At 49.9% G+C, this 122,799-nt stretch overlaps 6 protein-coding genes and 1 pseudogene across 18 annotated transcripts; 3 read left to right on the forward strand and 4 right to left on the reverse strand.

Annotated features, from left to right (window-relative positions):
• Window positions 1-1,595: 1,595 nt before the first annotated feature.
• On the reverse strand, window positions 1,596-4,205 carry ZFP36 (ZFP36 ring finger protein). The gene is made up of 2 exons (XM_060131061.1): window positions 4,052-4,205; window positions 1,596-3,239 (listed from the first exon to the last, which is right to left on the reverse strand). The coding sequence occupies exons 1-2, from the start codon at window positions 4,073-4,075 to the stop codon at window positions 2,286-2,288; spliced, it is 978 nt and encodes a 325-aa protein (XP_059987044.1). The 5' UTR covers window positions 4,076-4,205; the 3' UTR covers window positions 1,596-2,285.
• A 6,599-nt stretch (window positions 4,206-10,804) lies between these two features.
• On the reverse strand, window positions 10,805-14,194 carry MED29 (mediator complex subunit 29). The gene is made up of 4 exons (XM_060131072.1): window positions 13,887-14,194; window positions 13,275-13,333; window positions 12,913-12,997; window positions 10,805-11,108 (listed from the first exon to the last, which is right to left on the reverse strand). The coding sequence occupies exons 1-4, from the start codon at window positions 14,100-14,102 to the stop codon at window positions 10,866-10,868; spliced, it is 603 nt and encodes a 200-aa protein (XP_059987055.1). The 5' UTR covers window positions 14,103-14,194; the 3' UTR covers window positions 10,805-10,865.
• Window positions 14,195-14,331: 137 nt separating this feature from the next.
• Window positions 14,332-19,363, forward strand: PAF1 (PAF1 homolog, Paf1/RNA polymerase II complex component). 2 transcript variants are annotated; one of them, XM_060131070.1, is made up of 14 exons: window positions 14,332-14,700; window positions 15,232-15,282; window positions 15,381-15,473; window positions 15,779-15,900; window positions 15,994-16,060; window positions 16,148-16,249; window positions 16,332-16,437; window positions 16,537-16,605; window positions 16,690-16,793; window positions 16,884-17,000; window positions 17,098-17,226; window positions 18,443-18,548; window positions 18,661-18,751; window positions 18,830-19,363. In XM_060131070.1, exons 1-14 carry the CDS (start codon window positions 14,654-14,656, stop codon window positions 19,225-19,227), a joined length of 1,602 nt encoding a protein of 533 aa, XP_059987053.1. In that variant the 5' UTR covers window positions 14,332-14,653; the 3' UTR covers window positions 19,228-19,363. The 2 variants fall into 2 exon arrangements, with proteins under 2 accessions (XP_059987053.1, XP_059987054.1); XM_060131071.1 differs by having other exon boundaries at window positions 14,337-14,700; window positions 15,253-15,282.
• A 148-nt stretch (window positions 19,364-19,511) lies between these two features.
• Window positions 19,512-56,824, reverse strand: SAMD4B (sterile alpha motif domain containing 4B). Of its 7 annotated transcripts, XM_060131066.1 has the most exons (15): window positions 56,704-56,787; window positions 50,509-50,824; window positions 44,867-44,923; window positions 43,208-43,610; window positions 33,514-33,984; window positions 28,745-28,984; window positions 28,062-28,171; window positions 27,816-27,902; window positions 26,736-27,078; window positions 25,543-25,628; window positions 24,924-25,042; window positions 24,140-24,338; window positions 23,827-23,950; window positions 21,955-22,038; window positions 19,512-19,639 (listed from the first exon to the last, which is right to left on the reverse strand). In XM_060131066.1, the coding sequence occupies exons 4-15, from the start codon at window positions 43,401-43,403 to the stop codon at window positions 19,554-19,556; spliced, it is 2,145 nt and encodes a 714-aa protein (XP_059987049.1). In that variant the 5' UTR covers window positions 43,404-43,610; window positions 44,867-44,923; window positions 50,509-50,824; window positions 56,704-56,787; the 3' UTR covers window positions 19,512-19,553. The 7 variants fall into 7 exon arrangements, with proteins under 7 accessions (XP_059987049.1, XP_059987050.1, XP_059987045.1 ...); XM_060131067.1 differs by lacking the exon at window positions 50,509-50,824 and having other exon boundaries at window positions 56,704-56,792; XM_060131062.1 differs by lacking the exon at window positions 44,867-44,923.
• A 6,629-nt stretch (window positions 56,825-63,453) lies between these two features.
• Window positions 63,454-68,279, forward strand: GMFG (glia maturation factor gamma). Its single transcript, XM_060130595.1, has 7 exons — window positions 63,454-63,536; window positions 63,921-64,017; window positions 64,115-64,164; window positions 64,617-64,666; window positions 67,308-67,390; window positions 67,870-67,943; window positions 68,117-68,279. Exons 1-7 carry the CDS (start codon window positions 63,534-63,536, stop codon window positions 68,186-68,188), a joined length of 429 nt encoding a protein of 142 aa, XP_059986578.1. The 5' UTR covers window positions 63,454-63,533; the 3' UTR covers window positions 68,189-68,279.
• A 5,861-nt stretch (window positions 68,280-74,140) lies between these two features.
• LRFN1 (leucine rich repeat and fibronectin type III domain containing 1) lies at window positions 74,141-86,369 on the forward strand. 6 transcript variants are annotated; one of them, XM_060130029.1, is made up of 6 exons: window positions 74,170-74,220; window positions 76,690-76,722; window positions 76,822-76,893; window positions 78,916-78,970; window positions 79,383-80,825; window positions 84,623-86,369. In XM_060130029.1, exons 5-6 carry the CDS (start codon window positions 79,420-79,422, stop codon window positions 85,530-85,532), a joined length of 2,316 nt encoding a protein of 771 aa, XP_059986012.1. In that variant the 5' UTR covers window positions 74,170-74,220; window positions 76,690-76,722; window positions 76,822-76,893; window positions 78,916-78,970; window positions 79,383-79,419; the 3' UTR covers window positions 85,533-86,369. The 6 variants fall into 6 exon arrangements, with proteins under 6 accessions (XP_059986009.1, XP_059986015.1, XP_059986010.1 ...); XM_060130026.1 differs by lacking the exon at window positions 76,822-76,893 and having other exon boundaries at window positions 74,141-74,220; XM_060130032.1 differs by lacking the exon at window positions 76,822-76,893 and having other exon boundaries at window positions 74,141-74,220; window positions 84,874-85,466.
• Window positions 86,370-91,647: 5,278 nt separating this feature from the next.
• LOC132510149 (interferon lambda-3-like) lies at window positions 91,648-93,541 on the reverse strand (annotated as a pseudogene).
• Window positions 93,542-122,799: the final 29,258 nt, after the last annotated feature.

Genomic DNA, 122,799 nt, shown 5'->3' on the forward strand with positions numbered 1-122,799 from the left:
TTTTCGCAAAGGGAAGGACCAGAGATGTGTTACTTCTTGTTCTTTCAGTGCCTGTGAATGTCTGCGTGGCTTGCTCTTCCTCTCCAACGTCTTTGGGTTTCTGGGTTTCTCTCTCTCTCTCTTTCCCAAACCTCCTCTCCAAGTATGGGGACCTGAGCCCTTTCCCAAAACGGGGCGCGGGGGCGTGGGTGCTTCGTGGAAGAGGAGATCAAAGGTCAGGGCCTGCCAGTGGGCGAGGGGAGAGGGCCAAGGAGGGCTGAGAGGTCAAGGAGGCATGAGGAGGGGAGGGGAAGAGGAGAACACTCGATGGAGGGAATGGGGTGAAGAGAAATGGGGTGAGGAGGGAGGTGGAACAGAGGGGATGAAGAGTGTGGGCAGGGAAGGAATGGGTGGAGAGAGAAGGAAAGGAGGCCAGAAGGGGGAGGAGGAGGGGAATTGGAAGGAAAGAGAGGAGGGGATAGAGGACGGGGAATGGGCGGCTGGAAGGTAAGGATATTAAAAAGGGGAAGGGGAGAGGAGTGGTGGGGGAGGGGAAGAGCTGGGGAGGGTGGGGGAAGAAGGGGAGGGGAAGGTCGGCGCAGGAGGGTCTGGGCAGGAGGAACTGAGAGGGAGGAGAAGAGGTGAGGTAGGGAGAGGAGAGGGAAGTGAGGGGCGGGGGGAAGAGGGGTAGGAGGCCGCGACGGAAGGGGGCGGGGCGCAGGCACTGACGCGAGGCGGCTTCCTGGCGCTGGGCTCCTCCGCCCCAGTGTGGTTCTCGCCGCCTCTTGCCTTGTATGGTCCGAGGACGCTGCTCTCCCGGGGGCCCCGCCCCGTCCCGGCGCGGCCGCGACCCCCACCCCGCCTGGGGCGCGAGACCACGAGTTTCCAAGGCTCAGAAATGTCGAGATCTCGCAATCCCGAACTTCTCGAATCCCGACAGGCCAAGATTCTGGAATTCCGAAGGTCTAGGAGCCCGGAAAGCCAGAGGCTACAGTTCTGCGATTCCTAAACGTCTGGGACACCCAGGGTCTAGAAGTCGCCGAGACCAAGTCTGAGATTCCCCAGTGTTGACATTCTAGAATCCTGAAGGCTTTCAAGCTGCCTCCGCCGAGATGCCGAAAGCCTGAGTCCCCCACACTCTCCGATCCTGGAAGGCCGGGCGGTGGGACCCCAGGACGCCCCGGCTTCCGGGACGACCCCTCCCCCACCCGCCGCGCCGGCCTCCTTCGCTTGCCCTGGGCTCGTGCCCCGGCACATTCCGTCCTCCCCACTCCGCCCCGCCCTCCTCCCTCGGCCCCATGGGGACGGAAACATCCCGTCCCCGCCCGCGCCCGGCCGAGAGCTGGGTCAAGGATCCCGGCGGGACGGGAGCGCCTCCCACGCCCCGGGAACTGGCTCTCCAGGTTCCTACCCGGTGATCTCACCTGGCCCCGCCCTCTCAGGTGAATGGCCGGGCCAGGTGACGTCACTTCCTGCCAGGTAAGCGCCGCTGGCAGCTCGGCTCCGGGGAGGTTTGGAGGAGCTATCGGCTGATTCCATCCCGCTTCTAAAAAAGGCCACACCGTCCTCCCCTCCCATCTCACTACCTCTAGACCGCAGAAGAGCCAGGATTCCAGTTTACACACAGATTTCTTTTATTTAAAAATTCCAAAAAAAATAAAATTTTAACAATATATATTACTTCATATATTATAGTATACTTATAACAATAATTAGTCCATCGTTTCCAATATTACAAAAAAGAGGAAGAAAAATACAAGGGAAGCAGACGACCCAATATATATAAATACTATAAAATCTATTAGAATAAATAAAGTCGTCATAAATAAAAGGCCCAAAGGCGTGGGTGGGTGGGTGGGAGAGCAGGGGGTTGGCAACGGCTTTGGCTGCTTGTTTTTGGAGGGAAATTTGAGCACCAGGATTCCCCTTCAGGGGAGGATCCAGTCACCATCAGACACCGGAACCTCAGGATCTAGAAAAAATTGGAAGGGGCAGCGGGGGCTTATTATTCACAGCATTGGGCGGGGGAGAGGTGAAAGAGGCCTCACTACCTCCAATTTGCTACATTTTTTTAAGACCCCAGAAAACACTCCTTCCCCCAACAGCATGAACAGCTTGCACACCGGGGACCTGCCCCAGCGTTGGGTCAGGGGAGTGAGTTAATGCACTTTGGAAGGTGGGGTGAAGCTACTTGATTAAGAGTCCCTCAGTTCCCCCGCAGCCTTGGGACCCCTTGTGGAACCCACAGCATAAGAGAACTGGCCCCCCTTAAGATCCAGCTAATCTGCACTATAGGCAGTCACTTGTCACTCCGAAACGGAGATACGATTGAAGATGGGGAGTCTCCTGGGGGCTGCAGATGGTTGGGGTGGCCCAAAAACCCCGGCCTCGAAGACAGGCGAGTCAGATCCCCCCAGGCTGCTGCCGCTGCTGGCATATTCGTCAGGATCAGATCCCAGGGAGTGCGCAGAGGGGCTCCGAGCCAAGCCACCCAAGGGCCCCCAGACGCTGCTGGGGGTGGCCCTTCGGCAGGAAGGACAACAGGCTGGGGTGGGGTCCCTTCGGGCCACCGGGGTCCCTGGGGCAGCAGAGAAGGCAGAGGGTGAAAGTGGAAGGTCCCCGGGTGGTGGTGGTGGGGAGCTGGAGGGTGAGAAGGAACACGAGGACAGGGAAAGGCCTGCTAGGCCTGCTGGTGGTGGCGAGGTTCGGCGGCCTGAGGGCAGGCCTGAGAAGCTGATGCTCTGGCGCAGCACGTGGGGGTGGCCGGAGGCACCCAGGTCCTCGCTGGGGTTGTGGATGAAGTGGCAGCGCGAGCCGTAGGGGCAGCGGCCCTGGAGGTAGAACTTGTGGCACAGTTCCGTCTTGTACTTGGGGTGGCGACTGGCCTGGCGCAGCTCACCCAGGCCGTGGGCAAACTGGCACTTGGCCCCATAGCGGCAGCGCCCGCTTTCTGAGAAGGTCCGACATAGCTCGGTCTTGTAGCGGGAGGAGGTGGTGGGGGTCGCAGTAGGCGAGGTGGGTGAGGGCGACAGCTCAGGGCCTGGACGGGGAGCCAGGGGCGCGAAGCCTGGGGGTGGGGGCACCCAGCCACAGCTGCGACCCTCCACCAGGCTGGTGGAGCGGCCAGGCAGGCGGGCAGCCACCCCAGACGAGCTGGAGTCGGGTGAGCCGAGGCTCCAGAGTCCCGAGGAGGCCCAGGCCGAGCTGGACTCAGTCTCTCCGTGGTCGGAAGGCAGGTCAGGGCTCAGCAACTGGAGGGTCTGTGGGAACAGGGATCGGTCAAGACACCGAAAATGCAGGGTGACGCCCCGCCCCAGCTGCAGGGCACCTAAGAGCTTGCCAGTCCGGTTTGTGGGCTCCCAGACTGAGCCCCACCCGTCCGCAGAAAACAAACATGGGTTCCGGATCGCAAGGATCCCGATTTGGAGGTTCTGAGTTTATTCGCGATTGAAACTTATCCCGAGGGACCCAGGAATCCCGGCTCCCCCGGCTGGATCAGAGGGGCTCTAAAGTCAGGACACACCGCTGTCCTCCAATTTTCAGCCTCTGGGCCTCTAGGGATCTGAGGTTCTCCAGTTTCACAAGTGGAGAAGCGGGCAAAGTTAAGCCAGGAGTCCGGATCTCTTCGGTTTTAGAGTTGCCAGAGTCTTCTGGGTCAGGGAGTGAAGAGACAGAAGTCGGCTCCCCCTCACCCTGAGACTCCAGCCCAAGAAACGCCTCCGCGCAAAACCGCACCCTCAGCAACTACCAGGGGTAAGCCAGGTGTGGGGTCATTTCCGCCTGCAGACAGCCCCCGTCTGAGAAAAGTTCTCCAGCTTTCCATCTCCGAGGGCCACCCCACCCGTGTTTGGACCGAGACCAGAAAGTCACGGGCTCCATTTTCACCTCCAGAGCATCACCCTGGTCTGAGACGGGAGGCAGGGACCCCGGGCCGAAGTGTGAAGCACTAAGGAGTTCCAGTTTGAGAAAGGAGCCAGGGGTCCCGGGCGGGAGTTTGTGGCGCTAGAGAGCCCTGGTTTGAGAAGGGAGTCAGGCATTGCGGACCTCGGGGTGCCGATCAGCGGGGGCTCACCTCGTAGATGGCGGTGAGATCCATGGCGGCGCAGATGGCCGAAAGCTGAGGTACAGGCCGAGAGTGGGAGCGCTGAAGTCAGGCTGCGGTGGGGTGGAAGAGCCGCCGCTTTTATCCAGCCAGAGGGGGGCGGGGCCTTGAGGAGTTGGCCCGGGCGGGCGGGGCCAGGAGGGGCGCTTCCCGGACGCGCGCCCCCGGCGCAGCCCGCCCAGCCCTGGACCGGACCCCATCCGCCCGGCTCCCGGCCGGGACTCGCCTGAGGGGGGCCTGCGGGCGGTCGCAACACCGCGGGGAGTGCGTGGGGTTGGGGGTGTCGGCCCAGTTTTCAAAGGCTGGAGACTGAGGCGCGGAGAAGGGAACTGGCACGGAGGTGGGGGCAGGGCTCCTGGGGGAATTGACAAGGGCAGAGGCTGAGAGGGCGTGCGATCGAGAGACTGACCGACAGGGGCGGGGAGAGACGCACGGAGAGCAAGAGACAGAAATGGAGAGACCAAAGAGAAAAACACAGGGACACACACACAGAGGGAGGGAGTTGCGCACACAGGGAGACGTGCAGAGAGAGAGACAGGCTAAGGAGAGGAGGCGAGGTGGGGAGGCACAGATTGAAAAGACAAGATATAGACGGTCCCAGAGAGACAAATTCAGAGCGGGAAGCGGGAGGGAGGGAGAGTCACATAAAGAAACAGAGAAAAAGGGAGAAAACTGGGAGAAACAAGCATCCACAGACGGAAATCCACAGGAGCAAAACGGAGAGAGGAGACCCACGGGCCTGGTGGAGAATTCTCTTCTGAGACCTGCCGGCCTGGCACGGTCTCGCTCTCAAACAGCCCAGATCCGGAGACCTGGACCGCCCTCCCCGCCCCCACTCACGGGGGTTGGGGGTGGGTGTGGTTCTGGACACCTGGTGAGGCTGGAAAGGGGCCTCCTTTCCCAATTTCCCAATTTCTCTGTGTCTTCTCACCCTCACGCAGATAATGGCACTTCTGATCGCTTCCTCTGGGCTAGGCACTGTTGCATGAAAGTGCTGTATTTACACACATTAACTCAAAGAGGTATTGTTATGCCTATTTTACACACCAGGAAACCCTGGCAGAGAGAGGCCAAGTTATCCTCCTTTAGTAAATGGCAGCAGCCTAATACCAGGGCCTTAAATTATGTTAAGAGTTTGTGCTCAGAAAAAACTCAAGATTGGAAAGGGGGAGATCTTTATTATGGTGGCGGGTTTCCTTGATGGAAAGCTGTCTCGAATGGCAGAAATGGGTCATCCCCAACTGATGGTCGGATGGGTCTCTAATAAAGGGATGTACCTTGAGAAAACTAAATGTGCAGAAATCACTCCCCTTATTGGCAAGTCTTTTATTGTCAAGGGTTTGCACTGAGTGATGCTCTCTTAAGATATGGAGAAGAAACTAATTTTTAAACTGGGTCTCGATGAGCTAGCTGGCTGCCCTGAGTGAAAACACGGGGGTAGAAATAAACCGTTGACACGGAGTGCAGTTATAATGGTGGAAAGTTCATTCTTGCAGGTTGCGACTGCAGGCTGCGGGCTTAGTATTGAGGTGGGGAGATTCTGCTAGACACGCCGACTTGCTCGTCCGACAGAGCACGGGGGAATCCCTGGTGCGGCGCTTTCTGGGGCCGAGGGGCCTTCCCGGCCGGTCTCGTGAGCTGGGCGGCTGCGGGCGGCTCTGGCACGGTTGCAGCCTCCCTCTAGCCTGTGACTCACTCGCACGGGGCGAGGGAGGGGGGCTTCCTGGAAGCCGTGACGAGGAGGCTAGGCCTGGATGCCAGGGTTCCTCTCTGTAACCAGGGCTTCTGTCGCCTGTAAACAGACGCTCGAGGGCTACGGGAAAAGGGGGAAAGGGGAGGTGCCTGGCACCCGCCACCCGGCTGGGCTCCAAATCCCTGTGCGGCTAGTGGGACTAAGGCGGCGCTAAGACGAGAGGTGGGAGGCACCCTGGGGTCCCCGGTGTCCGGCTCGGCTCTGGCCGCGATCCTGGAGGAGGGATACCAGTTTCGATTCCCTGGAGACAGGGAGCATTTCCCATCCCTGAGTCAAGCAGACCCCCTCCCCTCTCCCAACTGCTGAGTCATCGGCCCGAGAGCCAGGACGCTTCGGACTGGGCGACTCTCGAAGAGGCTAGAGGGGGCTTTGCGCGATGAAGAACAGACCACCCCTGGAAACACTGACGGGGGCGGGGGTCCTAAGAGCCCGGGCCTCCGCCCCTCCTTGCTCAGATCTAGGAGTCCGGGTTTCCAAGCCACCTCCTCGTTCAGACCCAGGAGACCCGGCCCCCAGCCCCTTCTTTCACCAGACCCAGGAGTCCAGGCCCCCAGCTACCCTCGATCTCAAATGCAGGAGTCCGAGCCCCGAGGCCCCTCTCCCAACGGTTTAGGAGTCTGGCTTCCATCCCCCCCTCACCCCCCCCTCACCCCCCGCCCCTCCCATCCAGGCCTCAGGCGTCCCAGCCCAGGAGGAAGTTCAGGGCAGGGCTCCGCCCCGCTCCCCACGTAGCCAGCGGGAAAATCCGTGGCACCGGCTAAGGCCGGGAATCCCCTCTGGAATGACGGTGGGGAAGGGGACGGCCGGGGTCCCCCGTGGGGCGCAAGGGGGCAGGTCTTGGGCGGGCAGACCGAGGGGGAAAGGGGCGGAAACCAGAGAGGCTAAAAATACGGCGAGCGCTTCCGGCCTAGGGGGAGGGGAACGTTGAGCAGTTTCCAGAAAAACAAGTGGGGACGGGAAACGCGGGGGTGTGAGAGCCGGCCAGAGTGCGCGGGCGAGCTGGGGACAGTGTACGCGCCGGCACGTGTGCCTTGTGCGCCCCAGGCGTGATTGACTGGACGGGAGCGGGTGCGGCCGACGCGGGCTGGCAGTGCGCGCGGGTGCGCGGGCCCTGCGGCGTGTGGACCGCGTGTGCGCTGTAGGTGCGAGGTGGGGCTGCCCTGGCGCGCCTGGATGTGCAATTGGGCAATTAGGTGTGGGACACAAGTGCGCCCACTTTCCTGTGTCAACGCTGTGTCCTTACAACCCACCTGGAACGTATGGCTGTGAGAATAAATGCGGGAAACCGCCTATGCCTGCGTGTTTCTGACCAGACTGTATTTACTCTCACCATGTATGGGGGAGGGAGTGTGTACTCAGCTGTAACTGTCTTTGAGGTGGCATCCGTGAGAACGTGTGACTTACATACCTCCCTGCACATCTGTGTGTAGCTCTGAAACACCTTGGGATCTGTAGTGACTGAGTGATTGTAACTCTTTGAGGGAGGCTGGCGAGAGTCGCTGTCTGTGTCCTCAGGTGTGATGAGGCTCTGTGAGCACACAGCTTGGGAGCTGAGGGTGTGTGGGAGCATGTGCGTGGCTGTAGGCAGCTGTGGCTGTGTGCAGGGCGCCTGCAGCTGACTGTGTGTGTGATCATCAGGTGTGTGAATAGTGTTCCTGTGTCTGTGTCCTCGGGGTGTAGCTGAAAACACCAGGAGGCCAGTGTCTGGAAGCAGTTCCTCTGTGGCTCAGTCACAGGGCAGTGAAACTGAACTTTGGTTCCTGACGTCTACAAGTGCACATGATGGGGAGGGCAGCTGGCCCACTCCTGCGGTTCACACAGGCCTCCGTGAGCAGAGCAGAGGAAAACACGCACGCACACTCGAACCTGAGAAGCATTATCTAAATCCAGCCTCCGCTGCTTTTGATAATGTTGAGCTGAGGGCAGGGCTGAGTCAGCCTGTGATGGGCAAAGTCTGAGATGGGGTAGGAGATAGCGGGTTAAGGGGTGGTTAGAGGGTTGTTTGTATATTCACATAGTTGGATTGTTCCTTGAGTCTGTTTGTGGGACTGCCCCCAGGACGGAGACGCCAGGGACACCATGATTGTAGGATGGTGGGTTATGCCATTCTCTGCTAGGGAAGAGGGGTGTCATGTGCGCCTGTGTTTTGCCATGGTCTGTTTTGCCCTGTGTGGCTGTGCATCTCATATGCATGCTTCCCTGGAGTGGGTGGTTGTGCACGAGGCTGTACAGTCTCCCTCTGGGTTTAATAATCCACTAAGAACCTTCACTAAGGTCCTCTCCTATCCCTGCCTCTTCACCGTGGCCCAGGCTTCCACATTATTCCTCAGGCAGGGCCTCTGCACTTACTGTTTCCTCTCCCTGGAATGTCCACAACTTATTCCCTTTCCTTCAAGTTCACTCCAATACTACCTTCTCAGTGAGGCCTTCATGACCTGGGTCAAGGACTTTAACAGGTTTAAAAATAACCTTGTCATCTATTTAACAAATAATAAATACATGTAACATCTATTTACAGACCACATTAATACACGTGAACCACTACCCAACCTAAACTCTCAAACTTTCATGTTTTCCAATAAAGTAACATAATTCTCCATATGCAAATCTTTTTTTTTTTTTTTTGCGGTACACGGGCCTCGCACTGTTGTGGCCTCTCCCGTCGCGGAGCACGGGCTCTGGACGTGCAGGCCCAGTGGCCATGGCTCATGGGCCCAGCCGCTCCGCAGCATGTAGGATCTTCCCGGACCAGGGCACAAACCTGTGTCCCCTGCATCGGCAGGCGGACTCTCAACCACTGTGCCACCAGGGAAGCCCCCATATGCAAATCTTGTGTTACTTATTCCCAAATACTTTTCTTTTCCTCCTATTATCTCTCTCCACTTCTGATCTCACTTCTCTGCTTTATTTTCCTTCTTGGAATTTCTCATTACCTGACATACTGTGTTTTACTTTATCACACTTAACTGTCACTAAAATATCAGCTCCAGCAAGGCAGGGACCTTTGGTTCACACTGTATAGGGCTTGGCCCAAAATAGATGCTCGGCAAACGTGTGTTGAATGAATTCCACTTCCGGGTGCACAATTTCCACCGTGTGGTTGTGTGAACTGTGCGTCCATCATCTCACTGCCCACCAGGTGTGTCTCCGCAGTCTCCCTGGGTATGGTTTTAAGCACTGCTGGGCCCCATGTCAGGGCTGCTGGGATGTCATGCCCCCATCTGTGTGTGATGTTGTGTTGATGCTGCCTCACAGGGCGAGCTGTACTTCATTCTGAGTGTGTGGGCCTGTGCACTGACACATCTCTACCAGTATGTGGTGTGTGCCCACAGGCTGGAAGCCACTGGGCTCTTCTGGGGAAAGCGTGCTGTACTCAGATAATTGCATCATGTTAGGTGGAAATATAACTTTGTTTTTGTATTTATTTGGACCTTACGTATGGTTAAGGAGATGTGTATGGGTGTCATATTGACAAGGACAAGGTTATGATGGTCAGTTTTATGTGTCAACTTGGCTAGGCTACAGTCCCCAGTTATTTAATCAAACTAGTCTAGATGCTGCTGTGAACGTATTTTGTAGATGTGATTAAAGTCTATAATCAGTTGACTTTAAGTAGGTTATCCTAGAAGATCTGGGGAGTCACATGGCGGGGTGGGGGCTGATTCAGTCAGATAAATGGGCAGAGCTGTGGCTTCCTTTCAAAAGAAATTCTACCTATGGGCCGCAGCTTCAGCTAGTGTCCAAGAGTTCTGCTGCCCTGCCTGGAGCTTGGCCCTATGTGCCTGGCACTTCAAGGAAGGTCAGGGAGAAAGGGAAGGAACTTCTGGGATGTGTGTACACACACACACACACACACACACACACACACACACACACACGCACACACACACACTTGCAGGCTCTGGGTGAATTGCAGGTCTCCATGGTCCCGGGTTTTCCTCACAGATGTGGAGTCCAGGACAGGAGGCCTCTGGGCGGTGCCATGGGAACCAGGGTACAGAAGGTTTTGGGTGGGTCAGTCCCCCAACCAGGCTGAGTCACTTGAGCCTTTCACACCCACCAGCTGGGCCTGGGCTGGTAGCTCCGCCCTGTACTTGCCCAGGCCTGAAGGCCATGGGGAAGCCTGGTGGGGCACTCCCTCCCTGAAGCCCCCTCCCCAAGGTCTGCTTCCCGGAGCTGGGGCCCAGGCGCCTGTCTTCTTCCCCAGGACTGATGATTCACCCCTGCTGGGGCCTTTTCACTTCTCCTTTGGGGCTAAAAATACAGGGACCCAGGCATCCAACTGCGCCAGGCTTCACCGCAGATTGCACAACGCCCCTCGTTTGAGTGCTGCTGACGCAGACCCCGGGTACGGGGGCTGGCGGGCTGGGTTGCTCCCCGATCGGGCGTGCTGAGGTCAGGGCCTAGACCCCTCCACTTCCTCTTTCCTGGGTCAAACAGACTGGGGGTTGAGCTGACATGGGAGGTGCTGGGGATCCCTGGATGTGACTGTGGTCCCTGGAAATGAAGCTCCTTCTAGCCCCAGGTAAGTCAGGGGTTCTGGCTTCCATTCTGGCCCCCTGCACAGAGTCCCAGTTAGGAGCTGGGGGCAGAAGACAGCAAAGGGGCACTGGGAGAGAGATGGTCAGAGACAGGGAGATGGGGACAAAGAGATCGAATGACACAAGACGCTCAGAGGAACAGCTAGAAAAAGGAGCAGGCACAGAGACCACCCCCAAACTGGGACAGAATCAAGGAAGGATTGAGGGAGAGGGACCCAGTCAGGGTTCCAGAGCCAGGCCAGGTTGGGGAAGAGCCCCTGGAAGAGGTCACCAACAGGCACAATCCAAAGTCCACCCTCAGCCAGGGAAGAGAGAAGGCAGCCCGCAGAGGCCAGGCCCCGCCCTGGGCGCTCCCTGCTGGCCTCTGCTGCCCCCTGCTGGCGCCAGCCGAAAAAAGTGCGCAGGCAGGAAAAAAGTCAGAGACACAGCTGCTTTGAGGCCACTCTTCATTCCCTCCTCCACTGCCAGCCCCGCTCCCAGCCCTGCCAGCTCACAGGGCGCCCCCCGGGCCCGTAGGCGGTGCAGGCGTCTTGCCTGTGACCTTGTTGGCGCAGTCCAGCAGGGCAGTGTGAATGTCCTTGGCACAGGCAATCTGGGCTTTGATGACCGCCAGGTACTGCGGATAGGGCAGGCTGTCAGGCTGGACGGCGTCGGGCTTGGTGGCTGTGGGCACCAGTGTCGGAGAGTGCTTGGCACTGTCGCAACTCTGTGACAGGCACTCATGGGCCAGGCGCTGTGGGCAGGCAGGCAAGGTATGGCATCAGCCTTCACTCCGGGTACTGCCAACCCCACCCCAAGGGCCAGCCTGGGGTAGCCTTTTTAGCCTCTGGAATCCTGGGGTCTTGGGGTCAGAGCCTGGCCCTGCCACTCGCTGGGTGACCTCAGGCATGCGGCTGCTCCTCTCTGCGTCTGTTTCCTCCTTTGGAAAATGCGCTTAATAACTACTTCTACTATCTAATAAGGTGAGAATGGTGAGAGCAGCGTGCAAGAGACACAGGCACAGGTCCTGGCAAGTTAACTTAAGTGCTAGTTGATGAATGTCAACTACTATTGTTGTGACTGTCCTGACCCTAGGCTTGGCATTGGCACTAGCTTCTCTGGCGGCACCTGCTCCTCCTGGTTTTCCTTCTACTTCTCTGGCTGGTCCTTCTAGATGCTTTTTAATCTATCTAAGCCTTAAATGTGGTAATTCCCGTATCCCTTCTCCTCCTCTCATTCTCATGCCCTCTAGGGGTTGTCTCACTCACACACACTACTGTTCTGACCTCTGTACTGATGACACCACTTCTGTGCACCCAGCCTCCCCTAAAATTCCAGAGTTCCCATACTCTGCCCCCCAAACCACTCTCCTTCCTGGGTCCCTGTCTCAGGGACGGCCCTACCATTCCAACTAGAGCCCCGGGCCTCATCTTGGAGGCTCCTCCCCCAGCCCATCAGTCCCATGGCCCTGTGCACAGAGCCTTCTGAGTATCTCTCCCACCTGCCCTTTCCCACTTCCTCAGGACCCTGCTCTGGTGGAACCTGGCCCTCCTGAATCCTGCCATGGGCTCCCAGCCTCCACTCTCAGCCCCTTGTACCCATCCCTCATGTGGCAGCCAGAGAGGCATATTCCTAAAAAAGCAAATGGGTCCATGTCCTTCCCTGCTTGAAACCCTCCACGGCTCCCCAGCGCCCTCCAGGCTATATTCAAAATGCAACAAGCACCAACGCCTAGCACACATCAGCCAGACTGAATTTCATGATGTTCCTAAAGGGAACTTAAAGCAGAAGCTGTTCCGTCTGGCTGGAATACCTTTCTGCCACTACGAGGCTCCTCAGACTGACTTTTCCTTCAAAGTCCAGTTCAAAGTAATGATGACAATGAGGATACTACAGGAAACGTTTGCCACATGTCCAGTACCAGGTTAAGTGCTTTATATGCAAGATCTTGCTGAGTCCTTCCCAAAAACCCATTTTCCAAAGGAGGAACCCAAGGTTCAGAGGTAGAGATTGGTGGTCCGTCTGACTCCAAAGGCTGTGCTCTGAGACACTTGCCCTCCTCTCAACTCCTGCCCTTCTTCCATTTTTGTTCCAGCCTCCGCTCAGATGTGCTCTCCACTAGTAGTCTACCCTGAGCCACTTCCTCCCTAAACCTGCCCTAGGCAGGGTCAGGTGCCTTCTCTGGACTTCCACAGCCCCCTGAGCTTCCCTCATTTTAATCCTGCCCCCTCTGCCTGTGCCTCCACGACTCCAGCCCTGAGCCTTCTGTCTATGCTTCCCCCTTCAGAGCCCTCCATGGCCTGAGCTTTTCCCATCAGAGCCCTGACTACTCTGAGCTGTCAGTGTTTGAGGATATATTTGTCACCCCACTGAACTGGAAGCTCTGTGAGGGCAAGGATTGGGCAATATTGTGCCCCCAGCATCAGTTGCAGCATCAGCACAGGTCTGGGCCGCAGGAGGTGCTCAGTGAGCGTGTGTCGACTGACTGAATGAAGGTTCCTGAAGCACCAGGAACTGAGGCAGGGTTGTGGTCACCCGGTGGCTAGGAGACCCCTTACCAGGCAGAGCTCTAGCTGGTCACAGAGTGCGTAGAACTCCTCCAGACACTTGTCAAAGCGCTGAATGGGTCCATCGCTGCTCTTCCTACAGTCCGGGAGAAGAAGGTGCGGAATGTATTTCCAATCTCTGGGACTAAGTGACTACCCAACCAAGTATCCATCAGAAAACCAGGTATAGGCCCAGGAGACCCGAGGCAGGGCCTAGGGGACAGTTAATAGAAGAAGGGGCAAAAAGGGCAAGGTCAAGCGCTAGGGAGCCAGGCTTGAAAATAAGAGAAAAGTGGGGTGGGTGTGGTGCAAGGGGGATGAGTTTCTAAGACTAGGATGGAGTTAGGACAGCCTGGAGAAAGAGGAGTACTCACTGTCCGTTGTCAATGTTAGTGTTCTGAATCAAGTTCTGGGCTGCAACCTTCATCAAGGTCTAGTTTAAAGAAAAAAAAAAAAGAGGTGCAGCAGATGGAGAAAGAGAAGAGGTGACACTTTTGGTAGATCTACACTCTTCCTTAAGATACACCCAATCTCAGGCCTCCTCTTCACTTGGCACTTACCCTCCTGTCACTCCAGAGTAACTCCAGCTTCCATTCCTCTATAGCAATAACCACCTGTATTTTCCCAGAGGCCCGCTCTCACCTGGGGTTCTCGCCAATACCCTCCCGGACATACCTTAGAGTCCTCCCTCACCCACCAGTCACGGTCAGTCTCTGTACAGGCCAGTCCTTTCCTCAGGCTTTAACGACCAGAGCTAAGTTTCTCCTTTAAATTCCCTCCCCCTCGAATTCCAGTCAGTCTCAAGCTCAAGATTCGTCCTGATCCCACCTCACACTGTCAATCCACAGAGCTTCGCTTTGGCCTCACGAAGAAGATCAAGTCTGATTCCTCTCGCCTGCCTAACGCTCCTTTTGCTCTCTCCCTGACTAAACAGTCCCTCCGCCCGCCCCCGTGGTGTCAGAGAGCCAAATCTCCCGACCAATCACCTGCAGACTTTCCTTCAGCTGCGGGATGAGCATCTTATAGCGCTGCACAGGATCGAAGTCCTGTTGCTGTTGCTGCAAAAGCCCGCTCTGGGCAGGTCCCACAAGCTGTGTTGGTGGTTGTGGCTGCTGCTGGGGACCCGAGCCACCGGCCGAACCCGGACCTGACACACTAGCGGCAGAGGAAGCCGCGGAAGCCTGCTGCTGGGAGGCAGCCATCTTTCTCGCTTCGCGGGCGGGAAGTGCGTCAGAAGCGCGTCTTCCCGGTTTCTTTTTAGCGTCTTGGTCTCTAGGCCCCGTTTGCTGGTTAGCTCCGCCTCCCAGAGAAGTTAACCAATGGGGGGAAAGAACCCACCCTCCAACTCGACTCTCAAATCCGACGTCTAGACTGAGATACCGATTCACCAATCACATTGCCTCGCTCCGCCCTTTGCCCAGACGCTCGCCAATCCGGGTGTGGTTCCAATCAGACTCTATTTCCCAGAAGGCGTCGCCGCCTGAGGCGACCTGCGGTCCTCAGCGCACTGGCGGCAGTTGGTGTTCTGGAGCTGTGAGTCAGTCCCTGGCGTTGTTTGCGGGTTTACCTGAGTACTACGTAGTACTCCAGTGTTGCTGGAACTCTTCTCACCAGCCCACCTCACTCCGACCCTATCCCTGAGGAGAGCGGTGTCCACCCGAGCCCTGCCTCGGACTGGGCGTGCGCCGAAGTCGGCACGCCTTTTACCGTGGCTTTTTGAGGCTCTTGTTAGGACTTATCTCGCGTCGTCGCCATGGCGCCCACTATCCAGACCCAGGCCCAGCGCGAGGATGGCCACAGGTAGGCAATACGGCGCCTGACTGTACTGTTTTTCTTTACGTTTGGGTAGGCATCGGCGAGGTGGGAGGGTCGAGCCCAGTTGTCAGCCTACAACCTCACCAGCCCCCCCAGGTCAGCCCGTGACGTCACGGAGCGCTCACCCGCTCACGGGGGCGGGTCTCAGAAGGCGTGTTGCCCCCCTCTTTCCCTGCCGTGGAGTTCTGGAATTAAGCTCTTGGGGACTTTACCCAGAAGGGATTGAGTTTTTATTCTTCCAGTCAAACGTTTGGAGACCCCTTTTCCCAAAAAAAATCGAGCATGTGACTTTTATTAAAGTACTTGAACACATCTCCTTCAAAAGGGATTGAGCACTTGGCTTCATTCATTAAAGCCTTTAGGGACACTGAAAGGAATACGTGACACTCTCATTAGAGCACTTGGGACACCCCTTCCAAGAGGAATTAGCGTTTGTCACTCTCTCCTTCCCTTTTAAAAGCTTGGAAAAACCCCCTTTGCTCTCCTGTCAATCTCTTTCTTTCCATCTTTTGTCAGTGTCTCTCTTTTACCCACCAGGCCCAATTCTCACCGGACTCTGCCTGAGAGGTGAGCTCCACTGTGTTTTCTTAGGACGGGTGGGCCAATGGGGGTTGCGAACAGAGGTGGGGCATCAGGGGCTGGGTTTTGAGCCACTGTGTTCCCAGGTCTGGAGTGGTCTGCCGAGTCAAGTACTGCAACAGCCTCCCTGACATCCCCTTCGACCCCAAGTTCATCACCTATCCCTTCGACCAGAACAGGTGAGACTGCGCATGGGGGTTAGGGAAACGCCTCACTTAGAATATGAGTTCCTTGAGGGCAAGGACTGCTCTTGTTGACTGTTCAGGCATACAACAGTAGCTAGCACATAATAGTAGGTGCCCCGTAAATATTTAAGTAAAGAAGCAGTGTCCAAGTCTCTTCGAGTGCTGCTCGCCTGCTGACTTCAACATGGGGGACATTTCGTTCTGAGTTCCTTCCTGGAGGAGCTTAGCCTCTGGGAAGCAGGGATGTGAGGGATAAGCCTGGAATTAGGCAACCATAATGGGCATGTTTCCCCACCCAGGTTCGTCCAGTACAAAGCGACTTCCTTGGAGAAACAGCACAAACATGATCTCCTGACTGAGCCAGACCTGGGAGTTACCATTGACCTCATCAACCCTGATACATACCGCATCGACCCCAATGGTGTGTTGGGAGACAGGGAGAGCCTCCCCTAGGCTAGCGAGGGCTGGCTGTGGTCCTCGGTCATAGTCCTTCTCTCACCTTGCTCTCTTCTAGTACTCCTAGATCCAGCTGATGAGAAGCTTTTGGAAGAGGAGATTCAGGCCCCTACCAGCTCCAAGAGGTGAGGGGGTGCTGAGTGGGGACTCAGGACTGGCTCTGATGGGAGGAAGGTAGTGGGGTCCTGAGGTGCCCGATTCTCCTGCCCCAGATCCCAGCAGCATGCAAAGGTGGTGCCATGGATGCGGAAGACAGAGTACATCTCCACCGAGTTCAATCGTTATGGCATTTCCAATGAGAAGCCTGAGGTTAAGTAAGTTGTGGTGGGTAGGGAGGGAAGGTGGAGCATTCAGGTATATCCAGTGGCCTCTAAAGGCCTTTTTCTTCCTCCCTAGGATTGGAGTTTCTGTGAAGCAGCAGTTCACTGAGGAAGAAATATACAAAGACAGGGATAGCCAGATCACAGCTATTGAGAAGACTTTTGAGGATGCCCAGAAATCCGTAATTGAGGCACTGGGATGAGGGGGCAGGGGGAGGCAGACAGAGGTGTGGTTCCAGAGCACTTTGTACTCCTCCTCACCCTGTTTTTGCCTCTGCCAGATCTCCCAGCATTACAGCAAGCCCCGAGTGACACCAGTGGAGGTCATGCCTGTCTTTCCAGATTTTAAGGTCAGATCCAGGGCAGGGGGCAGAGAGGGATAGCCTGCCATCTCTGCCTGTCCCAGTCTAACTCCAGTGCCCTCCATCTCCCAGATGTGGATCAACCCTTGCGCTCAGGTAATCTTTGATTCAGACCCTGCCCCCAAGGACACAAGTGGTGCAGCTGCATTGGAGATGATGTCTCAGGCCATGATCAGGTAAGTGGCCCTGCTGTCCACCTTGGCCTGCTTCTTATTGTCTCTTTCTCCTCACTCACTCTTAACTGCTCCTCCTCTTCCCCCAACCAGGGGCATGATGGATGAGGAAGGGAACCAATTTGTGGCTTACTTCCTGCCTGTGGAAGAAACACTGAAGAAACGAAAACGGGACCAGGAAGAGGAGATGGATTATGCACCAGATGACGTGTGCGTGGGTTGGGGTTAGGTTTTGGGTATTGAGAAGTGTCTCCTTTTCTCCCTCACAGGGAAGAAATGGGGCTGACCCTATCCCCTTTATCCTCAGGTACGACTACAAGATTGCTCGGGAGTACAACTGGAACGTGAAGAACAAGGCTAGCAAGGGCTACGAGGAGAACTACTTCTTCATCTTCCGAGAGGGTGATGGGGTTTACTACAATGAGTTGGAGACCAGGTACTCAGCACAGTCCTACCTCACTCAGATTAGCCTGGGCTTGTACTTCAGTACCCTGGGGTATGCAAGAGCCACCTTGGAGGTCATTTATACCTAAAGATTTGCCATGTGCATTTGTAAGAGCAGAAGCCTGTTCATGCATGTGGGCTGGACCTGGTTCTAACACAAGAACCCAGAAAAAATCTTTACTTAACACTGGAGATATTTAGAGCTTTTCTGTAGAGTAGGACTACCAAGTTTACCGATACTAATAAGAGACTTCGTGTAAGAGTAAACATAGCTAAAGTATGGAGTAATACATAAAATTAGCATGAATGTGTTTTAAATGAAGCGCTAGATACCCAAGTTCAAAAAACATGACCCCCCAGACTTCCCTGATGGTTAAAAGTTTACTGCTGTGCTGGGACCCTTGGTGTAAGGTTGGGAAAGTGTGACCTGGAGTTTCTATTTAAAGGAGAGATCCAAATTCTGATCCCATTAAGGCAAAAAAATCTAAAAGGGGGCTTCCCTGGTGGCACAGTGGTTGAAAGTCCGCCTGCCGATGCAGGGGACATGGGTTCGTGCCCCAGTCCGGGAAGATCCCACATGCTGCGGAGCAGCTGGGCCCGTGAGCCATGGCCGCTGAGCCTGCGCATCCGGAGCCTGTGCTCCGCGATGGGAGAGGCCACAACAGTGAGAGGCCCGCATACTGCACACACACACACACACAAAATCTAAAAGGCACAGTGGGCTGCTGGGGGCTGGATGACCTGGAGCTCTTGGCAACCTCCAAGGGGCACTGTGACCCAGCACAGCAACCCATCTACCGCTATGCTTGGGGTGGGGGTGGGGGGTGGCAGCGAGGCAACAAAGGCCTGGGGTGGGGGTCACAGAATCTTATTTTCCAAAAGCCAGAAATCCAGATTATGTTCTTTTAAAGTGTTGGTATCTAGTTCACATTAAAGTCTCTTTCTTTATACGTTTATGTGTATGTGTACAGGGCATACATATACACACATATAAAGTGTAGGGCAACCAAACTGCTATCCTGATGGCTGTCATGCCGCCCGTCCCTTACCCCCAAGTTTAGTCTCCTTTATTCAGTCTGTATTTATTCTGGTCTGCTCTAGGCTAAGCATAGATGAGTAAGGATGGTTAAGAACCATATTAGACCAGATTGCCCACGGGGGTCCTTAACTGAATCTCACACACCCCTCCCCCAACTCCACCACCGCAGGGTCCGCCTGAGTAAGCGCCGAGCCAAGGCTGGGGTTCAGTCGGGTACCAATGCCCTGCTTGTGGTCAAACACCGGGACATGAATGAGAAGGAACTAGAAGCCCAGGTAACAAGCACCACTGACCCAGGGCACCCATGGGGAGGGTGGTAGTTCGTGAGGAGTGGGGCAGGAACCAGATAGAACACCCTCCCCTTCCCCTCAACCCTGCTGCTTCCAGGAGGCACGGAAGGCCCAGCTGGAGAACCACGAACCCGAGGAGGAAGAAGAGGAGGAAATGGAGACGGAAGAGAAAGAAGCTGGGGGCTCAGGTAAAGCTGGACAGGTCAAACTCTGGGAGCCCTGGGAGGGTGGGGAACTGGGTCTTACTGTTTCTTGCTCCTTCACAGATGAGGAACGAGAGAAGGGCAGCAGCAGTGAGAAGGAAGGCAGCGAGGATGAGCGCTCAGGCAGTGAGAGTGAACGGGAGGAGGGTGACAGGGACGAGGCGAGTGACAAGAGTGGCAGCGGTGAGGATGAAAGCAGTGAGGATGAGGCCCGGGCTGCCAGGGACAAAGAGGAGATCTTCGGCAGTGATGCTGATTCGGAGGACGACGCTGACTCTGATGATGAGGACAGAGGACGGGCCCACGGCAGTGACAATGATTCAGACAGTGGCAGCGATGGGGGTGGCCAGCGGAGCCGGAGCGCCAGCCCCTTCCCCAGTGGCAGCGAGCATTCTGCTCAGGAGGATGGCAGTGAAGCTGCAGCTTCTGATTCCAGTGAAGCTGAAAGTGACAGTGACTGAGTCCCAGGGCCTTCAGGGCTGATGCGGATAGTTATTTCGTGCAGGAAGGCACTTTTCAAGTGGTCTCTTTGTGAGCCTTTTGCTTTGTTTCCCTCTCCTCCAAACCTCTGCTGTTAATAAAGCCAACTTCTCTTTACTTACCCTCCAGGCACCATGGTCTCATTCTCCTGCCCCCCCCACCCCCACCCCCGCACCCCTGGTGCTTAAGGCACAGAAGCAAAGGCCACAAAGGCAGGGCCACCAGGTTTTTCATGAAATGTAGCATAACAAAGGTCAGAATCCTTTTTGTTTGTTTGGTTTTTTTTTTCCAAAATAAGCCCAGACCATTAAACAAGTGAAACTCCAACAAATAAGTCTTCTCCAACAGCGAGAAAAACTGTACAGTTACTCAAAGCTGATTCTGCCGGTGGGGCTGGGAATAGAAGGGAGAGTGAAATCATGGTGGAGGGGCCGGGGCCGGGGAGGGTCGGGAGTGGATCAGGGTCCTGCCCATCAGAGTGGGGCCGCCTGCGTCCTGCACACTCTGCTGACAGGTGGGGGGAGGGGGGCAACTCTTGCCTCCCACTGTGTATGGGGGTGTCCCTCACCGCCTCCCAGGGCCAGGAAGACCCAGCTCACCCTTATGGGTAGTGAACAAGACAGGACTGGCTGGGAAGAGGTGAGGGTCTCTAAGAGGAACACCCTGCTGATTCCAAAACGAGGTGGCCCCTGTCCATCCCACTTCCCCGGGCTAGGAGAGGATTGGAGAAGCCCTGGGAGTTGGAGGGGAATGAGCAAAGGCACAGAAACATGGAGGGGCCGGGGTGGGGGACTTGCATAGGTTGATGAGTGTGCAAGAGGTACATAAATAAACCTGACACCCTACCCAGCCCGGCACTGGGAGAGGAGGTGGGGACCTAGAGCAGGTCCCCAGGGCCACCCCACCCCCTGGCTTCCTCCCTCTCCCTGGGCTCAGAGTTGAGGGAGGTCCAGACCAGGAGAGCAGAGGCAAGAAGGTCTGGGGAATGGGTGAGTGCAGGGAGGGTGGTGGTTTTAAAATTTTTTTTTTTTGGTTTTTTTTTTTCCCAACATTTTGTATCTTTAATAACATACACAATGGTTACCAGCCATATTCATAACAAAAGTTATTCATAAAATGTATCTAAAAATAACATTTTTTCCTTTTCGGTGTGAAAAGCTTGAGAATGTCCCAATGGGGGGGGCCGGTTGAGGGGGACAAGGGGTTGGAATAGAGGACCCTGGCTTCCCTACAGCCTGAACCCCCAAATCCCCTCCCTCCACCTGGGCCCCAGCACAACCCCTCAGGAGGAACAGGGATCAGAGGGTCTGTATGACTCTGGGACTGGGACGAATCTCTGGCTTATGATATAGTGTTCCACTTAAGTGAGGTCATGACAGAATGGGGGGTGGGGGTGGGATAAGGGTGAAAGAAAAGGGGATGGGGGTGGGGAAAGAAACCAAAAACCATCCCCTTTCCCTTATTCCTTACCCCCAAGTCTTTCAGCAACCAGACCTGGGAGTGGAGAAGGATTTGTTTCGGTGGGGGAAGGAGACGTTAAGGCAACAGACTTCCTGACCTCACTGGCTGCCCTGGCTCCCAGCCTTCAACCTCTGCATCTGGGGAGCCAGGGCTGGGGGCAAGTGGGGAAGGGCTAGAGGGGTCTGGAGGAGAGGGCTCTGCCCTCTCCCCTCGTAAAATTCAGGCTCCCCCTGCCACTTTCTTGGCTCAGAGAGAGGCCTGGGGGTTCTAAAAATGAGAGGGAATGATCAGAGAGAAAAACCGTTAAGAACTATATAAATATGTATCTTAAATAGGCCTAAGAAATTAATTGCAGAGAACCTCTGATAAACAGGGCAAAAGGAGGTGAGGGAGAGGAGAGTGGCTCCTGTCCTTGGGGAATGATGGGAATGGGGAAGGAGAAGAAGGCGGCAAGGAGGTGAGGGGCGGGGGGAGGGAGAGAGAGAGACAGAGAGCGCGCCAAGACAGACACGCTCCTCACCCGCCTTTATCTCCTCAGCTCCTCTCAAATAACGTTCAGGAGAGCAGATTATCTACCTCACTCATCTCTCCCCAAATGTCAGATGGTTCTGAGCAGGCCCCACAAGATAGTGGGTCAGTGAGTCTCTGGGGGAGACTGTTTCCTTGGGAGGGGCAGGTGGCCGGCAGTCTGGAGGAGGCAGGGGTGGGACGGGGCCAGGTGGGGGATGAAGGAGGGAAGGAGGGGGCAGGCAGGCTGGCCAGTCCCTGCCCCCTTTATCCTGGCTGCCCCCTACCTCCCTGGGCCTCAGCAGAGATCCCTCGACGGGCCTGGGAGTGAGCAAGGCGTGTGCCAATGTTAAACAAAAGTTAAAAGGGTGAGAGAGTAGAAAAATATTAGAATGTATAGCTGAGCCAGCCCACCCTCTCGCTGTCGCGGAGAAGCCCGTTGGGGGTTGGCCCCCGCCCGCCGCCCGGGGAGCCTATGGGTGCGCTGGGCTGTGGGTCCCGTCAGATGGTGGAGGTTTTGTCTGTCCCATCTGTGGTAAGAAAGGGAGGAAGGGAGGAAGGTCAGGAGCTGGCGGGAGGCCCAAGAAAAGGTGCTCAGGTAGCCTGTCATCCCAGTCGGGCCCTCCCTGGAGTCCGGCCTCCCCTGGGGACCCCTCAGGATGACTCTGAGTTGCTCAGTTCAGAGGTGGAGACGCTGGTGGGTAGGTGGGAGCTGGGTCAGGGAAAGAGGAAATGCTCACCACCCAAGGCGTGTTCTGTCATGCTCAGACACAGAGACTCCAGAGTGGGATTGATCTCCAGGTCAGGCCCAGGGACCGGGCAGTCTGGGTGGGAGACAGGAGAATGGAAGCAGTAAGAACTGGACTGGGGTGAAAGGTAGAGTCATGAAGACAAAGGCTGGCATGAGGCAGAGGCTGAGGGGGACGAGAGGGAAAGGGAGGAAGGGAAAGTAAAGGCAAGAGACAGAGACACAGAGAATGTAAGACATGCACACACTTGGATGGAAGGTATGACTGGGCAGAGTTGAAGGACAGACAGGCCTGGGAGTGCCACTAAGCAGGCAGAGGTGATGATGGCAAGGGCAGAGGCTTGGCAACACAGAGAAAGGCTGACAGGAAGTAATGTAAAGCTGGGGGAGCTGCTTGGAGGCCACGACTATTTTGGACACACTACACGTTCCCTTGGGCACAGTGAGGGCATCTGCCCTGAGCACTGGGCAGCCCCGTGCTCCCTGACTGATGACTTGCTCTGTACTTGGTGCGGAAGCTTAATTAGAGCCGTTCCCTCCCACCTGGACTTGCTCCTCTGTCAGGACGCTGTTGGGGAAGGCCTAGCAGGCACGGCAAATCTGGACAGCAGCCATGGGGGCTGGTCTTCATAGTCTCTCAAAGGGCCTCCTGTTCTGGAACCTGGGCAAGAGCCCACCAGGTCCCTGGGCAGACCTGACACCACCCACTGCTTAAAACCCTTCCTGGGCTCCTCACTGCTTCTAGAGGAACTCTAAGCTTTCTACCTAGGTTTAGAAGACCCTGCTCTTTCGCGCTCCAGCCTCACCTCTCACGACCTCCCCTCTGAACCCATGAGCCATGTCAGACCATCTAACTGTCTCTCCTTAATAAAAAAAATTTTTGACCTTGGGCAAATCACCTGAGACTCAGATTCATGACTAATAAGATGAAAATAATATCAGTGCCTTCACATGTGCAGTTGGGAGGATTTCATTCAACAGTGCAGAAAAGCTGTCTGACACAGTCTAGCACACGGCATACTGGTGAAAAGAACTGTTCTCAGTTTTTACTCCTGTAATTCATCCACCCAGTCATTTAATATCATTTACAGATGCCTACCATGTGCCAAGCCCTGTGCTAGGATGAATGGGACAAATGGGGTCTCCTGCCTCCCAAAGATGGCAGTTCGCATAATCTCATAAAGAATCCCTACTGATTTGGCTATTTGTGACATGAATAGTTTAGGGTTACAGGCAAATCTAAGCTCTCTCTAGAGGCAGCCCTTTCCAAACCAGCCTTATCTGCTTCTGCAGCCTCAGTGCCCAGCAGCAGGCCTGGCATAGGGAATCACCCCTGACTTACTGAGCAAGGCAGGGCTAGCGCTTCTCTAACCTCCCTTTTGCCCACTTTGCCCTCATTCTAATCTCCCATCTCTAGGCTGATCTGTGAGCAGAGGGGAAGACAGACCTTCCACCCTTTAGTGTAGAACCCATTCCAAGAGCTGAAGTCTACTGGTTCCTGCTTGGTCAACTGGCTCCTGAAAGAATGCCAGTGGACTGATAGGCAGGACTCCCTTCTATAGACACCTGGCTGCTGTGACTGTCTCATCCCCTCCACGCTTCCAAACTGAGTACTTAATGATTCTCGAAGAAGATGGGGACAGAGACCAGTATGAACAGTAAGATTATGACACAGGGAGGGAGAGAGATAGAGATTGGGGGGGGTGGGAATGAGGAGTGAGAGAAGATGACAGGGAGGGGGAGAAAGACAGAAAGACAGAGAGACAGAACACATGCAAGGGATAGTGTGTACAAGACCCAGAAGAGAAAAGAAAGGCCAGCTAAGCGTGCTGTTGAGGCCGAGTTGTAAGGGTGGGCACTGTACCTGGAGGGAACATGAGAATGGCCTGGGGGGACGAGTGGACCGGGAGCGAGTGGGTCCGTTGCACAGAGCTGCGGCTCTGGCTGGGCATGCTGTTGCTGCCTCCAGGGTTGGCGAACCACAGGTTCTGCATGTGGCATGGGAGAGAGAAAGCAGTGGGTGAGCGGGGAAGAGGCCCAGACCCAGAAGTGGTGGAGCTGGCAGAGTCGTCCCCTCCCCTCTACGCTGGGCCCAGACACAGAGATATGGACACATATCTCAGGCACCACCACCCCAACCCCAGAAGTGCCAGGTCCTTTGCTTCCAGCTGGCTCACCTGTCGGCCCTGGCCCCCAAGGCTGGGGCTGGTGAGGGCATGTCGAGGGGAGATGCCCCCAATGCCCGAGGGGCTCAGAAGGCCCATTCTGCCAGGCGGAAGGGCCCGGGGAGGCATTGGGAACTGCCGCTGGGTCCGCCGGGCCACCCCCATCCCCACAGAGCCAGCTATGGGGAGTGAGTTGGAGCCGAATGCCCAGCTGTGAGAGAGCAGAAGGCAGGGTGTCAGTTTAGGTGGATGGGGCCCATCTGTTCACCTCTTCCTCACCGCCCCCGCCCCCCGGCAGCCCCCATGGGTAGACAGAACACAGATCTGCTCTGAGCAGGGATTCCCTGTCCAAGGCCCTGCTCTGTACATTGTCTCCTCCTGCCCCAAGGGTACTCCCAGGATGGAGACGGGGAGTGTACGAAGGTTTCCTCAAGTCCACTCAAAGTAGTTCTTCTAACTTCAATTCTCAAGCACAATATTTCTGCTGTTTGTTTGGAGTGAGAAGGGACTTCAGAGTCCTCTGCACACAGGTGAGGAGAACAAGGGACAGGCAAGGGGCCAGCTATGGGGACATGTGCTGGTCTTGCCAGCTCAGCACTCTATTCTAATGGAAAATCAGGGACCACCTGATTTTCTTATGGCAAAGTCCTCACTGGGTGACTTACATAAAGACACCCAGTTACTGAATGAGTATAACAGGATTCACAGCCCAGAATGCAATCACCCCTCTAGGCACTACCTGTCAACCAATGAGGGCCTAGGGAGGGAAGTCCCTGTGCCCTGGCCGCCCGCCTACCCTTTCTGCTGCCGGTAGTTCTGCATCTCTAGTGCGGCTTTGCGCGGGAAGGTCCGGAGGAGCTTCAGCACTTGCTGTTTCCAGGACAGCAGCCGTTTCTTCTGCGTTTCCGTGAAAGCCTAGAATTAGGGGGGTGAAAGGGGTGTGTGTGCTTCTTTCACATTTGCCTTCCATCCATTTGCTCAAATATTTATCAACTGCCTGTGCTGGTCAAAGCTGGGACACAGAGGTGACCTGTGCTCACGGAGCTTACAGTTTAGTTGGGGAGAAGATACACACGCATTCATAAGTGATAAATGCTGTGAGGGAGAAGCACAGGAGGCACAAGAAACCTGATGTTATGAGGGGCTGGTCAAGGCATCCCTGAGATACAGACGTATCAACTGAGATCTGAGGGGCCAGCAGACGGGAGGGGGACTTACTCCCCAGAGGATTATGTACTAAGGCTCTAAGAATGAGTGCTCAGGGGCATCCACTGAACCCAACACTGGGAAGGATGAGGGCTGGAGAGGTGGGCACGTGCCAGTCAGGCAGGGCCCTATTGGTTATATAAGGAATGTTGGTCCTGAGAGTGATGGGGCAGCCTTTCCCTTCTTGGGACCCCTAGAGAAGGCCTCACCTCATGAGTCAGGCACTTTTCGATGAGCTGGAGGTAACTGGTGATGTTCTCCTCGTCTGGTCGGGACACCAGCAGCTGGGTGCACACTTGGGGACATGGGAGAGTGCAGGAGGTTAGCTACCAGCATGCCCTCTGCCATGTTCCAGCTTCCCTGGCCCAGCTGGGTGGCACAGAAGGTGGGTCAGGAAACTCATGCTGGATGAGTACTAGCTATGTGCCAAGCACTGTACCTGGCTTATCACGAGGATATATAAAGTGCCCAGCATAGTGCCTGGCATAAAGCAGATGTGAAGTAAATGATACCTTTTCTCCTTTTTAAGTCTTGCAACAGTCTCATCAATGTAGGCATTTTTAGCCTGAGGCTTAGAGAGGTTGAGTCACTTGTCCCAGGCCACTCAGCTAAAAGAACTTAGACCTGGGACTTCCCTGGTGGTGCAGTAGTTAAGAACCCGCCTGCCAATGCAGGGGACACGGGTTCGAGCCCTGGTCCGGGAAAATCCCACACGCCACGGAGCAACTAAGCCCGTGAGCCACAACTACCGAGCCTGCGCTCTAGAGCCCACGCGCCACAACTACTGGAGCCCGCGCACCTAGAGCCCGTGCTCTGCAACAAGAGAAGCCACTGTAACGAGAAGCCCGCACACTGAAATGGAAGAGTAGCCACCGCTTGCCACAACTAGAGAAAGCCTGTGCGCAGCAATGAAGACCCAATGCAGCCAAAAGTAAATAAATAAATTTATATATATAAAAAAGAAAACAAACTTATTAAAAAAAAAAGAAACAACTTAAACCCAAGTGTAAAGTTGCCTACACTGTGCTGCCTTAGGAAAAGGTGAGCCCATTAAGAGCTTCACCATACCCATCCTGTGGACTTCAGTCCCCTCTGAAAGAACCAACGGATTCGCCTTATCTGTTCACTCCTTACTGTATGCAGTTTCCACTGACACAACGTCCCATCTTCTGCTCAGGCTGGAGACACTTTGAGGGTAAGGGCTGTCTCCCACCATCAGCCTGGATGCACCTGAGGGCAGGGGCCCTGTCATCTCAGTCTTAGCCACTCTCTGTAGTGCTCTAAACCCCAGAGTGCTTTGAAAAGTTTTGCTTCCATCATTTAAACTGGATTTGACCTTTGATGCCTGGGTTCACTTGGCACCCTGCCCCAGAATTTCCTGCTGGGCCCTGGGTGGTCTCACCTTTGCCCATCACCCGTGTAAACTGACTGGGGATGTCTCCATCAGCGACGGGAGCCGGGGCTGGCTCACTGCCATCAGTGGGAGCTGGAGCTGGTGGAGGGGGGTAGCCCTCTGCAGCTGGAGGGTCCTTGGCCTCACTGCCCTTGTCTGTGCCAGGGTGAGCCAGGGGAGGCTCCGCACCTGGCAGCGGCGGCTCCCCCCGGCCCCCGTCCTTGGCAGTAGAGGTGGTGGCGGTGGCGGCAGCCACAGTGGCCTGAAGGACACTGTAGGCCTTGATGGGGGTGATGATGATCTGCTGCAGCTCCTGCAGAGCGTTTCGCAGATTCCCGCCTTCCAGCACATCCTGAGTGGGGAAGACACAGCCTGGGTCACATGCCAACCCCCAGAGCTACGTAGAATGACTATACATGTGGGGTCAAACAGTCCTTGCAGAGAGCTGGTGGGACCCTGGGTTCCAGCACACAGAGAAGGCAGGTAAGGGCACTGCCAGAGCATACACACACACACACATGCACAAACACACACATTTGTACATACACAGTCCCTGTTCCCCCCTCAAGGTAGAGTCCCACGGAGCTTAGAAGGTGGGGCCTCAGGGTCCCACCGAGGATAGAACCAGATTCAGACCCAGAGATCTGGACTAAGACACCGAAGGGGGCAAAAACCAGAAGGTAAGTGGCAGGGAAAGGGAAAAAGGGATGCAAATCAAGGCAGATGTGTAAGGAGAGTGAGCGGATAAGAAACAACCAACTGGAAAGAGAGATCATGCACACAGGGGAGACATTCCGCTCTATCAGAAAGAGCTGCTAGAAATGGAAAAGTGAAATGGAAGAGGGGCTGAGTCAACAAACAGGATTCTGGAGACACAGGCCAGGACAGACAGGGAGGAGAGCCTCTTAGCTTAGCCACAGCAAGTGAACCCTGCGATCCGACCTGCACTTGGTCCTTGGACCCTGGTTCCCTAGGGCTGGGGAGGTCCCGAGGTGGGGGCCACATGGGCAACAAGGCTGACCCAGAGACTTCAGCCACTAGCACCACCGGGTAGCCAGTTGGCCTTGGATGGGGATAGCAGGTCCTCACCTTCTCCAGGGATTTGAGGACACTCTGCCTCTCGCGCAGCTTCTGGATGCTCAGGGCTATCTTGTGGCGGGCACCTTTGGTGACATTCTGCGGTAGGGCAGAAGGGGAGAGGAAGCTGGAAATGGGAGGCTGAGGTACTGAAGGTGCCCCAACAAGGCCCAAAGAGGCAGAGGAGGCTTGGGCTGCAAGGGTAATGTCAAAATGGTACTGCCCCCAACCCCGCCCCGATGGTCCCCTCGGCTTTACCTGAGACTCCAAGTGCTGCTCAGTCAGTGTCATCATCTCCTCATAGCTCATCTGTGAGAAGAGGGCCGCGTACTTGTGCAAGCGGAGGCTCTTAAGCCACGAGGGCACATCTGTGGAAAAGAAGGGAGGGCCTAAGATCAGGAATCTGGCCCTGGTGACAGATGTGGGGAAGGACCAGGCATAAATCATAGGCAGCCTTAAAAGCTGTAGAAAATTGGAAGGAGGTAGGGAGAAGCCAAGGGTCCATAAGCTACCTTCTTCTGTCCAGCCAGACCCTTCCAGGTGGCCTTCCCTGGTCAGAACACCCGATCCTCCTGAGTTGCTGGGTTGGATGTGTACTAGGATGACCTCTGATGTCTTTAAAAGTATTCCTGGAACCTCTATTCCATCAGTTACCTCTGTGTCCTGGCTTCCTTGTCAGACTGGTGTGCCTGAGGGCAGGGGCTTTCCCCCCATCAGACTGGGACCTGTGGGGGTCCCTCTGCCCAGTCTTAAGCCCTAAGGGCAGGGCCTGTCCACTCTCCTCAGACCTGTCCCCTTCTCGGGGATGGAGTGGGGGAGAGGAAGAATTGGGTGGGGAGGGACAGGACAGGTGGGGTGGCAGCTACAAGCTCTCTTCTGTCCTTGTAAGTTCTGCGGAAGCCTCTTGAGGAGGGTCCTAGTGTTACTCTCCCACATTGTACCTTTCATGCCACTGCCGTCCTCCTGAAAAGTGTTCCGGCTGGAGCCCTGCTCCTCCGTCTGCTCGCTGCCAGAGGAGGCCACGCTGCTCTGGGGCGAGAGGGGTGCGTGGTCGGGCGTGTTGAAAGCAGCCCGGGCCCCAAGCTCCTCTGGACTCGGCCACTCACCAGGGGCCTGGGGGCTCGTGGGGATGAGCGACATGGAGCGCTTCAGCGGGCTGGGGTGGATTTGGCAGGGGAGACCTGGCCAGAGGGGGAGAGAGGCAAGAGGTCAGGCTTGGGGATCTGACCACAGGAGACCGTGTCCCCCTGGTCAGTGCCATGGACGGCAGCTCAGCCCTGGAATTCAACAAGAGGAAGGGACCCTGGGGTCTGAGGGGAACCACCTACCAGGTACTGCTGGTTCCCTCACTCTTCCACCCCCCAATCCATCAGCAAGCTCTCAGCCACTTCTCTGAACCGCTCCACTTCCTCTGCTAGCACCCTGGGCCAAGTCACTGGCGTCCCTAGCTGGAATTACTGTCACAACCTCCTCACCGGTTTCTTGCCTTCATCCTTGCCCCCTACAGTCTAATCAACTCACAACAGCCACACTGATCCTTCTTAAAAATGCAAATCTGACCCAGTCAGTCCCCGATTAAATCTTACCTGTAGTTTCCCTTTGCACTGAGAATAAAATTCAAACTCCTCCCCTGACACCTACAAGGCCCTGCAGCATCTGGGCCCTGCTCACCTCTGACTTCTCATGACTCGCCCCTTTGGTTCAAGCCCTTCTAGCCTTTGCCGCACACCCGCCCCAATTTGTTCCTGGAACGGTCAGGCTTGTTCCAGCCTCAGGACTTCTGTGCTTGCTCGCTCTTCTTGTTCTCCTGATCTTAGCAGTTGGCTCCCCCAGGTCTCATCTCAAACAATCACCTCTTCTGAGGCCTTCCCTGAACCCTCAGTCAGCAGTAGCTGTCCCCCACCAACCCCCTATCATATCACTCTGCCTTATCTTTTTTTTTTTTTTGGCGGTACTCGGGCCTCTCACTGTTGTGGCCTCTCCCGTTGCGGAGCACAGGCTCTGGACGCGCAGGCTCCGCGGCATGTAGGATCCTCCCGGACCGGGGCACGAACCCCTGTCCCCTGCATCGGCAGGCGGACTCTCAACCACTGTGCCACCAGGGAAGCCCCGCTGCCTTATCTTTCTTACAGCACCTATCACAGCTTAAAATGACCTTATCTAGTTATTTGTTCACTTGCTTATTAACTGTACGCCCCTCCTACAAGACCTGTGACAGCAGGGCCCTGTCCTGTCTTAAACATCATTGTATCCTCAGTAATTACAATGGGGCCTCGACTAGAGGAGGTTCTTCACAACTACTTGCAAAGTAAGTGAATGAAGTACATAAACTGCTTCCTCAACATCTCTGTTATTGGGCTTCACCACCTCCCAAAGATTTTTCCTATACTGAGCCCAAATCAGGGTGAATCCAGGCCCTCATCCACAGGATGTTTCACATCCTCCATCCATCCCATTCCTGAGGTGAGAAAAAGGATCCAACTTGATTTTTAACCATTCTAAGGACAGGGCAGGTTCCCATGAGCTTCCAGACCTTTACAAGTGCTATTCCCTCCCCCTAGCTCACCGCTCGTCCACCCTTATCTGCCAGCCACTTCAGCCTTCACTCCTGGCTCAAGTGTTCCCTCTTCTGTGACTCCTTCCTCTGTGTTCCCTGGGCCCCTGTGCTACCTCAAGTCCAGCACTTACTGCCCCCTTCACTAGCCTGCCTCACACTGGACTCTGGGCTTCTATAGGATGGCTGCAAGCCTGCCCAATCATTTCTGTACCTCCAGGTCAGGGCAAGATACACAGGAATTTTCAAAGTTTCACTAAGTCCAAAAGGAGGGCACCCACCATCCTAAGGGTGCTAAGGGGGCCTCTGAGCTTGACACAGGAAATCTAGAAGTATCCCAAGTCAAAAAAAGAAAAGGAAACAAAGCCAAAAGCCTCACCCTGGGTAGGTGAGAACATCAAGGCCTGGGGAACTGAAGTCCTTTGCCCCAATTCCCACAAAGAGTTGGGAGGCAGAGACAGAAGAACCCCAGCCTTGTTTCTGATGGAAAGGCTGGGATTCCTGCCAGTGCTACACTGACACCCAGCCTCAGAAGGACAACCAGCCTGGTACAGGTCCCCAAAGCACCTTCCCTCATCTGTGACAGTTATCTATGATCCTAGCCAGGAAGTCACCTGAGGAAGAGGGCAGCGCATTGATCCCACCCACTAAGGCTAGCCTCCTCCCCCTATCTGTGACTTCTGGGGTTCTCTGCAAGGGGCTCCTCCAAGCCTCTGGACTCCTAGAAGATGTCACCCTCTGGGCCCTGGGGGGGCTGGGTAACCCTTAACACAGGCCTTTTTTTTTTGCCTGTCTTGGTGTTCCTGGCTTCCTCCTTCCTCCCTTCTCAACCAAGAAGCGGGAAGGCGAGGCTGAGAGGGCTGGAAATTATCCTCATTGGAACGATTGTGCAGTTCCTGAGGAGCCCTTTTTGGACCCACACTGGGGTGGAGGCTGGCCACAGCATGAGAACCATAAAAACAGGAATGCCGGCCAGACATCCAGGGCCTCACACTCTCCAAGAAGCCCTGGTCTGTCCTTGGCAGCACCCCAAACCCACCCTGCCTGCCCTTACAGGCCAATCCTTGCTCCCCACTCAAAAATAGTTTAATGGCTTCCTGTTTCCTGAAACTGCTTGAAATTGAAATTGAAAAGCTTCATCCTAGCCTTCAAGGCCCCCTCTGAATGTGGCCCTAACATACTGAGATCTGAGAGTCAAGACAGACCTGCGTTCAAATTCTGGCTCTGCCATCTATTAACTTCATGATCCTGAGCAAGTCACTTCATCTTCCCCCTCTGTCTCCACTTCCATGTGAAGTCTCTGGCACAGGGTAAACATGAATATTTGCTACTGCTATTACTCATTTAAATCCTCACACTTCTCCATCCTAGCCAGACCTGTCTGCATACTGTCCCCTCCAATCTGACACCCCTATACCTTCAATTCATGCTGTGCCCTGTACCTGGAATGCCCAATTCCTCTTCTGGTTCAAATCCCCTATTCAACATTGTTCCAGCTTGGTCCTCTAAAGCTGCTGTCCCCATCGTGGGGAGGAAGGACTGTATGGGCACCCTGCATGGGTGACCCCTCCCCTTGATGAGCATCTTCGGGAGGGTCACTTTTAGGTGGGGGCAGTGTAGCACAGGAACAAAGAATATAAGCTGAGGAGCCAGACTGCCTCGATTGAAATTCTGGCTACATCACCTTGGGCAAGTGACTCCTCTGTGCCTCAGCCAATGAATTTATAAGTATAAACTTCTCAGAACAGCTCTTGGCAAAGACTAAACACTGAATATATTTTAGCTAGAATTACGATTATTAATATACCCTCCCAACATGGACCCAGAAACTGTCATGCTCTGAGACTAGAAAACAAGGTCCAAGACACCTTGGGTTGCTAGAGTTCCCGGAAGTACCCTTCTACCCCTCTATCTTCCCTGATTCTTGCCAGCATCTTGGAAGGAGGCAGGTGACCAGGATATCCATATTCAGCTGGGGAAGAAAGAGGCTCAGGGGTAACTGATATGTAACAGGTGCCACACAGCTGGGCAATGAAGACCCAGGGTTCACCCCACCCACTGGCACAGGTAACATTTCACTGCCACCCTCTCCTGGCCTGCTTTACCCAGTGCCTGCAAAAAGGGGCCGGCCACCTTGAGGTTAAATTTGGAAACTTCTTGCTTTGAGTCAGGTCCTGTCACCTCATCAATCCTTGGAAACGCCATTCTCCCTTATACTGTTCAACTAATATTTCAAAAACTCACTGGAATACCAGCTCCTCCCGCTGACCCCAGCCTCTGCGGGTGCTTGCTAAGAAGCCACTTAGTTGAAGGATGGCACAGTGGTCAGATGCAAGCTCTGGTATCAGACTGCCTGGGTCTAAACCCTGGCCAGTTCCACCACTTGTTCTGTGACCTTGAATACAAGACTTCGTCTCTTTGAGTCTCAGTGCCTTCATCTGCAGAATGGGGCTAATGATATTGTTGTGATGAGGATTAAACGAGATCATGCCTGAAAAGTGCCTATAAAAAAGTACCTAGCACAGTCAATGCTCAACAATGTTACCTACTATTACTAATGCCTTGCAGCATGAGTTACACCTAATATGAACAGGCTTACAAACATACATTTCTCAGAAATGAGTCTGTAGGCTGGAGCCAGATACAAAAATCCAGAATGTCTGGGCTGGAAGGGACCTCAAATTATGATGGTCTATAACTGAAGTCAGGCAGTTATCACACATGCCCGAAGTGGGATGGTAGGGGCAGAGGCCGACTGGGACACATGTGCAGGGTCAGAAGGTGGTGACCAATATTCAACTCCATCTTACGGTTGCCACCAGGAATACAGGCCTTGAGTTGCCAGATCTTTTGACTTTTCAAGAGAAGCTGAAAATTCAGATTTTTAGGAGAAAATTCCCAATTCCTTACATCATCAAATTTATTTAAAAACATAACAAAACAAAAACCGAAGTTTTGTTGAGTTTGAGCTCAATAAAACATGTCTGCAGGTCAGAAATGGCTCTGGGAATGCCAGTTCACAACCTCTGCACTGTCTCATAAAGCTGAGGCCCAGAGAGGTTATGTGACTTGCCCAGGGACACAGCGCGAGTGAAGAGAGAGCCCGGTCCGACCCTTTTCAAGTAGGCATGGCCTCCCGGACTCCCACCTCCTCACCTGCGTTTGCGTTGCTCCCAATACTGTTGATGGCTGGCGGCACTGAGCTGGGTGGGTGGAAGGGCACGTGTCCATTTTCCCGGGGTGGCTTGTCCTGCCAGCCTGGTCCTGCCTCCCCAGGGCCCAGCTCTGCAGGGCCACCCCACTCATCCGAGCCCTGGCGTGAGTGGTAGGTGGGCTCAGGCCGGGTGCGGAAGCCGCTAGCTAGCCGCTCTTCCAAGTGACTCAGCCAGAGGGCCAGCGCATTGCGGTCCTCCAGAGTGGTGGCCGGGTGGATGAGGGCATAGGAGAGCAGCTGGCGGCTCTCCTCGATGAAGGCATTGCTCTCAATCGAGTAGGCCAGCACTTTCTGCAGCAGCCTCATGTACTCCGACTTGGCCTCTGTGTTGCCTGGCTGAAGCAGGGGTAGGTGGGACAGCAGGAGGGACACCACCTTCTCTTTGGACTCCTGCTGCCACTGGCTGACGATGGCTGCAGAGGGGACAAGAGGGAATGTCAGGGGAGCCAGGGTGGGGGACTCCCATAAAACCAGGAGAGGTGCCTATAGCCTGCTCCCTCAGCTCCAATCTCATTTCCCTTCTCCTTTCATGACTCCGACCTTGTCCCTCATACAGGTGATATCTAACACACTCAGCCTGCTTCCAGAGTAATTTTTTTTCTGGTTCCATCACTCCCACTCTCAGAAACCTGCTTTGACTCCTAATAAGCCAAACTTGCTACTTTGGAATCTGAGCCCCTCCTGCTGCCCCCAGGCCTGCTCTTCTTGCTGTATCCCGACTCTTTATCTTCATGGCCTGTACCTGCTTTCCCCTGACTATCAAAACACCCTCTTTCCTGACTTGGAGGACAATGGAATACAGTGGTTAAAAGCTTGGGCTCAGGAATTCCCTAGCAGTCCAGTGGTTAGGACTCCACACCTCCACTGCAGGGGGCACAGGTTCAATCCCTGGTCTGGAAACTAAGATCTCACATGCCATATGGCTTGGCCAAACAAAACAAAACAAAACAAAACAAAAAAACCTTGGGCTCTGGAATCAGATGGTCTGGACTCCCCAACTCACTAGCTGGACCTCTGTCACTTGAACCTCACAGAGCACTGATTTCCTCACCTGAAAAATTCTGAAGATAATTACAGTACCCAATTCACAGTGTTGCTCTGAGATTCAAGAAGCTAAGAAAGAATGGAAAGTGGCCTGGCATATAGAACATAGTTAATAAATGCTTACTGTTGCTTTTTAAACTGGACTCAGCCTCTAGATTCTCCCCTTCCAATTCATCCCATACACCCAGATGGAGTGATCTTCCTAAAGCACACCAGGATATCATGTTCCTGACCAGGAGCTTATAATGGCAACCAGCACCAATGGACTCAAGCTCAAGAGCTCCTAGCCCAACATCACCTTCATTTGCAGGGCACTCCCCCACCTCCTATTCCTCCAGATAAAAACTTGGTTTAGGATATCCCCATCCTCCCTGGGGCTCTCTCCATGCCATATTCATCCAAGCTTCCATACTCAGGCTGAGATTCAACGCTTTAGCCTGCAACAGTCTCCTTCCTCCTATCCAAATTCTACTTCTTTTAGGGATTGCCTACACCTGCCCTTCTCCAGGAAGCCTTCTGTGGCTACTCCATGCCCTGGTGATCTGGTGATGTCTCCTTCCCATCCCATCGTCTGAGGGCCTGTCTGTCCTGTGAAGATGAGTGAGGCTTCCTCTCTCTACCCAGAAGTGAGCACCCCAAGAATAAGGCCCCAAGCTAGCCACATAAAGGAGGCCTCGGTACTCCCTGGTGGTCCAGTGGGTAAAACTCCACGCTCCCAATGCAGGGGGCCCGGGTTCGATCCCTGGTCGGGGAACTAGATCCCACATGCATGCCGCAACTAAGGGCCTGGATGCTGCAACTAAAGGTTCCTCATGCCGCAACTAAGACCCGACACAGCATGAATGAATGAATGAATAAATAAATAAATATTTAAAAAAAAAAGGAGGTCTCAGGAAGGAACTGTTACAGGACTGACTGTCCTCCTTGAAAACCTTGTTACCACTTCCATGACTAGCTCAATGGAGTGGAGGATGGCAGGTAATGCTGATGGGGCAAGGGAAAGGGACAAAGTATACCAATACTTGAGAAAAGAGACAATGATCAAAGACTGGGACCAACTCTGCCCTCACTCTTGGGCAACTGAGCTCATATCTATAGCCACGGTAATGATTTTCAAACACCTAACAAGGAAGTTCTGAGAGTTGAGTTACTGGGATATTGGTGAGGTCTTGGAAAGGGACAAAGGAGCTGGTTCTAACCAAACAGAGCTAGGACCCCAGAGGGGCGGGTGATGAAAAAGAACAGGCAGTGATGTGGCTTATGTCCCTCCTCTCCTACTTACTGATGTAAATGTGATCACCTCACTGAGCTCTACTTTCTCTGTCCATAAAGTGGGGCTCACAATCATTCCTACCTGGCATGGTTGCTATGAATTGAGACCAAAGCACAAAGGAAGGCACAAAGTAAGTCCTCAGTAAACATCAGCTGTCATTTCTAACACCATGGTTATTATAACTTACAGGGGCTCCCTCCTTTTGAATACCCACAGAGATTCTCAAGGCATAAGCCAACTGCCGGACCAGGAAACAGAGAGGCTGGGAATGGGCATGTATAGAAGGAGGGCCTCAGAATTCTAGCCATCTGGATTTCAAGTGAGCCCTGATCTGGATCCCTCTGCCTCTGATGGTGTCTCAACCCAATTTCCTTAAGGCTTAATATTCCAAGGACCTCTGGTCTCCTTTGGCCACACTACAGACCAGACACCTGGCCACTGGAAGCCTTGCATAAAAACCTGAGAAATACTTTTTTCACACATGTCTTTCCCTTAATGACCTGTCTGGAAATCTATGGCTTGGGAATTCACATAACTAATTCTTACATTTGTAGCTCTAAGAAAATGAAACACATCCACCTCTCAACTCCTGGCCATATAAGTGCACATTTTCTTGCCTGCGCCTCTCTGACCCAAGCTTCCTAGAGAACCCCTGTTAAAGTGTTCAAGGGTTCATCCATTTATTCAGAGTCATGTTATGCCCACAGTACTGGCCAAAACAGAACGAAGAGTAATACTACACAATAATAGTAATAATGGATATTTACTGACCATTTATTCTGAGCCAGACACATGCTAAGAACATGACTGTCTTTCATCCTCACCTCAACTCTTGTTTTAGCACCCCCATCTTGTAGATGAGAAAATACATTTGGGAAGGTGATGTCCAAGGTGACAGTGCCAAGATCTGAACCCAGGTCCCTCTGCCTCGAAAACTGGGAGGAACTTTTACCCACAACCCTCTACTATCTCTCCAATGCTGCCTATCTTCTTCTTCCCCCTGTCCCTGGCTTTCAAGATCCCTTTCAGGACCTGCCACACAAGGCTAGGAAACCTCATCCCCTCCATCCATCTTCTGAACTAGCTCCCCATGACCATGAAGCTATCTCTCAGGTCAGCTCCATATCTAAAGATCTTTCCAAGGTGGGATAAGCCTTCCTGACTTCAGGGAGTCTTCATCTTTTGAGCTCTCCCACCTCCATCTGGCACTGGATCACATGGGAAGGACCTCCCTGGTACTCCATTTTCCTGACTTAGTCCCTGAGTTTTTAGTTTTTGATGAGAAGGAAGAAGAAATATAGTGACTGAAGATTAGGGACAGAAAGTTAAGGACTTGCATCCCAGGTGTGGTACAGTTGCCTGGGCAATATGCCTCCTCCTCTGTAAAAGAGGGATTACAGGGCTGTTGAGAGGATTTAGGGAGACAATGAATATAAAGCACCTGACAGAGTCTGCCCATAGTAAGCACTCAGTATGTGACTCAATGATTGGTGTTTTTCTCCCTTCTCCTCCAGCAGAGTTGGCCTACCCCTTTAGCCCTACCCTGATGCTCTCAATCGCTGTTGTTCAGGCCTTGCAGGGTAGCCAGAGGCATCTGGGACAGAGAGAAGCCTTGTCTAGTCCCTCCCCCACCCCAGAGTACTGCCAGGGCTAAGGGACACAGCTTCTCCTCTGGTACTGCCAGGGGACATGACAGAAGAGCCCCAAGGGTTGGGCTCAATGAAGGACCTTGTTCTACTGCAGTGAAAGGGGAGAGTGGTTTTGGAAGAATGGAGGCTGACCCTAGGGAAATGTGTGTTCATGTGTCTGCACAGTGGTGAACTGGGAAGGGTGGGCCTCCCATGACTGGAAAGCATCAGAGAGAACTGGAACTGGTCCAAGGAATCTGCACAGCCTCAGGCCCCTTGGGGTGAGCCCAGCAGGGGCTGCAGATGATAGGTAGGGATGGAACTTCTAGTTTCCTGCCCAGGGCAGAAAAGTCTGGCCCAGAGTTGAGGCACAGCAGAGGCCCAATGAATACCTGCACAGCTGAACCCTGATGGTCCCCTGGAAGGTAGTGGTGTCTGTGTGTGTATAATGTGCCCTGTCTAGGATCCCTTGACCTCAGGTCTCTCTGTCTCATGTCCTAGCAGAGTATACTGAGTAAAGAGTACAAGTTCAACTGGCAAACTTGCCTGGATTCGAAATCTAGCTCTGCCTCTAAGACTAGGTCAACATAACTGTGGGCCAGTCCTTTAAACCTCTCTGAGCCTTGGTTTCCTCTTCTGTACAATGGGGGTAGTTAAAAGCCCCTACATCACAGGGTTATTGTAAAGATTCAATGAGACAATCGTGCAAAGCACCTGATCTGTGTTAAGTGCTCCATGCATTTCAACTATTATTGTCATTGCTGATGGTTGAAGATCTAAAGCCTACCTATTTCGGGGCTGGAGGGAGCAATTCACACAGGAGGGCACATCTGGTCTCCCCCTTCAGATTCCCCACAGAGGTGGGGAATTTCATGCAGTTATTTACCAAAAACAGACATGTCTCTGGTTCCTCTGAGCTAGAGGCACAACAAGCAATGATGAAATTCTGGAGGTGGGCGGATGGGGGAGGGCACTGGGGAATGCTGTGATGTCAATGACTGCTGTTCACCAAGCTGCAAACCTGGACTCCAGAAAGGATGAGGGAGACTGCATATGAGTGCTCTCCTTGGCCAGGTGACCAGAGCTAAGTAGGTCATGACCCTGGTTGCTGGCAAATCACAGGAGCCAAATATATCTTGGAGACTGCCATAAGAGCAAATCCATTTTTACATGCTGGGCTGTTGCAACAATCGTGGCAGCCTGAGGCACCAGCCAGAGGGGATGCGTTTTGGCTCCAAACATGCCCCTCTATGCTTCATCCCATCTCACACAAACATAGGGGAGGGCAAGGGGGTTCACATTTTTGTTTGATGAACTGTGTTAGTAGAGCTTGAAAGGGGAGGGTGGAGGCATTAGAGTTGAGCTTGGGTGACTCACTCACCCACAGCCCCTTCTTGACCTCGGTTTCCCCACCCAGATTCGATGAGCCAGAGAGGGCAGGGCTTAAACCTGCTGGATAGGGGGACTCTGACTCAGAGGACAGGCGGAGGCAAGAAATGCAGGAAATGTGGCCCAGGAAGCTATAGGACCAGGGAGGGAAGGAGATTTCAGCTTCCCCAGCCCCACCCTTCTGGTCCAAGTCAGCATGGGAAGTGGGGTGGGTTGCAGGATTACTGTAATAGCTCCAAGCAGGCAGAGAAGACAGCACTGAGAGAAGGAACAGGGATAATGACAAGGGGAAACCTGGGGCTTCTCCTTCCCTGTTCCAGAGACCCTTGGGTGTTCCTTTTCTGTTCCCAGGTTTTATCTCAGACTCTGCTTCCATGAAACCAATGCTGGCTGCCCGGGCTGGGGGACTTCCCTACACCCTCCTAGCTGCTTGAGATGAAGGGACACAGCCCAGACCAGAGCCTCTTCCATGCCCCTCTTCTCTCCACTCCCAGTAGGTCATGTGACAGTACCTTCACCATCTTCCTGGGCCCACCCAGAATCAAGTGTCAGCATCAAAACTAGTAGTTCTCCACTGGATGCACACAAGGGCCAAGTAGGGAGCTTAAAAAACACCAAAGTCTCTGGAGATAGGACCGAGGCCTCAGGTTCTTTTTATAAAGTGACTCTGACATGAAGCCAGCATTGGAATCCACTCACCGAGATTGAGCTCTCTGCATTCCCTGGCCCTTTCTGAGAAGGAGATGGGTGGGTAGGCAGCTCTGACCCAAACCTGAACCCAGGGTCTCCCTGGGAGAACTGAAGGAAGTAGCAGGATTGGATGGGTGGGACATGGAGTATAAACCCAGAAAAAGGCAGAGGATCTGCCTCACTGTTCGGCCCTCCTGGCCTGATGGGATCTGAAAAGCTGAAGAAGAGCTTCAGACCCTGTTATAGGCAACCCTTATCCAGAATTGGTAGACCAACTGAACTGAAGATTTGGTTTGTGGGGTAAGTGTGCATCTTGGTGGGAAGGAGGGACAGGTTTGCTGAGGGGCCCACCCCATAAAATACTAAGGGCTACTGATGTACTTGGAGAGTATCTAGAACAATCCCCGTACTGTCTAGTGAATCCTCAGGCCCAAGAGGGATGGGGCTGGCCCACGTCACAAAAGGTGTTAGTGGCAGAGCTTGATCTAGAACTCCTGGGTGTCCTGATTCCTATTCTCATGTCCCATGACAAATGAATCATCAGTAAAGCATCATCTCTCAAACTGCCTGGTCAGCAAGAGAACTTGGGTACCCACTACCAGGCCTATCCTCTCAGGACTCTGATTGAGTAGGTCTGGGTTAGGGGCCCAGAAATCTGGATTTTAGGTCACATTCTCCCCCATCAGGTGATTCTGATGATGCAAATTTGGGAAACACAGTGGGATGGGAAAGCCGTAATGAACAGAGGATGCAGAGCTCCTCCAAGCCCTCCAAAAGGATGCAGGCCTCCAAGCCCAGGAAGCAGCTCCTTCCTTCACAAATAAGGCAGGGCAGCTGCTCTACCTGAGGTTGGGAGGGAGACAGGAGACACAGTCTTGGAGTCCCCATGTCTATTAGGAAGAGGCCTTCAAGGCCCCACAGGATTTACCTCTGTGATCACTTCTCTCTCCAGTCATGCTCTGCTCTAATCCTGGCAGGCTTCCTGCTGACTCTGGAACACACCATGGCCCTCCCTCTCTTCCCTCATTTTAAGTTTTCCCTAACTCTCCATCCACCTAAGTACCAACTTGTTTTCCTCTCACCACCTGACATGGGGCTATGGTTAAAGACCTTGATTCATATATTCATTCACTAGTCAACTCATTCCACAGCAGTTCTCAAGGACAGGCATTAACCACAATATCTTAATGTAAACGGTCTGAGATGGGTCTCAGGCATAAAGTATACCATGGTATAAAGTGTACCATGTCTTTCAAGGGCAATGTGGTAACAACAAATATTTTAAACGTACATAACTTCAAACTAGCAGTCCCACAGAATTCTAGAAATTTATCCTAGAGATGCTTAAAGGGTACTCATTACAGCACTGCTTATAAGAGTAAGACAAAACATACCATGCAGTAGAGCCTACTGATCAAGAGGAAGAAATTTAAAGTCAAATTCCAGCTCCACCTCTGACCAGTTGTACAACCCAGGGCAAGCCACTAATCTCTGCAGACCTCAGTCTTGTTTGTAAATGGGGGAGTTAAAAGACCTTCCTTACAGAGCTGTTGTGAGGGTTACGAGTAATAAAGGTAGTAAAGCACTGCCTGATACACAGGTCAGGCTCTGTTACCTTACTATTCTTACAATCAAGCAGCCATTAACAACGAGGTATACACGTATGTGCTGAATAAGGAATGATCTTCAAGTAATACTGTTAAGTGAAAAAAGCAAATTGGTTAATATGTGCAATGTTCTTTGTGCTAAAACAATCAAAACAATGAAAAAGCTGGAGGGAGAACTTGTATGTGCTCATACATGCACAGAATATCTCATAAAACATACACAAATTGGGAACGTGGAAGTCTGGAAGGGGACCTCACTTTTTACCTTTCATATGGTTTGATTTTACCATAAATTTTGAAAACAAAAGCAAAAACTAAAAATGCTCTAATAAATAAACAGCAGTAAGCACGGGTGTGATTCTGATATACAGTCAGGATTGGCACCCAGTGCTCACCCAACTCCCTGCTCAGGATGGGGTGGTGGGGGTGTGTGACCAAGCTTCTTAAGACACTGGCCTGCCCCAAAGGAGCCCCCACTCTAGGGGCAGAGCCATACCACAACCCCAGAATGCTTGCCCTGGTGCTAGAGCAGAGGGGAACCCTCCCTGGCGGGGAGGATGGGAGGGCTGTGAAATAGCTGAGGTCTGGGCTTGCTGGAGCCAAGCTGGGTTCCTGCTGCCCACTGTCTGCGAGACAGGGACTTAAGCTGATGATTCCTGGCCTGAGGAACTGTCTTCCCCTACAGCCATGGTGCTTCTGTGAATTGTACATAAAAACTCAGAAATATGAAGGTGACTGCTGCTAAGACGGGTAGGCCTGAGAAGAGGAAGGAAGCAGCTCTGGGGGTCCCCAAATCCCAATCCTAGCAGCCCATGCTGATTTCCTCACCTATAAAATGGAGACAACAACATTACCTATCTCATGAGGTTGCTGTGTGGACTAAATGAGTTACTGACAATAAAAATAACAGTTAACATTTATTGAGTGTTTAGTACATGCCAGGCACTGTTCTCAGAGGGGTCGTAACTAACCTAGTAGCACAGTTATCATCTTGATTTTAAAGAAGAGGAAACCAAGGCTCAGATAGGTGAAGTTACTTGATTATACAGCAAGTGACACAACTGGGATTTAAACCTCGACAGTCTGACTCTAGAGCCACCAAAGAACAGTTTTCAAAGTTACTATACAAGTAAAACCAGTACTTGGCTTGTTGTAGGGACTCAATGTGAACTGTTATCCTGAGGAAGAACATGGGAAAGTTTGGACACATGCTACATGGGGTCCTGGGGTCCTCTCCCCAGCTAGCTTTCAGGTGCACATACTCCCCCCTTCTTTGGCCTCCATCACTCCCACCCATCACCTAGGTCAACACCTCTCCATCCAGCCTTGTGGAGGCCCAGAAGGCCAGAATGGCTTCAGCAGTGCCCCTTGAGATGGTTCTCTGGACTAACTCCTAGCTAGACCTGGGGCCTGAGGGAGAGGTTCTAGCAAAGCCTAGCTCACCCATCCCAATGTCAACTTCGTGGGACCAAGAGCACGTCTCTACTGAGTGTTCAGGAAACTGATACGGACTATATCTAAATTCAAAACTCTCTTGAAGCTGTTTATGCCTTAGGTGCAACCTACCTTTGAGGGGGTAAAGAACAGTATAAGATGACATGTGAATTTTGGAAGAGTTCTAAAATTTCCTCCTAGCTCTGACGTCCCGTAGCTTGAGAAATGAACTAATGCTCACCTTCCGTCCCCCTTTCATAGGTAATGACTTTAGTCTGTTCCTTTTAGCCACCCAGACCAGCCACCCTACATGATCCTTCCTCTGTTATGGGTAGTTTCTAGTTTGCACTGCACTCCCCCAGGAGCCCCCCATTCCATGTCTGAGGATTTCTGGCAACTAAGCCCCAGAAGAGCCATGATGATGACCTGGGAGGTCAGGGATTTCTCACCTACCAACAAGCCTAGAACCCACATTTCTTAGTGCCATTGCTGGGTAGGCCTCCTCAGACACCTGATATCTGTTCCCGTTCCAGGTCTCCCTCCTGCTGTGCACCCATCGCTGGAGACTCACCAGCACTGTTGGCCTCCGACTCCAGCAGGTGAATGTCATTGCAGTCCGCCAGTGAATGCTCCAGGCAGAGCTGTAGGAAGCGGGCCTGGGTGCGGGTGACCCGCTTCAGAAGTGACAGCAGGGCCACTGTCTGTTCACACTCATTCCAGCCCTTGAACCAGCCAGCGAGGATGCCCACCTGGTCTCGGAACATCATGGTGCCAGGCCTGGGGCCAGGGTGGGGGGGACGGCGGTGGCAAGGGCCAGCGCCGTCACATGGTCTCGGCTGCGGGCTCCTGTTACCTCTCCCCTGAGGGCCAGGGCTTGAGGATGTTCCCTGGCGTGGTGGCAATGGGTGGTGCAGGGAGGAGGACACCTGCTCACATCGGGGGAGGTCTTGGTCTAGCCACTCCTCTCCAGGCTCCTGGAAAAGGAAGCAAGGTCGTCAGAGAGAATGAAGGGGCTGGAACTGGCCTGGTGAGTGTGGGCTGAAGGGGTAAGGAGGTCTCATGCCTTCCTCTTTCAAGGTACCTACCCTGCTGAGCTCCTGGGAGAAAGATGAAGCTAACCAGATACTAAACCAACTCTCCCTCCAATCTCCAGATCCAGAGAAAAGGCTTGATTGGGACTCAGAGACCCAGACAAAGGAGAAGATGCTGCCCCTCAGGTCTGGCTGTCACAGGGCCAAAGGAAGTGGATTTAAAGCAGAGAGTAAGTTGGCAAGATATTCTAGATGGGAAATAGGAGACAATGCACACTGTGGCAAAATATCTGAATTAATGGAGACCTGGCCCCAGGTGACATGACTAAGCAGACATGTGATGCTGAGCACATGCCCTTTCCTTGCTGGTCTCTGGTCACCTCCTTCAGGGGGCTGGGCAGAGTGACTGCTCGCCTGCTAAAAGGATCCTATGGACTCTTTGTATTATTTCAAGCTAAGACCCACAAGGCTAGGATATAGGTGGGTGGTGACCCTGGTGGAGATCTCAGGTATGTGGATAGCTAACTGATCAGTAACTGGGTGCCTAAGCGTAGGGGCAGAGGTCCTTTTCAAAGATCTCCAACATGCTGGGGGGAATCTCATCTGTTCCAACCCAGCTCTCCTACTCTGATCTCTAAGATCCCACCTATCCCTGTTCTGAAGTGAATCTCTCCCTTCTTCTTCATTCCCTTGAAGGTTACTCCTGACCCAGGTCCTCTGGGTTGGGATGTCCCCTTGGCTCCCAGACATGGCAGCTTGTCACTCAGACTCCTAAGAGCCAAGAGGATACCAACCTGAGAAGGCGACACATCAGATGTTAAAAACTCCCAAGCAAGAAAGTGTCCAAATTCCTTTTGCAGGCAGGAACTACACAGGAGCTGTGTCAACTGGGCAGACAACAGGCCTATTCTTCAGTTGACTGGTTTCTGGACACTACTCTTAAGGCTTTTTCTAAGTGTCTCCTGCTCCAGGTCTCCACTCACATTTCCCCTCTGCCTCTCTTGCAACCAGTGCTCTTGGCTCCATCCCCAAACCATTTGGCTCCATCTCCCTCTGGCTGCCAAGAGGACTGAGAACTCCATACAAAGACCCATTGAACCTGCTGGGCTAGGTTTTAGGGAGCTATTGCCATCTCCCTGAATGTCTACGCTCCTGCTGAGGAGGGCTGTGAGGTACAACTGACAATGGCTGTGACTCACCTCAATAGATCCTCAGTGGGACAGTTGAACAGAGCAAACTGGTCTGGCTGTCAATCCCTTTGGATATAAGAAACAAGAGAAAGTGTGTGAGGGGGGGGAATGAAACCTTGCTCCCCCAGCTAAACAAGCCTCCCAGAAATCTTTTCAAAAGACATATCAAATGTTGCCTCCCTGGCTTAAAATCCTCCAATGACTTCCTACCGTATTTAAATAAAATGCCTACAGGGCTCCCTGCAAGACTCTGGTGGCCCCTCCACCCTCCCTGTGTACCAAGCTCTTGTTCACTTGGACACATCCATGGCTTCCCCCAGACCTATGCATGGCTGGCTTCTACTCGTCACTCAGGTCTCAGCTCAATGTCATTTCCTCAGAGAGATCTTCCCTGACCATCCAATCTAAGGAGTTTCTCTCTGTCACTCTATTAATGCTATTTCATTTATTCTATATAATTTGGCACCCTCAGATATCATCATATTTTTGTTTGTTGTTTCTCTCCTCCCAACAAATGCAAGCTATATAGTTGCGCAGTGCCCAGGACAGTGACTAGGACTTAGAAGGTGCTCAATATATATTTATTGAATGAATAAATGAAAGTGAGCATGGAAGCCACACTTGGGACTTCTACAGCCCCTGGGGAGAAGGTGATAGAAGGAATGGCCCAAAGGATGGTAAAGGGATTTGGAAACCTTGCCCTAAGAGAAAAATTTGAAGGCACTGGGGAAATTTCCCCTGGGGAAAAGAAGACTCAGGAAGAATGGCATAACTGACTTCAAATACCTGAAGGGGTAGCACACAGAAGAAGAATTAGATTTGTTTATTTACTCCAGAGGAGAAAAAGGGTAGATGGCTCTAAGTGAGAGGCACTTAGATATGGGAAATGTTGAAACTCAAGAAAATTCAGTTCTAGTCTTGCCCCAGCCACTCTGTCACTTTAATCTTTGAGCTAGTCTGCTTCCCTTCTCTAGAATGTGTGAGATAAGGAGCGAGACTGACATTTGTCAGACATGACAAATGTGTTTTACCTCACAGGCTAACTCCAATCGATTGGTAGTGGCTGCCCGGAACACTGCAGTGAGAAGGGTCCTGAAGAAATGAAGCAATGGCAATATCCATCACTGGAGAATGACTAATAAATTGGAGCACACCTCATATAAGGGGATGTTAGATAGTAATTAAAAATATGCTTGATCTTGATAGCAGCATACAAACAATATATTTAGATCTAAGTACAGTGTTTGATCTTTAACTACGAAGATGGAGGGATGTCCATAAATACATAGTAATATGTACAATCATGCCATTTTTGTAAAATGAAAAAAAAAGAGCCATATACAAAAGCCCTTATATATCTCATATGTCAATGTCTATGTATGTATGTAGAAAAATGTGCATGCTGTTCATATTGGTTACCTTAAGAGAAGGAGGAATTATTAACACTCTCTTTATATAACTTTGTACTATTTCACTAGTTGCAAATGAACATACATTACTTTTGTAATTTTTAAAGATAAATTTAATTAAAAAAAATTAAGGCTGCATTTTACTTTCTGGCTCAGTGAGAAAGAGTAATGTGATTGATTATCAATGTTTGCCCTGGATACGGGATGGATGAGTGGTAGCTCATGTGCCTGAAAAAAATCAGTTTCCCTTCCCAGCTCCAGCATTTTGTGGCTTTCAGTCCCAAGGAGACAGCAGCTGCCTCAACATAAGGAAGAATTTTAAAATAATGTATCTGTCCAAGAATGGAACTGGCTGCCATATGAGGAGGTAATAAGCTCCCTGGCTGCTGGAAGTGGTCAAGCAGAGGCTGGATGAATATCCCTTGGGAGTGGGAGGGATTCCTTCACTGGGTGGCAACTCATAAGATAGAAGGACATGTTACTATTTCAGAGGGAACAACTGTGATGGGAGGTTTGCTATGCCAACAGCGTTTACGGCAAAAAGATGACCAAATCCACAAACAGACCAAAGTTGTGCACACTCTTTCCTATAAACACTTTTACTGGGTTGTTACTTTTCCCAAGCAACAGCACTCTGCCCCCCAACAGCACTGTGCCCCCAAATAAACTGCTGACTGAACATTAATCTAGTTTCTTCCCCTGAGCCAAATGCTAGAAGCAAAGCCTTGGGACACAGCAGGATCTCAAACATGATGCTTACAAGGCCAGGTTTTGAATGGAGCAGGCTGGTGAGGACTACGGTGAGCTGGAAAGCACACACCCTGTCTAAAGGGAGAAGTTACTATTTAGCTCTAATCAACTGCTGCCATGTAGGAATTTGGGTCCAGTATTGTTAGATCTTAGATTATTATATACTTTTTTTAAAGAGGAGCCAGAAATCTGGATTTAAAAATAAAATCCCCCTATTTTTAAATGTTGGAAAATAATTCATATTAAAAGAGCAACAATGAACCACTATACAGAACAAACAAAGCCTGGGGCCTGCAGTCCTTAGACCAGATAGACACAAACTGTGATAAGACCAAAAGTCCGATAACTATCCCTCTCGAGGGCCTAGAGAAGGTCCTACACGTTTAAGCCACCCCACTGCTCAGGAAACATGATTGGCAGAGAGGATCTAGTGCCCAAGTATGGCTTGGACAGTCCTCAGGAAACACTGGGGCTTTAGGTAACAAACAGTCATGTTTAAGAATAAACTATTAGGGGAGGGACAAATTAGGAGTTTGGGATTAGCAGATACGAACTACTATATACAAAACAGATAAAACAACAAGGTCCTACTGTATAGCACAGGGAACTATATTATCTTGTAATAAACCCTAATGGAAAAGAATATGAAAAAGAATACACACACACACACACACTTAACTGATTCACTTTGCTGTACACCAGAAATTAACACAACATTGTAAATCAACTATACTTCAATAAAAATCATCCCTAAAGGAAGTGTTCCTATGTTTTGGACAGGAGAATGCTGGGTGTTTGGTCTGGATGGTTACTGGAGAGGAGAACTGCATGGCTTTCTTCCATCAAAAAGCCAGAGGCCCCCAGCTACCTCCTCTCCTGCGTGCTTGGCAACAGTGAGAAAGGAAGACCTGGCTTGGTGAGACTGGCCAGGGAAGAGGCATCAGCCCTGACTATTTGAAGACATCTTACTGTGGTAGCAAATTACTATGATACATTCTGGTGGATTTGTCTGCCAAACATCCATGCCCATCTTCTGGTACCAGGCCCCTAAATTCCCTTTGGAGAATTAACTGTCTTTCTTGGATCTAGGAGCATACATGGAGTAAAGCCTGGCCAAGGAAAGGCCTCCCTGGACTTTTGCTGGAAATATCGGGGAAAATAAGTTCTTGGTTAGGGTTGCTCAGATTATACAACATCTCCTGATATTCCTGGTTGCCACTTCTGCTACCTCACAGTGAGGGCCTACCTCAGAATGAAGCCAATACAGATGAAAGCAGAGTCAAAAGAGGGGAGAAAAAGAGAGACCTGTTCACATCATTTGAAGACCTGTCTCCAGTTAGCCTGAAGCCCCCCATCCCACCTCCCCATCCCAGACTTTTCAGTTACATGGTCCAATAAATTCCTTTTGTGTTGAGGTCAGTTTGAGCTGGGTTTCTACCACTTAAAGTTTCAACTTTAAGCCTTGACTGCTCCCATACAAGAGAATTCACCACTGCTCTAGTCTCCATCCTTATGTGACCAAAAATGACTCCCTGCCTTTGAGAAAAGACACTAGAGGGGAACCCCTATGGTAAAGTCTTTCAAATAGTCCAACAATATGGCTGCCATACTTGGTCTCTAAGAGACCAAGTAACCTTCTTGAGAAGCATCTTCTAACCCTGGAGGGTGGGAAATGGAGTCAAAAGTTGGCTAAGAGGTTCCAGGAAAAACTGTCCACTGGACTCTTTCTTTGGTCCCAGTGAAAAACAGCCCACATACAGGAGGCGCCTCTGGAGGTCAGTTCTCCTCATCCACAAGCAGCACTGTGGAGTGAGACCTGGCTGAACCAGAGCTCTCCTACTGATACCAACTTGCTGTGCTGACCTTTGGCAAGTACCTCAGTTTCTTCCTCAGTGAAGCTTGTTGTAAGAATGAAAGAATATATATAAAAACACCTAGCATGATGCTTCAAATGTCTTCACATCATATATTATTGTATCATGTGCCAGGCCTTATGCTAATAGCTTTCCATGGATGAGCTCATCTGATCTCAAAAACTATAACTACAAATATATATATGTATATAATAGTATTCTCATTTTACAGATGAAGACACTGAGACACAGAGGTCAAGCCACTTACCCAAGACTGCACACAGCTAAGCTGAGATTTTTAAGGCCAAGCAGTCTGCTTCTTCCTGCAAATAATGCTACAGCGTATTTATTTATATTTAATTATATAAACTTATAAATATATATATGTTTATAAATTTATACATATACATATATTTGTAAGTTTATATATTATATATTTATATATATTTATAAGTTCCCTTCCACTGCCTAGAAAGCTGGACCAAGCTGGACCAAAGCATACACCCTTTAACGCCAACATCTCTGGACAAATAACGGGAGGGTCCTATTAGCCTTCCCACCTAACCCTAGCCTTTCTACAGCATCCACATAGGCCTTGGAGGAGCTTGTTCATTTCATGAGTAAAGTAATAGGCTAGTTACCTAAGGTTAACTCACTATCCCAACTTGAGAAGAACAGGAGAATGTCAGAAGCCAAGGGACCCCAACTTCTCTCTTATGAAAACCAACCATTATTTTCAGAAACTCGTGAAATATGTATACAAAATATGCATATTACTGCCTCAGCCAAGAATGAGGCTCTTGTATGAATGGTCCTGGAGAAGGGAAGGAGAGGAGGGGAGAAGCCAGGCAGGGCCTCCTGGAAGATAACAGAGCCTGGGGAGCTCTGGGAAACCTGCATAATTTGGGGCAAATGATTTTACCTTGCAGTGTCTGTTTTCTCATCTGTAAAATGGGTTTAATAATAGTACCTACTCTCATAGTGTTGTGAGGCATAAATACCCTCACAGGCTTGTTACCTAGTATCATCATCCTGGATTCCTCTTTCTCTAATCCCATCATTAACTCCTGTTTTCTCAACATGGAACATGTATATCTGTATCTCCATTTTTACTACCACCACCATATTCAATTCATCATCCTTTCTCATCTGGACAAATGTATTGCCTCCTGCTTCCATTCTTGCCCGTTTTCCTTGCAGAAACCAGTGAATTTTCTTTACAAACAACCAAACAAACAAATCATGTCACTGTCTTGCTTTAAAAATCCTCTAATAGGGACTTCCCTGGTGGCACAGTGGTTAAGAATCTGCCTGCCAATGCAGCTGACACGGGTTCGATCCCTAGTCCGGGAAGATCCCACATGCCGCGGAGCAACTAAGCCCGTGTGTCACAACTACTGAGCCTGCACCCTGGAGCCTGCGAGCCACAACTACTGAAGCCTGTGAGCCTAGAGCCTGTGCTCCGCAACGAGAGAAGCCACTGCACGAGAAGCCCGCACACCGCAACGAAGAGTAGCCCCCACTCGCCGCAACTAGAGAAAGCCCGCGCGCAGCAACAGACCCAACGCAGCCAAAAAAAAAAAAAAAAAATCCTCTAATAGCTTCGCAATGCTCTTATGTGAAAATGTAAACTCCTTACCATAGCCCACAAGGCCCCACATGATCTGGCCTCTGTCAACCACTCCAAGCCCTTGCCCCTTCTGCTTCACTTATGCTTCAGCCACGAGCTCCTTGATGTTCCTTGAACACATCTCAGGGGTTTTGCACTGGCTGACCCCTCTACCCGAAATGTTCTTCCCCAGATCATCACATGGCTGGTTCCTTCTCATCAATCAGATCTGGGTTCATGTGTGCCCCAATCTTCCTCATCTCCCCAGTAGGAAGGAGTCTTTGGTCTGATATCGTCATCAAAAACTGTTTCTTCAAAGGCTGCAGCTCTTCCGGAAACACCTAGACTGTAAGATCCACGAGGGAAAGGAAGACTGTGGCTGTATTATTCACGGCTACATTTTCAATTCCTAGAATAGTACCTGGCACATAACAGACCCTCAGTAAGCATCTGTGAAAAATTTCCCCACCTTGCAGCAGTCCTTTCTCCACATGTAACTATGCTTAGATTAGAATGCCCAGCTCTTAGATCTTCCCACAACTGGTGCCTTCTCATCTTTCAGGTTATCAGGCTCAACTGTCACCTCCTCAGAGGCCAATTCTGACCATCCTGTGTACAGTGGCCAACCTCCCACCCCCTTCACACTGTTTTAATTCCTTCATAGCACATATCACTATCTGATTTCTTTTGTTTATATATCTTCCCTCCATCAGAATATAAGACCCAAGAGCTCTAAGACCTTGACTGTTTCATTCACTGCTGTATCTCCAGTACCTAGAAAAGTGCTTTCATAAATTGTTTAATTGCTGGAGACGTTTGAGATGTGCACACTCCACACTGCTGTTCTGTTACTTGCCCTCGACCAGACTCTATTCCACAAATTTACCCTAAAACAAACAAAACAAAACTCTACGCACAGTAATCTACTTAACCTTCTTCTAAAGTTCTGAGTCCTAGAAACCCAAAGCTGAGGTAAGGAACTGAACATGAGTACTCCTGGATTCCACTACCCCAAGGATATAACCAAACCAGGCCAGTCATCTCATTCCTGTTTCTCCCAGTGAGATCCCAAAGGAAGGTCTGGTGGGGTGAGACCAGCCATAAACTCTCTGGATCCAAACGACCATAGAGAAGAGAATGATTGGGGCTGGGGAACAGTGAAGAGGGGGACTACCATCAACCCTCAGAAAGGTCATGGGATGGAATCACAGTCCTGTCTGGTTTAGCAAGCAAGAGAGTCTCTAAGAGCGCCGCTCACCTAAACATGTCTCAAAGGATCTTCTGTCACCATTTCACACTTATTCAGAGAGGAAACTGTTTTCAAACTGGGGCTCTCAGGAAAGAGTTCTCTTTCCAGTGAGACTGCTAAGAAGGTGGGGTTTAAGCCTACAGTTGCTGAGGGTCATCTTTGTCGTCACAAAGCAGAAACCAGTTGAGGATGAAGCTAAGTCAGTGGAGAAATGGGGAGAGATTACTAGGAAGACTGAACTCCTGGATGCAGGTAGGTCTGGAGCCATCCTAGTTCTGGACTTTTCAGTAACATGAGCCAATTAATTCTCTTTATTTTTATTAAACCAGTTTGAGCTAACATACTGTCACCTATATCTTAGAGTCTTGGTTGATATGAACTTTTTTTTTTTTTTGCTAAAACTGAGCACTTATATACAAGGCATTGTTCTAAATACTTTATACATATTAAGTTATTTAATCCTTATAATAGTTCTATGAAGTAAGATACCATTATTACCTTCATTTTTCAACTCTGGAAACTAAGGACCAGAGAAGTTCAATAACTTGTCCTAGGTCACAAAACAGGGGGTAAGCAATGATGTGGGATGCAAATCCTGTCTGGCCCCAGAGTCTGCATACTTGATCACTATACTACAATGCCCCATTGCACCCAACCCTATCTGAACAGAAAATCCAACTCTCTGACCCCAGACACTATCATCCCGGGACGGACAGAGCCCAGAGACCTTCTATTTGTGCCACCTGTCCTCAATTTCATCCTTTGTAAAATAAGGATAATCACAGTTTACCTACCTCATAGAGTTCCTGTGAATATGAGATAAGACAATACATGTGAAGCACTTAAACAGTGACTGGCAGATAATAATTACTCAATAAACAGTGGTCATTAACATTATTACTCTGTGGGTCACTAAAGTGCATCTGGCAAATACAATGCAGATGGAAGAGATCTGTTTTCTTTCACCTCTGTCCTTTAGGTGAAGAGAAGAGATGCCATGGGTTAGAGATGAGTCTTTCTTGTCTTTAACCCACTGCATAAGCTGCATCCTCTGCCTGGAAAGCCACTCATCCTTGTCCCAACTCTTGTGGAACAGCACCCAGAACAAGTACCACTTCTTCTATGAAGTCTCTCCAGATAGAGGGTGCCTTCTCTCACTGCCAAATTTCCACAGTATATAATTTGTACCTCACGTTCTGTCCCGTGTACCTGCCCAACCTCTCTACTGTACTGTGAGCTCCCTGAAGGCCAGCCCCAGTATTTACCTCGTGATCTGTTTATTCTTCTCAAACTTAGAGAGAAACAAAAACCCTTGGAGAAAGTTGAGAGCCCTGTGGAGGCCCCAAACCTACAAAGGCTGAGGAGGGCTGAGAAGCCAACTAGGATGGGGTGAGGCAGATCCCCAGGAATAGGACGTGGGGTAGCTAAGAATCAGGAAACAGCACAAAGAAAAGTTCCAGATGAGAGAGGGTGGGGAAGGCAGCCTCTCCTAGGAGGAGTGGCAAAAGGAGCTGGGTAGAGAGAATAAAAGAGGTGAGAGGAGGGGGGGGGGATAAGATGTGTTGAACCTGGATGGGGAGTGAGAGTAAGGAACTCAGAGATTTCTGACCAAATGCAGGAAGAGCTGCCCATGAGCCAATGATTCCTCATAACTTACAGAGGGAAGGATCCCAGCTTGTGGGATTCAGAAAAGAACAAGTTACATCCTGGTACTTTCCAAACTCCCAGGTCAGTGAGGGTGAGTGGACAAGTACATGAAAAACTACAAGGAAGAAGATGAGCGGTGCTCTAAGAAGTACAGTGGAAGGCTCTGGGCAGTAAGACACAGAGAATGAAAAGACTGGAAGGTGCCTTAAGGCAAGGGTGCCTATGTGGAGAATAGATGAGGATTAGATAAGGATAAGAGATGGACACGTGTGTTCAAGAAGGGAGCAACTTGAAGCAGAAGCACAGAAAGGGGATGGTATGGAGGGGTGGAGGGGAAGCCAGAAGGAGAAAATGCTGAGGAAGATCTGAAAGGGAACCATTCAAAGACGGAATATGAAGTAATTGCTCAGAGGGTGGGGTAACCTTGTGGAGAAACCAGAAACCTTTCAAAGAGGGTAAGGAATCTTCTGGAGGGTAGGTACTTCACAAAGGGGACTCCCAGGAAAATGGGGGTGGGCAGTAGGGCACAGAGGCATATGCTGAGATATCTTTCAGGGGGGCTTTCTGTGGGGAAAGGGAAATCCTCTTAGAGAGCAGCGGTTCTCAAACTTGAGCATGCATCAGAATCACCAGGAAGGTTCCTAAAAACAGCTGGGCCCTACTCCTAGGTTTTCTGATTCAGCAGGTCTGGGTTGGGACCTAAGAATTTGCATTTCTAACAAGTTCTCAGGTGATGCTGATGTTGCTGGTCCAGGGACAACACTTTGAGAACCACTACTACAGGGGGAGGGATTCTTTTGTGAGGAGGCCCTCAAAGTGGAAAAAGGAAGGAGAAGGCTTCAGAGAGGAAAATCAGGGGAGTCTTCAAGGAGAGTCTAAGGAGGGTGGGAATTCCCTGGCGGTTCAGTGGTTAGGACTCCATGCTCTCAATGCTGAGGGCCTGGGTTCAATCCCTGGTCAGGGAACTAAAATCCCACAAGCCTTGCAGCGCAGCCAAAAAAATAAAAACCTTAAAAAAAAAAAAGAGTCTAAGGAAGGTGTTAAGGGTCTCTCCATCTCTCTGAAGGGAAGATCTAAAGGGAGGAGGGGTCTATGAAGATAGAACCTAAGAAAAATGGTCTGAGAGAAAGATCTCTGAGAGTTGGGATTTCAAGAGGTGAGGGTATCTCTTGAGGATCTGTTTAATAAAAGGGGACATAGAGACTCTTGAGAGGAGGAGTCTGCAGGATGCTGGGGGCCTATGGTGGGATAATGGGGGAAGGAGGCTCAGATCTGAGAAGGATCTCTAAGTTGATTGCAGAAGAAAGAATGGAGGAGATGAGAGGGTGTAAATGGGGGTTCTAAAAGGGGTATATCTGATAGGGCCCTGAATAAGGTTTCTTGGGGATGTCAGAGGGAGAACCTGAGAGAGAGTGTTCTGAGGAAGTCTTACAAAGTGCTGGAGTTGCTGATGCACAGCAATTTTGGAGAAAATTCTCTAAAGGGAGTCTGTGGAGGTGTGGTCTTCTGTGAGAGATCTTAGATTTACTGAAGCAGGATGACAGAGGCCTTTTTAGGAACAGCTCTCAAAGAGCTCAGATGAGAAACTCTGAGTAAAGGTCTCAATAGGATATACGGGGAAGGTGGGTCTTGGGGTGGGGGAATATGGGAACATCAGAGTAGAGGGTTTTTCAAAAAACAATTCTGGGACTTTCTAAGAAAAGGAGCCGGTTGGTGCTGGGGGTCTTCTACAGGTGGTTCTAGAGGATTTGAGGGAAGCTGTGAGGGTGAGTTCAGGGAGGGAACTATCTAGGAAAAGTCTCTTAGTAAGGCAGGAGGTCTCTAAGTGCTGATTCAAGGGTCTCTGTGCTGGAAGGGTCTCTGGGAAGGATTTCAAGGGCATATCTCAGAGGGCTCAAGGAGGTGGCTGGGGTCTCTGTGAAGACAGGAGGAGGTCTTGAAAAGCTGCATCTCAGAGGGGTCGTGAAGAGAGGGTCTTAGGGTTTACAGGGCTTGTGAGGAGGAAAGTTCATCTGAAAGTAGGTCTAGAAGGAGAGATTTTGAAAGGGGGATTCGAAGAGCGATTCTAGAAAATATCAGAGAGAAACTATGAGGAAACATTTTGGAATCCTGAGGAAGCAATTTCTGTAACATTTTGTGTGGGTTACTAGGAGATCTGGGATACATAAAAAGGGTTTTGGAAGAGACTTGTGGAATGTGGAAGAAGAGTTCTCCAGAGATTTCAGGGAATCTCTGGAGAAGATTTCTGGGATAAGTGAGGAGGGTCTCAGGGGAAGTTTTCTGGGGTATCTGAGGGTGATCTCTAGGGCATTTCAGGGTGGTGAGATTTGAGAAGCATGAGGAGGTCTTTGAGAGAGATTTTTGGGACCTGTGGGAGAGGCCAAAGGGATGACTTTTGGGATATGTCAAGGGGGAGTGTATATGGGAGATGGATTGGTGGCGGTGGGGGGGGCGCTCCAAGTGAGTTTTGAGGATCCGAGGCCATTTCAGAGAGTCTCTGAGGAAGATTTTCAGGGGACATCAGGGGCATTCTGGAGGATTCCAAGGGGAGGGGCTCTGAGATTTGGGGGCTATGAGTGGAAAATCTCCAAGGCGATTTCTGGTATGGGGGTAGGCGGGAGGGAAAATTCTTGGGATGTGTGAGAAGGAAGTCTGGGGGAGACTGTTGGGATGTGCGAAGCAGGTCGCTGGGGGAGATTTCTGGAATGTACAGGGTCTGGAGGGGATTTCGGGGAATCTCTGATCTGAAGGAGATTTTTAGGGCTTACGAGGGAGGTTCCTGGAGAAGATATCTGACACATATCGTTGGAATATGAGGAGTGGCCCCGTGGAAATATTTTTGGACGGAGGAGGTTCGGGGATCTGGGACCAGACGGGGGTTCTCTGAGGAACATATTTGAGGCGTAGGACGGGGTCTGGAGCAGACGTGGAAATATCAGGGGTGGCCTCTCGGGAAGCCTTTCGCACGGCGGAAAGGTACAGAGGGCTTCGGGCGGATTCGGGGGGTCTGTGGGCGTGCCCTCCAGGGAGGTGTCCGAGGTACACCTGGGGGGGGGTCACGAGATAGGCTGCTGCCAGGCCCCCCGGCCACCCCGAGGGACAAGAATTTCGGAGAGAAGCTCGAGAAGCGGCCTGTGAGGGCGACTCGGGGGATGGGTGTGGGAGATCCTCTCGAGGGTCGGGACCCCGGAGGCCCGCGCTCCGCGCCCGCCGCCTCCCAGGGTCCCTGAGGGGGCGGGGCCGCCCGCGGCCTGGGGCGCCCTGAGGTGAGCCCCGCGCGCTCCGACCCGCCGCCGCCCCGCGTCCGCCCGACCCTGCCCACCACTCACCGCCTCGGCCTCCGCCGCCGCCGCCGCCGCCGCCCGGGCCTCCTCAGGCCTCCGCCACTGCCGTCGCCCCCTCTCCGGCCCGCGAGCTCCCCTCCCTCCTCCCTCACCGACCACCGCCGCCGCCACCGCCGCCGTCGCGCTGCGTCACCGCGCCGTGCGTCACCGCCCCTGGCCCCGCCCCGACGGGACTGCCGCGCGCCGGCATTAGCTGACGCCGAGGAGAGGAACGGTACGCCCGCCAACGGGCTGCGAGGGCAGCCCGAAGGGCGGGAGGTGTGCGCGGAGAAAGGCGGGGTCTCAGCGGAGAAGCGGGCCGCGGGGGTTGAACGAGGCCCACGAGGCCCGCCCCCCGCTAAGTGGGATTGGCCTGCTGCGCGGCTGACGGGCAGTCAGTCCGGCGGGCGGGGCAGGGGCGGGGCGCGCGCGGCGTTGCCACGGGCAACGGGCCCTGCGGAGCCCGGAGGAGCCTGGGATTGGGCCTCCCGGCCTGCAGGGGACAGTCTCGCGCGCGTCTACCTCAGCGGCCTCGAGCTAAGTCACAATTCCTGATTCTGGCGTTCAAGGCCCGGCTGTGCGCCCCGCCTGCACGCTCCGCTCTAGGCCTGGGCCCCGCCACCACCTGACTGTCTAGGTTGCGAGTAACCGCTCCGGCTGCTGGAGTCTCAGCTTTCCCACCGCAACCGTCTGTGAACCTGTTGCTTCTTCTCTCAGATAGGAATTGAAAGAGAGGAAGCATTTAAAAGTGCCGGGCAGGGCTACCCTGGTGGCGCAGTGGTTAAGAATCCGCCTGCCAATGCAGGGGGCAATGGTTCGAGCCCTGGTCCGGGAGCAGCTAAGCCCGTGTGCCACAACTACTGAGCCTGCGCTCTAGAGCCCACGTGCCACAACTACTGAGCCAGCGTACTACAACTACTGAAGCCCCCACACCTAGAACCTGTGCTGCACAACAAGAGAAGCCACCGCAGTGAGAAGCCCGCGCCCTGCAACGGAAGACCCAATGCAGGCAAAAATAAATAAATAAAATTTAAAAAAATTGTTGATAAATTGGTGGGCGCAAAGCCTTCAATAAGTGGGAGTTGTTGCTCTGACTGTTGTAACCTATTCATTCCGCACACTGTCCTGGATCAGCGTGAACTAATCAGAGCGGGGCGCTCACTCAGAAGGCTGTCAGGTGACAGAGGCGTGGTTGTTAGAGGAACCCAAAGAAAGGCAGTCGGAGTGGAACATAGAGTTCACCGCGGCCAAAAGTTTGGCCACTTGAGAGAGTTTGGATTTGTCCCGAGGACGCTGAGGAGCCATGGAAGGGCTTCAAGCCAAGGAGAGTCAGTGGGGGTTTGCAAAGATGTCTCTGGCTTTTATATGGAAGATGGATTGGAGGAAATAGAACTGGAGCTGAGAGTCCAGGGAGGCAGCTGGGGTAGGAGAGGGGCGTTTGCACCAGGGTGGGACTGTGGGGAGGGGAGGAGGAGTGGGTGGCAGGGCTGGATGCCCAGGAGGCCCGGGGAACCTGCTCTGGGACTGGGTGGCCGCAGAGGGGTAGGGAGGGAGAAGTTCAAGATGAGGCCCTCTGGCTAGAAGGTTGGGGGGATTGGGGGCTTCCCTGAGAAGGAGACCCAGAGGAGAAGCAGGTTAGGAAGATGCTGAGCCCAGTGTGTGCCACCCAGCATGAGGATTTAGGCGGCTCCACACCCCTGGGGCTGGGGCTTAAGAGAAAAATTGGGGCTGGAAACCAAGATCTGAGGGTGATCAAAGATGGTAATTGAAGCTGTGGGAGTTAGTGACCTAGTGTGCGGTGGGTATGAAGGATGAATGGAGACAAGGACTGGACAGAACCTTGAGAAGAGGAGACGTATAAGGTTTGAGCAAAGGAATTGACACTCTCAACAAAGATTGAGAAGGAACAGCCAGAGAGAGAGAGGAGGAAGAAAACCAGGAAAACATGGCATCTCAGACGCTGTGAGGAAAGGCCATTTTATTAAAAAAATTTTTTAATTAAAAAAATTTTATTTATTTTTGGCTGCGTTGGGTCTTTGTTTCTGGTAGCGGGCTTTCTCTAGTTGTGGCGAGCGCGGGCTACTCTTCGTTGTAGGGCGCGGGCTTCTTATTGCAGTGGCTTCTCTTGTGGAGCACGGGCTCTAGGTGCGCAGGCTTCAGTAGTCGTGGCACAAGGGCTCAGTAGTTGTGGCTTGCGGGCTCTAGAGCGCAGGCTCAGTAGTTGTGGCACACGGGCTTAGTTGCTCCGCAGCATGTGGGGATCTTCCCGGACCAGGGTTCGAACCCGTGTCCCCTGCGTTGGCAGGTGGATTCTTAACCACGGCGCCACCAGGGAAGCCTGGAAAGGCCATTTTAAAACAGAGTGGGGGGGGGATATCACAAACCCTAAGCATTACCCCCTCCATTTAAGCAACCACTTTCACACCATATAAAATGGTTGTGCTCTAAGGGTGCTGGTTCATTTATTCATTCAGTAAGACTTCTTGAGTACCTAAAATGTGCCAGGCACTACCCGAAGTGCTAAAAATTCAGCAATGAACGAGGCAGACAAAAATCCCTCTCTTCATGAGGCTTACCTTCTAGTTGGGGGGGACAGAAACAAATAAATACAATGTAACTTGGTAATAAGTTCTATGGAGAAAACTTATAAGGGGATTGAGAGATGGGGCTGGCACTGTTTTAGATGGGGAAAAGCACCTTTGATCAGGTGACATTTGAACAGAAATCTGAAGGAGTGAAGGAGTGAACCATGAAGGAAGGAGGGTTCCAGAAAGAGGAGCCAGCAAGTGCAAAAGCCCGGTGACAGGATCATTCACAGAACCAGAAAGGGGCTAGTGTGGGTGGAGAGGAGTGAGCAAAGAGGAGAGTATTGAAAGACAAGGTCCAAGAAGTAATGGAGGAGGGGTCGTGGCAGATGATTTAGAGTTTTTAAGGCCACTATAAGGACTTTTGCTTTCACCCAAATAATAGTGGAGCCATGAGAGGGTTTTTGAGAGGGCAGGCATGTCATCTGGCTTGGTTTTCTTTTTTGGCCACGCCGTGCAGCATGCGGGATCTTAGTTCCCCTGACTAGGGATCGAACCTGTGACCCCGCAGTGGAAGCACAGAGTCCTAACCACTGGACAGCCAGGGAGTTCCTGGCTTGGGTTGTTTTAGGATGTCTCTGACGGTCCTATGAAGAACAGAGTGTTGAGAGGCGGGCAGGAGCAGAGAAACAGTGAGGAGGCTGCTCTGAGATTTCAGGCAGAAGAATATGGGCTGTGGAGGGGAGCAGTGGACCAGTTCTGGTTATATTTTGAAGTTCAGAGCTGACAATTTCTGAGGTACGTTGTCAGAGGAAACAGACGGGTCAAGGATGACTCTTAAGACATGCAGATGGATATGTCACACTGGCATTTGGATATAAGAGCCTAGAGTTCAGGGAGAGGCCCAGCTGGAGAAATAATTAAGGTATGCCCTTTGAAAACCAAGAAGCTGTTGCTATCAGGAAGACAGGAAGATGGATGGAAAAGAGAAGGGGACCAAGGACTGACCCCTGGGACACCTGACTGTTAAAAGGAGGCTGACATATGATCCTGCAATCGCACTTCTAAGCACATATCTAGAGAAAACTGTAATTCGAGAAGATACATGCACTGCGATGTTCCTTGCAGCACTATTTACAATAGCCAAGACATGGAAACAACCTAAATGTCCATCGACAAATGAATGGATGGACCTAGAGATTATCATACTAAGTCAGAAAGAGTAAGACAAATACCATATGTTATCACTTATATGAGCAATCTAAAATGTGACACAAATGAACTTATCTACGAAGCAGAAACAGACTCGCAGACATAGAGAACACACTTGTGGTTGGAGGGGTGTGGGAGAGGGATGGATTGGGAGTTTGGGGGTAGCAGATGCAAACTATTATACATAGAATGGATAAACAACAAGTTCCTACTGTATAGTGCAGGGAACTATATTCAATATCCTGTGATAAACCAAAATGGAAAAGAATATGTAAAAAAAGTATGTACGTGTATAACGGAATCACTTTGCTGTACAGCAGAAATTAACACAACATCGTAAATCAACTATACTTCAATAAAATTAAAAAAAAAAAAAAAAGAAGGTCTGGGGCTTCCCTGGTGGCGCAGTGGTTGAGAGTCTGCCTGCCGATGCAGGGGACACGGGTTCGTGCCCCGGTCCGGGAAGATCCCACATGCCGCGGAGTGGCTGGGCCCGTGAGCCATGGCCACTGAGCCTGCGCGTCCGGAGCCTGTGCTCCGCAGCGGGAGAGGTCACAGCAGTGAGAGGCCCGCGTACCGCAAAAAAAAAAAAAAAGAAGGTCTGAGCAGGCACAGCCAGAAGAGCCAGAGGAAAACCAGGCCAGGGTGGTGTCCTGGAAGCCAAGTGAAGAAAGTGTTTTGGGCATGGGGAGTGATGGATGGTGTCAGATGTGGCTGACAGGGCACAGCAGATGAAGACTGAGAATTGACCATTAGGTCCAGCACCACAGATGTCCTTGGTGGCCCCGACAAGTGTATGTCATTGGAGAGAGACAGGAGTGAGTCTGCTGGGAGAGAGTTGAAGAGTGAAATGGGAGGAGAAATTGGAGGCAGTGAGTGTGGACAGTTCTTTCAAGAAGTTTTGCTGAAAAGGGAAGGAAATGAATGGGCAGTGGCTCGACGGGAGACAGGGTTTTTAGTTTTTAAGATGGAAGACATAACACGGCGTGTACGCTGAGGGAAAGATCCAGTAGAGGTGAAGACATTGATGATGCAGGGAGGAGAGCAGCTGCAGCAATGCCCTTGAGGAGGTGAGAGAGGGTGGGATCTGCCCACTGCTATGGAGGGAAGTCAGTACAGTGGGCCAGACATCGTGGGGCTGGATCCTTTAACAATTCTCTATTGTTTGCTTATATTTTCTCATGGAAATGCACAGGTTTCTGATCAATCACTTCCCTTTTGTTTCTCCTTTATATGACAATTAGGACATTATATTGATTTGGGGGAGAACTTATGTGTATAACTATGTTGCGTTATCTAGGAATTTCATTTCAGGATGGGAACTTGGGGGGGGCAATACAAAATGCTCTTAATAAAAAAGGAGGTATTGGTCTGATAGGATGGAACACCATTGTTGTAGCGCCATCATAAGGCCCATGAGGTTGAATAATTGCAGGAAAAAATTCATCATTACTTGGGTGCTGTGGAGTCTTCTCTCTATTCTCCATTTCCCCATCAACCTAATAAGTGGCAGTTTGACCAGCAAACATCTCTAAGTTCCCCCTTTCAGCTCTGGAATTAAAATATTCCAGATTGGGTGGGTGGGAATCCAGGAAGGCTTCCTGGAGGAGGAGCTAAAGAGCTCATTATTCCATTATCAAAAAATCTACAAATAATAAATGCTAGAGAGGGTGTGGAGAAAAGGGAACCCTCCTACACTGTTGGTGGGAATGTAAATTGGTACAACCATTATGGAGAACAGTATGGAGGTTCCTTAAAAAACTAAATATAGAACTACCATATGATCCAGCAATCCCTGCGCATATATCCGAAGAAAAACATAATTCAAAAAGATACATGCACCCCAGGGACTTCCCTGGTGGTGCAGTGGTTAAGAATTCGCTTGCCAATGCAAGGGACACAGGTTTGAGCCCTGGTCTGGGAAGATCCCACATGCCACAGAGCAACTAAGACTGTGCCACAACTACTGAGCCCACGTGCCACAACTACTGAAGCCCACGTGCCTAGAGCCTGTGCTCTGCAACAAGAGAAGCCACCGCAGTGAGAAGCCCACGCACTGCAACGAAGAGTAACCCCCACTCGCTGCAACTAGAGAAAGCCCGTGCACAGCAATGAAGACCCAACGCAGCCTAAAATAAATAAATTTATTTTTTAAAAAAAGATACATGCACCCCAATGTTCATTGCAGCACTATTTACAATAGCCAAGTCATTGAAGCAACCTCATGTCCATTGACAGACAAGTGGGTAAAGAAGATGTGGTACATACATACAATGGAATATTAATCAGCCATAAAAAAGAACAAAATAATGTCATTTGCAGCAGCATGGATGGACCTACAGATTGTCATACTGAGTGAAGTAAGTCAGACAGAGAAAGACAAATATATGTCACTTATACGTGGAATCTAAAAACAATGGTACAAATGACCTTATTTACAAAACAGAAATAGAGTCACAGATGTAGAAAACAAACTTAGGGTTACCAGTGAGCAAAAGGAGGGGAAGGGATAAACTGGGAAATTGGGATTGACATATATACACTACTATACATAAAATAGATAAGTAATAAGGATCTACTGTAAAGCACAGGGAACTCTATTCAATACTCTGTAATGACCTATACGGGAAAAGAATCTAAAAAAGAGTGGATATATGTATATGTATATGTTTGCTATACACCTGAAACTAACACAACATTGTAAATCAACTATACTCCAATAAAAATTAAAAAAATAATAAAGCTCATCTTTACCTACTGTGTATTGAGTGTGTCCACCATGCTGGGAGATATGTGAAACTATTTTATCCTCATAACAATCCTGAATCAGAGGCGTGAAGTTACTTAGCTAGGGCCACACAGTAAGGCAGCATTCGAACCTGGTCTGGGTGACTGCAAAGCCTGGGAGGTCCCAGCAGATGAGGGGAAGGAAAGAGGGGGAGGAGTCATCTGTGACAGTTGTCCCAGAATGGGCATAAACAGGATGTGGTGTTAGATGAAACCTTTCCCCTACCCCACACCCTGCCCCCTGTAGCCCTGGTCCCCACCCCTAGAGGACAGCGGAACCCAGAAAAGAAGAGGCCTGTGGACAGAAAAGTCATGGTTGGGGCCAGGGTCGTATGGAAAGGGCTAGGGGCTGGAGTGGGGCTGGGGCTAGGAGGACACCAGGGTGAAGGGCAGGCTGTGGAAGGGAGGTCAAGGCTGGGGGAAAAGAGACTGTGGTTCCGGGTTTAGCCCAGGCAAGCAGATCCCTGGGCCACCCCGGGCGTTGCCCAAGGGCACCTGCTGAGAGGGCTCGAGTCCAGCCTCTGCTCTGCAAAGGGGCAGCATCTGCCCTGAGGGAAAGGAGCCTTTTCCTAATGTTCACAAAGGCAATCTATGGGCTATTGGGTCTTCCTCTTCATTAGTAGATGGAGAAACTGAGGTTTGGGGAAGGGGGTAGGGCTGAGGCCAGGCGACTCAGCTCTTGCTGGGCTCCTCTGACAGTCTGACTCCCTGGTGGTGTGCGAGGTGGACCCAGAGCTAAAGGAAAAGCTGAGGAAATTTCGCTTCCGAAAAGAGACGGACAATGCGGCCATAATAAGTGAGTGTCATCTTCCCTCCTGGAAGGATGGGGTATGGGGACAAGCGTGGGGGCAGATGGGAGGGGCCTCTAACCCCCATGTGCCCTCCCTCCTCAGTGAAGGTGGACAAAGACCGGCAGATGGTGGTGCTGGAGGAAGAATTTCAGGTGAGGGGATCGGGGGATGGGACCTCCAAGAAGGGCAGGGTGGGACTGGGAGACCCAAGCGACTGTGACTGATGCTAAGAGCCTGGCATGGGGGGCCAGAAAGACCCGGAGGTCAAGTCCCAACTTAGCTGTGACCCTAGGCGAGAGACTTCACCCGTATGGGTCTCTCTTTCCTCACCTGTGAAATGGTGATAGCAGTCCCTACCTCTTAGGGTTGTCTGTGGATTCAATGATTTAATCCTTGTAGTGGGTTTAGAAGAAAAGTGTCTTAACATCTCTGGGCTTCAGTTTGCTCATCTGTAAAATGGGGATAACAATAAGACCAACCCCTCTGGGATTTGGGAGAGGTCAATGAGTTAATCCATGCATGTGTATTTCTTGGACTAGTGCCTTGGCACACAGTAAGTGTTCATTTAATGGCAGTCTTTTTTTTTCTCTCCCCTCATCCCCAGAATATTTCTCCAGAGGAACTAAAAATGGAGTTGCCAGAGAGACAGCCCAGGTATGCTGGGGGAAGGAAGGGATCGGTCAGGCCATGGGGAGAAGGGTGATGATAGGGATACAGACTGAGGGACTGTTTGGGTTCCAGTCCTATTCATGGGCTCGGGATCTATGTCTCTGAAGTCAAATGTTCCTGTCCTAGGACTTTTGGTTTGTTTACCAAAATGTTATTGCAGAATTTTACACTAATAGTCATATGTAATGTTAGAGTTTGCTTTTTGTTTTTTGTACAAACCATGTCAGGTTTTGGTCTCAACATTGCACTTGCTTCATTTAAAAAAAGAGTTAAAATTTCCTTATTTTTCAATACTTGGGCATACTTTGAGTAGCAAAGGGTTTATTTGACCTTTAATGATTGGGGAGAATCCTGTGTGAAGCCAGAGGAGCCTGGTGCTTTTGTGTGTGGAGGAGCTTTTCGACACTTCTGTGAAAACTGGTCTCTTTAGATTTTTCATCTCAACTGATTTTTGGGTGCCCTACAACTCTGAGCCTCAGAGTTGAGATCTCAGGCTCTAGATCTCAGCCAGGACCAGCATCCTGGGCGTCTGACAAATGCAGTCACACAGGGCCCCGTACCCAGAAGGGAGCCTTGAATGCAGGGCTTGATGCTCTACGACTGCCTGCTGTCTTGAAATTCTTTATAGTTATATCTTTGAATCTGTGTTTTGTGTGAAGTGTGATGGAACAATGGAGCATGCGCTGGGGGCTTGGAGCCTCCCTCAGCTCATATGTCCAGCCTGGATGGGTTCTCAGCTACCCATTCCCTGCATTGCCCAGCAATGGCTGCTGCCCTCTGTCCTAGGCAGGGGACCCGATTACAGGTTCAGGGAGTGTCAGGGTCAGGGTCGGTACTCACCCCCTGCATGACAAGTTCCAGGGTGTGCCTTTGAGCATTTCCATTCCCTCTGTGAGTGTCCCCATGCCCAAGAGAGCGTGATTTTAAATAGGAAATTTTAAAAGATCAATCTGGAGAGAGACTGCAGAAGAAAGGAAAAAAGCCTTTCTCCTGTGTTTATAACAAGGGGCCCTGCATTTTCATTTTGTGCTGGGCTTGGGAAATTATGTAGCTGGCTGTAGTCTCAGCCCCTGATTCTAGTTCTCTGTATAGTAAAACATAGTGGTTGAGCACTTATACTCTACCAGCCAACTTCCTGGGTTCAAATCTATCCATAGAAACTTGGGCAAGTGACTTCACCTCTCTGGGCCTCAATTTTTCCATCTGTAGTATGGGGATAATAATAGTACCTACATCATAGGGTTGTTGTGAATCAAATAAGCACTTATTTATTTATTTATTTTGGCCGCACCACTCGGCATGTGAGATCTTAGTTCCCTGACCAGGGATGGAACCTGCGCCCCTGCAGTGGAAGGGCAGAGTCTTAACCACTGGACCACCAGGGAAGTCCCTAAGCCATTTTTTCTTAAAAATTTTTTTTATTGAGATATATTTGACATATTATATTAGTTTCAGGTGTACAACATAATGATTTGATATTTGTATATACTGTATTACAAACTGTTCACCACCATAATCTAGTTAACATCTGTCATCATACATAGTTTAAAAAAATTTTTTTCTTACGATGAGGACTTTTAATATCTACTCTTTTAGCAACTTTCAAATATACAATACTGCACTGTTAACTATACTTACCATGTTGTACGTCATATCCCTAGGACTTATTTAAAATAAATAATGGGAAATAAAATAACTGGAAATTTGTACGTTTTGACTCCCTTCACCCATTTCGCCCACCCCCACCTTCGACAACCACTAATCTGTTCTCTGTATTTATGAACTTGGTGGCTTGTTTCTTTGTTTTTATTTTTTAAATTCCACATATAAGTGAGATCATAAGACATTTATCCTTCTCTGACTTATTTCACTTAGCGTAATGCCCTCAACATCCATCCATGTTGCATATGGCAAGATTTCGTTCTTTTTTATGGCTGAATAGTATTCCATTGTGTGTGTGTGTGTGTGTGTGTGTGTGTGTGTGTGTGTGTGTGTGTACTGCATCTTCTTTATCCATTCATCCATCAGTGGATACTTAGGTTTTTTCCACATCTTGGCTATTATAAATAATGCTGCAATAAATATGGGGGTGCATATATCTTTTCAAATTATTGTTTTCATTTTCTTTGATAAATACCCAGCAGTGGAATTGCTGGATCACATGGTAGTTCTATTTAGCATTTACTATTATTATTATTATTTTAATTATTAAAAAGACTTTTAATTTTGAAATTATTATAGATTCACAGAGAGTTGCAAATATAGTACCCCTTATCCAGTTTCCCCCAATGGTTACATCTTACCTAACTATAGTGCAGTATCAAAACTGGGAAACTGACATTTATACACTATATGTATAGTTCTATGTTATCTTTTTTTTTTATATGTTATCTTTTTTTAAAAAAATAATTTATTTATTTTAATACAGCAGTTTCTTATTAGTTATCCATTTTTATTATTATTTTTTAAATCATTTATTGTGTTTGAGGCCAGTACCCTGCGTCTCAGTTGTTAACCCTAGGTTCTCAGACTCAGTCAAGATTTCAAGGTTGTGGTCTCAGGTAATGGGCACTGGGCCTGGGCTCCAGGCCAAGTCCTGAGTTTGGATTCCCTCTTGCTGCTGTAGGTTCGTGGTCTACAGCTACAAGTACACGCACGCCGATGGCCGAGTGTCCTACCCCTTGTGTTTCATCTTCTCCAGCCCTGTGGGTGAGACACAGCTCTACTCATCCTGAGAAAGTGGTCTTAGATTCTGTGTGAGGGTGTGTAAGTGTGTGTGTTTGAGTGCAAGTGTGTGTGCATGCCTGTGACTGGTGATTGTGTGACTGTGTGCATGTTGTGTAGGTGCCTGTGTGAGAGTGTGGTGTGTGTGGTGTGAGTCCTGAGCGGGCATTGGGTGGAGGTGGAAACACAGAGTCCCCATCCTCCTTAGTCCTGAGGCGTATAAGCAAACTCACTTCTTCCTTTTACCTAGAAACCCCTGTCTGGCCCCAAACCATCTCCAGGGACCCTAAAATAACTTCAAGCCCCCAAACAAACCTGGGGACTCTGACTATAGCCTCCAGGGACCTCCTTAGAACAGTTCCTGGAACTCTTAGAAAACTCCAGGGTCTGCAGGACATTACTAGGGCCTTAGAGAACACTCTGGCATCCCCCAGTTATACTTCCTCCTTCTCTTTTCCACACAGGCTGCAAGCCTGAACAACAGATGATGTACGCAGGAAGCAAGAACAGGCTGGTGCAGACGGCAGAGCTCACAAAGGTCTGGGCCTGGGGCTGAGGCTCCCGAGTGTGAGAGGGAGAGTCTGGACTCCTGGTCTGTGCCATGAGGGGGCTGGGGATCTGGGTTCCTGGGTCTGAAGGAGGAGGGGGTCAGGGCCCTCACTCTTTTCGGTTCCTGAGTGGATTATAATACTGAGCCCTCTCTCTGCCCAGGTGTTTGAAATCCGCACCACTGATGACCTCACAGAGGCCTGGCTCCAGGAGAAGTTGTCTTTCTTTCGCTGACCTCTGGGCGGGGGACCTGAACTCAGGCCCCCTAGGACCTGAACATCTGAGACCTTAAAGAAATTAAAATACAAGAACTCAGAAACCCTCAGTTCTGGCTCAGTTTCTGTTCCTCACTGTGGGCTGTAGGTGGCAGTCCTGCAGTACCAGCCTTAGGCCGGTAGAGGGCAGGCAGATCCAGTGGACGCCTGCTGAGGCCTGGGAGTAGAGGAGGATTCAGTACCTGTTCCTCTGAAAGAAAGGGAGGGGCCTGCAGGATTTCCTAGGGAGAAATGAGGGAGGCCTGGTCTCCTAGAGGGATTGGGGGGATATCTGAATCTGTGGAGGGGCCACTCCCAAGGGGGACAAGGACACCTGCATCCCTGAGAGTAAAGAAGGCAGAGTGCCTGTCTCCCCACCTCTCACCTTCCCACCCTAGCAGGCATTAGCTGGAACCTATGCTAATTTTCTCAGTAAGCCCCCAGGCAGGAAGATTTTAAAGGCAGAAAAGTTGTTGAAGTTGCTATAAAAGTGAAATATAACAGCTTCAGGGGCTGGGGAGTTGCTGGGGGTGGGTGGTTTGTGCAGTTGGGTAGGCCTGAGGGCCCAGGTCTGGGAAAGATTAAGAGGATCCAGGACTCTCAGTGGAACCCCGAGGAGTATGAGGTGGAGGAGGCAGGAAAGGGACACTGCCTGCCCCTGTCTGGAGATTCTTCTTTCTTTCTCTGTCATCTCTGGGTATTTGACTCTCTCAGGCTTTCTGTTTCTGTTTCTGAGGGACATTCATTGAGCACCCACAGTGTACCAGGCTCTGAGGATTCTGAGATGGGCAGGTTTTCACAGAGTTGAATCACTGTCTCTCTCTGCCTCTCCTCCAGGTCTCTGATTGTTCCTCTCTCTGTCCCTAGATTCAGGGACCTGGGAACTCCCTCCTCCCACCCTTTTCCAGGTTCCCAGTTGAGAGGTGGCTGTTGCCATGGTAACAATGACAGAGTGACCTTGGGCCCTGGCTGCCCCTCCCCCGGCCCTGTCATTCCTGGGGGAGGGTCCACAAGCCCAGCTCCAACCCTTCCCCTTCCTTCCCAGCCTTAACATGTCCTCATCACCCCACTCTGTCCCATCCCTTGCCCCTTGTCCCCAGTCAGGACAAGCCCTTTGCATGAGGGATTCAGGATAGAATCGCTCTACACTGGACTATAGAGAGATCCCCACTGCCCTCAGTTTTCTGTGGGGAGAGGGTTGGGTTGAGCGCCTCTCCTCTCTTTCACCCATGCTGGTGCCCCTATCCCATTTCTCTTGCTAGGGATGTCTCTACACATCCCTCTGCACAGCCTCAGTTCCTGAAGGCTAGAGATGAGGAGATAGGACGGGTCATTCAATGAAGAGGTCAGCAACTCCTGGTCTGCAGGGATCAGAGAGGCAAAAGGACTTGTCCAAGGTCATGAACTTACATGATCAAATGGATAATAATAGCCAACTCTGATTGAGGGCTTCCTATGTGCCAGGTACTTCTATAAGCACTTTACAGGTATTAACTAATTTAATTCCTACAGTAACCCGTGAAGAAGGTACCAGTTTTATCCCCAATTTACAAATGAAGAAACTGAGGCACAGAAGTCAAAAACAGTTGCTCAAAGCCACACAGCTAGTGGTCTGTACAGTTAGAACTTTAACCCAAAGCTATCCTGTGGTCCACGGCCACTCCCTCTCTTAGGCAGGGGATTCAGGGAACCCGCTCCTCTTCCTCTACCTCCTCTTTCTCCTCCCACTACCCCCCCACACCACGGTTAAACTGTCTGCCTCCAGGTTCATGATTGCAAACGATCCAATCAGAAAGAGGCATGTGCAAGGACTTGCCCAATCAGGAGCAAGGAGTTTGGAAAGCAGGGACCAATCAGAGAGGGTGACTCTGAGGGGCAGTCCAATGCAGAGTAGGTTTGAGTAGAGGGCTTGTGGAGGGACCAATCAAAGAGGTCAGAACAGAATACCGCTGTACAATGCAAAGTGGGCTCAATGGGGCGTTGCTTTTGGTTTGGGGCCAGGCCTTTGAGGGGCGGTACAAACTGGGAGCCACCTCCTCTCTTTCCACCAACCTCCTCTCTAGGTTCCCACAAATCCAGGCTCCCTAGGCTTTTCCTGGGGCACTTCTCCCTGCTAACCTTGAATGTGAGCAGGGCTTATGTTGAACAGGTGAAGACTGGACGTTAGGTCGGAGCTGAGAATGGGGTACCCAAGTTAGGCCTGAAGGGCCAGTGCTTAGGCTGAAAGCTTGACGCTTTTGGAGTGGAGCCTAAGGTGGAGGGGTGGGGCTTAGGTGGGGGCAGGGCCCAGGCTGAAGAAGTATGAATGTTATAAATTTTAGGGTGGTGACTAAGGTAAAGGGGTGGGGCTTGGGCTGTGAGGGTGAGACCTAGGCTTGAGGGGTGTTATTTAAAGTATTTATTTATTTATTTATTTTTGGCTGCCTCGGGTCTTAGTTGCGGCATGCGGAATCTTTGCGGGGGGTGGTGCGTGGGCTCCTTTCTAGTTGTGGCCCGTGGGCTCTGGCCGCGTGGGCTCTGTAGTTGTGGCACATGGGCTCTCTAGTTATGGCGTGTGGGCTTAGTTGCCCCGCAGCATGTGAGATCTTAATTCCCCGACCAGGGATAGAAACCGTGTCCCGAGCATTGGAAGGGGGATTCTTAACCACTGGCCCACCAGAGATGTCCCGAGGGGTGTTATTTATTTAGGTCAGATAGGGGAGAGATTTTGCTGTGGGGTGGGGCCTTAGAGACAGAGGGTGGAGCCTATGCTTGGGGGCAGGGCCTAAGTTGTTGAAGAATTAGATTGGATCTCTATTAGCTGGTCTAGGTCAGGAATTAGGGCCCCAGGGAATTAATCATACTATCACCTTCCACCTGTTGCCCTGTTTTTCAGGCCATCTCACATTCCCTGACCTCATGGGGCATTCCCCTGCCTCTGGGGTATATCCTTCCCCTTGCAGGGACCCCAGGCTGGGAGATCCTGTGTATTCCTGAGTGTGGGCTCTCCAGTGAGTCTGCAGCAGATCTAGCTTCCAGACCCTCTCTTAAGAGGAGTTCAAGAACACATGTTTACCGAGCACCTACTGGGTGCCAATTACTACTCTGGACACCGGAGAAAATTGGTGCCCATGCCACCTCCTTCAGGTGGCTTACATTTCAATGACTAGACAATAAGCAATAAACGAATAAGTAAATGATAAATAGGTAAACAACAAGCAAACAAGAGTATTAGCAAGAGTGATAGGGCTATGAAGGAAATAAAATGAGGTGATGGGATGATAAAAATGGTGGGACCCATCTGAGTTTTGTTTTTTTTTGCCGCCTCTTTAGTCTCTAGAAGAGTCCTCTGGTTTTTTCCCCACCAACATTTATCATGAAGAATTTCAAACATACAGCAAAGTTGAAATAATTTTACAGTGAACACCCATATATCCATCACCTAGATTCTACCATTAACTTTTCTTTTTGGCTGCGCCATGTGCCATGTGGGATCTTAGTTCCCTGACCGGGGATTGAACCTGTGTCCCCTACATTGGAAGCTTGGAGTCTTAACCACTGGACTGGCAGGGAATTCCCTACCATTAACGTTTTGACTGTACTTGCTTTATCACATAGCCATCCATCTATCCATCCATTAATCCATTTTTATTTTTAAAGTATTTCAAAGTAATCTGCAGACATCAGGAGAATTGGTGGTGGTGGGGATGTAAATTGGTCATGGGAAAGAGATCTCTGAAGAGATTACATTTGAATTAAGAATTGAATGAAAAGATGGGATCAGCCATGGAAGGGGAAAACAGTGCAAAGGCCAAGGGGCTGGAATTGAGGTGGTATGTTGGAGGAAGAGAAAATTCATTATTGAGGCTAAAAGACAAACGTGGTCAGGGATGATGTCAAGAGGTGGGCAGGGGCCAGAGCTCACAGGGCCAGATATGCTCTGTGAGTGAGGCTGTCTTTGCCTGGGCTCAGGCTCTTTGTTTCTCCATCTCTGTATACCTTTGTCTCTCTTATTATTAACTTCTCACCACCCTGCCCCCTTCCACTCCCGTCCATCCCAGGCCTGCCCTCACCCTCTTTCCCCTTCGCCTCCACCTTGTTCTGACATTTACCATCTGTGTGACCTTAGGCAAGTGACTAAACCTCTCTGTGGCTCAATTTTCTTCATCTGTAAAATGGGGATAATAATGCGACTTCCTCATCTGGCTGCTGTGAAGAGTGAATGGAGTCATATATGTAAAGCCCTTAGATCCACTCCTGGTACATAGTAGCGTTTGACACGTGTCCACTTTTGCTGTTGCTGTTATTATTCTCCCACATCTGTCCTCCCAGCCCTGGTCCTCCACATCCTGGCAGGGAGCACCAAATAACAGGGTGAGAGGTGGGGATGGTGCCTGGGTGGTGGTGGTAATGGTGATGGTGATGGTGAAATCTAAAGACTAGGGGGTGGGAGGTGGGATTGTGGGTGTCCCTAGGGGCATCTAATGGTTGTGAGTGGTTCACTGGAGCTTCACTAGAGGGAGGTTCACTAGAGGGAAGCTCTGCAGAGATGCCCTTGATCTGGGGGGCAGGGCAAGCTCCATGTGATGATGTGGCTGGGAAGAATTTAGGGAAGGGGTTTAGGCGAAGACCTTGGGATCCAAATGGGATTCAAAATGGGAGGGATTTGCGCCACCAGGAAGCTGGGGAATTGCAATAAGACAGATTTTGAGGGGAGGACTTGCTGGGTTTAGGGGCCAGTGAATATCTCAAAAAGAGGTAGAAAGTGGCCTGAGATACTCAGTGGGAGAAGGGCTGGGGGTCAGCTATTTGATAGGAGTTGGGCAAAGGGGTCTGAACAAGGAAGGAACAAGGCATTCTGGACTCCACAGAAGTCACAGGGAGGGGGAAAGGTCTTCAGGGTTCAAGAGAGAGAATAGGAATGGGGAGGAGGCTGGGTCCTCAGGAGGGCAGCACCGGTGGGGAGGAAGATCAAGAATCTGGGGCAAATTGGGCATTCTGTAAACCAAGGGGTGCCTTGGAGGGGAGGACGGTCTGGGATCTAATGGGGGTAATCAGGAACGTTTAGGGTCTCCCATGTGGGTAAGAGACATATTTGGGCCTCCTAGATGTTAGACGTGGTCTGGAGTTCCTATTGGGGGGCAGGGAATGGTTTGAGGTCGAGAGGTTAGAAGGACATAGAGGGTCCCCAGGAAGGAGTGGGATATGGTTTGTGGTCCTGAGTGGCTGTAGAACATGGTTTGGGTCTCCAAAGGGAGTAAGGCGCGATCTGGGGTCTCCCTGGATGTTGACATATAGTCTGAATCCTCTCTGGATGTTGGGGTGTGATCTGGGGGCCCTGAGTGATGGGGTGTGGTCTGGGGTCCACCTGAATGTTGGGGTATGACTTACGGTCCCTGATGGGGGTGCTGTGGATCCCCTTGGATGCTGGGATGTGGTCTGGGGTCCCCTTAGATTTGGGGGTACAGACTAAGGTCCCTGATGGGTTTGGGGCAGAGTCTGAGGTCACCAAGGAGAGCAGGACATGATTTGTGGTCCTGGGTGGCTGAGGAACATGGTCTGGGTTCTCAAAGGAGGTAAGGCATGATCTGGAGTCCCCCTGGGCATTGGGACACGATCCGAGGTCTCCACTGGGGCTTCAAGGGTTCCCCATGCCAGTCGGGGCGTGGTCTGGTGGTCTCCCGGGAAGCCGGCAGGGCTGGAGGTGGGGCTGGGGAGGGGTTGGGGGCGGGCCGGCAGCTCCGCAGGGGAGAGGGGTCTGCAGCTGGCCCAGGGGCGGGGGGCGGGGGCGTGTAGCCGCCCCGCCCGGCCCCTCCGGTCGGCGTCCCCTCCCCGCTTGCGGTGGTGGCGACGGCGGGGCTCCGGCGGCGGGCGGTGCGGAGGGCGGAGCTCGGCGGCGGCTCGGGAGGGAGGGCGGGAGGCGGGAGGGAGGCGGCCCCGCGGCACCGCGCCCCCTCCCCCGGCCCTCCCCCCACCATGGCGCGGAGCGAGGCAGCGGCGGCGGGGCCGGGCCCGGGGCCCCCCCTTGACTGGGTGAGCGCGGCCCGCAGCGGCCAGGGAGGCGGCGGGCGGGGGCGCCGGTGTGAGCGCCGGTGTGAGCGTGCGAGCGTGTGAGTGTGTGTCCGCGGCGCTGCGGCGGGCCCGGCGTGCGCTCGCGCGGCCCTCTGTATGCCCGGCGCCGGCGTGTGCGGCGCCCTGCTTGTGTGGCCATCCGGGTGTGTGCCGGGTGTCGAGCCGAGGTGCTGTGTCCTGCCGTGCGTGTGTGTCCCCCCGGGTGGCTGCCCCTCCTGCTGTGTGTCTGGGGGGCTGTCGCGCGCCCATCGGAGGGGCTGTGTGCAGGTGTGTGTGCGTGGGTTGTGTGCCCAGGTGTGGGTCCCCCACCCTACCCCCCCGCAGCTAGTGTCTTCGCGCGGCTAGCTGCGTTGGGTGTTTGTGTCCGGGTTGGATGTCCATCCCAGGATCTGTGTAGCCGGGTGTGCCCGCTTGGGTGTCCATTTGTGCGTGTGTGTGTGTGTCTGCGGGTTGTATGTCTCCGAGGGTGTGTGTCTGTGCGTCCATGTCAGGTTCCCGGCGGGGGGCTGGGGCTCAGCGCCTCGTGGGACCAGGCCTCTGTGTGGGTTTGGGGGAGGGGAGTTTGCCGCTTCCTCGGTCCATGTCAACTCCGGGGGGGTGGTGGTCCTCGGCGGTCCTTGGGGGAGACGGCCATGTCTTCCCCTTCCCGGTGGCTGGGTGGGGGGGGATGGGCAGCCGGTAGGTGGACAGATGGAGGGATGAGAGGCCGAGGGATGGACAGATGGGCCCTAGGGGAGGGATGCAGACCCGGCCCTTTCCCACACCCATCCCACCCCACTCCCTCACCGGCCAGATCTCCGCAGATGGGGCCGGAGTTGCCTGCATCCAGATAGCCAGGCTGAGGGACCTTTGGGCTGCTGGTGGGAGGATTGCCTTGGACCAATGCTCTACGACTCAGGCCCTCAACCCTCTGAGATTCGACCTGCTGAACTCTGACCTGGCTGGGGAGGGGTTGTGCTGGGAGGGAGGGATGTTAGGATTTCTTTGGCCTGGGCAGTAGGTGGGGCGGGGGTGCCTCAGGTCTGGGAGGCATGTGTGTCCATGACTGTGTGTGAGTGGGGTTCTCTGCTTATCTGTTGACTGTGCCACTGTGGTTCAATATTTTGTGTGTACTTGTAAGTGTGTAAATCCCTCACAGGGCAGTTGTGTGAGCACGTCTGTTATGAGTGAGCACCTGGGAGTGTCTGTGCAGAGGTGGGTCTTTCTGTACCTGTGTGCTTGTTTGAGTGTGTATCAGCCTTGTAGGTGTCTGTGCATGTTGTGGTTCTGTGTATGTGTGTGAGGTGTGTATTCGCGAGTGTGTGCATTCGTGCATCTGTTGGTGTGGTAATGTATGTGACCATGCATCATGGGGATATGTGAAGTTGCATGAGTGTGTTTGGGCATTGAAGAGCATGCACCTGTGTATCTTTGTGCGTGTGAGCATCTGTTATATGTGTGTGCCCCTGTGTGTTGGTGAGTGTGCAAGGGTAGATCGGTTATAGGTGCACGAGCCTGGGGACACGTGGGTTTCACTCTTGTGTGTGTGCATCTGTGTGTGAGTGTACAAGGGAAAAGGCAATATGGTATGTGTGGTTGTGTGTCGGTGTGTCAACCTTGAGGGTATGTGTCTATACTGTGAGTCCATTTTTGTGTTCACGTTGGTCTCTGGGGGGTGGGGTTGTGTATGTTCAAATACGTATATTCAGGATGATATGCGCACATGTGCCTGTGTCCTTGACACAAGGCTGACCCCACTTATGGGCCCAGTGAATTGGGGCCCATGTGGCATGACCTGTGGTATGCTGGGATCCATGGATACAAGTGTGCCCACATCCTGGACCAAGAGCCTGTTGAGGGCAGGGGGCACACAGATCATGCTGCTGTGTCCATGGAAATCCAGATGGAGAGTCGTGGGTTGTGGGCCCATGTGGGTTTTGGCATGTCCACACATGTTGGTGTGACAGTGGTGTGATGGTGAAGATGAGAATCTCTGGTCCTCCCCCAGCTCCTGGTACTGTACACGTCTTTGAAGTTGGGGGGACTGGGATGTGGATTCTGGAAGGAGGAGGCTGGGAGCCTAGAATCCTGGGTTTGAAGGAGAAGAGGGCTGGGGGGCCAGAGTCCTGTGTCTTGAGAAAGGCAGGAACTGAGACCTGGACTCTTGAATCTGAGGGAAGGGGAGGGTGGGGTTCTTAGCCTCTTGAGCCCCCAGAGGACAAAGGACAAAAGTCCTAGACTCTTGGGTTTTGGAGGGTGAGCAGTCTTAGGCCCAGACTCCTTGGTTTCCAGAGATGACTTCCTGGGTCCACCTGAGACTATGCAGAATCTGCAGCAGGAGAGCTGAGAGAGTGATCACACCAGGGACTTCCTTGGCTGAGATGGTCTCTGAGGCAGGTCTCCGGAGAGGAGCCAGAAGAATGTTAACGGTGTGGTTTTGTTCCTTTGCAGGTACTGGCCCAGGCCCTGATTCCCTGAAGAGAGGTGAGCGGGGGTCCCACAGGCTGGGGAGAGAGATGTGGAGTGACTGGGCTTGTTCTGAGCCAGCTGGAGGCCTGGAACACTGCCTTGTATGGATTTCAGTGGCGGGTATGGCAGGGACCAGGTGCCCCCCAGGCTGGGGAGTAGGGACAAGGTCAGGAACATCGTGTTTGGGTAAGGGCTCGAAAGAACCATGGCATGGGTTGTAGGTGGTGGTCTCAGACCTGGAGGCATCCCCTTTCAGGATGAGTCAAGTGGTCGGAAAAGGGAAGTTTCCACATATCAGTAAAGGATCCAAAAGAGTTTCCTGACGTGATATGACCCTGCATTTGGAGAGTGGCATGGATATAGTTTACCATTGTGTGTGTGTATGTGCATGTACGTGGGAAAATCTCCTGATACTCAGACCTGCTGGTGGCTGAGAAAAAGCCAGAGAAAACGATAATTTAACGCTAATAGCAGCTAACGTTTATATAGTGTTTACTGTCAGCAACTACTCTAAGCATGTTACAGTGTATTATCTCATCTAATCCTCACAATAATCCTGTGAGGCAGGTGCTATCATCCTTGTTTTACAGATGAACACACTGAGGCACAAAGAGAGGAAGTCACCTGATTAAAGTCACACAGCAGGGAATTGGGGGTGTGAACCTGGAAAGGTTGGGGCCAGATTCTGTCCGGCAAGGCTGCACTGCCTCTCGATGAATGTTAGCTATTTTCAGTGTTATTATTACAGTTTCAACTTGAGTCCCACCCAAGCTGTGGGACTTCCCGTTGCATAGATTGTGGTTCTGAGCCCTAGAGACCCTACTGCCAAGCAGGTACAGAGCTGGGCCTCCTACCTTGGGAGCGCCACCGCCCAGGCCAGGGTTTTCTGTCCATTGTAGAGCAGTGTCCTGGAGGGAGTGCAAGACAAATTAGTGGGGGGCCTCAGAGATGGTGGGATACCCTGACTTTGCCTTTTTCTCTCTTCAGCCCCATCACCGTCTCCCTCAGTCTCTCTCTTTCTTCCCGTCTTTATCTGTCTCTATAACACTCTTACTTTCTCTTCCTGTCTCTCCCCCTCTCCATCTCTGTGTCTCAGTCTCTCTTTTCTGTGTGTGTCTCCTCCACCCAGTTTTTCTGGCTCTCTTTGCTTCAGTCTTACTGCCTCTTCACCTTTCTTTCAGATTCTTTCTCTTGTTATCTCGTTGTCTCTCTCTCTGAATCTGTCTCTCTGTAACTGCGAGTCCATCTCTCCCTCCCCCTCGTCTCTGTCTCTTGGTCCCTTCTCTGTGTCCACAGTCCCCCTCCCCATGGGCCGAAGGATCAAGGCCACATCAGGTCACAGGCCCCAAATGCAGATTCCTGGGAGGTGGGCCAGCAGGGACTGGGGCATGGGGTGGGGTGAAAACAGTTTCAGGGACCCCCCCCTTCCCATCCGTTTCTCTTCACCCCCCACCCACCCTGTGTTGTGATGGGAGTTGACATGTCGTGGGCTGCAGCTGCCGCAGGGGGAATCCCTGCCGGAAGGTTTTGCCTGGAGCAGAGGCACAGCCTGATTTTGTGTGTGTGTGTGTGTGTGTGTGAGTGTGTGTGTGTGTAGGCATATATGGGGCCTTGTGCCCATTAATGTGAGCATGAAAGTCTGCCCCCTGTGTGGGAGCTCAGCAGAGCCCAGGATGAAACCAGCCTCAGAGAAAGACTTTTCAAGACTGAGCAGGGAGACTGATGTGTTTTTCTCAGCCTCTCCCACCATCAGAACCCCTCTGCTACAGCCAGAGGTTGCGGGGGGTGTATTACCCTTAACATTTACTGAATACTTACTGTGTGCCAGGCCCGATGCTCAGTGACCCCTATGAATGAGTTCACTGAACTCTTGCAGCAACCCAATGAAGACAGTACAATTATCAGACCATTTTACAAATCAGGAAATTATGGCCTAGTTAGGGAAAATCATTGGTTTGGGGTCACAGAGCTAGCAAGCTGGGGAAGCCAGGACTTGAACCTGAGTCTATTTGATCTAAAGCCCTTGCTCTTAATAATAGTGCACATTTTTATCTCTGGCACATATTGGACACGATGATAATAATAATAATTATCCACTTACATGTATTGAACACATTTTATATGCTGGGCACTGTTCTGAGTATACCATGCTCATTAATCCATTTAATCCTCACAGAGGTAAGGCCTGTTTTTATCTCCATTTTACAGATGAAGAAACCGAGATTCAGAGAGGTTCAGACACTTGCCCGAGGTCACACAGCTAGTAAGTGTCAGAGCTGGAATTTGAACCCAGGGAGTATGGCTTTGAAATCCATGACTTTAAGCCCTAGTCAGCTGTGATTTTTCAAAATATATCATGGGTAGTGGAAGACACAGGCTGGGCCAGATGACATCCCTCTGGTTGTGAGATTATAAGAGGTCTGGGAGCTCCTAGAAGAAGGGCAGAGGTGGGTAGGACACTCAGAGGTGGGGCAGTGGTAATTTACCAAGCAGCAATGGAAATACTGTTATCTATTAACAAGTGCATGCCAGCTGATGATCAGTCTTGTCACTGTTCTAAAGGACCCGCTTGTCAGGAAGGGAGGGATCTGGGTCGGACTCCTAGCAGGAAATCCCAGGGTGGCCAGGCTGGCGGTCAAGCCCTACGCCTGGGTGACCCTTCTCCTTCCTTGCAGATCTCACCTCCCACTCCTCCCGTCTTCCCCCTGCACCATGGCTCCAGGCCCCTTCTCCTCGGCGCTCCTCTCGCTGCCGCCTGCTGCCCTGCCCTTTCTGCTGCTTCTCTGGGCGGGGGCATCTCGAGGCCAGCCCTGCCCCGGCCGCTGCATCTGCCAGAACGTGGCGCCCACGCTGACCATGCTGTGCGCCAAGACCGGCTTGCTCTTTGTGCCTCCGGCCATCGACCGGCGCGTGGTGGAGCTGCGGCTCACCGACAACTTCATCGCGGCCGTCCGCCGCCGAGACTTCGCCAACATGACCAGCCTGGTGCACCTCACCCTCTCCCGGAACACCATCGGCCAGGTGGCGGCCGGTGCCTTTGCAGACCTCCGCGCCCTCCGCGCCCTGCACCTCGACAGCAACCGCTTGGCGGAGGTCCGGGGCGACCAGCTCCGCGGCTTGGGCAACCTCCGCCACCTGATCCTCGGCAATAACCAGATCCGCCGGGTGGAGTCGGCCGCCTTCAACGCCTTTCTCTCCACCGTGGAGGACCTGGATCTGTCCTACAACAACTTGGAGGCCCTGCCGTGGGAGGCCGTAGGCCAGATGGTGAACCTGAACACCCTCACGCTGGACCACAACCTGATCGACCACATCGCCGAAGGTACCTTCGTGCAGCTTCACAAACTGGTTCGCCTGGACATGACCTCCAACCGCCTGCATAAACTGCCCCCTGACGGGCTCTTCCTGAGGTCCCAAGGCCCCGGGCCAAAGCCACCCACGCCGCTCACGGTCAGCTTCGGCGGCAACCCCCTGCACTGCAACTGCGAGCTGCTCTGGCTGCGGCGGCTGACGAGGGAGGATGACCTGGAGACGTGCGCCACCCCTGAGCACCTCACTGACCGCTACTTCTGGTCCATCCCCGAGGAGGAGTTCCTGTGTGAACCTCCGTTGATCACTCGGCAGGCAGGCGGCCGGGCCCTGGTGGTGGAGGGCCAGGCGGTCAGCCTGCGGTGCCGCGCTGTGGGTGACCCTGAGCCGGTAGTGCATTGGGTGGCACCTGATGGGCGGTTGCTGGGGAATTCGAGCCGGACCCGGGTCCGGGGGGATGGGACACTGGATGTAACCATCACCACCTTGCGGGACAGTGGCACGTTCACTTGCATAGCCTCCAACGCCGCCGGGGAAGCCACGGCACCGGTGGAGGTGTGCGTGGTGCCTCTGCCTCTGATGGCGCCCCCGCCGGCCGCCCCACCACCTCTCACCGAGCCTGGTTCCTCGGACATCGCCACACCTGGCCGACCTGGTGCCAATGAATCTGGGGCTGAGCGCCGGCTTGTGGCTGCCGAGCTCACCTCCAGCTCCGTGCTCATCCGCTGGCCAGCCCAGAGGCCCGTGCCTGGCATCCGCATGTACCAGGTCCAGTACAACAGCTCCGCGGATGACTCCCTTGTCTACAGGTGGGTGCTGCAGTCCCAGGACCTCCTCCCACCCCAGGGGCCCTCCCTCCCATCTGCCGGCTCACTAGGCCTTCTTGCTCAGCTGGGGTTCTAGATGGGTACGTAGAGTGGTCTCCGGCTCTCATTTGCCATATTTCCTTCTCTCTCTCTTTCTGTCTCACTGTCTTTGTGTTTCACACATTTTGCATATCTTCGTTTCGCACCCACATGAGCCAGACCAGGGCTGGGCACTGGAGTTATAACTGAGTGCGCCCAGCACGATCCCTGCTCTCGTGGGGCTCATGGTCTACGTCACTGCTTGCCAAAGGTGTCCGATTGTCTACCTTGTCAGTTAAACATTCTAGAGCATGAAGTATACTCACACATATATATTTACAGTTACATTCATATTTGGAAATTATATACCAGTGCTACTGTATCAATACATTGGGTACATTATAGAAACAGAAAAGTATGAGAAAAAGATATAAATACAAATTATCTCCACCATCCACTGGGTTAGAAGCCATCGCCCCGGTGAGGACAGACACGTATGGTGTAGACAGATGTTAAAGAGTTACTTTCCCCCATCATCTGTTTTTCTCTTGTTCTCGCCATGTCTCTGTCTGTCTGTACCTTCTCTCCCTCCTGCCCTCATGAGGCACTAAGCCCCGGCTCTCTGCTAGGCCCTGAGCTGGGTGCAGGGGACACAGGGAGACCAAGAGAGCAGTCCCTGCCCTCAGGGAGCTCACAGCCCAGAGGGAGGAGGCCGTACACGATGAATTAACAGCCTTGGCCTTGCGTTGCCTCTCCAGCTGGGTAGTTTTTGAGTGTGGCTCACAGCCACAGACCTGGCACACAGTGGGAGCGTTTGATAGGTGGTTGTGGACTCTGTGGACGTCTCTCCTTCATCCTGGCTCTGCCTCCCTTGGACACACTGTAGAGTGCCCACTGAATGCTTAATCCTGTGTTTGACTTCACGTGGGGGCGCCAGAGCGGGTGGAGCCATTTCCCCACCCGTGGGCAACCTCAGATCTTGGGGGTGCTCAGACCTGCACCGAGAAGTCTGCCTCTTGGGCTCCATCTTCACCTTGCCCAGCGTTCTCTTGGCCACGGTCCTGGCACACAGTAGGCATTTTCCCATTGTTGGTTGAATGAGTAGATGCCTCCCTTTTTTCTTGTCTCTGTCATCCTCATTGTCCTCTCTTTTTGAATCTGGTCACCAAACACTGAATAAATGCCTACTGCATGCCAGTTTCCATGCTGGGCCCGGGCCTACCGAGATGGATCAAACACTGGCCCAGTCTTACAAACATTAGGGCAAACAAATGAACAAAACAAAAACTTTTATAACGTGCTACCAAGGATTCTACTCCATTCGACCTTCCCAACTCCGCTGTGAGGCAGCCATGATCCCCCTCCCATTTTACAGACAGGGGAAAGTGAGGCTCAGTTGGGGGAAGTCACTTGCTCAAGGTCACACAGAAAGAGGCAGAGCCAGGATTCCAGTTCTTACCCTTCTAACACCTAATTCTGCCCTTTTTACACTGAACACATGTTTATCGAGCACCTACTGTTTGCCAGGCAGGGATTAGGGGAGATGGATAATACATTTCTGTAAACAGCTCTTGGTTTCTGTGATTCTCCACCTCTCTCTTTCTCTTTTCCTTCTCTCTCTAACCCATGGTCACTACATGATGGAGTGGAGGGAGGTTTACAGGTCCCCAGACCCTGCATGTATGCCGACGTTGGTGGCCCTCTGTCTCCAGCTGGGCAACAGACCCTGGGACTCTTCCATTCCCTGTAGGGCCACAGTTCCTATCCTCCGTCCCCCATTGCAGGCCCCTGTGCTACAGCACTGCAGGGGTTAACTTCCTCACTGCCGCCATGGGCGGAGGTGACAACCAACCAGAAGCCTGCTCTGCTGCTTGCTTGGGTCTTACAGCCAATTAGAGACACATGGGCTCAAGCTTTCTTAAGGAGCCAGCCTCTGTCCTTGGAAAGGGGGGAGTCCCTAGCAACTGGTTATTTTGGGGGAAGGAGCAAAAAGAATCCAAGGCTTTTTGAGAAGGGATGATGAGAGGAAGAGGAAGACTTAGAGCCAGGGGCCAAAGGTTGGATGGGGTGGGGGGGGCCACTGGTCTGTGAAATGGCAGGCAGGGGGAGAGTCAGAGAGGTGGTTGGCCTTTATGAGGTGGTGAGGGCCTTACCTGAAGTCTTTCGGTGGGAGGATGGCTCTTGGTGGTGGTGGAACCTTCTGGAGGTGGAGGAACTGAGGTGGGTTTCAGGACCAGAAGGTGGCCTGTGGAGATGGGGGCATGGCCTTTAGAGGAGGTGGCGCTCCTGCAGCATAGTCCCCACGCAGATGAAGAGGCGGTTCTTGTCTCTGGTGACCCACTAAGAGCTTTGTGGGAGAGGAGAGCTTGCGAGATTGAGTGCATGCAAATCTATGTGGATGTGGCAGTCCCAGGTTAGCCGAGGCTGGACATGAAAGGGGTGTGCCAACAGAAGAGGGGCAAGGCCTAGTGGGAATGGCCTTATAGATGCGGAGGAGCACAGCTGGCAGGAGAGTGTGAGCCACAGCAAGGGTTACTGGCCAGCATCGTGTGGGACGCAAGCTGTTAGTGAAATTTTTAAGTGCCAGGCTTTGGCTATGTTAACTCATCATACTTCACGCCATCTCTATGGAGTAGGAATTGTTAATACCCCCATTTGGGGGAAATGAGACACAGAGAGGTTAAGAAACTTGCCTGAGGTCACAGAGCTAGCAAGGAGCAGAAGAGAACTCAAACCCTGGCATCGTGGCTCTCAGACTTTGTCAGCTTTACCATTTCTCTACACTGCTGCTCATTTGAAGGCAGGGGCCCATAGCAAGAAAGGAGCATGCTTTCTTGGCTACATTTGCCCCAATTATGGATGAAACTTACCGGGGGGCATGCTTTAGTGACTTCAGGCAGTATAGGGGCAGGGCATGCACAGAGTGGTTGCCTTTATTACCTGGACACGTGCGGGACATGCAAAGAGTGGACGTGGTCCTGGGCACAGTAGGGGAACCATCTCCAGTGGACCGTTGTGGGGTGTGGCTTGGAAGGCACCTGTCAATCAGAAGGGAAGTGGCCTTTAGCCCTGGCCCCTTAGTAGGTGGAAATATGTAGTTGAGGGGCTTGGAAATTGTCCCAGAAAATAGATGCAGCTATGAGATGTGTATACCCAAGGATGTACAGATGAGGGGGAGTGGTCTGTATCATGGTTTCCCCGAAAGGACAAGAATGTGTAGAAGAGAGGAACTAGAAGAGCACCCATTGCCCCAGTAGGAGTAAGACGGGGTGTGAGGTGACCTCACTGTCCACTTGAGTGAGGGTGGGGCATGCAGGTAAGGGGGCGTGGCCTGTAGCATCCATCCCCTTAAAGGTGGGAGTATGTAGATAAGAATGCTTGAATGGCATTTGTCCTAGTAGGAATGAGACACTACTAGGGAGCATGTCCCTTGAGGGCAGGGCATAAAAACTGTAGCATTCCTCCCTGGCAGGGGCCAGGATATGTAGATGAGGGTAGATGAATGGCTAAAATTATCCTAGTAGGTGATGAGACACGGACAGGGGGTGGGTCTGAGGGTGGGGCATGCAGATAAGGGGCATGGGCTGTATCAAAGACCCTGAGAGGGTGAGAATTTGTTGCTTGAATGGCTGCTGTTGTCCCAGTAGAGGGTGAGACACTGGTAGGGATGTATCGTTTGGTCCCCCCGGGTGGGACATGCAACTGAAGCATCGCGGTTCAGAGTGGAGCTAACCCCGCGCTGATCCCGCCCCCTCCCGCAGGATGATCCCATCCACCAGCCAGACCTTCCTGGTGAATGATCTGGCAGCGGGCCGCGCCTACGACCTGTGCGTGCTGGCCGTCTACGACGATGGGGCCACGGCGCTGCCCGCCACCCGAGTGGTGGGCTGCGTGCAGTTTACCACGGCGGGGGATCCCGCGCCCTGCCGCCCACTGAGGGCCCATTTCTTGGGCGGCACCATGATCATCGCCATCGGGGGTGTCATTGTCGCCTCCGTCCTCGTTTTCATAGTTCTGCTCATGATTCGCTACAAGGTCTACGGCGATGGGGATGGCCGCCGAGTCAAGGGCACCTCCAGGTCGCCTCCGCGGGTCAGCCACGTGTGCTCTCAGACCAACGGCGCAGGCGCAGGCGCAACGCAAGCCCCGCCCCCGCCGGCGCAAGACCGCTACGAGGCGCTGCGCGAGGTGCCAGCTCCGGCTGCGGCGGTGGCCGTCGAGGCAAAGGCCGTGGCGGCCGACACGGCTTCCGCGGAACCGGAGGCGGTCCTTGGACACTCCCTGGGCGGCTCAGCCACCTCGCTGTGCCTGCTGCCGTCCGAGGAAACCTCCGGGGAGGAGTCCTGGGCCGCGGCTGGCCCTCGGAGGAGCCGTTCTGGGGCCCTGGGACCGCTGGCTTCGGCGCCCCCCACTTTAGCTCTGGTTCCTGGGGGAGCCCCGGCCCGGCCGAGACCGCAGCAGCGCTATTCGTTTGACGGGGACTACGGGGCGCTCTTCCAGAGCCACAGTTACCCGCGCCGCGCCCGGCGGACAAAGCGCCACCGGTCCACGCCGCACCTGGACGGGGCCGGAGGGGGCGCGGCCGGGGAGGACGGAGACCTGGGGCTGGGCGCCGCCAGGGCGCGCCTGGCCTTTACCAGCACCGAGTGGATGCTGGAGAGTACCGTGTGAGCGGCTGGCGGGCGCCGGGACGCCTGGGTGCCGCGGACAAACGCCCAGCCGCCCGGACGCCGGGGCAGGACTCGGGGGACAAAGCTCCGAGCAAAGACGTCGGACTGCAGGGGAGGCGTGCCCTTCTCCTCCCTGGATGGGGTGGGCGGCCTGGGCTGCGGCTCGAAGTCACGCCCCCGCGCTTAGGGGGGTTGGAGGGTGGGCAGCCGAGCTCCTCTCCCCCACGGACTTTAAGCCCCCCTCCTGCCCTTCCCCCCGCGCGCTCGCGGACCTCGCTGGAGCCGGTGCCTTACACAGCGAAGCGCGGGGAGGGGCAGGGTCCCCCGACACTGCAGCACTGAGACACGAGACCCCTCCCCCTGCCCGGGACCCGGGGCAGGGGCGAGGGACCCATTTCTTGTATCTGGCTGGACTAGATCCTATTCTGTCCCGCGGCGGCCTCCAAAGCCCCCACCCCCACCCCATTCAATTCCCTGGTCCCGTCGGGTCTGGCTTGGGGTGCCCCTTTCTCTGTTCCCTTCGTTTGTCTCTGTCACGCCCTCTGTCGTCTCTGTCTTACGTCATTCCCTGTTTGTCTCTTATTTCTCTGTCCCGTCATCTCTTCTCTCTCTGAACTCCCGTATTGCGTCCAGCCTCCTTGTCTCTCCAGATTATATCTCCCCAGTACACATTCTCCCGGGCAGGTCCCACTGGAAGGACCAGACTCACCCCTCTTCCTTCCTCTTAACCCCCAAATAAATCCCCACATGAACAAAATCCAAAACCAAATCCCCCTCCCTACCGGAGCCGGGACCCTCCGCCGCAGGAGAATTAAACATTTTTCTGTGTCTGAGGCCACTCTGCTGACCTCTGTGTGTGTCCATGTGTCTTGGGGAGGTTGAGGGGGAGGGTGACCTAGATTACAGCGTAAGGGCTCTTAAGTGAGTCTGAAGGTAGGACAGCTAACTGGGCCCAGGAAGATTTGCAGACAGTTTCCTACCCTCTGAGAGACTTAGAGGTGGGGAATAATATGTCAAAAACAAAACCAACAAACAAAACCCCAAAGGCACAAACAATAGCTAAGGTTTAGTGAGTGCTTGCTGTGTGCCAAGCACTTAATTCATGTAATCCTCACAACAGCCCTAGGACATCGGTACCATTATCCCATTTTATAGATGAGTAAATTGAGGCCCAGAAGTAAAGTAACTTGCCCCAGGTCACATAACCAGAAGGTGGCAAAATTGGGTTTTAAAAAGGCAGGCAGGTTTCTGAATCTTTAGTGCTGAGCAGCTAGGAAATGTTCATTCTACACATAGGCACTGTGCTAAGCACAGCTCATCTCTCCAAGGTCGGACGGCTGTTGGACGCAGATGCATTTGGTCCCATTTTACAGACAGGAATCTGCACCAGAGAGCGGTGAAGTCACGTGCCCGAGGCTCCCCTGGTGAAGACATTGGAGACCTGGCAGTTTGACCTCAGTATCTGTCCCTCACCACTACCAAATGTAGCCTCTGATGTCTGTGTCTGGAGGCTAGGGAATGGCCCCCAGGACCTTAGTTAGCTGAGCGTGGGTATCCAAAGCCAGCCTGGTGGGGGAGGGGACGAGGGAAAGGGCTCATTGGTCATGCTGTCTGGAATCTGAGGTCTCTTAGGTAGAGAAGGGGTTTGCTTAGGGCGCAGGGCTTGGTGTGGGGAGGGGAGTTTCTCAGGTGAAGGTGTGGGCTGTGGCTGGGGAAGGGAAGTTGTTTTGGCGTGTGGGCCCTGCAGTGAAAACTCTTTCCCAATCCTGGGGAAGAAGGAAGAAGGCCTCATGCCAGCCAGGGGCCTCCTGAGGCCTGGGGAGGAGGAGAGAAAGACAGAAATAGAAACAGAGCAGGAGGGAGGGGAATGGATCTGGGCAGACAGGGTGGTAGGCAGCAAGGACAGAGGCACCAGAGAATCACAGGCCAGAATCACCCAGTGGCCTAGCCACACTTATCTATCTCAGTCATCACGACTCCTGGGTACTGAGGGCTTCCCACACACCAGGCACTGTGCTCACAAACCCTCCCTGATGCATGAATAGAGAGTGTGCAGCTCAGCCCCTGGCACATAGCACTCACAAAATGGACTCAAGACAGTAAGCATGATTACATCTATACTCTGCAACAGATGTGTGCGGTGTGTGCACCCTCTTATTTATTTTTGGATAGGTAAGAAGTGGGTTTACTTAAAAACACGCTCCACAGACAGAGTGTGGGCCATCTCAGAAGGCAAGAGGCCTTGTGTACCCTCTTTTTTTAGATAAGGAAACTGAAGTTCAGAGAGGTAAGGACTTGCCCAAGATCATGCAGGCAGTAAGCGGCAGAGCCATGATTGGAAAGTTTACTGCCTCCAAATCCTGCACACCTAACCATCTGACTATATTGTCTCTGATCCACCTGATAAAGCTTTCTTGAGCATGTACTATGTACCTGGCCCTGTGCAGGGGATACAACAGTGAACACAATAGACAAAACGAGAAACCCCTGCCCCATGGAGCGAGGAGACAGTAATCAAGCAAGTAAATAATGAGTGTCTGGTAGTGAATAAGTGTCACGTTGAGAATGAAAACAGGATGCTGGGATGGGATGACTGAGAGGCTTACTTTAGGATAGAAGGTCAAGGAAGGTGATGTTGGAGCTGGAGAAATCCATTGTGGGAAGAGCCAGGGAAGAGCATTCCTGGCAGAGAGAAGAGCATGTACAAAGCCCCTGAGGCAGGAGTGTGCTTGGTGTGTTGGAGGTACAGCGTGTCTGGACTGGAATAAGGGGGAGAGTGAGAGGAGAGCAAGTGGGAGAGGCAAGCAGGGAGCAGGTTCTGCAGAGCCTTGTGGGCTGTGGTCAAGAGTAAAGATTTTATTCTCAGAGCTGTGGGAAGCCCGTGGAGTGTTTTCAGCTGGGGCAGTATATGGCCTGATTTCCATGGAGAATCCAGCTTCGAGCAGGGTGTGCCTGTCTTCAAAACAAAATCAGGAACTGCCACCTCAGAACTTGGCATCCACCCATCGGCACATTTGGGACCCACATGGTCCCTGGTTCAGCCCTTTGGATGACAGCCATCACCTTCCTTCCCCTGTAACTTCAGGTCTTTCATTTAACAAAGAAGTATTTATCAATGCCAATGACATGCTTGGTTTTGTTTTTTCCCAAAATTGAGAGCTTTAAACCCAAGAACAGGTACATTAGTGAGAGAGGGCGTGGTATCATTCGAGGGGAGTATTGGAACATCTGCTCTGTGCCCTGGCCCTGTGATGGGCACTGGTGACCCAGCAGTGACCAATTGGTCAACAGTGACTGACTGACCAAGACAGCTTCGGTTCCTGCCCTCTTGGAGCTCAGGCAGACAGATATGGCAATAGGGCTGCGGTGGGAGAAACATAAAGCCTACAGAGCCCAGGAGAGCTGCCTGACCCTGCCTGGAGGTTCAGGGACGTGTGTTAGAGTCTTGGTAGCAAGTGACAGGAAGTCAGCTTAACTGCATTACGTGTAAAAAGCGTGCATTTGTTGGCTCATGTAGCTAGGAAGGAGACAATCAAGGGTAAAGCTACCAGGAACTTGGCCTTAGAGACTGGAACCCAGGCTCAACTCCATCATGACACTCTTCCCATTCATTTCTCTTCTCCGCTTGTCTCAACTCAGATTTATCCCCTTCAACTGCATGTAGTAGGGAAAATGGCCATTCATTTACAGACACAGACTCAATCCTTCTAGCACCATAGCCCAGAGGTAAGATGACAAAATCTCCAGTCCTAAATGAAAAAAAAAAAATCCCAGGGAAGGGCTCTGATTGGCCTGATTGGGGACACATGCCACCCCTGCATTGATTGTGATATCCAAAGGAATGGAATGCTTTGACTGGCCAGGTTGGGGTCACATGTCCAGTTCGTTTGGCCTGGGGAAGGGGGAGGTGCTAAAAATATTAGGGTGAACCATATGAAATTGCCAGTTTTGTAGGTTAGAAATGGCAGAACATTGGCAATTTCATATGGTTGAACCTAAATGGTCACTGGGAAAGTAGGATGGGAAAACTTATTGGGCATATAAAAGCAATAGAAACCCCAGTGCTCCACTCAGAAGGATTTTGTTTCTGTTTTTGCGGTACGCGGGCCTCTCACTGCTGTGGCCTCTCCCGTTGCGGAGCACAGGCTCCGGACGCGCAGGCCCAGCGGCCGTGGCTCACGGGCCCAGCCGCTCCGCAGCATGTGGGATCTTCCCGGACCGGGGCACGAACCCGCGTCCGCTGCATCGGCAGGCGGACTCCCAACCACCGCGCCACCAGGGAAGCCCACTCAGAAGGATTTTTGGTGGAGGAAGTGATATTACTGAGACATAGGGAATGAGTGGAAATTAGATGAAGATGTGGTAGTGGTGGGAGAGTAGTGGGGACATGTCCCAAGCAGAGGGAACAGCTTATGCAAAGGCTGTCATGAGAGAGGCGAGGGAAGACCGGTCACTTTACTCTGGAGATGGAGTGCTCTGACTGGGCACACCTGAGTCTTGTGTCCAACCAATGAGGGAATGGGAAAGGGGGATCATGCCCCAAAGGAAAATTGAGAAGCTTTACCAGGTGAAATGGACGCTGGGCAGGCAAACCAAAGTATATCCAGTTCAAAATTTCTTTGTTAGGCCTTGGCATCTCCAAGCAGAGGTTTGCAACCTTGTTTCAATTACATCACTCATACTGAAAAGGGGTATATGCCTGAACTCAGACATGTCCTACATGATTCCAATTTTTATTATCAAATAATTGGTCTCTTTCTCTGGGTTCTTTGCTGGGCATACAGAGATGGGTTTTTGAGGATACATTTGGCTGAAGAAACAAAACCCAATTAACATGACTCAAGATATTTGGTTATCTCATTTAATATGTCTGGAGTTGGGAGTTTGGAGCTGTTAATGCAACGGCTTATTGATATCACCAATGACCCATTCTCCTACTCTTTTGTTCCACCTTCCTTGGAAGAATAGTTTCATATTCTAGGCTTGCTGCCTCATTGGCCACCACAGCTCCAGGTCTCTCATCCTTATACCAATGAACTAAGCAGGAAGGAAGGGAACAAATGGAAGAGTTTTCTTTGTGTTAGGGAAGAAAAACTTCCGGAAATAATAAAAATGACAGCAATAAACGCATATATGGGGCTTAACCTGTGCCAAGAATTGTTTTCAATTCTTTACATAAATTAACTCCCTTAAGAAGCCCTTTAGTCTCATGGCCACTCCAAACTGTAGAGGCAGGTGATCCACACTGGACCCTGTCCAATGTCGTGACCCACAGAATCTGTGAGCATAATAAGATAGTTGTTGTTTTACTCCGCTAAGTTTGGGGTGTTTGTTATGACTTGGAGAATATTGTTTGTGTGAAAGCTGGAGCCATGGCTGCTGTCGAGACCGTGAGGTAGCCACAGTAAGAATCAGTCAACAGAAATGGAAAGAACCTGGTTCCCCAATGACATGGTTGAATGAATGAATGAATGGGTTTTGGAGCTGCCCTGCCAATGCACTTTTTACTGTGACATAATAAATTCATTTTTGTTCCACCCATTTGAGTTGGGTTTCTGACACATTATAGGATAAAGCATCCTGACTGATATAGACTTCCATCTGTCCTAGGTACATATGGAAAAGAGAGATATACAGTTCACACAGACAGGGAGAGATATATAAACATGTGCATAAATACACACACACTTACACACACATGGGCATGAATATGCTGTTATACATCTTCAGTTGGACTCAGGTTCGGGCAGATACTCACTTGGAGGCGTGTACATACACAGTCACAGAAGTCAGGCACACGCAAATATACGCAACCTGTCATGAATTTTGCCTGCACTACACAGACATCCACATTCAGTCACAGACCCACAGTCACACACACACACACACACACACACACACACACACACACACACACACTCAGAGATTCACTTATTGCAGAAGATTCCAATTCCTTACTGTTTATTTCTGCATATTATATAAACGTAGAAAAAGAAACATTTCTTTCAGGTCTTAGTCAGGGCTGCAGGGGTGAGAAGAAATAACTTAAGGCAGGGCTGGGGTTAGTGCACAAATAAGGTCTGGGCTCCCAGATGGGCTGGGGTAGGTCCCAGTGCTCAGATGCACAGGTTTCCTCTGGCAGCACAATTCAGGTCCCAGGTGAGGAGGTGGAAGAGGATGAATGTGACAGAGGCCTTGAGGCCATCTTGAAACTCCTGTGAGAGAGACGAGAAGGTGGTTTCCCATTGCCCAGACGTCAGCCTCCTCCTTACCCAGGGCCCGGGCATCCACCCTCTTCCCGGGTCACTCACCTTCTTTGGGGCCTCCTGGAGCCAATGCAGCCGGTACTGGAAGTGGCTCCTGGGGCCTGGAGCCTGCTGTGGGCTGAGCCTGGACCTGAGAACAGAGGAAGGTGGTGTGTGGGACAGAGGGGTGAGGTCCTATCTGCCCAGAACCCACAGATATGGCCCGGGTGCCCCGAGCGCTCACCCAGGCCTGGAGCTTGGAGTGGATGTGGTGCAGCGTGTGAAGGGTCTGGTCCAGGATGTGATCCAGGGATGAGTTAGCCACCGTCCCCAGGACCCTTCAGTGTCAGAGCCAGCTCCGCCTCCAAGGCTGTGGGGTGCTCCTACACCTGAGGAGAGGTGAGAGAGAACAGGTGAGGTGGAAAGGTGAGGAAAGATAGGTAAGAAGGCCCAGTTAAGTGGGGACAGGTGATGGGACAGGTAAGAGAGAGACAGGAGAGGGGAACACATGAGGAAGGCGGCAGATGAAGGGGATACAGGTGAGGCAGAATGATAAGGGAAAAGAAAAGTGAGGGAACAGGTGAAAAAGTGAAATGGGGACAAATGAAAAGTGACTCATGAGGGAGGTCACAGAGGTCTGAAGAACAGAGATGGGAACAGGTGAGAAGAGAACAGTTTGGGGAGGTAGGTGAGCGCGGGACAGTTGGCTGCATAGGTGAGAAGCGTGGAGGAAGGAGGAGTGTTTGCTGGGAAAAGATCAGCGGAGGAAGATGACAAGGGACAGAGAGGTGAGAGCGTGGGGAGGGCAGGTGAGAAGGGAAGAGGGAATCAGTGTTGAGAGTAGATGGTGACAAGGTGGGCAGGGCAAGGGGCACAGGCTGCGGACAGAGCCGGGAGAGAAGAGAGAAATGAGAAGGAACAAGGTAAGAGTGCAGGTGAGAGGGACAGGTGGGGGAGATAGGGAAGTAGGACAGGCAGAGAGATGATAAAAAGGAACCCAGGGGAGGGACAGGGTCAAGGGAGCAGTTGGGGAGGCACAGGGGCCCAGGACAGAGGAGGAGAGACCAGAGAAAGGGAAGCACAGGTGAGATAAAGGACATCAGGGGCTGCCTGCAAAGCCAGAGGAACGGGGCCAGGTGAGGGCAGGTGGGCCTGACTCTCCCAACTCACCTGCAGCTGCTTCAGGTCCTGGGTCCTGGGGAAGAGGCGAGAGCTGCAGTTCCAGTCCTTCTGCAAGAGCGACACTTCTCAGAGAGCAAGGGCAGGTTCAACCCAAAACGGGAGGGACAGAGGCTAGCAGCAAGGATGAAGGTCTAGCAGGAGGGCTTGAGTTTAATCCACAGCAGAGAGAATAGATGTTAGTCATAGCCGAAAAGCTAGCAGGAGGATAGAGGTTAGGCCAACAGTAGCAGGCAGCAGCTTGGCTACGGTAGAAGGGGTAAAGGTTAGCCCACAACAGGGACTTACCAAGGCATCTTTGGCTTTTTTTCTTTTTTTTTTTTGGCCGCACCCCGAGGCTTGTGGGATCTTAGTTCCCTGACCAGGGATCGAACCCGGGCCCGGCAGTGAGAGCGTGGAGCCCTAACCACTGGACTGCCAGGGAATTTCCATCCTTGGCTTTCTTGAAGGCCACCAGCTCGTTTGGCAGCAGAGATCTGAGCACGCCAATGTCTAAGCCCTTCCTGGTTGTGGTGGGGACAGGACAAGCTCTAGCCAAGCCCAGCCCCATGGTCGTCACCAGAACTAGCGTCAAGTCTGCAACCATGGTCAAATCGCAAACTGCTTCCCCAGCTGCCTGGCTCGGCTTTTTAGCCAGGCTAAATGCGCAACCCTGGCTGTGGGCTTTGACTTTAAAAGGCATGAATGGATGGGGCCAGCTGCTAAGCCAGGTGAGTTGACAGGTATGGGTGGGACCAGGTGAGCTGAGAGCTATGCCCAGAAGGAAAGAGAAACTGAAATCCCAGGAGGGAGCCTGAGAAGGTCCTGAACCTAGTTTAGGAAACCCTGGGATGTTGGGGAGCCCCTGACCGAGGCTGAGGCAGGAAGAGAAATGGGAAGCTGTCACAGCAGGGCAGGGGCTGGGGCGGGGTGTGTGTGGGCGGGGTGTGTGTGGGCGGGGCTGCTGGAGCAGCAGGGAGGGAGCTTCCTCCACCGGTTTCAGCGTGTTCCACGAACTCATTCGTATTAGGCTCCGAACATTCCCGTGAGTAGTTATTTTTATGATCATCCCCATTTTACCAGTGAAGGAACTAGGGCACAGGAGGGTAAAGTGACTTAACCTGAGGTCCCACAGGTGTTTAATGGCAGAGCTGGGGTTTGAATGGAATCCCATGCAATTACTCCCTATTCTGTGTACAGCCAAAGCAGAAGATGGGAACCTCTGGGACTCACAGACGTCCAGCTTTCCTTTCTCTCCCTCTGGGTAGCGTGAAAGGCTAGGAAGTTCCTCGTCTGCGGTGCAAGAGCACGTACTGGGGACTGGAGAGGCTGCCTGGAAAGAAGGCAGTGAGTAGGGCTTCCAGAAGGCAGGCAGAGTCTGGTTGCTTTGCTATCATCATCCCCTGCGGCGATAATCACTGTGTAGCGAGAAGGGAACTGCTCTGATGTACAGGCACTTCACATTTTTCATTCCTTTATTTTTTTCTTGGCCTTTACGTGCAGAAAGATACTAATCATACTCTTCGGATCATAATATAGAACCACAATTGGCCCATGAAAGACCCTCTAAGGTTTTACCCCCAGCCTCATGCCCAATCCCTATCCCATCCCTCCCCTTCACAGACACCCACTTTAATGTGCTTAATACATAGCTGCGAAGATATATCTTTATAGTTTGTGATTTTGTGTGTGTATATGTCTCCAATTTACATAAATGGGATTGGGCTATAAATCTTGTTCTGTTTCTTCCCCCTCTCTTTTTTTTTTTTTTGCGGTACGCGGGCCTCTCACTGTTGTGGCCTCTCCCGTTGCGGAGCACAGGCTCTGGCCGCGCAGGCCCAGCGGCCATGGCTCACGGGCCCAGCCGCTGGGCGGCATGTGGGATCTTCCCGGACCAGGGCACGAACCCATGTCCCCTGCATCGGCAGGCGGGCTCTCAACCACTGAGCCATCAGGGAAGCCCTTCTCCTTCTTCTTTTTTTTTTTTTTTAAACTTAACAGTATGTTTCTGAGATCTCTGCATGTAGTGGTGTACATCAATCTCTCTGTTTCTTTGGTTTTTAAAAATAAATTTATTTATTTTATTTTTGGCTGTGTTGGGTCTTCGTTGCTGCGCGCGGGCTTTCTCTGGTTGTGGCGAACGGGGGTTACTCTCCATTGCGGTGTGTGGGCTTCTCACTGTGGTGGCTTCTCTTGTTAGGAAGCATGAGCTCTAGGCTTGCGGGCTTCAGTAGTTGCAGCACGCAGGCTCAGTAGTTGTGGTTCGTGGGCTCTAGAGCGCAGGCTCAGTAGTTGTGGCTCATGGGCTTAGTTGCTCCGTGGCATGTGGGATCTTCCCAGACCAGGGCTCGAACCCGTCTCCCCTGCATTGGCAGGTGGATTCCAACCACTGTGCCACCAGGGAAGCCCGGGAAGCCCCCAAGCTCTCTGTTTCTAACTGCTGTGTTGTATTCCATGGTGTGCCAACAGCACTCCTTCACTTATTTATTCCTCCAGTGACGGACATTTAGGTTGCCTCCAGCTCCCTATCACCATAAGGCTCACACACATCCTCTCTGCGGGAGGTTTTCTAGGCTGCTGTAGCCCCAAGCGGGTGCCCCCACCATATCGCTTCAGCTCATTTTCTCTCTCACTTGTACATCTGGTTCCCACACGCGCTGACAGCTTCCCACCTCATGTGCCGGTATCTATCTGCTTCTCCATCTGAAGTCTTTCTCCTGTGGGCATGCAGAACAGACTGGAAGTGCCAGGATTAATTCCCCATGGGCAATCTTCAACCAGCGAGGGTCAGGAGTTTGTGACTAAATACTTTTGCTTCCCTTTTCCTCAGTGAGTCAATTCTGAGTTATGTTCTACACGATTTCTCAACTCCTTAGAGGGTCCTGGGTACCAATGAGCTCTAGTTGTTCACAGTGGTCACCCTTTCGGGGCTGGGACTAGGGTGAGGAAACAAGGTGTCTAGTGTGCAAAATTTAAGAAGCCAGCCCCCCTCAGGTTCAGGTAAGCACCCTAGGCGCCTCACTTGCCTCATTCTAGTCCACACTCTGCACCATTTATTGGCTTTTCCCCTCTTTCTTTAAAAAAAATTAAAAAAAAATTGTGGGCTGTGCCTTGCAGCTTGTGGGATCTCAGGCCCCCGACCAGGGATTGAACCCGGGGCCATGGCAGTGACAGCACCAAATCCTAACCACTAGGCCACCAGGGAACTCCCAGCTTTTTTCTCTTTCAGTCTCAATTTTCCCACTCACTTGTATTTCCTGGGGATACCTCCCAGAAAAACTACCTATACCCTTTGCTCAGGTCATGCTTTGGGGAGATCCCAAACTAAATCCTGATCCCTATTCAGGAGTAAGATTTCTGAGGCAGGGGGCACACCTGTGCTTATATTGTCTAGTTAGCACCATTCCGTAGAACTTTCTGCAATGATGGAAGGGTTCTATATCTGTAATGTCCAATCCAGGAGTTACTAGCCACATGTGGCTGTTGAGTACTTAAAATGTGGCTAGTGTGTTGGAGGAACTGAATTTTCAATTTCTTTTTTTCCCTTAATTTAAATCTAATTGCTATATGTGGCTGGTGGCTTCCATAATGGGCAGTGCAGTTCTAAATACTCATCTTGTTCTCCCAAATTGTTGCACCTGCTTCATTCCCTTTGGAGGTGCTCGAGAGATCCTGTATCCCTGCAATAGGGTGGCCTCCTCAACACCTAGCTCTGACTTAGATGATGAGGTCCTAGACTTTGACTATGAGCCTGATGCAACATAGATGAGACTTTAGAGGTGAGTGAATTTTGCATGTGGAAGGAATGTAAATATTTCATGGCCAGAAAGCAGACTGTAGTAGTTTCAAAGCATGTCTTCAAAAACTTTGACCCTTTCCCTACGGAGAAGTGGGTCTGTCCCCTTCCCTTCAATCTGGGTTGACGTTTGTTGGGCTGTGCCCTGCAGGCCTGCAAGCCCTGTACTTGCCCAGCCTCAAGGTCAAAGAAAGAGCCCAGAGTCAGTGACAGAGACATCAATGGTTTAATGGGTGGGGGGATCTTACATTTCGGAAGCAAGGTCTTGGAGTGACACCCCACCGGGTGTGGCAGACAGTGGGCGGGACAAGGTGGTAGCAGTATTTGCTTCGGGGGTTTGGGAGGGAGGTTACCAGTTAGAGGGGGGAACTGATGTCAGGTTGGTTCACCGGTTACCAGGGAAAACAGCAGAGGAGCATGGCCCCTCACCACCCCTCGGATAAGCTGTCTTGGTGGAGACATTCTGATCTAAAGATTAGAACAATCACTAGCTGGGGCTGGAGGCAAGTCTGTAGGTGTTTACTGATTAAGCTCTATGATTTAGAGGAAGGGTCAGTCATGTGAGTAGGGTGTAGGTGAAGCAGGGACTGGTCAAGCAGGGGATGTACAGAGAGCAAGAGAACAGCCATCTTGGGTGGCCTTATCATACAACCTAGTGGCTCACTTGTCACCACAGGTGCTGCATGACCTCTGGGTCTAAGTCAGAAAAGACTTAGGTAGCTTCTGTGTGGTTCTCTCTCTCTCTCTCACTTTTTTTTTTTTTGCCATGCCGCAGGGCATGTGGGATCTTAATTCCCCAACCAGGGATCAAACCCATGCCCCCTGCAGTGAAAACACAGAGTCTTAACCACTGGACCGCCAGGGAAGTCCCTGCATGTTTCTCTTGAGAATTTCTCTCTGGGGAAGGCCAGCTGCCATGTGAAAAGGATGAATAACCTGAGACCACCATGCTCCCACCCTCACTCAGCATCAACTACCAGCCATGTGAATGAGACATCTCGGACATCCAGCCCAGCTCTCAGAACCCCCAGACTCTGGTTGGGGCTCTAGCATCTCTAATCCCCACCCCACCAAGGACTCTACACAGCCATTTTTACTCTACTGCTCCCAGGCCTCTGTGGCCCAGAGAACAAAATAATTATATAGGCACACATACATTCATACATATACAATCTCCCCTTTTATATACAAATGGATATATATATATATATATATACACACACACATATATATACATACATTCATACATACATACATACATACATATCTGGTTACAATTACTATGAAACAAATTATCCAAAACTCCAAAAAATGTGATTCAGCCACTGTACAAGGTGACCAGCACTGGGAATGTATAAACAGAGCTCTGATTATTGCTCTGGCAGTAACATTTTAAGAAAGGAATTAGAGCCTCATATTATAATCCTCCAAATATCCAGGATACAAAAGAAAATAGTTCATTATACTTGATATCTCAAGAATCAGGAAAATCTTAAACAGAATGGGAAAAGCCAATAAGTAGATACCAACACCAAGATGTTGCAGATATTAGAATTATTTGACAAGAATTTTAAAGTAACTATTGTAAAAATGCTTCAAGGAGCAATCATGAACACTCTTGAAACAAATTAAAAAATAGAAAGTCTCAGCAAAGAAATAGAAGACATAAAGAACTGTATGGAGGGACTTCCCTGGTGGCACAGTGGTTAAGAATCTGCCTGCCAATGAGGGGACACGGGTTCGAGCCCCGGTCCGGGAAGATCCCACATGCTGCGGAGCAACTAAGCCCGTGCACCACAACTACTGAGCCTGCGCTCTAGAGCCCGTGAGCCACAACCACTGAGCCCGTGTGCCACAACTACTGAAGCCCACATGCCTAGAGCCCGTGCTCCACAACAAGAGAAGCCACCGCAGTGAGAAGCCCGCGCACCGCAACAAAGAGTAGCTCCCACTCGCTGCAACTAGAGAAAGCCGGTGCGCAGCAACAAAGACCCAACACAGCCAAAAATAAATAAATTTATATTTAAAAAAAAGAACTGAATGGAAATTTTTGAATTGAAAAATACAATACTTGAAATAAAACTCACTGGAAGGGGTAAATAGAAGAATGAAGATGAGAGAGAGAAGAATCAGTGATCTTCATAATAGACCAATAGAAATTATCCACTTTGCACAACAGAGAGTAAACAGACTAAAGTCCAAACAAAAGAGAAGTAGATTTTTACAAATTAAAAGGGAGCTTTTGGGACAAAGGGAGCCTCAGGGACCTTTGGGACAATAAAAAATGATCTAATATTCACATCATTGAAGTTCCAGAAGAAAAACAGAAAGAAACTGGGTCTGAAAAAATTTTTTGAAGAAATAATGGCTAAAAATATCCCAAACTTGGCAAACTATATAAACCTACAAATTCAAGAAGCTGAAGAACCCTTAAACAGGATAAATAAAAGAAATCCAAATCTAGGAACATCATAAAAACACTTCTGAAAACTAAGGACAAAGAAAGAAACTTGAAAAGACCCAGAGAGAAAAGGTGCATTACATTTTATAGGGGGATAATAATTTGATTGACAATGGATTGCTCTTCAGAAACCATAGAGGCCAGGAGAAAGTGACCCATTTTTCAAACGCTGTAATAAAAGAACTGTCAACCCAGATTTCTTTATCCAGTGAAAAATATTCTTTAAGAAAGGATATGGGACTTCCCTGGTGGCTCAGTGGTTAAGAATCCTCCTGCCAATCCTCCTGCCAATCCTCAAACCCAGGGGACATGGGTTCAAGCCCTGGTCTGGGAAGATCCCACATACCGTGGAGGAACTAAGCCCATGTGCCACAACTACTGAGCCTGAGCTCTAGAGCCTGCGAGCCACAACTACTGAGCCTGCGTGCCACAACTACTGAAGCCCGTGTGCCTAGAACCCGTGCTCCACAATAAGAGAAGCCACTGCAATGAGAAGCCCACGCACCACAATGAAGAGTAGCTCCCACTCTCTGAAACTAGAGAAAGCCCGTGCGCGGCAACGAAGACCCAACGCAGCCAAAAATAAATAAATAAAATAAATAAATAATTTAAAAAAAGTAGATGGATGGAAAAAGATATAACAATCAATAGAAAGCTGGAGTGCCAATAGAAATACTAGATAAAGTAGGCTTTAGGAAATTATCAGAGACAGAGAAGGACATTACATAATGATAATAGGGTCAATGTACCAAGAGACAAAACAATCTTAAAAGTGTATACACCAAATAACAGAGCTTCAAAGTACAGAGCTTAAGCAAAAATCAACAGAATAGAAAGGGGAAATAGAAAAATGCACAGTTACAGTTGGGTACTTCAATGTCTCTCTCTCAGAATGACTAGACACAAAAATCAGCAAGGATATCATAGACTGAACAGTACCATCCACCAACAGGATCTAATTGACATTCGTAGGACATTCCACCCAACAACTGTAGAATATATATTCTTTTAAAGGGCACATGGAACATTAAACAAGATAGACCATCTCCCAGGTTATAAAACCAACCTCAACAAATTTAAAAGAATTAAAATCATGTAGAATGTATTCTCTGGGTACAATGGAATCAATCTGGAAATCAATACAGAAAGCAGGACATTTTTCAAACACTTGGAAATGAAACAATGCACTCCTGAACAATCCATGGGTCAAAGAAGAAATCTCAAGGCAAATAAAAAATACACTGAACTGAATGAAAATGAAAATACACCATATAAAAATATGTGAGATACAGCTAATGCAGTGCGTAGAGTGAAATTTGTAGCCTTAAATGCTTATATTTGAAAAATATTTTCTCAAATCAACAATCTAAGCATCCTCAAGAAGCTAGAAAAAGAAGAGAAAAATAAACCCAAGCAAACAGAAGGAAATAAATAAGAAAGCTAAGAACAGAAGTTAATAAAATAACCAGAAAAACAGTAAGGACAATCAATAAAACAAAAAACTGTTTCTTTGAAAATATTGTAAAACTGATAAACTTTTAACAAGACTGAAGAATAAAAAGAGAAGACACAAATGACCACTATCGTGAATGAAAGGAGGTATCACTATAGACCTCATAGACATTAAAATACAAATAAGGGAATACTACAAGAAATTCTATGCATATACATTCAACAACTTAGACAAAAAGGACAAATTCCTTAAAACCCACAAACTACCAAAGCTCACATAAGTTGAAATAGGCAATATAAATAATCTTATTAACTATTGAAGAAATTTAATCTGTAATTAAAAGACTTCCAAGAAAGAAATCACCAGGCCCAGATGGTTTAACTGTAGAATTCTACCAAATATTAACTTAAGGAAGAATTAACACGAATTCTTCACAAACTCTTCCGGAAAATTAAAGAGGATGCAACACTTTCCAATTCATTTTATGAGGCCAGCATTGCATTTCATTCCAAAGCCAGATAAAGACATAACAAAAATAGAGAAAAAAAGAAAGAAAAGGGAACTGAAGATCAGTATTCCTCATAAACATAGACCAAAAAAATACACCTAAAACTTTAGCAAATTTTATCCAGCAATAAAAATACATGTAAAAAGTCAGTACATACCCAGAAGAATTGAAAACAGGAACTCAAAAAGTACTTGTATGCCTATGTTCATAGCAGCATTATTCAAAATAGTCGAAGGTGGAAACAAGCCAAGTGTCCATGAACAGATGAATGGATAAACAAAATGTGGTATATACATATAACGGAATGTTATTCAGCCATAAAAAGGAATGAAATTCTGATGCATGCAACAATACGGATGAACCTTGAAAACATTATGCTAAATGAAATAAGACAGACATAAAAGGACAAATATTCTGTGGTTCTACTTATAGGAAATATCTAGGATAGGCAAGTTCATAGATACAGAAAATAGTTTAGCAGTTATCCAGGTCTGGGAGCATGGGAGACAGAGGAGTTATTACTTAATGTGTACAGAGTTTCTGTTTGGGGTGTTGAAAAAGTTTTGGAAACAGATAGTGGTGATGGTTGGTGATGGTTTCACTAATGCCACTGAATTGTACCCTTAAAAATTGTTTAAATGGCAGAATTCCCTGGTGGTCCAGTGGTTAGGACTCCACGCTTCCACTGCAGGTGGCCTGGGTTCCATCACTGGTTGCAAAAGTAGGATCCCACAAGCCATGTGGCACAGCCAATACAAACAAACAAACAACAACAACAACAAAAACCCACAGAAAACTAAAAACAAACAAATACCAAAGATAAAAAAATGGCTAGGGCTTCCCTGGTGGCCCAGTGGTTGAGAGTCTGACTGCCGATGCAGGGAACACAGGTTTGAGCCCTGGTCTGGGAAGATCCCACATGCCGCGGAGCAACTAGACCCGTGAGTCACAACTACTGAGCCTGCGCGTCTGGAGCCTGTGCTCCACAACAAGAGAGGCCACGATAGTGAGAGGCCCACGCACCGCGATGAAGAGTGGCCCCTGCTTGCCGTAACTGGAGAAAGCCCTTGCACAGAAACGAAGACCCAATACAGCCAAAAAAAAAAGAATATCTAAAAAAAAAAGGCTAAAGTGGCAAATTTTACTATATGTATATTTTTTACTATAATTAAGGGGGGAAAAGGTAACCTTACAGGAAGAATGGAAGTCCAAAGTGAATAAAGATGTTTTATATTTTTTAAAAACATCATACACAATGACCAAGCAGAGATTTATTCCATGAATGCAGGTTCAATATTTGAAAATCTATCAATGGAATCCACCATATTAACAGACTAAAGAAAAAAAAATCATACTATCATAAAAGCTTTTACACAGCAAAGGAAAACATTGACAAAATGAAAAGACAACCTACTGAATGGGAGAAAATATTTGCAAATGATATGACCTATAAGGGATTGATATGCAGCATACATAAATAGCTCATACACTCAACATAAAAAAAAAACCCAAACAATCCAACTAAAAAATTGACAGAAGAACTGAATAGACATTTTTCCAAAGAGGAATTGCAGGTACATGAAACAGGTACATGAAAAGGTGCTCAACATCCCTAATCATCAGGGAAATGCAAATCAAAACCATAATGAGATATCACCTCACACCTGTCAGAATGGCTATCAACAAAAAGACCACAAATAACAAATGTTGGCAAGGATGTGGAGAAAAGGGAATCCTTCTACACTGTTGGTGGGAATGTAGTTTGGTGCAGGCACTGTGAAAAACAGTACGGAGGTTTCTCAAAAGACTAAAAATAGAATTATCATATGACCTGGCAACTCCACTCCTGGGTATATATCCAAAAAAACCAAAAACACTAATTTGAAAAGATACATGCACCCCAATGTTCATAGCAGCCTTATTTATAATTGCCAAGATAGGGAAGCAAACCAAGTTTCCATCAACAGATGAATGGTTGATGAAGATGTGATTGATACACACACACACACACACACACACACATACACACACACACACACACACAATGGAATACTACTCAGTCATAAAAAATAATGAAAATTTGCCATTTGAAGCAGCATGGTTGGACTTGGAGGGCATTATGCTAAGTGAAATAAGTCAGAGAAAGATAAATATTGATGATATCACTTATATATGGAATCTAAAAAGTACAACAAACTAGTGAATATAACAAAAAAGAAGCAGACTCACAGATATAGAGAACAAACTAGTGGTTACCAGTGGTGGGGCAAGGGGCAATACTGGGGAGGGGGAGGGGGAGTGGGAGGTACAAACTATTGGGTGTAAGACAGGCTCAAGGACGTATTGTACAACACAGGGAATATAGCCAATATTTTGTAATAAATGTAAACAGAAAGTAACCTTTAAAGTTGTATAAAAATTTAAAACATTAAAGAAAATCATGTGATCATATCAATCAATGCAGAAAAGGCATTCGACAAAGTCTAAGGTCCATTCCTGATTGAAAACTCTCAGCAACTGAGGAATAGAAGGACATTTTTTGACTTGATAAAGAGAATCAGTGAAAAACATTCAGGTAATCTCATAATGGTGGAATACTGAATGCTTTTCACACTAAAATCAGGAACAAGGTAAGGATGCCGACTCTCACCACTCTTGTTGTTTTCTTTGTGGTAAAGTACACATAATATAAAATTTACCATCCAACATTTTTAAGTGCACAGTTCAGTAGCATTAAGTACATTCACATTGTTGTGCTATCATCACTGCCATGCATCCACAGAACTCTTTTCACCTTGCAAAACTGAAACTCTGTACCTAATAAACAACAACTCCCCATTCTCCCTTACTCCTTGCCCCTGGCAACCACATTCTACTTTCTATCTCTATGAATTTGACTACTCTGGGGCACCTCATATAAGTGGAATCATACAGTCTTTGTCCTTCTGTGACTGTCTTATTTCACTAGCATAATGTCCTCAAGGTTCATTCATGTTGATATGTGTCAGAATTTCCTTCAATTTTAAGGCTGAATAATACGTATAATCCATCATATGTATAGATCACGTTTTGTTTATCCAGTCATCTGGCAGTGGACACTTGGGTTGCTTCCATCTTTTGGCTATTGTATATAAGGCTATTGTGAACATGGGTGTACAAATATCAGTTTGAGTTCCTGCTTTCAATTCTTTTGGGTATACACCCAGAAGTGGAATTGTTGGTTGGTATGGCATTTACAATTATTTTTAGGAACTGCCATACTATTTGCCAGAGGGGTGGCACCATTTTACATTCCCACCAACAGTGCATAAGTGTTCCAATTTCTCCACATCCTTACCATCACTTGTTATTATTATTTTTTTGGTAACAGCCATCCTAATGAGTGAGAAGTCTCACCACTCTTATTTAACACAGTGCTGGAGATCCTAGGCAGTACAATAAGGAGAAAGAAAGAAAGAAAGAAAGAAAGAAAGAAAGAAAGAAAGGAAGAAAGAAAGGAAGGAAGAAAGAAAGGAAGGAAGAAAGAAAGGAAGGAAGGAAGGAAGAAAGGAAGAAAGGAAGGAAGGGAGGGAGGGAGGAAGGAAGGAAGGAAGAAGGAAGAAAGAAAGAGAGAGAGAAAAAGAAAGAAAGAAACAAAGAAAGAAAGGGAGAGAGGAAGGAAGGGAGAGAGGAAGAAAGGAAGGAAGGAAGAAAGAAAGGAGGGTGGGAGGGAGGGAAAGAGGGAAGGAAGGAAGAAAGGAAGAAAAAAGAAAGAAATAAAGGAAGATTGGAAGGGAAGAAATAAAACTCTGTTTGTAGATGACATGAATGTGTATGTATAGAGACACCAGGAAAATACAAAAACTCCTAGAACTAATAAGTGAGTTTAGCAAGAATAAGGTACAAGGTAAACACACAAAATGAATTATGTTTCTTTATACCAGCAGTAAACAATTGAAAATCAAAATTAAAAATAGGATACCTCTTACAATTGCTAAAAAAAACCCCACTTAGATATAAGTCAACAAAATATGGATAGAATCTGTATGTTAAAAGTTACAAAATTCTGATGAAATGTTACTGAGTCCAAGCTCATATGGCTTTCTGCACAACAGGCCAATAAATCGAGAGATGAGTTGGGGCAAGGAATAGGGACTTTATTCGGAAAGCCAGCAGACCGAGATGATGGTGGACTCGTGTCCCAAAGAACCATTTTACCCGAGTTAGAATTCAGGCTCCTTTCATGCTAAAAAGGGAGGGGGTGTGGTTCGTCCTTGCAAGCTTCTTGGTGGGGAAATCCTTTGTTCTCGCAGCTATTCCCTGTAGGGTTGGTTGCAATGCTCCTATAAACCTCCAACAAGACAAATGTTATTCTCTATCCTGCAACTTTTTATCTCTATATGAATGGAAAAGTGTTATATATTTAAAGGTCAGATGGGCTATCATGTATATTTCAGGCTATAGGCAACATTCTTTTACAAAAGTGCAGAGCCAGAATTACTAAGCAGAGGCAACAGAGCACAAAGGGTTAGAGCTAAAGGAATAGGTCGGATATGGAATCAGGTTTGTTCTTTTCTTTTTACAGAAAGGCATCAAAGGAGAAATAAATAAAGGTAGAGACATACAGTGAACAGGAATGCTCAGTGTAGTAAAGATGTCAGTTCTTCCCAAATTGATTTGTAATTCAATGCAACTCCTATCAAAATGCCAACCAGATTTTTTTTTAGTATATATACACAAGCTTATCTTAAAATTTATATTTGCATGGATTATTATATTTAAATTTATATGGGAAAGAAAAAGAACCAGAACAGTGAAAACAATATTAAAAAAGAAAAAAAATGTTAGAGGAATCACACTACCTGATCTCAAGACTTATTAGATAGTGACAGTAATCAAGACAGTGTGGTACTGGGGGAAGCATAGACACATTAATCAATGGACTAGAGTAGGGAACCTAAAAATGGGGCCACATAAGTATGCCCAAATGAATTTTGACAAAAATTGAAAAACAATTCAAAACGGAAGGATAGTCTTTTTTTTTTTTTTTTTTTTTTTTTTTTTTTTAGCGGTACACGGGCCTCCCAATGCCGTGGCCTCTCCCATTGCGGAGCACAGGCTCCGGACGCGCAGGCTCAGCGGCCATGGCCCACGGGCCCAGCCGCTCCGTGGCATGTGGGATCTTCCCGGACCGGGGCACGAACCCGTGTCCCCTGTATCGGCAGGCGGACTCTCAACCACTGCTCCACCAGGGAAGCCCAAGGATAGTCTTTTTAATGATGCTGGAACAACTGGACATTTGTAGGCAAAAATATGAACCTTGACCTAAACTTCACACCTTATACACAAATTAACTCAAAACAGGTCATAGATCTTCATGTAAAATGTAAAACTGTAAACTTTTAGAAGAGAACATAGGAGAGCATCTTCATGACCTGGGATTAGGCAGAGTTCTTAGACTTGACACCAAAAGCACGATTCTTTAAAAAAACAAAAAGGATCAATTGGACTTCATCAAAATTAAAAACTTTTACTCTGTGAAAGGCTCATTTAAAAGGATGAGAAAATAAGTAGCTGACTGGAAGAAAATATTTGCAAACCACATATCTGACAAGGAGTAGTACCTAGAATATATTTTAAAAACCTCAGAAGTCATCAACTTTTAAAAGTCAAAAAATCCAATTAGAAAATGGGCGGAAAACATTGACATTTCACCAAACAGTATATTCAGGTGGCAAATGAACACAAGAAAAGATGTCAGCATCACTTGCTGTTAGGAAAATGCAAATTAAAATTATGCAAATTGAAATCATGATGAAATGATGATTCATCATTCACTACACACCTACTAGCCTGGCTAATAATAATACCGATAGGACCAAATGCTGGTGAGCATTAGAAGAAACTGGAACTCTCATGCATTGCTAATGGGAATGTAAAATGGCACAGCCATTCTAGAAAACAGTTGGAAGATTTCTTAAAAAGTAAAGCATACACTTACACTGCAGCGTGACTCAGCAGTCACGCTCCTGGGCATTTATCCTAGAGAAATAAAAATTCATGTTCACACCAAAATCAGATATGAATATTCATAGCAGCTCCAATAGCCCATTAAACTATTTAATACTAGCTAAACTGGTTAATATTATTAGTTTGTAGTAGCCCCAAACTAGAAACAATCTGTATGTCCTTCAACAGCTGAGTGGTTAATATTCCTTTGTTGTCACATCAATGCAATGGAAGAGTACTCAGCAATAAAAAGGAAGGAACTAGTCATACACAAGTTGGATGAATTTTAAGGGCACTGTGCTGAATGAAAAAAGCCAATCTCAAAAGGTTACATGCTATAGGACTCCATTTATATAATATTCTTGAAATGACAAATTATAGAGATAGAGAACAGATCAGTAGTTGTCAAGGGTAACAGAAGAGGAGGGAAGGTATGACTGTATAAACGGGTGGCACTTGGGCATTCCTCTGTGGCGAGAAGATAATTCTGTATTTTGATTGTGGTACTTATACACATGATAAAATGTCACCGAATTATACACAAAAGTCCAAAAACAAACAAACAAACAAAAGAGTGAGTTGGAAAGCTGGGGAAGTCCCAGTTCCAGTAAGGTCTGTGGTCTAGTTAATTGCATTGTGACAATGTCAATTTCCTAATTTTGAGACAGTGCTATAGTTACATAATAATGGATACAAGGAGCTTCTCTGTAGTATTTTTGCAACTTCTTGTAAGTCTATGGTATTATAAAATTTTAGAAATTTTTATTTTTTTATGTACTGTGCAGTAAATGTACTAAAAGAAAAAAATGATTCCATGCGCATTTTTCCTTTCAGCTTATACTCCTTTTCCCCTTTCTTTCTTACCTCCCTTTCTGCCCCTCTCTGCCCTACTCCAATCGCCTTAGATAACCATTGTTAACGCTTTTCCTATACACTTATATCAAATGCAGATTCATGCACACATTCTCGTTTTGGTTTTACAAAAGTGGCATCAGTCATATGTTTTTCTGCAATTTGCTTTTCTCATTTTGCAGTGCTCCTGGAACTGGCCAGCGTTTTCCTGGGTGGTCAGGGTAGGTCTGGGGGAAGAAGTAAAGGGGAGGCAAGAGTTCCCAGGTGGGGGTGGGAGGGGCTGAGTCAGGGGACCCTGATTGGGGTCTCAGCCCCCCTCCCACTGCGCATCACTCCCACGGTGCCTTCCGGGCCACCTTGAAATCTCTGGTGCGTCTCTCAGGAGCCCCACTGCAGGTGTGGAGGGGACCCAAGAGGCAAACACGGGTGGCGCGTTTTCAAGGGCAGAGGCTGGGAGACGGCAGAAAGGGGCACTTCTGTTCCGCTGGGGGTAGAGGAGGTGGACTGGCTCCACCGGCTTGCCCAGCAGAACGTTGGATGCCACCCCGAGGTTGCAACCCCAGGGAACCTCCATTTCCTACACAGCCTTTTCTGCACGCTCCTCCTTACCTCTTGCCTAGCCCTCCTGCGCACGTCTGAATAGTTCCCCGGCCCCTACATTCCATCCCAGCCCTGAGGTCCACAGCCCTGCCCAACCCTGCCCAGGGCGCCCAGAATCCCTGAGAGCCTTTGGGGCGCCCTGGGTGGGAAACAGGAAGCCCTTGCTAGCAAAAAGGATACAGAAGAGGAGACAAGTGGGGAATAAGCGAAGGGGGAATGATGAAAAAGACAGAGGCAGAGGGTTAAAGGTGAAGGGGGAGGTCTGTGAGGAGTGTCTGAGAGGGGACAGGTGGGCAAGGCAGGCGAGGGAAGCCACAACTGGATTAGAACAGTTGAGAAGGTTGAGTGAAGAGGGCAGGGAGTTGGGACAGTGAGAGAGTTGAAGGGAAGTTAGGAGAGGGAGAAAGGTGAGGGGAGACAGGTTATAGAGGCGGGGGAGGAGAGCCGGATGAAAAGGCCAGGTGAGGCAGCCAGGTGAGGCGGCCAGGTGAGGCAGGAGAGTTAAAACGCCCATTGGACTCTCCTCCTCTCTGACTTGCTTCTTGCCTGTGCCCGCCACCTGTGCCACTCAAATGTGTCTCCTCACCTCTCTCTCTTCAACCTGACTTTGTGGGTCTCCTTCTCACCGATCACCTGTCCCCCTTCACCTGACCCCACTGTCCTGCTCAGCTTTGCCCCTCACATGTACCCATCTTTAAGCTCCCCCAGCTCCTCGCTTGCTACAGCAGGTCCAAGCTTTCAGGTCCTCTGGAGGGGCCGGAGCCATGCCCACCAAGTCCCTAAGGATTCTCTCATCTGTTCTCTCATCATATATTAATGAGCCCCCAGTGTGTGCCCTGGGTGATCAAATGTTTACTGCCTTGGTCCCTCAGAGAGGAGTGGGTCTGAGGACAGCGGCAGGGCGGGAGGGGGTCTCAGCCCAGAGCACGAGGGATGGGGGAATAGACCTCAATAGTAAGAGCTACCACTGTTATCTCCCAACGAAGGAGAGTGTGAGTCCACAGACGACCTGAGAGAGCAGTGCCAGGAGTGAGCGCACCAGAGGCGAGCCTTTAGCCGGACAAGTGGGAAATCATAAACCACAGTGGTGACATTGAATGCTTACCCTATACCAGGCACTGTTCTAAATATGTCCCTTGTGTTGTCCCCCTTAATCCTCAGAACAGTCTTAGGACCGAACTCAGACATATTATTTATATTTCCCATTTTCCAGATGAGGAAACTGAGGCACAGAGAAGTAACATAATCTGCCCTAGGCTACATAGTTTATAGGTGGTGGAGTCAGATTCAATCCCAGGTCTGCCTGACTTGAGAGCTTCTTAACACTCATGGGGGAGGCTTACAGAGGTGATGGCCTCTGCTCTCTTGGACGCCTGCCGACTAGAACCTCAGAATACAGCAGTTTCTCCCAGGTGTGTGCCCCCAAAGGTGCCACTTGAACAGGGCTGGACCTGTGGCCCTACCTGTTGGATGGACAGGCTGAAGGGACAAGGACATGGCAGGGAGAGGGGAGTCACGGCTGGGGCATGGATTGGACAGATGGATAGATGGATAGATGGATGGGCATTGATCAGGGGAGGGAGGTCTGCCTCACCTAGCTTTGCCTCTAACTTCTGGCTGTGGAAAGTGTTGGTACTTCTTCTCTGTGGGTGTATTTCTCCTGGAGTCTCTGTCTCCCCTGTTGCGTGAGTCTGGGGTTCAGCTTTTGATTTCTTGGGTCTCAGTCTCTAGCACTTTGTCGCTGTCTGTTTTCTGGCTCTAGCCTCTATCTTGGTGTCTGCATCTCTATTTCAGTCTGTTTTCATATTTTATCAATATTTCCATGGCTCCTGGGACCCCAGGGGGCAGCTTTCAGCTTTGCTCAGTGTTTTTCAGCCTCTGCTGCACATTAGAAACACCTGGGGTGTTGATAATACTCATAACAAAAATAGCAAATATTTATTTGGTGCATATCCTATGCTAGGCACTGTTATACTTATGTTAACTCATTTAATCCTGACTATGCCCTGATGAGATAGGTATTATTATTATCCCCATTTTACAGACGAGAAAACTGAGACCTCAAGAAGCCACTTCCAAATCTCATAGTTAGTCATAGGCAGAACTGGGATTGAACCCGGTACTCCTTAAACTTTAACATATGTATGAACCACCTGAAGTTATTGTTAAAATACAGATTTGTGATTCAGTAGGTGGGGGTGGGGTCAGGCCTGAGATTCTTCATTTCTAGCATTCTCCCAAGGTGATGCCAATGGTCTGTGGATCACACTTGAGGAGCAAGAGTTTTAACCATTTCAAGTTACCACCTCTTGGTATAGAGCAGTGCTTCTCAAAGTGTGGTCCTTGGACCAGCAGCATCAGCTGCACCTGGGAACTTTTTTTTAAAAAAATTACTTTATTTTTTGGTCTTCGTTGCTGTGCGTGGGCTTTCTCTAGTTTCAGCGAGTGGGGGCTACTCTTTGTTGCGGTGCGCAGGCTTTTCATCGCGGTGGCTTCTCTTGTTGTGGAGCACGGGCTCTAGGCACACGGGCTTCAGTAGTTGTGGCGTGTGGGCTCTAGAGCGCAGGCTCAGTGGTTGTGGCGCACGGGCTTAGTTGCTCCGCAGCATGTGGGAATCCTCGCGCACCAGGGCTCGAACCCATGTCCCCTGCGTTGGCAGGCGGATTCTTAACCACCGTGCCACCAGGGAAGTCCACTGGGAACTTCTTAGAAATGCAAATTCTCTGAGCTACACTGAATCAGAAATTCTGGGTGTGGAGTCCAGCAGTCAGGTTTAGCAAGACCTCCAGCTGATTCTGATGCACATTAAAGTTTGAGAACCACTGATTGAGTGTGACAATTAAGACCAGTCAAATCTCTGGGACTGCAGCCCAGACATTGGTGTCTTTACAGTTCCCCAGGTAATTGCAAAGCAAGCAAAGACCCTGAACCACCAGATTAGCTGGAGGGACAATCCTAGTTTATGTAAGTAAATGAACACACTAGCTGAATTGGAATTTGCTGGCAGGGTTTGGGCAGGCCTGAGGAAGCCCAGGTGGGCAGTGGCCAGGAGATGACAAATGGGAAACTGAATTTGGAAGAGTACCAGAAAGGAGGCTAGAACAGGGAGACTGGTATCCTTGCAAGAGACTCCTGGACAGGAAAATCCTTAGAACCCATGGAATGGTGGGAGGGGAGGAAGTTGCCCGGAGTCACCCTTATTTTCCTTGTGAGGGACACAAAATAAGGGGTCAAATGTTTTTGAAGAAATTGGGGCATAGTGGAGGGCTTTCTTGGAATCTCAGTGGACACATGTAGGGTTTGGGGGTGTCAGAATAAAGATGATGGGTTTAGATGAGTTGTCTCAAACACATCCCATAATAAATAATGATGACAGTGGTATATGAAATGTGCTAAGTGTTTTATACCCACTGTTATAGAGATTCCCTGTGATGACCCTATGCAGTAAGTATTGCTTTCCTCCTCCTGTCGATGAAATTGAGGCTTCATTGTAACCATCAAGTCATACTTGATTTTTCTTTCTCCCTCTGTCTGTCTCTCTCTCACACATGGTCTGTACTATTTTCAATTTATCAGCAAATCCTGCTGGCTGTACTTTCAAAGTGTTTCCAAATTCACCCACTTCTCATCCTCTCCACACCCCCATCTGGTCCTGTTATGCTCACCTCCTACCTGGACGATCACAGCAGCCTCCTCCCTGGTCCCTCACCCCCACCCTAGTCTGTCTCCCACATACAGTCAGCGATGATGTCCCCCTTCTATTCAAGACCCTCTCATGGCTCCCATTTCACTCAGAATCAAATCCAAACTCCCTGCCATGCTTTACAAAGCCCTTTGAGGGCTGGCCCTCCAGGTCTTCTAACCTCATCCCCCTCTTCACCCCCCTCTCCTCCACCACATGACCTTACTGCTGTCCCTTCAGCAAGCCCCTTCCTGCCTATATCTGTCAGGGCTCTTAGCTGCAAACAACAGAATCCACACTGGCTAGAGCAGTAAAGACATTCAATTAAAGACACTGGGAAGCTCATAGATTACCAGAGAGGGCAGAGTGGCAGCTTATGGAGCCAAAAGCCGGGAACAATCTCCAGCCACACCATGAGGGCCTCTCTGGGGAGAAAAACCCTGTACCTGAGGCTTAGAATCTCTAAAGGGCAGAAGCAGGCTCCAGGAACATCCTTCACAACCTTCCCCAAAGAACCAGAGGCTTTTCTGTTTTTTTAAATTTTACTGAAGTATAGTTGATTTAAAATGTTGTGTTAGGGGACTTCCCTGATGGTCCAGTGGTTAAGACTTCGCCTTCCAATGCAAGGGGTGTGGGTTTGATCCCTGGTCGGGGAGCTAAGATCCCACATGCTTCGCAGCCAAAAAATCAAAACAAAAAATAGAAGCAATATTGTAACAAATTCAATAAAGAGTTTAAAAATGGTCCACATCAGGGCTGCCCTGGTGGCGCAGTGGTTGAGAGTCCGCCTGCCGATGCAGGGGACACGGGTTCGTGCCCCGGTCCGGGAAGATCCCACATGCCGCGGAGCGGCTGGGCCCCTGAGCCATGGCCGCTGAGCCTGCGCGTCTGGAGGCAACGGGAGAGGCCACAACGGTGAGAGGCCCGCGTACCGCACAAAAAAAAAAAAAAAAAAATGGTCCACATCAAAAAAAAACCTTAAAAAAATAAACAATATGTTGTGTTAGTTTTTGCTGTACAGCAAAGTGAATCAGTTATACACATACATATATCCACTCTGTTTTTAGATTCTTTTCCCAGAGGCTTGTATTGCAGAGGCCACCAGATGACTGCTTTCCACTTTTGTGCCCACCTCTTGTGGCTCTCTCTCTCTCTCCTTTTTTAAACAACAAAACCCAACATTGATTGAGCACTTATTATCTCCCAGATACGGTTATCTTCTTCATTTAATTCTCATAACCACTACCTGAAGTAGATATTATTATTATTCCAGTTATATAGATGAGGAAACTGAGGGTCAGCAAGATGAAGCAACCTTCGCAAGGTCAAGCGGTTTTTAAGTGGCACCAGGCTTTATATTCAAGTCTGTCTTATGTACTTCACACTCTGTATCCCTACCTGACATCATCTTACATATTTTTTGGTAACAGCTTTGAGACATAATCCGCACACCATATAATCCACCTATTTAAAGAGTACAATTCAAAACGAACACAACATTGTCAATTAACTACAATTTAAAAAAAGTATAATTCAATGGATTTTAATATAGTCACACAGTTAGTTGAGAAGCCATCACCACAATCAATTTTAGAACATGTTCATCACCTCCAAAAGAAATCCTATATGCTTTAGCAGTCACTCCCCTTTTCCTCTCCATCCCCGCACCCCACCCCAGCCCTAGGTAGCTGTTAATCTACTTTCTGTCTCTATGAATTTGCCTATTCTAGACATTTCATACAAATAGAACCATAGAGTATGTGGTCTTCTGTGCCTGGCTTCTTTCCCTTAGTATAATGTTTTCAAGGTTCATCCATGTTGTAGCACGGATCAGTACTTTCTTTTTATGCCTGATAAGATTCCATTGCATGGATATACCACATTCTGTTTACCCATTCATCAGTTGGTGGACTTCCGGGTTGTTTCCACTCTTTGCCTATGATGTATAATGCTGCTATGAACATTTATGTACGAGCTTTTGTGGGGGTATACGTTTTCATTTCTCTTGGTTATTTTCACTTTTGAACTCAAACTTATGCGGATGCATCTGATTGGTGGAGCCCAGGTCACGTGTCTACAGAAATACTATCTAGGACAAAGGGAGTCTGGGAGTGTGAGTTTTTTGGCTTCTACCTGAGGAAGTCTGAGTCTTGTAATGTGGTAAATTACCAAAATGTGGGAGGATATTGTTGTAAGTTTTAAACATCCTGCTTCTTGTTTCCACATTCACTCTTTTTGCCTGCTTTTTTTTTTTTTTTTTTTTTGGCCACAGTTTGTGTGATCCTAGTTCCCAGAGCAGGGATTGAACCCAGGCTCTCGGCAGTGAGATCATGGAGTCCTAACTAGTGGACAGCCAGGATATTCCCTTGCCTGCTCTTTGATAATAGAGCTAGGCCTTTTATGAATTTTTCCTTGGCCTGTCAGGAAGGTGTTCAGCCAGGCCAGTAGAGGGCGCCAGAGGTTACACCGTAGGAGAAAGAGGCTTTCTGTGGTGGCTTGTTGGCCACTGCTTGGTCCTGTGTGGTTTCTCCTGGCCACATTACAGCAGGGTACATTTTTCTCTTCTTCTGTGTCCTTTCTCTCTTGACCTGAGTGGCAGTAGGGTATCTGGCAGCCTCAGGCAGCATGGGCTGTGTCCTGATGTGTCACTGATTTCACCTCCTTTCCTCAGCCCTGTGAAAATTAATAAAGGGGAAACCTCCCTAAAAAGGAGTCAGGAGGTACATACTTTGCATGTTGGGCAGGAAGTGACACTAGTTTGCTACCACCAGCAGGAGGAAGAAAAATTTTCTACTTGCCTGGCAACAGCTGAGACAATGAGAGTCTCTCACATCTCAGCCAAGGAAAAGCCACTATACTTCAAACTCCCAGTTTCCTCTAATGGGCTTTTTGTTTATAACAGCCCCTCCCAACTTTCCCTCTCCTCTATAAAAGAGTTCCCTCTCCTTTGCCTTAGGGGACTTGCATGTGGTTCACCATAGCTGGGTGTCCTGAATTGCAATTCTTTGCTGCTTCTGAATAAATGCATTTTGTTGGTAAAATAACTGGCTGTTTTATTATTTTAGGTTAATAGCCCCAAGCATGTGCATGCTGGGGAATGAGGTGGGATGGGGCTGGGGACATGGGGCTGGCTGTCTAATGAGCTGATGATCCAATTCTCGTCCCATGCACCTGACCTGGATCTGCCTTGGCCAAGCCACACAGAGAAGTGCACAAGACCCCTGAAGTTGATGTCCTTTTTAGCACCCAGTTCCAATAGCACCCTTCAGCCCACCCAACTCCCTCTGTGAACCCACCCACTAAAAGCCTTTGCTTACCTGCACCCACAGCATTGTTTCTGCTTACCTGATGACTGGTGACCAGCTCTGGCCCCGGTGACCCAGGGAAATTTCCCACCATCCAGTGGTAGAGGTCGGAACCCCCCTTCCAAGTTTGTCCTTCCTTGGGTATTCCTCCTTGGACCCAGGGTACCCTTTAGCGTTCTCTTTTATCTTTATAGTCACTCTCCTACCATTGCTTAATAATTCTTTATACTAAATAAATAATTATATATAATATTAAATATATTAATATCTTAATATTTCCTTATATGAAACTTCTCCTGCTTAACTTACTGGGTGGTCTCTGTCTTCTCTTAGGACCCAGACTGATACAGCAATCAATACATGTTGGACAGAAAAAATAACCTCTGTCCTCTATACTACCTCAGGGCCTTTGCACTTGCAGTTCCTGCTATCTAAAATGCTTTTCCCCCAGATGTTTGCATGACTTACTTCTTCGCTTCATCCTCTGCTCAAATGTCATCCTGTTTAAATGAGTGCTTCCACCATTCTATCCCTTTTTCCCACTTTATCTTTTCTGTATAACACTATTCATTACTTGCCATTATATATATATTTGTGTGTCTGTTTGTTTTCTCCCTGCCCACCACTAGAATTCAAGCTCTATGAGGGCAGGGACTCTGTTCGTCTTGGTCCATGTTGAATCCTCAGAACCTAAAACCACATCTGGCATTTAAAATCATAAGTTCAAATTTAATTTCAACAGAGATTAGTAGTTATTTTTTCTACTTTCGTGTAGATTTTTAAAACTTTTTTAAAAAACCATTTTATCAAGTGTATCAGTCAGGGTTCTACTAGAGAAACAGAATCAGTAGAATATCTATCTATCTACCTACCTACCTATCTATATATCTAGAGATTGATGCATTACAAGTAATTGGCTTATGCAGGAGGTGATGGGTTAATATTTATCTATTTCATAGGGTTGTGAGGATTAAATAAATTAATGCATGCAAAATACTTAAATCAATGCCTGGCATGTAGGTAGCACTCAATAAATAGTACCATCATTGACACTTTCCCCATCAGCGCAGGCTGGATTGTTGATGTTCCTGAGGGCTCTTGTGTCAGTTATGAATTATATTTGACTGTTAGAACAGAGACCACCTATGCAAGATAGAGATTTATTTCTCTCCCATGTAAAATACTAGCCCTACATCCAGAGGTAGGGTTGGTATTTCAGTTCTACATCAGGAATCCAGGCTCCTTTCAGCTTCCTGCTCTGCCAGTCTCAGCACATGGATTCCATTCTTAAGATCGTTTCTTCAAAGCATGAAGAATGAAGCGATCTCTAGAAACGAACTACGATTTCTCACCCACGGGCCAGAAAAGGTGCTCAGGTGTCTCACTTGGCAAATTTTAGCTGACAGAGGTTTACACGGTGGTGGCGGGATGGTGTAGGACACAAGGAAATAATCTGTTTTCTCAGCTTTTTTTTTTTAAATTTATTTTTTGTTAAGGTAAAGTTCAATTACAATGTTGATTACTGCTGTACAGCAAGGTAACTCAGTTATACATTAAAGAACAACAAAAACAGAAAAGAGATCTTTGCTTGGTTCACTGTGGCTGCTGGAGCCCAAGCCATATTCAGAGCAGAAATTCCATGGAAGGAGGAAAGGGCATAAAGGGCACCTGTCAGCTGCCTATTCCCTTTAAGAAACTTTCCTGGAATCCCCACCCAATGACTTGAGTTTTTTTGTTTTAGCAAGGGAAGCTGGTAAACATCTTTTGACCTGGTCCATTGCCATCTGCAATTAAATCAGGGTTCTGTTACTGAGAAAGTAGAGAATGGATATAGCCCAGGCCAGTAACAGTCTTTGCCCGGCACCTATAGCCAGATGGTGAGCGTGCTGGTGTGGAGAATAACAGCAATGTCAGGTTGAGAAGCATTTTCCACTAGACTGTTAAAGTTCTGCGAGAGCAAGGATTTTTTTTTTTTAACATCTTTATCGGAGTATAATTGCTTTACAATGTTGTGTTAGTTTTTGCTGTATAACAAGGTGAATCAGCTATACGTAGACATATATCCCCATATCCCCTCCCTCTTGCGTCTCCCTCCCACCCTCCTTATCCCACCCCTCTAGGTGGGCACAAAGCACCGAGCTGAGCTCCCTGTGCTATGCGGCTGCTTCCTACTAGCTATTTTACATTGGGTAGTGTATATATGTCCATGCCACTCTCTCACTTCATCCCAGCATTCCCTTCCCCCTCCCTGTGTCCTCAAATCCATTCTCTACCTCTGTGTCTTTATTCCGGTCCTGCCCCTAGGTTCTTCAGAACCTTTTTTTTTTTTTTAAGATTCCATATATACGTGTTAGCATACGGTATTTGTTTTTCTCTTTCTGACTTACTTCACTCTGTATGACAGACTCTAGGTCCATCCACCTCACTATAAATAACTGTTTCATTTCTTTTTATGGCTAATATGCCATTGTATATGTATGTGCCACATCTTCTTTATCCATTCATCTGTTGATAGACACTTAGGTTGCTTCCATGTCCTGGCTATTGTAAATAGAGCTGCAATAAGCATTGTGATACATGACTCTTTTTGAATTATGGTTTTCTCAGGGTATATGCCCAGTAGTGGGATTGCTGGGTTGTATGGTAGTTCTATTTTTAGTTTTTTAAGGAACCTCCATACTGTTCTCCATAGTGGCTGTATCAATTTACATTCCCACCAACAGTGCAAGAGGGTTCCCTTTTCTCCACACCCTCTCCAGCATTTACTGTTTGTACATTTTTTGATGATGGCCATTCTGACTGGTGTGAGGTGATACCTCACTGTAGTTTGGATTTGCATTTCTCTAATGATTAGTGATGTTGAGCGTCCTTTGATGTGTTGGCAATCTGCATATCTTCTTTGGAGAAATGTCTATTTAGGTCTTCTGCCCATTTTTGGATTGGGTTGTTTGTTTTTTTGATATTGAGCTGCATGAGCTGCTTGTATATTTTGGAGATTAATCCTTTGTCGGTTGCTTTGTTTGCAAATATTTTCTCCCATTCTGAGGGTTGTTTTTTGTCTTGTTTATGGTTTACTTTGCTGTGCAAAAGCTTTGACGTTTCATTAGGTCCCATTTGTTTATTTTTGTTTTTATTTCCATTTCTCTAGGAGGTGGGTCAAAAAGGATCTTGCTGTGGTTTATGTCATAGAGTGTTCTGCCTATGTTTTCCTCTAAGAGTTTTATAGTATCTGGCCTTACATTTAGGCCTTTAATCCATTTTGAGTTTATTTTTGTGTATGGTGTTATGGAGTGTTCTAATCTCATTCTTTTACATGTAGCTGTCCAGTTTTCCCAGCACCACTTATTGGAGAGCAAGGATTTTTATGTGTTCTGTTCACCACTGCTTACCCAGAGCCTAGAACAATGCCTAGCACGCAATAGGTACTCAATAAGAATTGAATGAATGTGCTTCTGGCTAACACTCCAAGGAGCAGGAAAAAAAAAAAAAAAAAAAAACTTAAAATCGTTTGGAATGTGGTAGAAGTTTAAAAAAAAGGACTTGCCCCCAATTTTTTATTTTGAAAATTTTCACTCTTACAGAAAAGTTATAAAAGTAGTACAATGAACACTCATACACCCTTCACCTTGATTGACCACTGTTAATATTTTGCTTCCCTTTCTCTCTCCCACTTGAAAGTAAGTTGCAGACATCACTACTTCCTGCCTAAAAACTTTCTATGAAGCTCCTAGAAACAAGGACATCTCCTACATAAATCACAATAGTCCACAATTTTAACATTAGAGTAACAAGATCAACACTATATTATCTAATATGCACTCCATGTTAAAATTTATCCAGTTATACCAATAATAGCTTTGTTCTTCCTATGTTTTCAAATTCAGGATCCTATCCAGTCTAGGACAGTGCATTGCATTTAGATGTCAATGTCATGTCTCTTGCCATCCTTTGATCTGGAGCAGTTCCACAGCCTTTTTGTTTTGTTTTATTCTTTCATGACATTGACATTTTTGAAGACTCCAAGCTAGTTGTTCTGTAGGATATTTTGTCTTGGGTTTGTTTGATTCTTTTTTTTTTTTTTTTTTGCGGTACGCGGGCCTCTCACTGCCGTGGCTCCGGACACGCAGGCCCAGCGGCCATGGCTCACGGGCCCAGCTGCTCCGCAGCATGTGGGATCCTCCCGGACCGGGGCACGAACCCGTGTCCCCTGCATCGGCAGGTGGACTCTCCACCACTGCGCCACCAGGGAAGCCCTGTTTGATTCTTTATTCATGATTTCAATTCAAGTTAAAAGTTTTGGCCAAGAGTAATTCAGAGATGACATTGTGTCCTCAGTGTGTCATATCTCAAGGAAGATGCTGTCAGTTTATCTCCTTTTTGGTGATTGGGTTAAGGTGGAGTCTGCCAGATTTCTCCATCATAAAGGTTTCTTTGCTTCCTTCTAGGTAATAAGTCATCTGTGGGAGGATACTGGAGGTTGTGTGAGTATCCTGTGCTCCAGCAACTTTTCACCCAAAGGTTTTAGCATCCGGGGATTACCCTCATCTGAATCATTTATTCCACTGATGGTTACAAAATGCCTTGAAGATTTTGAAATATCAATTTTTGTTCTAGCATAAACACTGCAGATTTTGCATCAAGATGGAAACATTGGGCTTCCCTGGTGGCGCAGTGGTTGAGAATCTGCCTGCTAATGCAGGGGACACGGGTTCGAGCCCTGGTCTGGGAGGATCCCACATGCCGCGGAGCAACTAGGTCCGTGAGCCACAACTACTGAGCCTGCGCGTCTGGAGCCTGTGCTCCGCAACAAGAGAGGCCACCATAGTGAGAGGCCCGTGCGCCGCGATGAAGAGTGGCCCCCGCTTGCCACAACTAGAGAAAGCCCTCGCATGGAAACGAAGACCCAACACAGCCAAAAATAAATAAATTAATTAATAAACTCCTACCCCCAACATCTTCTTTAAAAAAAAAAAAAGATGGAAACATTTTTAGCAGTCTGGTATTCTTTGACAACAACGTGGAAACAAGTTTTTCTTGCTTTTTTCTTGAAATCTTTTCGTAGCTAGATTCCCGCACAGCCTGAATCTATCTGTCTGTCTTTTTCTCTTCCTGTCCTTATTGATTTTTTCCCTCTCCTGGTTTAGAATTTCTTGGAAAGACTGGCCAAACGTCCCTATATTCTAGTGTTTGTGGAGAAATCATTCAACTCAAGCGGGCAATGAAGCTTCAGGAGCACGGAGAGGTGATGATGATGATAACTAACATTTATTGAGCACAGATGATGTGCTGAGAATTATTCTGTGGTTTATATGCATTAACTAACTTTAGATTTTCAATAGCCTTATGAGTTAGGTGTCATTTTTACTCTTATTTCAGAGGAAAGTGAGGTACAGAGAGGTTAGATGATTTGATCAAAGGCGCATACCTAGTAAGTGGCAGATCTGGGACCTGAATCCAGTGATCTCACCTGAGATTATCTATCTGACTCACCTCAACTTTAACAAAGAGACTTTGTAAAGAGGAAGACTTTGAAGCAGCTCCCAAGTATCTTGCAAAAAGACTGATATTGATATCAGTCAGGGTTCATTTCTAGAAGAAATAAACCACTCTAGCTATTCTAAACAGAAAGGAGTTTGATAGTAAGTGTTAGGCACTTACTGTGAGGGTTAATTTTATGTGTCAACTTGACTAGGCCATTGTGCCCAGGTATTTGGTCAAACATTATCCTGGATGCTTCCGTGAGTGTGTTTTTGGATGAGGTTAACATTTAAATCAGTGGACTTGGAGTAAAGCAGATTTTCCTCCACCATGTGGGTGGGCCTCATCCAATCAGTTGAAAGCCTGAATAGAACAAAGAACTGACCTCCTCTGAACAAGGGGAAGTTCTGCCAGCAGAAAGTCTTAGGACTTGAACTGTCACCTCCCTTCTTTCCGGGATATCCAGCTTTTCAGTGCGCCCTGCAGATTTTGGACTTGCCAACTTCCATAATCATAAACCTCTGTCTGTCTCTCTCTTTCTGACTTTCTCTCTATATCTAAATCTATATCTATATCTCCTATTGGTTCTGCTTCTCTGGAGAACCCTGACTAATACACGTATAAAATCACTTAAAGGCTCAGAGGAGAAAGCTGTAGGCTTGGCCTCCAGAAATGACTCTCAAACAATGCTGCAGAACTTACTATTTCTGCCACAAACAGAAGATGGGAGTCCAAAAGACTATAGCGGGACTGTTGAATTCAGGAGCAAATGGGGAGAACTGATTATTCATCTGTAGTCTCAGCCTCCAGCTCATTTGTCTCCACTCTGCTCTATGATTATAGGGCGAAAGCCTACAGACTACATTTTCCTGGACTCCTTTGCCATCTTCTGATTAAGTTCTGCCAGTGAGGGAAGAAGGGATCAGGAACTTTCTCCCTGCTTCTAGCTCAGATCGGCATCCTCTCAGTCGCTGTGCGTCACAGCTGGGGTTCCCAGGGAGAGCACTAGGGAGGGCTCCTTCACACCTGTGAAAGAGGGAACTGAATCAGCATTGGGCAGAGGGGAAGTTGAGCTGTGATGCATTCCCAGTAAAGATCTCTCTCGACCTTGTGGGACCTCTGGCTGGCTCTTCAGAATTGTCTTGAATTGGGGTGAAGGATCTGGGTCTTTATACCTCCATGTTCATCAGTTATTGGATGCAGGCTGCCCTGGAGTGAGGTGTGAATTTAGGCAAAGCAGTTTCCTTCAACTCAGGCAATTCCTAAAGAGAGCCGACAGCTAAGCAAGGCCGGCACCTGGAGAAGTTCTTCATTCCTGAATGGGAGTCTGGGTCATTTATTGTAGCATCTACAACACAGTGGATAACTCTAGTTTCAGCTGGAATACCGCAGTATTCCCAGTCTTAGCTACTCTGTTCCTTCCCTAAAATATTCTAGTAGGCCAATATGCCATGCACCTTTGCATGATCAAAGAACCAGCTGCAGGGAACCTACATTTGATGATCAGAAAAATCAGCTTCACAGCTCTCCATTCAGAGCCTGTGCACCTGATGCAGGGGGCTCCCTTCAGAGGCCAGAGCATGAGCTGCCTTTGTGCCTCCTTGGAGGTTCCAGCCCCAGCTCTTGGTAATCTGGGACTCCACCAAGTGGGGCCTTATCTCTCAGACCCTGGGTTCTGAGAGTACCACCTGTCTTCTTTTGTTCCTTCAGTCCCAGAGGTGACAGTGGATTTATTCCATTAC

This window comes from Lagenorhynchus albirostris, chromosome 19, assembly GCF_949774975.1.
Source record: "Lagenorhynchus albirostris chromosome 19, mLagAlb1.1, whole genome shotgun sequence".
Taxonomy (NCBI): Eukaryota; Metazoa; Chordata; class Mammalia; order Artiodactyla; family Delphinidae; genus Lagenorhynchus; species Lagenorhynchus albirostris.

Excerpts from the sequence above, each read along its gene's own strand:
- ZFP36 (XM_060131061.1), bottom strand. The coding sequence starts at position 4,075 with ATGGATCTCACCGCCATCTACGAG. Across the intron at positions 3,240-4,051 it reads ATCTCACCGCCATCTACGAG|ACCCTCCAGTTGCTGAGCCC; the intron begins GTGAGCCCCCGC and ends CTGTTCCCACAG.
- MED29 (XM_060131072.1), bottom strand. The coding sequence starts at position 14,102 with ATGGCTGCCTCCCAGCAGCAGGCTTCCGCGGCTTCCTCTGCCGCTAGT. Across the intron at positions 13,334-13,886 it reads AGCTGAAGGAAAGTCTGCAG|ACCTTGATGAAGGTTGCAGC; the intron begins GTGATTGGTCGG and ends TCTTTAAACTAG. Across the intron at positions 12,998-13,274 it reads ACTAACATTGACAACGGACA|GAAGAGCAGCGATGGACCCA; the intron begins GTGAGTACTCCT and ends CCCGGACTGTAG.
- PAF1 (XM_060131070.1), top strand. The coding sequence starts at position 14,654 with ATGGCGCCCACTATCCAGACCCAGGCCCAGCGCGAGGATGGCCACAG. Across the intron at positions 16,606-16,689 it reads CTGTCTTTCCAGATTTTAAG|ATGTGGATCAACCCTTGCGC; the intron begins GTCAGATCCAGG and ends TCCATCTCCCAG. Across the intron at positions 16,794-16,883 it reads ATGTCTCAGGCCATGATCAG|GGGCATGATGGATGAGGAAG; the intron begins GTAAGTGGCCCT and ends TCCCCCAACCAG.
- SAMD4B (XM_060131062.1), bottom strand. Across the intron at positions 25,043-25,542 it reads AAAAGTGCCTGACTCATGAG|GCTTTCACGGAAACGCAGAA; the intron begins GTGAGGCCTTCT and ends CCCTAATTCTAG. Across the intron at positions 19,640-21,954 it reads GACAGAACACGCCTTGGGTG|CCCCACCGGCAGAATCAGCT; the intron begins GTGAGCATTTCC and ends TTCTATTCCCAG.
- GMFG (XM_060130595.1), top strand. Across the intron at positions 64,667-67,307 it reads TTGCCAGAGAGACAGCCCAG|GTTCGTGGTCTACAGCTACA; the intron begins GTATGCTGGGGG and ends TTGCTGCTGTAG. Across the intron at positions 67,944-68,116 it reads AGACGGCAGAGCTCACAAAG|GTGTTTGAAATCCGCACCAC; the intron begins GTCTGGGCCTGG and ends CTCTCTGCCCAG.
- LRFN1 (XM_060130026.1), top strand. The coding sequence starts at position 79,420 with ATGGCTCCAGGCCCCTTCTCCTCGGCGCTCCTCTCGCTGCCGCCTGCT. Across the intron at positions 80,826-84,622 it reads GATGACTCCCTTGTCTACAG|GATGATCCCATCCACCAGCC; the intron begins GTGGGTGCTGCA and ends CCCCTCCCGCAG.